Source organism: Miscanthus floridulus, chromosome 6, assembly GCF_019320115.1.
Source record: "Miscanthus floridulus cultivar M001 chromosome 6, ASM1932011v1, whole genome shotgun sequence".
Taxonomy (NCBI): Eukaryota; Viridiplantae; Streptophyta; class Magnoliopsida; order Poales; family Poaceae; genus Miscanthus; species Miscanthus floridulus.
The window spans coordinates 6231420-6374298 of NC_089585.1; the positions used below are offsets into that span (position 1 = coordinate 6231420).

Consider the following 142879-nt stretch of genomic DNA (forward strand, 5'->3'; position numbering starts at 1 on the left):
TGGAAGGAAAATGTAAGACCGAGCTTTAGGGGAAGAAACGACATAACTGTTCGATGTTCCATGTATTGGTGAGAATGTTGCCATCGTCGTCCTTCAGCCGGTAGGCGCCCAGTTGGATCACCTCAGTCACCGTGTAGGGTCCTTCCCATGGTGGAGAGAGTTTGTGTTTCTCTTTGGTTGACTGGGTTCTCCAGAGCACGAGATCACCGACCTTGAGGATCCTCCCCCTGATTTTTCTTTCATGATACCTGTGGAGAGTTTGCTGGTAGCGAGTGGAGCGGATGATGATCATCTCACGAACCTCTTTGAGTAGGTCGACCGCATCCTACTGAGCCTCCATGGCTCAATCTAGGTCAAAAGCCTTCACTCTTGGGGCGCTGTGATCAAGGTCGGAGGGCAACACTACTTCATCTTCGTAGGCCAAGAAGAATGGCGTGAACCCCATGTATCGGTTCGGGGACATTCTCGGGCTCCAGAGAATCAATGGGACCTCTATGACCCATCACCTAACATACTTATTGAGTCAGTTGAAGATGCAGGGCTTGAGTCCTTGGAGGACCAAGCCATTGGCCCGCTCGACCTGACCATTAGTATGCGGATGTCCGACCGAGGCCCAATCAATCCTAATGCTATATCCATCACAGAAGTCTAGGAATTTCTTCCCAGTGAAGTTTGTTCCGTGGTCGGTGATGATACAGTTTGGAACACCAAATTGATAGATGATGTCGAGGAAGAATTTGACCGCCTCCTCTAAGCGGATGTTGGAGATGGGCTTCACCTCTATCCACTTGGTAAACTTGTCCACCGCTATGAGCAGGTGAGTGAAGCCGCCCAGGGCCTTTTTGAGGGGTTTGGCCATGTTGAGGCCCTAGACCGTGAATGGCTAGGTGATGGGGATGGTTTGAAGCTTCTAAACTGGCAAATGAGTTTGCCGAGCATAGAACTGGCATCCCTCACACCTGTGAACAAACTCCTCTACATCTTGTAGTGCAGTGGGCTAGTAAAAACATTGCCAGAAAGCTCTTTCGAGCAGTGACCTTAGGGCAACATGGTGTCCATAGATTCTAGCATGGACATCGAGGAGAAGCTATTTCCCTTGGTCGGTCGGGATGCACCTCATGAGTACTCTCGATAGGCTCTACTTGTAAAGTTCGTCATCAATGGTGACTAACGTCTTGGCATGTTGAGCGATTCATCGTGTTTCAGTCCTTTCCTATGGGAGAACCTCCTCGAGGAGGTAGGCGAGTAGTGGTGCTCTCCAGTCTACTAGATTGAGCGCCATTATGGTGATGTCGACGGGCGATGTTGCCATAAAGGTGCCTAGGTCAGAGCCCCCAAGCACTTGGTCGGAGTTGGGATGCGTCGCTCATATCGAATGAGGCGACTACCGCTTCGTGATGCAATGCGAAGCGTTGTGACGCAACAATTGCATATGCAATGCTTGGATGTTTGGGATGAATGTATGAATGCATGCATGAAAATGGATGAATGAATGATCATGCACCAGAAAACAAAAAGGTGGTATTAGTAAAGTTACCTCGATGGCTCGAGCGATGGGTTCAGGGAGCTCTTTATCGGATATGTCCGAATGGAACCCGGGCCCGTCGTTCATGATGGAGTTGGCATAGCCTGCATGGGACATCTCACTGCTCCTTACCTATCCCTCGGCAGCCACCTGAGCCGTCCGATCAACTCGGGTAAACCATTGGCCTCTCCTCAGTGGAGATCCCGTTGGTGGGCCCTTCCAAACCCTGCCTAGGAAGGCAGAGGGTCGTTTACATGTGGTTGCACCTTGTTTCCTGCTCCTAGGTCATAGTAGTGGTGGGCCTTTCCTAGGCCACGTCCCATTAACTAGGTGACGTTTCGTTGGGCAGGGTGCGTCCCATCACTTAGGACGCATCTCACCGCATGCCTATACGCATTAAATAGGGGAAAGGGAGAGGATTTTCTTCCCATTCTTTCGCCTTTCTCCAACTGTTGGCTCTTCTCCTTCTTCCTTTTCGCCAAGCCCATTCATGTGCCGTGGTGGTTTCTAGGAGAGGGTAAAGTGAGGGAGAGGAGAACTTATAGATCCGTTCATGAATCCGAGACATGATGTCAAACTAGAGGCCATCCAACATGGATGAGGAGGTGCTAGCCGCCTTCGCCAAGAAGGGGTTGCTCCTGTTGAAGGAGGTGGCGCATTGGAGGGCTCCTACGTTAGGAGAAGCTATTCCACAACCCCGGCCCAACAAGGTCGTCTCCTTCCTCGCTTTCCATGAGCACAGGCTTGGGTACCCTATGCATTGGTTCTTGCATGGCCTCAATGAGTGGGCTAGGAGCTACAACACCTCAACCCGACTAGGGTGATGTACATCGCTGGCTTCATCACCGTCTGTGAGGCATTCCTTGGGATGGAGCCACACATGGACCTCTTCTGGCGGATCTTCAGTGGGTGAGCCCTGTCCAAGGGGAAGTCACCTAGAACTACACTAGTTGGGGGGATTCGCTTTGTAGAAGAAGCCAAAGCCATCGACCACCTACCCTACATACTCCCCCTATAACTCTAATTGAGGGTGGCATGGTGAGTGGTTCTATATCATGAACCCAGTGGAGGCGCCATTCCTGTTGTTCACCTGAACAAGTTGGAGGTTATCGAGGTGGAGCTTCAAAAGCTTGTCCAGCATGGCCTCAATGGGTTGTGGGTCTTCCACACCTTCTTCCACCATTGGGGTGTCCCATTGGTAGAAAGAACATGGCCGATGTGGGAATACCGACCGCCGACTTGCTCGGGGAGAGAGGATTGTCGATGGAGTCCGATCTCGCCCATACCAAGTGAGGCTCAAGGAGGCTCTAGAGAGGGTTGAGCTCATCCATCAGGCCATGACAGTCAACCTGCCACGTGTCACAGAGGTAAGTTCTCTGCATTTTTGTTGTTGTCCTTGATTCCTTGGCCTTTCAATGGTTGTCTTAGCATGTCTGTTTCTTGCTTCACAGGATTTAGAGGCGATGTCAATTTGTAAGTACCGATTTCTTTGGGAGGAGCATGGTCGGATGGGGCAGGAAGCAATAGCATCATGATGGGTCGATGAGCTCAGGCACCAGCTAGAGTTCACCCACCATGAGTCCTAAGACCGTGCGGCTGAGGCAATAGGAGCATAGGCGGTGGAACAACATGTGGTCGAGCGGGTGACTGCTGCCGAGTGGGAACTCGATGCAACAAAGGTCCACTTGGTGGAGACCGAGGTGGCTCTTCAGAAGTCCTTGGAGGCTCTGGAGGCAGAGCGGAAGGCCCAGTCGGATGCTGAACAAGAAGTGGTCACGCTCTGAGGGTAGGTGCTCGGGGCAGAGGAGTCGAACACTCGACTGCTCGAGAAAGTGACCCAGCAAGAGGAAGGATTCTCCATCCTTGAAAGCGCCCGCCTTGGTATGTATCTATTCTACCTTTGGTTGATGTCTTGGTTTTTCCTTTCCTTTGCTTCTGAACTTATCATCTTCTTCCAGAACTGGGTGGAAAAATTGACTCTCTGGAGCAGGAGCTGGAGACATCCAAAACGGCGGTTGGTCAGGGCATGAAGGTGCTAGCCTAGTCCCTTGAGGAGTGACACACTCTCAAGGGAGAGCTTGACTAGATTTGCAACATCGCTCTAGTGGTTGTGTCCGAGGTGTTTGGGCTGGGACCAAGCACCAGTACGCCTGTTGTCCAGCTGGCGGAGTTCTCGAACGAAGTTTGGGCATTCATCTCTGATGGCATGTTCTATGGGACGTTGGGGGTGCTGACCTCAGTAGTGACCTATCACCCTGATCTAGAATGTGCCACCATCTACAGAGGGTACTCTGACGGGTGGAGAGCAGATGAAATCCATGCACTGGGGGAGAGCTTGGTGCCATATGCTGAGATGGTTGCCGAGCAAGTCTCCGCGTAGTGGGTGATGGAGGCTCGCCGTTCGAGCATTGCTGAATACATGCGCCAGGAAGATGTCGTCCACCCTATAGAAGGAGTGGAGACTAGGTTGAAAGCGAGCATCGTCCTAGCTCCAACCGAGCCAAACATCGTCCCCGCCGAGAGCGAGTTGCCTTCATCCTCGTCGACCGTCCCGTCAACCGATGCCACTAGGGAGCCATAGTAGAGTTTAGAGTAGAAACAATCAGTACATGTAAAAGACAAGTTCATGGGGGAGCCCTCGTGTGAACAGTTTTACATTCGTGAATATTTCAATTTTGTATTGTGATGGAATCACTCATAAGGGGAAACTTGTCACATCTGCCCTTTATTTTTACCCTAGTTAGCTTTGTTTTTTGTCCTTTCTTTTTCATACTTGCCTGTTGTCCCATAGGCTGCAACCTTAAGAACTTAGGCATGGCCCGTGAGGCTCAGTTGCTCGTAACCGTAGGTCATGGCTGGGTGTGATTGGTTGGGAGTTTAAAACAGAAGTTATGTAGGGTAATCAAAAGGAATAGAATGCCCTTTCGTTTGGGCGACGCCCTTTTGTTTGGGCAAAAAATTATTACTATATGATAGTAAAAAAAGGGAGGGTGGTATCGCACCCCTGTGGAGCCCCCGAGAGACCCAGGCCAAGAGTGCTCAGGCTAGGGTGATGTAGGAGCAAACATTGAATGGAAGGAAAATGTAAGACCGAGCTTTAGGGGAAGAAACGACATAACTGTTCGATGTTCCATGTATTGGTGAGAATGTTGCCATCGTCGTCCTTCAGCCGGTAGGCGCCCAGTTGGATCACCTCAGTCACCGTGTAGGGTCCTTCCCATGGTGGAGAGAGTTTGTGTTTCTCTTTGGTTGACTGGGTTCTCCAGAGCACGAGATCACCGACCTTGAGGATCCTCCCCCTGATTTTTCTTTCATGATACCTGTGGAGAGTTTGCTGGTAGCGAGTGGAGCGGATGATGATCATCTCACGAACCTCTTTGAGTAGGTCGACCGCATCCTACTGAGCCTCCATGGCTCAATCTAGGTCAAAAGCCTTCACTCTTGGGGCGCTGTGATCAAGGTCGGAGGGCAACACTACTTCATCTTCGTAGGCCAAGAAGAATGGCGTGAACCCCATGTATCGGTTCGGGGACATTCTCGGGCTCCAGAGAATCAATGGGACCTCTATGACCCATCACCTAACATACTTATTGAGTCAGTTGAAGATGCAGGGCTTGAGTCCTTGGAGGACCAAGCCATTGGCCCGCTCGACCTGACCATTAGTATGCGGATGTCCGACCGAGGCCCAATCAATCCTAATGCTATATCCATCACAGAAGTCTAGGAATTTCTTCCCAGTGAAGTTTGTTCCGTGGTCGGTGATGATACAGTTTGGAACACCAAATTGATAGATGATGTCGAGGAAGAATTTGACCGCCTCCTCTAAGCGGATGTTGGAGATGGGCTTCACCTCTATCCACTTGGTAAACTTGTCCACCGCTATGAGCAGGTGAGTGAAGCCGCCCAGGGCCTTTTTGAGGGGTTTGGCCATGTTGAGGCCCTAGACCGTGAATGGCTAGGTGATGGGGATGGTTTGAAGCTTCTAAACTGGCAAATGAGTTTGCCGAGCATAGAACTGGCATCCCTCACACCTGTGAACAAACTCCTCTACATCTTGTAGTGCAGTGGGCTAGTAAAAACATTGCCAGAAAGCTCTTTCGAGCAGTGACCTTAGGGCAACATGGTGTCCATAGATTCTAGCATGGACATCGAGGAGAAGCTATTTCCCTTGGTCGGTCGGGATGCACCTCATGAGTACTCTCGATAGGCTCTACTTGTAAAGTTCGTCATCAATGGTGACTAACGTCTTGGCATGTTGAGCGATTCATCGTGTTTCAGTCCTTTCCTATGGGAGAACCTCCTCGAGGAGGTAGGCGAGTAGTGGTGCTCTCCAGTCTACTAGATTGAGCGCCATTATGGTGATGTCGACGGGCGATGTTGCCATAAAGGTGCCTAGGTCAGAGCCCCCAAGCACTTGGTCGGAGTTGGGATGTAATGGAGACAGGGATCCCGATCTTCCGTCAGGTTCAAGATAAACAACAATTTGTTCGGAGAGCGACACACCGATCCAGCTTCAGATCACAAAGACCCAAACCCTGCAACCTTAGCACCACGTCTCCTCTGGTTATCAACCGTGTCACAATCCGGTTGACCTCGCCAAGAAGGCTAATCCCTGCTGCGAATCGAAGAATATAAGCAAGAACAAGATAAAAAGCAACTCAATTAAAGTGACAATTGCAGATGAATGATTAAGCACTCGAAGTTGGGGTCTTGCAAACCGATAACGGTGACTGTTCAATGACAGATTGATCTAAAACAAAACCCAAACCCTAATGGAGGTGGTGGCTACTGATTATATAGCCTAAGGGACATCCAAGGATGCCTCTTCACATCCTAAAGGTGTCCCAACATGTTACAAGGCCCAACGGCCCAAAAGACGACGACGCAGCGCCGTGATAGATCCTGGATGTCAACTTGTTTCGACGATTCCCATTGATTCTGATGGAATTTTGATGTGGGACCACTTCCATTGGTTTCCTTATGAAATTATATTTCCATCCATATGTGGATCATCAAAAACAGAGTTCGAATGCGTCTTGGGCGTCTATTTTATTATAGACTGGTCCTGACGGCCGAGGCAGACTTGAACTTGGATTGGACTGGGCCTCTAGCTTGGCTTGGACGTCCTTGCTGGCCTCCTAAGATGGTGGCCAAGGAGGAGGACGTCCAAGGCCATCTCTTAGGTGTTCTCCATCTTCTTGGGGCATGCTCCAACTTGGGCCTGGGTCCCAAGGATGTCTAACAAGCCCATGACGACAGTGTAGCTCCCACCAGAAATAGCGACAGAATATATTGGTGATTTAGAGGCCTTGCCGACGTGATATTGAGATGGAACCAGATCTATTTGAAATCTTATCAAACAAGCTTTCCATCAAGTGCTCATTGACCTTGATCGCACTCCAGATGAATGAGTTGTGTCCTTCCCTATGAGGCACTGTCGGGCTGCCGACGAACCAAAAGTTTAACTTTGATAAACTTCCATTATGAAACACATTTGAACCTACAATCAAATAGTGACATGTACATGTGGAACTAAGTGAATTATAACCAAAGCCACTATGCAAATGTAGGAATGAGCGCACCTTATAATCATTGTTCGTATCCGAAGGTGCCATGTCCTTATCATCCTCCCCTTCTTGACAACAAACCGTCTTCGGTTTGAGCTTAGCTGGTGGACAAGTTGTTGGTAGTAGCCAACATTGCTCCCCTTCTTGAAATTTAACCTGTTGCCTCATTACAAAACTTGGGGATTTCGACATGACAACATTATCGCTATTGGTGCCCTCTAGTTGATCATATTTTTGCACAATGAAAGGAGATTTCAGAGTTGAACAAATATAGACACGATGCACCATATACTCTCCTTTACAATTATATTTGCCAATAAAGTGATATGTACAAGTAGACAACCATGACAATTCAACACATTTAAGTTTCTCTTCTAAACTACTAAGAGCATATAAAGTATCAAACTCAATATAACCCATAGTATTTGAAGAATACAATAATTTCTTTTCATCTTTTTCGGTAGCAATGGGAAGCAAATTTTTATGTTCAGCATAAGTAATTGGTTCCAAAACATGTAAAACTAAAGCATCTTCAACCAATTCATCTTTGTCACAAGGAACATCAAGCAAATTATCATGGGACAAAGATAAATCAAGAGAGGGTTCCACTAACAATTGCTCTATGATAGCATGGTTTGTGGAAAAATTTAGTACATTAAGACAATTTTCACCTTCCGTGAGTGTAGCACCATGGGCATTACCTGTGTTCTCAGCAGGAGTAATAGGTGCATTGTGAAGTGATGGTTCTGAATTTGCATATGAGGTTGTGAGCTCCTCATTTTCTACCATGTCATCCTCTCGCTTATATACATTATCCTGCAGAAGGTTAGTCATAGCAAGAGGAATAACAACAAACTCTTCCTCTAAATGGTGCACCTCATCATATGAAGTCAAAATAGGAGGTGGATTAACAAAGGTTCTTGCATAAGGAGTTTCATATCATTCCAAGTTTGAGGTTTATCAGAAGGATCTAAAGACTCCCACCAAGATAAAGCAGAATGTCGCAAAACACTAGCTACATTTTTTACCTTCCTCCTTGGACACATAAAGCGAGTAGCAAATATGTTATTTATGGCAATTTCCCACTCCATGTACTCATCCGCACCTATACCATCATAAGTCGGTGGATATGAACAATCTGTCATTGTAAACACAAAAACAAGGAACAAACGGTGAAAGTTATCCCTACCAAATGACTATGTGGTTGCAGTGGTGTCACTTTTCACAGCAAGTGGAAGCGTCTTACCAAGCTCTTACAAAGTTCTTACCAACGCAAGCAGTGGCGGTACAACCGGCGGCTGATTCATGATACCTGTGAGGCAGTGGTATCGAGATTGCAAGGTCTTTTTTTGTACCGATCTGAAGTATATGTGGAGCTTGGGAGGCATGAAAAAGAACAAATATATATATATGGCACACAAGTCAGTGACAAATAGCAATATTGAATAAATGTCTAGAGCACTTGTCCTAGTTGCTGGCCTATACGTGTTTCTATCACCAGTTGTGATAAACAAGAGAGAAAACAAGGATGAAAGAAAACAAGTATTAAAGGTAGCAACGGATATGAACAAGGCAAAAAAACCACAAACAATAGAGCTATTGAGTGTTCCTTATGTGCTCCTTTTCGATATCTTCTATTCTCTTTTACTATTTTTTTCTTTTATTTTTTTCCAATCTTTTTTCTTTATTGCTTTTGCTCTTTTGATATTTTTTCTTAGCAAGGAGCACACAAGAATAAACCACAAAAAATTTGAGCTCAATTGAATAAAAGATGTGGCCTATAGAAAATTAGGACTGTGCTATAAAAAGCATAACAAAACTTGTGGGCCCAGAAACTCAATTTTCCTAATCGAATTTCACAAATCTAATTTTTGCGAACCCAGCGTTGCTGGGATGAAATAGATCTAAAATTTTCTGGCGTTCTCCGTAGATATAAAATTTTCCCCGTTTCGAGTTCGGATGCAAAAGTTATGACTGTTTTAAGGAAGCTGCTCGAATCAGGGATTTAATGGACACAAGATGCAAACTGATGGTGATACGGAATAGCGGCGGGTGAAGGTATCAACACAAACTAGAAAAGAATACAATCTAAACCAGCAACAAGACTTTGACCTAGGACATAAACTCAACAACGGAATCTAAAACTGAAATATGCAAAGGCTATGGCGCGGAAGGTGCTAGGACAGGAAATAAAAGTATGGCACTGGACTATGGGACGAATGCGAAACTCTCAAACTAGGGGATAAAAGTGAACCTGATGGTATACCTTAGCTCTGATACCACTTAATGGAGACAGGGATCCTGATCTTCCGTTAAGTTCAAGATAAACAACGATTTGTTCGGAGAGCGACAAACCGATCTGGCTTCAGATCACAAAGACCCAAACCCTGCAACCTTAGAACCACGTCTTCTCTGGTTATCAACCGTGTCACAATCCGGTTGACCTTGCCAAGAAGGCTAATCCCTGCTGTGAATCAAAGAACACAAGCAAGAACAAGATAAAAAGCAACTCAATTAAAGTGACAATTGCAGATGAATGATTAAGCACTCGAAGTTGGGATCTTATAAACCGATAACGGCGACTGTTCAATGACAGATTGATCTAAAACAAAACCCAAACCCTAATGGAGGTGGTGGCTACTGATTATATAGCCTAAGGGACGTCCAAGGATCCCTCTTCATGTCCTAAAGGTGTCCCAACACGTTACAAGGCCCAACGGCCCAAAAGACGACGACGTAGCGCCGTGATAGATCCTAGATGTCAAGTTGTTTTGACGATTTCCATTGATTCTAATGGAATTTTGATGTGGGACCACTTCCATTGGTTTCCTTATGAAATTATCTTTCCATCCATATGTGGATCATCAAAAATGGAGTTTGGATGCGTCCTGGGCGTCCGTTTTATTGCAGACTGGTCCTGACGACCGAGGCAGACTCGAACTCGGATTGGACTGGGCCTCTGGCTTGGCTTGGACGTCCTTGCTGGCCTCCTAAGGTGGTGGCCAAGGAGGAAGACATCCAATGCCATATCTTAGGTGTTTTCCATCTTCTTGGGGCATGCTCCAACTTGGGCCTGGGTCCCAAGGATATCTAACAAGCCCATGACGACAGTGTAGCTCCCGCTAGAAATAGCGATAGAATATATTAGTGATTTAGAGGCCTTGCTAATGTGATATTGAGATGGAACCAGATCTATTTGAAAGCTTATCAAACAAGCTTTCCATCAAGTTCTCATTGACCTCGATCGCACTCCGGATGGATGAGTTATGTCCTTCCCAATGAGGCACTATCGGGCTACCGACGAACCAAAAGTTTAACTTTGATGAACTTCCATTATGAAACACATTTGAACCTACAATCAAATAGTGACATGTACATGTGGAACCAAGTGAATTATAACCAAAGCCACTATGCAAATGTAGGAACGAGCGCACCTTATAATCATTGTTTGTATCCGAAGGTGCCATGTCCTCATCAGGATGCGTCGGGAGGTCGGAGCCCCCGGGTGCTAGATTGGTGTCGGAGTGGGTCTGGATCAAATCCTCTAGAACGCGGGTAGATAGCTCATGGAGGTCATTGATGAAGACCCCGTCTAGAGATGGAACCCGCCTGGCAGCCAATTTTGTGAGGAAATCGGCGGCATCATTATCCTTTTAGGGGACATGATGTAGTTCGATCCCTTGGAACTTGTCCTTGAGCTTGCGCACCTCCTAGCAGTATGCTACCATGAGAGGGCTCTTGCAAGAGGACTCCTTCATGACTTGATCGATGACCAACTCTGAGTCATCGCAGATGTACAGCCGCGTGGCATCGAGCTCAATGGCAATGCGGAGTCCGTTGATGAGGGCCTCATACTCCGTGGCATTGTTTGAGGCCAAAAAATGAAGATAGATCGCGTAATGGAGCCTGTTCCCATTCAGGGAGATCAGAACCACTCCAGCCCTTGAGCCGGGCGTCATGACCGACCCGTCGAAGTACATCGTCCAGTACTCGTGGGTGACGTCTGGGGTCGAGAGCTAGACTTCCATCCATTCGACGATGAAGTTAGTGAGAGCCTGAGATTTAATAGCAGTGCAGGGGATATACCTGTGAAAGGATCAAGATGCCCAAGAGGGGGGGGTGAATTGGGCTAATTCGAAATTCTCTTGCAATAAACAAATCCTACGGATAGCCCAATTAACCCCTTGTGCTTAGAAAAGTGTTTCTATCAAACTAATGCACAACGAACTCACAACCTATGTTCCAACCTTACTCTTAGCAAGCAATTCTATGGATGTAAAACAAGTATTGAATTGCTCAAAATAAATACTCAAAGTAAGTGCTCAAAGTAAATAGAGAGGGAAAGGAACGCGGCGATGTTTTGCCGAGGTATCAAAGAGTCGCCACTCCCCACTAGTCCTCATTGGAGCACCCGCGCAAGGGTGTAGCTCCCCCTTGATCCGCGCAAGGATCAAGTGCTCTCTACGGGTTGATTCTTTGACCCTCCGTTGCGGCGAATCACCCAAAGTCGCTCACAACTTGAGTTGGGTCACCCACAAGCTCCGCCGGGTGAACACCAAACTCCCAATCACCACCAAGCCGTCTAGGTGATGGCGATCACCAAGAGTAACAAGCACGAACTCTCACTTGACCACGCGAAGCCTAATGAGAAGATGGATGCACACTTTGCTACTCTTGATTTGCTAGTGAGGCTACTCTCTTGGATTCTCAAATCACAAACACCTCACTAGGATCTTGCTCTTCTTGGCACTCACAAACGTGTTTCTTAGCTGTTGGAATGAGCAAAGGATGCTCCACTCACGAGTGGAGCTTCTATTTATAAGCCAGCCTGAAAAACGAACCGTTATGAGCTTCTGCGGGATGACCGGACGCTCCGGTCGTGATGACCGGACGCTCCGGTCAGTTCAACCCGCGAACCAGCATTCAAGTGATGACCGGACGCTGTCAGGGTCCGGTCAGTACCGACCGGACGCGTCCGGTCGCTCTTGGATGCTTGCTGTAAACGACCGGACACAGGATACTCAGGGTCCGGTCACACTGACCGGACGCGTCCGGTCACACTTTTCCAAGTCTGGACCCTTACTGGAGTTGACCGGACGCTGGCCCTCAGCGTCCGGTCACATGACCTCCCAGCGTCTGGTCACACCAGACTTGATCTTCTCGGTCAAATGAACTGACCGGACCCTGCAGCCAGCGTCCGGTCGCACCGGAGCCAGCGTCTGGTCAGTATTTGACCCTCCATTCACTTCCAACTTCCGAACATAAGTGAATGAAGTTTGCTCCAAAGGATCTTAGGCATTCATAGGAGCTACCTAGAGCTAGTTTTAACAAGTGTGCACCACACCTAACTTACTAGACTCAACTAGGTCAAGCTACCCGTTCATACCCCCCTTCATAGTACGGCCAAAGGAAAAAAAACAAAGTCCTAAACTACTCTAAGTGTCTCTCCAACTCCAATCGACACTTAGAACTAGTTATCCTTAACCTTGTCGTCCATCCTTTGAAAACCGAAGCGATTTCCATCGTAGGGGCATGACAACCTTGATTGCCCAATCGATCTCCATTACCATGACCTAACTTACTTGTCTCTGCAAAACACACGTTAGTCATAGTAATCTTTGTATTGACATTAATCACCGAAATCCAACTAGGGGCCTAGATGCTTTCAATCTCCCCCTTTTTGGTGATTGATGACAATACCACCTTGAGTATGTTATGGAGTGAGGTTTTTGACGGGCTTGGTTCATATAAGCTTTTGTCAATAAGAACAAGAGAGTTAGTCACGCTTATATGACTCAAGCCAACACAATGTACTCAAAGAATATGAATTAAGCATGAGTACTAATAACAAAGGCTCATTTGCTTCGAAGTAAAAACGCGGAAGCAAAAGCAAATGAGCATTCCACAAGTGATATGACATATAGATAAAGCAAAGTAGGAATCACACATGTCAAATATCACAATCACATAGATAGCATTAACACATATATATAATAGTATGCATGAAAGTAAACACACGAATGCATAAGCTAATAGTGTATCCCACAAATAAAACTCCAAATATATATAATAAGCTAATACTAGATAACTAGCTCCCCCTAAGTCTACATACTCAAACCCTCTCCCCCTTTGGCGTCAAACACCAAAACCTAGGGGTCGGTCGGTGGGGCTGCAGCGGACGAGTCGGGCGCTGAAGTACGTGGAGCAAGATGGAACTGGGCGCCATCATCATCTGACCCTGAGCTCTGAACTGACTGACCCTCTAAAGTAGGAAGAGTCGCTGAAGCGGTCTGGGTCTGAGCTGGTGCTGCCTGTGAAGCTGCAAGTATGTCTGTCGTAGGATCTGACGAGGCGACAGACAAGGGGAGCCTCTGAGTGGTCATGATAGCTGGAGCTGCTGTAGACGGACCGGCAGTATGCATGTGAGGCGGAGTAGGCATGCCGGTCAACTCGCTGAATGATGCTCCAAGACTCCTGGAGACTGACGACTCAGGCACGAATAGCGAGGAAGTCTGCTCTGGTGAGAAACCCATGTGATAAGGAGTGAACTGCGGGGCTATACCAGGTGAAGCTAACCACTGGGACACCTGTACAGGAGGTGAAGTAAACTGAGCTGGAGGTTGTCCCTGACTCTGAAGCCCGATGGGCTGTACTGCTGGAGTCGTCGAAGTGGTAGGAGGCTGTGCAAGCTGGGGCGAAGTCTGTGGCAGTGGAATCCCAATGGCTGTCACTACATGCTGCATGAATCCCATGAGCTGCTGCTGCATGAGTAACTGCTGGTGCTGAAGGAGCTGCTGCTGCCGCTGAAACTTGTCCTGACGAGCCTAAAACTGTGCGAAGTTTGTAGCTGTCTCCTGTGCCTGTCGTGTCTGATCCTGCTGCATCCGCTCAAGAATAGCAATGAGAGCGGGGTCTGTCTGTGGAGCAGGTGGAGCAGAACTGGAGCTACCGGCCTCTGCATCGTGTCTGCGTGGAGGCATCTGAGGTATAGGCTGGTAGTCGTCGTCGGAGCTGTCACTGTACTCACTCACCTCCTGCTGTGCCTCTAGCTCTGCCTCCTCAGTGGCTGCAATCCCTCTGATGATCTCGTCCTGCTGAGCTGCGGACTCTGGCACGTCGGGACGACGGCTAGGCTGTCTAGGTGCCGGAGGAGTGGCGTGTCTGATCCTCTGTGATAGGTTGTAAGCTGGGAACTCCGTAGTGGCACCTGTATACTCATCCATCATGCCAGGGGGCTTATCAATCACAACTCTACAGATGAGAAATGTGATCCAGTGAGCATAGGGAAGCTGCCTGCAACCCTTGAATCCCTCAGCTATAGTATCCTCCATCTCTGAAAGAAGGAGGTCCCAGATGTCAAACACTGTCATCTGCATAATGGCATTGAGAAGCCAGAGCTGTAAGCGAGTTAGGCCCTCCCTATATCCCAACCTGGGAAGCAATGTCCTCCTAATGATGGCCTCTAGTATCCTCGCTGTAGGAGTCAAGTCACTGGGGTTCCTGCTCGACCCCTCACCAAACGGCTCCTTGAAGCAATGGCGCACTAAGTCTGTAGGGGGCACCAACCCTCCACGAGGACGCCTGGGAGGCTCCTGATGTCCATAGCAAACCTCATGCATCCTTACAGGCTGCTCTTGCAGTCTCAGTATCTCTCTGACCCTGCTACTCGTCACTCTATAGTCTTTGCCGTTGAAGGCAAAGTGAATGAATCTGTGATGAGGATCGATGTAGAGCGAGGCATAAAACTGACGAACCCAAGAAGGTACATATATCCCTGTCCGTCCAATCAGATCTGACAGTCTTGGCAAATATGACAAATGTTGCCGTATCCCCTCTCCGGCTGCTGCCACAATGGACTCTATCAGACAGACCCTCTGTGATCTGAACACTGCCCCACTGTTTAGATATGCATTGTAGAAATCCTCCTGAAGTGGCGTGTAGAACCCCTCAGCTGCTCTCTCATCCCTCCTCGGAGGGAACCAAACCTTAAACTCAACAAACCGTAGCTGCTGAACCTGCCTGGCTGTAGCGGCCCTCAAGTCGAGGTGAACCACTAGAGGCGGACCCTGTGGTCTGGGCGGAGGGCGTGAACCCCTGCGCCGTGTAGCTGGCCTCGGTGGAACTGCAGCACTGGTACGACTCGAGCGGCGTAGCTGAGGTGCCGGCTCGGTCTCCTGACTCTCCTGAGTCTCCTGGGCTAGCTGAGGCTCTGCTGGTGGAGGCTGCTGCTGTGCTGATGGACCCTCCTCAATGGCAACCCGTCGTCCTGCAAACGTGGCAGTCCCAGCTGGACTACCATGACGACGCTCAACCTCCTCAATCGCAGCTCTGACTGTGGGTGAAACTGGCTGATCTGCAGTGACAATTCCCCTACGGGTGCCACCTCTCTCGGCACGCTCTGCGGCCTCTGCAACAGCTGCTGCTCTGGCTGTCTCTGCGTCGGGGTACTTCCGCTTCTTGGATGTTACTTGCTTGGTTGATTTGCCCTTGGATCCGGCTGGCTGACGAGGCGGTGGCCTCCAATCATCATCACCTGGGCCACCACCAACATTCTTGGTGCGAGCCATCTGAGCTGACAAGATGGTGAACTGACGCTGATGAAGATCAACTGTCAAACTGTCGCTTTCGGGGCTTGGCCTCGATCCTTACTCGCGAGCTTGGCTCCGAGTTGACTGCCAACTGCCAATTGAACCACAACGGGACCGACTCGCTGCACGATAGAATAGATGGATATACAAATAAATACCATATGTCTAATAGATGCGAAAACCTAGCAGAGAAAGCAATGTAGATGCGAAATTGAATCGAATGGCTTTCTACCTGACGATCAGTGAACTGAGAAGAGGTAAGATGTCACACGGGGGATCCTCGGAACCGGGCTAGGGTTAGGGTGAAAGTCCTGAATGTAATGGTGAATCAGAGACTACAAATTGATCTAGGTCACCATTGTATAGATCAAGATTGAGAAAAAAAATTTCGTACTAAACAAAGGAGATAGTAGGGCTAGGGCTCACAAATTGATGATCAACAGATCAGCGCAAGAGGCAACGATGGAGCGACGAGCTAGGGCGCGAGAAGCCTGGAGCACGGCGTGGAGGCGAGCAGGCGCGGGGCTCGGTGACGCGCGAGGCCGGGGTGCGCAGCTCGGCAGCGGGCCCTAGGGCGCTGCAGAGGCGCGGCACTGAGTAGGCGCGGAGGCCCACGGGACGGCGGCGTGGCTTGGCGAGGGGACCGAGCACGATGGCGCGAGGGACGGTGGCGACTCGGCGAGGCTGCGGCGGCGCGGCTGCTCGGGCTAGGGCACGGCGGTGGCTTGGGCTAGGTCACGGCGGGTGACAGAGGACGCGGTTAAGTAACCCCCAAGAACGTGATAGAAAAGGAAACAGGGAAAAGAGTCCTTAAGATGCGCGAGATCCACTGACCGGACGCTCCGGTGGTAGCGACCGGACGCTACCACCCAGCGTCCGGTCGATTCCAGAGAGGTCTGAATCCTCTGAAATCACGACCGGACGCGTCCGGTGGTCCATGACCAGACGCAGGCAGGGTCTGGTCAGTACTGCTTGTCCTTCCTTCGATCGACCGGACGCAGAACCCTTCCTGACCGGACGCACAGACGCAGCGTCCGGTCACTCCTTCATCAGTAGTTCACCTCCTGTGAACTGACCGGACGCTGGACAGCAGCGTCCGGTGCAGTGTCCGGTGCACCTTTTACAGCAATCCTTCAACATTCCTTCGCGCTACCTGTTCCCAATCAAGTCCCAACTTGAATAAGATCCAAATAAACACCAATTGGGACTGATGTGAGTGACCTCTCTCAAACCCTCATATTTTTCAAAATATTTTGCCTTAGGCTATAATTCTTTTTAAGAAAATAGGCAACAAGAGGGCAAATGGAACAAAACGACAAAACAACATTCATGCATATGTAATACTTGTAAGTAAATCTAGTTGCTTGTCAAGTTTGATCCAAGGTTAAGCTTCTTCACACGCTTTTCGGCGGTTATCTTAACCATGTTAGACAAGCACTATATGCATTGCCACAAATTAAACATGTTGTATATTACAATGAATGTAAGGGACAACACAAGCTCAATTTTTAGTGAAGTTACTAAAATCAAGTACATTGAGCTTGTTCCGCAATCTACAAAATGTAGCCTCATCTAGCGGTTTAGTGAAGATATCCGCTAATTGATCTTCGGATCTTACACCTTCTAGTGATATATCATTTTTAGCTACATGATCTCTTAGAAAGTGATGGCGGATATCTATATGCTTGGTGCGAGAGTGTTGAACCGGATTATTTGCAAGTTTTACCGCACTTTTATTGTCGCACAAAAGAGGTACTTTCTCTAGAACTACTCCATAGTCTAGTAAAGTTTGTTTCATGTATAATATTTGTGCACAACAAGCACCCGCGGCAATGTATTCCGCTTCGGCGGTGGACAAAGCCACACTATTTTGTTTCTTGGAGGACCAAGACACAAGAGATCTACCAAGTAAATGGCACCCTCTGGATGTGCTCTTTCTATCAACTTTGCATCCGGCGTAGTCCGAATCGGAATAGCCAATTAATTCAAATAAAGCTCCTTTGGGATACCAAAGGCCTATGCTTGGTGTGTGCTTAAGATACCTAAGGATTCTTTTTACGGCAATTAAATGTGTTTCCTTAGGACTAGCTTGAAATCTAGCACACATACACACACTAAACATGATGTCGGGCCTAGATGCGGTTAAATATAATAAGCTACCAATCATAGAATGGTAGAGAGTTTGATCAACCGAGTTACCTCCCTCATCTAGGTCGAGATGTCCATTGGTAGGCATTGGGGTCTTGATTGGCTTACATTCATCCATCTTGAATCTCTTGAGAAGATCTTTTGTGTATTTCTCTTGAGAGATGAATATGCCTTCTTTCATTTGCTTGACTTGAAAACCGAGAAAGAATGTAAGCTCACCAATCATTGACATCTCGAACTCATTAGACATCAATTCACCAAATTCTTTGCAAGAGTCTTCATTTGATGATCCAAAGATGATATCATCAACATATACTTGACAAATGAAGATATGCCCATCAAGCTTCTTGGTGAATAGTGTGGTGTCGACCTTCCCAATGGTGAAGCCCTTTTCAATAAGGAAGTCCCGAAGGCGCTCATACCAAGCTCTTGGGGCTTGCTTAAGCCCATATAGTGCCTTGTACAACCTATAAACATGATTAGGATATCTAGGGTCTTCAAACCCGGGAGGTTGATCAACATAGACTAGTTCATTAATAAAGCCATTTAAGAATGCACTTTTCACATCCATTTGATATAGTTTCATTTCATGATGTGATGCATATGCAAGAAGGATACGGATGGCTTCTAATCTTGCAACCGATGCAAAGGTTTCTCCAAAATCTAGACCTTCAACTTGAGAGAACCCCTTTGCCACTAGTCTTGCCTTGTTCCTCACAACAACACCTTGATCATCTTGCTTGTTGCGGAACACCCACTTTGTTCCAATGACTTTTGCATCTTTTGGTCGCTCTTCAAGATTCCAAACTTCATTGCGAGTGAAGTTGTTCAACTCTTCATGCATGGCATTGATCCAATCCGGATCTTTAAGTGCATCTTCTACCTTGGTAGGCTCATAGCAAGAGACAAAAGAGTGATGAGCAATAAATGAAGTAAGCTTTTGAGATCGAGTCATCACCCCCTTTGTTGGACTCCCTATAATGAGATCTTGTGGATGATCTTGTAGGAGAGGTGTATTTCTTCTATTGACCACTTGAGGAGGAGGTTGTGGAGCATCAACATCTTGTGCTTGTACCACCATTTGCTCATGGGAGATATGAGTATCTTCATTTTCTACTCTCCCAACTTTTTCACCATCTTGTGGTACATTTGATGAAGAGGGTTGATTAATGACTTGTACATCATCTTCATCATTTTTTGGCTTGATGTCTCCCACCGGAATATTCTTCATAGCCTCCCTCAATGGTTCATCACCTACATCATCAAGATTCTCATGTGCTCCTTGGGAGCCGTTAGATTCATCAAATTCCACATCATATGTTTCTTCAACCAAGCCGGTGGCATGATTAAATACTCTATATGCTTTGGACTTCAATGAGTAACCAACAAGAAAACCTATATCACAATGCCTTTGAAACTTCCCTAGGTGTTGCCGCTTCTTGTAGATGTAGCACTTGCAACCAAACACCCTAAAGAAGGAGACGTCCGGCTTCTTCCCATTGAGCAACTCATATGGTGTCTTGACAAGGAACTTTTGAAGAAATAGGTGGTTGGATGCATAACATGCGGTGTTGATTGCTTCCGCCCATAGAGCTTCGGGGGTGTTGTACTCATCTAGCATTGTCCTTGCAAGAGTGATTAAAGTCCGGTTCTTCCTCTCAACTACACCATTTTGTTGAGGAGTATAGGTTGCGGAGACTTCATGTTTGATTCCAACTTCATCACAATAAGCTTCTATGTTTGTGTTGTCAAACTCTTTGCCATTGTCACTTCTTATCTTCTTGAGCTTCACTTCAAATTCATTTTGAGCTCTCTTGGCAAACTTCTTGAAGCAAGATGCAACTTCGGATTTGTCATGAAGGAAGAACACCCATGTATATCTTGAATAGTCATCCACAATCACAAGACAATAGAGATTTCCTCCCAAACTCTTGTATGTTGTTGGTCCAAATAAATCCATGTGTAGGAGTTCTAGCACTCTTGTGGTTGACATGAAAGCTTTGGTTGGATGAGTGTTTGCAACTTGCTTGCCGGCTTGACATGCACTACAAAGTTTGTCCTTCTCAAACTTCACATCCTTCAACCCTCTCACCAAATCATTCTTCATAAGCTTCTTGAGTGAGCTCATCCCAACATGAGCAAGCCTTCTATGCCATAGCCACCCAAGTGTTGTTTTGGTGAATAAGCAAGTCTTCAAGTTTGCATCTTCGGAGGTGAAGTCAACTAGATATAAGTTGTTGTATCTAAATCCATTGAATATCACTTGATTGTCATCGACCTTGGATACAACAACCTCCTTCTCGGTGAATAAGCATTGAAAGCCAAGATCACACAATTGCCCAACGGATAGCAAATTGAAGCTCAATGAAGCAACATAGAGCACATTGGAGATGGAGTGATCATTTGATATTGCCACTTTGCCCAATCCTTTAACCTTGCCCTTTGAATTATCTCCAAATGTTATTTTCTCTTGTCCATCTACCTCTTCATCTAGTGAGGTGAACATACGAGGGTCACCGGTCATATGTTGAGTGCAACCACTATCAATAACCCAATGACTTCCACCGGTCTTGTAGTTCACCTACACACAAGAGATTCAAGCTTTAGGGATCCAAGCTTGTTGAGGGCCCTTCACCTTCTCAACAAGTGACTTAGCCACCCAAATTTTCTTAGGCCTACTCTTGTTGGGGGGACCCAAGAACATGACTTTCATCTTTCCACTCGAATCTTTTCTAAGCATGTAGTGAGCATTGAAAGCAAAGGGTCTAGCATGCTTGGGCAAGGGTTGTGGCGGTGGAGTTTGACACTCATGAGCAAAGTGGCCTTCTTGTCCACATTCAAAACATCTCTTTGGCTTTGGCTTTGGCTTTGATTGTTGGTGTTGAGCTTGAGCCTTCTTCTTCTCTACACTTGCCATATATCCAATGCCACTTCTATCCATCTTCATGACGGTATTCATGAGTAGCTCACTTTGGAGATGCTTGCCTCTAGCAAACTTGCTCAATCCCACCTTGAGATGCTCTTTCTCCATCTTGAGCTTCTTGTTCTCTTCCTTGAGAAGATCATTGTTCTTCTCCTCCTTGAGTTTCTTGACTTCTTCTTTTAACTTCTCATTTTCAAGGATCACCTCTTTGTCATGATCAAGAGTTTCTAGCACAATGGTGTTGTGACTTTTCATTTCTTCAAGATCTTTCATGAGCTTCTCATTGTTACTCTTGAGCTTGACATACTCATCATAGTCATTGCACTCAACCACTTGCTTGCCCTTGCTACTAGATCCATGCTCAATGCTTTCATCAATTAAATCATCACATGAGGTAGCTATATCAATCTTAACAACATGGTTAGTAGCATCATGTGGCTCATTTGGTAAGAATTCTTGTGCAATAATAAGGGCATCATAATTGATCTTTAGAGTTGCATATTCATCTTTTAGCTTATTGTGACTAGTGATAAGCTCATTGTGCACCCACTCAAGTTTATCATTTTTATCTTTAAGCTCTTTCTTAGAAGATTTGAGCTCCTTAAGTTTGGATGATATAGAATCATTTGTTTCTTTGAGCTCATCATTAGCCTTTTCTAATGTGTCACATTTAGCTAAGAGTGAGTCATTTTTAGCATCAAGTTTTTCATTTGTAGCTCTACTCTTTCTAATGATCTTAGTATATTTTCTTAGTATTTTGACAAGATCATCATAGGTAGGTGAGTCATCATCATCGCTATCACTATCATCATCACTAGCATGTTCATCATCACTACTATCATCACTCTTAGTTACCTTGCGTTCACCTTTGGCCATAAGACATAGGTGTGTAGAGGATGATGGCGATGGTGGTGGTGAAGATGCAAGATCAATAGCAATGGCGGCCACCTTTTCATCGTCACTATCATCATCGGATGATCCACTTGATGAATCAATGTCCGTGAGCCAATCACCGACAATATAGGCCTTGCCACTCTTCTTCTTCTTGTAGAACTCCCTCTTTTTGCCATCTCTCTTCTTGTATGGCTTGTTCTTCTTCTTTTCATCTTCATCACTTGAATCATCTTTCTTGCCCTTGTTCTTGAACTTGTCTTTCTTGGGCTTTGTGCATTGATGAGCTAGATGACCAAGTTCGCCACAATTGTAGCAATCCATCTCGGAGATTGGCTTTCTTCTTGAGCTAGTGAAGAACTTCTTCTTCTTGCCATCAAACTTGATGCCACTCTTGTTTAGCCTTTTTAGCATCTTGGTGGTCTTCTTCACCATGAGGGCAAGGCTTTCTTCATCATCTTCATCACTTGAGCTCTCATACTCAAGTCTTGCTTTGCCCTTGTCTTGGCTAGCTTTGAATGCTAGGTCCTTCTCTTTCTTCTTTGTAGAGGATGAGCCATCTTGTGGTGTGATGTGCATGTACATCTCATGAGCATTGATCTTTCCCAAGATTTGTGTCGGTGTAGCGGTGGAAAGATCACCTTGATGTAGCACGGTCACAATGTGCCCATATTTATCAATGGGGAGGACACTCAAGATTTTTCTCACAACATCGGATGGTGACATTTGAGTAAGTCCAAGCCCATTGACTTCCTCTACAAGAACATTTAATCGAGAATACATCTCATTAGCACTTTCTTTGGGAAACATCTCAAAAGAATTTAGCTTTTTAATCACAAGATGATAGCGTTCCTCACGCTCACTCTTGGTTCCCTCATGGAGCGCACAAACGTCTGACCATAGAGCATGGGCGTCTTTGTGGTTCCTTACATGATTGAACACCTCTTTGCAAAGGCCTCTAAAAATGGTGTTGCGAGCCTTTGCATTCCATTTCTCATAATTCACTTCATCGCCTTGAAGTTGTGCGGCATTCCTAGGTGCGGGGAACCCTTGAGAGGCGGCTCTAAGAATTCCAACATCTAGAGCTTCTAAGTATGCCTCCATGTGGATTTTCCAATATGGAAAATCATCTCCCTCAAAGATAGGAGGAGGTCCATCCCTGTGAGACATCTTGCTCTAAGCGATTAAGCTTAAAAACATGAGCACGAGGCTCTGATTCCAATTGAAAGGATCAAGATGCCCAAGAGGGGGGGTGAATTGGGCTAATTCGAAATTCTCTTGCAATAAACAAATCCTACGGATAGCCCAATTAACCCCTTGTGCTTAGAAAAGTGTTTCTATCAAACTAATGCACAACGAACTCACAACCTATGTTCCAACCTTACTCTTAGCAAGCAATTCTATGGATGTAAAACAAGTATTGAATTGCTCAAAATAAATACTCAAAGTAAGTGCTCAAAGTAAATAGAGAGGGAAAGGAACGCGACGATGTTTTGCCGAGGTATCGAAGAGTCGCCACTCCCCACTAGTCCTCGTTGGAGCACCCATGCAAGGGTGTAGCTCCCCCTTGATCCGCGCAAGGATCAAGTGCTCTCTACGGGTTGATTCTTCGACCCTCCGTCGCGGCGAATCACCCAAAGCCGCTCACAACTTGAGTTGGGTCACCCACAAGCTCCGCCGGGTGAACACCAAACTCCCAATCACCACCAAGCCGTCTAGGTGATGGCGATCACCAAGAGTAACAAGCATGAACTCTCACTTGACCACGCGAAGCCTAATGAGAAGATGGATGCACACTTTGCTACTCTTGATTTGCTAGTGAGGCTACTCTCTTGGATTCTCAAATCACAAACACCTCACTAGGATCTTGCTCTTCTTGGCACTCACAAACGTGTTTCTCAGCTGTTGGAATGAGCAAAGGATGCTCCACTCACGAGTGGAGCTTCTATTTATAAGCCAGCTTGAAAAACGAACCGTTATGAGCTTCTGCGGGATGACCGGACGCTCCGGTCGTGATGACCGGACGCTCCGGTCAGTTCAACCCACGAACCAGCATTCAAGTGATGACCGGACGCTGTCAGGGTCCGGTCAGTATCGATCGGATGCGTCCGGTCGCTCTTGGATGCTTGCTGTAAACGACCGGACATAGGATACTCAGGGTCCGGTCACACTGACCGGACGCGTCCGGTCACACTTTTCCAAGTCTGGACCCTTACTGGAGTTGACCGGACGCTGGCCCTCAGCGTCCGGTCACATGACCTCCCAGCGTTCGGTCACACCAGACTTGATCTTCTCGGTCAAATGAACTGACCAGACCCTGCGGCCAGCGTCCGGTCGCACCGGAGCCAGCGTCCGGTCAGTATTTGACCCTCCATTCACTTCCAACTTCCGAACATAAGTGAATGAAGTTTGCTCCAAAGGATCTTAGGCATTCATAGGAGCTACCTAGAGCTAGTTTTAACAAGTGTGCACCACACCTAACTTACTAGACTCAACTAGGTCAAGCTACCCGTTCATACCCCCCTTCATAGTACGGCCAAAGGAAAAAAAACAAAGTCCTAAACTACTCTAAGTGTCTCTCCAACTCCAATCGACACTTAGAACTAGTTATCCTTAACCTTGTCGTCCATCCTTTGAAAACCGAAGCGATTTCCATCGTAGGGGCATGACAACCTTGATTGCCCAATCGATCTCCATTACCATGACCTAACTTACTTGTCTCTGCAAAACACACGTTAGTCATAATAATCTTTGTATTGACATTAATCACCGAAATCCAACTAGGGGCCTAGATGCTTTCAACCTGATGTCGTGGCCCATGAGCTTGAGAGCCCACTTGGAGATCTAACCCGTGGTGTCGTGATTGCGAACGATGTCTCCAAGCGGGTATGAGGTGATGAACATAACTTCATGGTCGATGAAGTAGTGTAGGAGCTTCTGTGTTGCCATCAGTATGGCATATAGAAGCTTCTACACCTAGGGGTATCAAGCCTTGGTGTCGGTAAGTACCTCATTGACAAAGTACACCAGTCGTTGAACCTTTAGGGGCATCCTGGCTCCTCCATTTCGATGACGAGGGCAGCGCTCACAACATGGTTGTTTGTCGTGATGTAGAGGAGGAGGGGTTCTCCTTGTTCTAGAGCAACAAGGACTAGGGCCAATGTTAGTGATGCTTTGAGGCTCTCCAAAGCCTGATGTGCCTCCTTAGTTCAGGCGAATGCGTTTGTCTTCTTGAGAAGTTTATAGAGAGTCATCCCCCCGCTCGCCTAGTCAGGAGATGAACCAGCTCAGGACACCCATGACGTTGCGTATAGGGCCCATGTTGGAGATGTCTGTGATTTTTTTGGGGTTGGCCTCGATGCCGCGTTCGGACACGACATATCTGAGCAGCTTCCTCTTTGGAACTCCGAAAACATATTTTTTGGGATTCAATTTGATGTTGAACCTTTGGAGGTTTGCGAATGTTGCAGCCAAGTTTGCGATTAGATCGCTAGCTTGAGCCGTTTTCACCACTATGTTATCTACATGGACGGTGATTGTTGGTTTTGGCCGCTCGACTTGGTCAGGCTAGTTGGGCAGGTCAATTTGGTGGGTGAAGCATCGCTGCATGCATCATTGATAGGTGGCGCCAGCATTCTTTAGACCAAAAGGAATAGTTACATAGCAATACAAACCATACGGGGTGATGAATGAAGTCACCACCTAGTCGAACTCTTTTATCGTGATCTGGTGGTAGCCAGAGTAGGCATCCAGAAAGGAGAGGATTTCGCATCCTAAGGTGGAGTCGACTATCTGGTCTATGCGTGACAAAGGAAAATGGTCCTTTGGACATGCCTTGTTGAGGCCAGTATAATCAACAAACATTCTCCATTTCCTAGTCTTCTTTTTAACAACAATAGGATTGGCTAGCTAGTCGGAGTGGTATACCTCTTTGATGAATCCGGCTACCAGGAGTTTGGCGATCTCCTCGCCTATGGCCCTACACCTCTCGTCGTCAAAGTGGCGCAGGCATTGCTTGATGGGCTTGGAGCCCAGGATGAGGCATAGTGCATGCTCGACGACCTCTCTTGGTATGCCCAGCATGTCAAAAGGTTTTCATGGGAAGACATCATGATTAGCGCATAGGAAGTTAGCGAGCTCACTCTTCTATTTGGCCGGGAGCATAGTCTTGATCCGCACCATCTTGGTCAGGTCAGCGGGCTCGATCTCCACCGCCTTGGTTTCCTCCATCGGGTGGAAGGCACTCGAGGAGGTCGGCTCATTGTAGTCTAGGACTGCTGGAGTTGACGAATTCCTAAGCTTTGGGAGCTCGGTGGAGTTGATGATGGTCATGGCGGGCTCATGATGCTCGCGGTCGCTCATGTAGGCGTGCGAAAAGGTGCTACCCATAGTGATGACGCCATTCGGTCTCGACATCTTCAACTTAAGGTAGGTGTAGTTGGGGATCGCCATGAACTTGATGTAGTATGGCCACGCTAAGATGGCGTGGTAAGACCCTAGAAAGTTCACCACCTCGAAGGTAAGGACCTTTGAGCGAAAGATGGCTCGGTCGCCAAACATGTCGGGCAGGTCGATCTGCCTGAGCGGGTATGCCTATGCCCCTAGGATCACGCCATGGAAGGGAGAGCTCACAAGGCAGAGCTCTGATCGGGAGATGCGCATGGCATCAAAGGTGTTGACGTAGAGAATGTTGAGGCTACTGCCTCCATCCATCAGCACCATTGTGAGGCACTTCTTGTGGACGATGGGGTTGATGACGAGTGGGTAGCGACCCAGTCGGGCGACGTGGGAAGGATGGTCTCTCCGATCAAAAGTAATTGGAAAGTCCGACCAACTAAGGAAAGAGGGGATGGCCGTCTCAGCGACACATGCCTCTCTATAGCAAACCTTGTGCTAGCGCTTAGAGTGGATGGCATCGGATCCCCCAAAGATCATGAGGCATTCCTCAGGGTTGGGGAAGCCATCATCATCCTTGCCTATTGTGCCTCCTTTCTTGGCTGCCTCCTCCTTGCCTTTTCCTTCCTTCAACTTGCTAGCGTGTAGCAGAAATCGCTTGAGGAGCTCGCAGTCCTTGTAGAGGTGCTTAATGGGGTAGGCGTGGTTGGTGCATGAACTCTCCATGAGATTGTTGAAGTTGTTGGACTGGCCTTGCTAGGCTGGCTTGCCCGCAAGCGATTGGCTAGGCGACCAAGGCTAGGTTGGTCGGTTGGTGCTGATCCGTCTGTCTTCTTGCCCCTTTGTGTGGAGGGCCTTGCCTTGGTCCTTTGCTGCCATGCTCCTGTCCGACGCACTAAAGACAGCCCCAACACCGCCTCCCTGAGAGCATGGTTCATGGCAGATGTCGAGCAGGTCGCGGTGGTGCGAGGCTCAGACAGCTGAGCTTGTGGATCAAGACTCACAAGGTTGTCCTAGAGAGGAACGCGCTGATGACGTCTCGTCAATGACATCAGGAAGGGAGTTGCACTGCTTGAGAACCTATGGATGTAATCCCGTAGGGACTCATTAGGATTCTGCTGGCAGCTCTTGAGGTCCTAGGAATTCCTGAGGATAGACACATGTGTGCCTAGGAAATTTTAAACAAGACCATCTTGAGATCTGCCCAGTCATGGATGCTATCGGGCTAGAGGAATTTGAGCCATGCTCGAACATGCTGCCCCACATAGATGGGGAGATACTGAATGATGAAGTGGTCATCATTCACTCCTCCAGCTTGGCAGGCGAGCCAGAAATCTTCGAGCCATATACCAGGGTTTGTCTCCCCGGTGTATCTGGCGATGTTGGTGGGTGGTTAGAAATGTTGTGGGAACAACGCTCTCTAGATGCGATGACCAAAGGCCCATGGTCCTGGGCCATCCAGGCTAGGACTCTGGTCGTCTGGTCGGTGACCATGCCTACGGTGCGTGTCCCCGCACTCCTCGATGGTCAGGTCGAGATCCACACCGCTTGCTCTCACCGCCACTTGATAAATGTCATGATTATGCCGAGCATGGCGTCGATTGTTGATGACGCTATGAGCGTCATGGTTCAGCCTGAGATGTTCGCACACAGGTGGTCGGTGTGGAGCGGGCACCGGGTTAGGCAGCGGTGCAGCCATGGCATCCTGCCCCACTCCCGATAACTATAGTGGCAAGTGGATGGAGCGAGTTGACTGGTGCGACTCCTGTCCCCTGGTAGGGCAAGAGGCCACAAGCCGATGTCGTGATGTGGAGCTCTTCGCCTATTGAACGGCGGTGGTCTCCACCAGTGCCCAGAGGTTCCGGTGGATTGCTTGCTCTTGGGGTCGGCCGGCTTAGGAAGGCCACACAAAAGCATCGCTGTAGCAGCGAACTGAGGGGGTCTTTCCCTTGTCTAGGATGTTGCGCTGGACCTGATGGGCGCGATCCCGGGTGCCACTCGTCAAGTTACACGTGTGGGGTGTAGCGTACTACGTTGAGTGTGCCAGCACGGGTGGCGGCTGGCTCTACCGCCTTTGTCATAACTCCTTGTCGTGCTCCTACGCACATGCGAGGGCCTCCGCACGAGGGTCCGGAGGGGTGTGAGTCTGTAGAGACTCCGCTACCACCGGCGACTGTACTGGAGCATCTGCCATAGCGCACTCCTAGGATAGAGGGTGGCTAGGTGCCACGACGTCGCCGATGCTAGAACCATCGCTTTCAACCTCGTCATCCACGAGGTCATGGAAAGAGGCATGAGCGTAGCCAACCATCCCCGTGAACTCGTATGTGAGACGGGGCGGCATCAGCATCCTTCAGAGCCCCCACGCATACGCGTCTGCAGGGGACGTGAAGCCATAGGGGAACCGGTCGCATGACGGTCATGGTGGGGACAACGGGGCCCCTCCAAAGCATCGGTGGAAGGTATTAAATAGCGAGTAAAGAATAATATGTACATTACTCACAGTGGGGTTTGAGCCCAGCATGGGCTCGAAGCGAAGTGTAGGTGTCTCATCATTGAGGTCGTCGAGCGGCCCAGGGCCAGTGGAGGGCGCTCCTCCTCTAGTGGGTGCTGGGATAGGTGCCTCCTCACGGAGGTAGAGTATGCCAAGCTGGTCGGTGATGAAGTCTAGGCTTCTGAAGAGGAAGGTCTGGAGTGGCTCGAAGACAGGAGGAACCCACATCCCAATAGGTGAGAGCGTGGGAAACTCCAGCGAGCTAAAGCGGATCGTATCGCTTGAGCCCGTCATGTCAAAGATGGTGGAGAAGTGGGTCGTCCGATGACCAAAAGCGTGAATGCACAGTGTCTTCTCCATGGACGGTGCCAACTATCAGTGCAAAAAGTGACCAACAAGTAAATATTTGTAGTTTTGTCATGCATTGTGATCGGATGTGGCCTAGCACTCAATGACACATGATTTATACTGGTTCAGGCAACGTGCCCTACGTCCAGTTTTGGTCGGTCGGTGACTTTATTCCTGAGCCCAGGTGCTCAAAGTTTGCTATGGTGTTACAAATAAGTAGGAATAAGAAGGGGGTGTTAAAGGCCTGGTCAGACTCTGAATTGAAGGGCTAAGAGTGACGGGGGCTCTAATGTGTGCTAAGTATTGAAGCATGTACTCTATGTAGCTTTAGAGTTATAGAGCTGTAGAGCTGTTCGAATGCTCAGATTGTCAAGAGCCAACCAGAGAGAGAGAGTCTAAACCACCGTCCCTGTTGGGAGAGAGCACATCCCCTTCTATAGGTGAAGGGGATGGCCTTACAAGTTTAGAGAGAAAGAGAGAGAGTGTGTACATGTGCTACCTAGTCTTGTTGCTCGTGCCATCGGGTACGAGACGATTGTCGGCGCCCACAATACTGTTCATGCCCAGATGCGTCTAGCAGGTTTTACCATGTTCATCTGCCATGGTAAATGTCGGCGCCTACAATATTGTAAGCCAAATGTCAGCGCCCACAACACTGTTTTGGTTCTGACACGCCTAGAAGGTTGCATAATACCCATCTAGCATGGCCTGGTGGTACTGCCCTATAGGTGTGCAGGGTACGGCAGGGTATGGTCCTCGGTATTGTGGTTGACTTGAGCGCCTTACCTTATCTGCTCTACCTGATCTCTGGGCCTTTATCGAGCGGGCGTCCCTGGTCAGTTCCGACCGTGTTGGTCAAAGAAAAGCTGCAAGCAGAGGTTCGGCATATTCCTAGTTGGAAAAGGAGGTCGGAGTTAGATCATGTCCCCTCCTTGGCCAGGCCTTCCGGTCGGAGACCGGATCGTTCCCCGGGTCGGTCGTTCCTAGTCAGCTCCGACCATGTCGGTCAGGGAAGAATCAAGGGTGGAGATCCAGTGTATCCATGGTCAGAAAAAGCAGGTCAGAGTCGGACTATGTCCCCTCCTTGGCCAGGCCTTCTAGTCGGAGACCGGATCGTTCTTTCGGCTTGTTGTTAGGTAACTGGGCCGGCCCAGGAGGCGTGCGTTGTCGCTACGCCGTCTGCTAGGCCGAGTTTTTTGCTAGGAAATGGGTCCATTGGGGACCCCAGGTTTAGGAACCCGACATCCCTGATACCAGAAAAACTGTTATATGAGAGATTATATTGAAGTTGCTCTAACAGATAACTCATTCTATTCCTAACACTTAAAGTTTTAATTAAACTAAATAAAGACACACCCTCTATAATATATATATATAATAGGTAATCATATATATATATATATATCACTATATAAAAAACGATTTTTAGCAACGGTTCAATTTTTTTGTAGGGGCGGCTGGTGATGGAGCCGCCCCTACAGTGGCGTGCTCGGGTGCCCAGACACTAGCCGCCCTTACAAATGGAACAGCAGGGGCGGCTAGTGTTACAAGCCGCCCCTACAAATGGGGTCTGATTTGTAGGGGCGGCTCAATCACCAGCCACCCGTGGAAATGATATTTGTAGGGGCGGCTGGTGATTGAGCTGCCCCTACAAATGGCCCCATATTTATAGCACCAATTTATAGGGGCGGCCCAATCACCAGCCACCCCTACAAATGCCCCCCATATAAAACAGATGCAGCACCTTCTTCCTCCTCGGGTCACTCACTCCAACCCATAAAAAAAAGGTGGGGAGGCCTTGGGCACCTCCCAAAAATTGCTCTACTAAGGGGGGAAGGTTTTGGTCTCAAATCCTTTGGTGGAGAGATTGTAGAAGGTAAGAAAATGCTATTCCATACTTTTTAAGTTTTAATGGTTGGTTAGTGAGTAATTAGAGTTTTGTTTTTCTCTCTCTTCTATGGTGCTTGAGCTATTTATGAAGCAAATTAGAACCAACTTTTGAATGTACTAGGGTAAATTAGGGAGGGGAACAAGATCATACCCTTATTTGGTCCATGTTTCTTGATTTTATTGAACAATTAGTTAGTTTTATGGATGTTTCATGTGCATGTGGATCTAGATCTAGGGTTTGGTTTTTTTATTAATTTCATTTTTGTAAATTTATGTTTGATGAAATTGGACTAGGGTTTGTATGAAAGATATTGGGTAAAGTATAATTCTTGCTAATTGTTGTCTTTGAAATTATTTATTGTAATCAATAAATATGTATTTTAATTATTTATGGATAAATGGGCCGTTAATTAATTTTCTTTTACCATGGTGTGTTTGTATGCTTCATGTAATTATATTAGATTTATATTCATATATATCTGAAGTATATACAATTATTCTCAAGTAATTATTAATTTGTTTCATTTTTATATATATCTGAATAAGTACTCCTTTAATGTTTGTTTTGTTGTTATTGTAAAAGATGGAGTACAGGAACTCTTGGATGTATGGTTCGTTAAGGTTCAAGGCAGGTTTCCATGAAGAGGTGGATAAATTTATTGAAGCCGCAAAGAAACATGCAACGACATTGAAAGAGAATAAGGATACAATTATTTGCCCAAGTAAAGATTGCAAGAACCGTATGGCTTGGACAGATGTGACTATCATCATATCACATTTGATTATACGAGGATTTGTTGAGGACTACACAGTGTGGATTCATCATGATGAAATGGTTATTGTTAACGACGAGGATGAGGAGGAATATGACGACGAAACCATAGAATCCCTGTCCTAATATTCAGTAGAGCTTGATGCACGAATGGATTTCGAGTTTGGCAATGAACAAGGTGGTGATGCTGGTGGTTGGGATGGTAACAACGAAGGTGGTGCCAATAATGATGGTGGAGCACGTGTCGGGGATGAAGATGATTTGGAGGACATGATTCGAGCCCTTGGACCAAAGATTTTACTAAATAGCCCAAAAGGTCTAGAAAAATTGGAAAGGGTGACAAAAGCATCGAAGGAGACTATGTATGGTGTTGAAAAGGGTTGTTTGATACATTGGACATTGCTACATTTTGTGCTTGAGCTGCTCATCCTGAAGACTAAGTATGGCTGGTCAGACTGTAGTTTCAATGATATATTGCATCTCCTATCATGGGTGCTGCCACAACCAAACTCAGTTTCCACCAACACATACCAAGCGAAGAAGGTCATAAGTCCATTGACAATGGGGGTTGAAAAATCCATGCATGCCCCAACCACTGTATACTTTTTTATGGTGAAACATTCAAGTCACTGGATAAATGTCCTCGGTGCGGGGCCAGCCGGTACAAGAACAATGACCTTTACGGTGGAGACAAAGCCTCCACGGGAAAAAAGTGGAATAAAAAGGGTACCAAAAAGGTGGTACAAGAATCTCAACCCCCAGAGGAAACTCCATTAGGCAACGATGCAAAGCAGAGAAGAATTCCTACCCTGGTAATGTGGTACCTGCTAGTGACCGACCGCTTGAGATGTATCTTCATAAACCCTAAAGAAGCCACACTCATGACATGGTGGGATGATGAGTGCAAGGTGGATGATGATAAGATTACACACCCGGCTGATTGTAGTCAGTGGCAAAGGTTTGATGAGAAGCATAAAGAATTCAGCGATGACCCAAGGAATGTACGGTTTGGCTTGAGCACCGATGGAATGAATCCCTTCAATGAGAGGATGAGCGACCACAGCACATGGCTAGTGATCTTAACCATGTACAACATCCCAACATGGTTGTGTCAAAAGAGAAATTATCTTCTCCTCACTATTCTTATTTCTGGCCCTAAACAACCAGGCATTGATATAGACGTGTTCCTCGAGCCCTTGATGCAACAAATGGAGAGGCTATGGAGGCATGGGGAGCAGATGTACGATGCGTTCCGAAAGGAGGACTTCATATGTAGAGCAATAATATTTGTTACTACCAATGATTACCCCACGCTGTTTGCTTTGTCTGGACAGATCAAAGGGAAGACAGGATGCTTGGTTTGCTTGGATGGTACTACATGGGTGTACCTAGATGCATCCAAGAAGATAGTTTACCTAAGGAACCGACGCTTCTTAAAGATAAGTCACAAGTACCCGCAACAAATTGTTCTTTAGATTTTATGACAATGCCCCAGAGATTGAACCCCCTCCAGAGAGACGTCATAATGGAGAACACGTGTATAAAATGGTGAAAAACATACGCGTCATCTATGGAAAGAAGAATCCAGATGGGACGAACATCGAAGGCGTACCTTTCAAGAAACAATCGATCTTTTTTTAGTATCTGCCTTATTGGCCAGACTTAGAGGTCCCCCATGCCATTGATGCTATGCACGTGTAGAAGAATGTCTTTGAGAGTCTCATTGCTACCTTGATGGACACAGGCAAGTCAAAGGATGGTCTGAAAGCATGGAAAGACATGGTGCAGCTAAACATGATGCCACAGCGTCACCCGGTACCTGAGGCTAATGGAAAATACACTCTGCCCCGTGGTGTACTTCAACCTAACACCAGACGAGAAGAGAGGTATATATACTTTCCTGAGAGGGATCAAAGTCCTAACTGGGTTTTCAACAAATGTGAAGAAGCTAGTGTCGATGAAGGACTTGTCAATAACACACTGCAAGGCTCACGATTGCCATGTGATGCTGATAATATTTCTATCTATTGCAATCAGGGCTATAAAGCTAGAGTTCTAGAAAATGGCCATCACCCGCATGTGCTACTTCTTTTCGAAGATCTCACAGAAGACGATTGGCAAGGAAGAGCTGAGTGACCTACATGAATTTGTGGTGGAGACACAAAACCAACTGGAGATGTGTTTACCTCCTGTTTTTTTGATATAATGCCACATCCATGATTCATATGGTTCATCAAATACAGGCGCTTGGCCCTTGCTACTTGCATGAAATGTGGTCCTATGAGCGGTTCATGTTAGTTCTAAGTCGATACGTGCATAATCGAGCATACCCAGAGGGCTCCATGATAGAGGGTTACAGTACTGAAGAAGTCGTCGAGTGCTATCAAGAGTACCTAAAAGTACAGAAAGGGATTGTAAACTTGATTCTTGTCACAAGGGTAGGCTAGCTGGGAAGGGCACCAGTGGTAGAAAAGTGTTCATCGACCATGATTACAAAGAGGTGAGTTGGGCGCATTACAGTGTCTTGTAGAGTACACAACTGATGCAACCGTATATTGATGAACACTTGGCTATTATTATGGCAGAGAGAATGGCTGTTTGGATGATTGGGTCATGAAACAACACAAGCAACGACTAACTACATGGTTGAAGGACCAAAACATACCACCTAGAGAAACCATAGACTCTATTACCATCAGTAGGTTGGTGGAGGGGCCATCGAGACAAGTGACATCCTAGAATGCTTATGACATCAATGGGTATATGTACTATACCCACGCAAAGGATAGTAAATATGTGAACCAAAACAGCGACGTTTGAATAGAGGCTCTTGATGAATTAGGGCGAAAGATCCAATACTTTGGCAGATATGGGAACTTGACTATGGAAGGGATATAACGGTGGCCTTGTTTCGATGCCGCTGGATCAAACAACACCAACTGAACGAGATCGGATTGAGAGTCCTAGACCTTGAGAATCTAGGCTACCAAGATGACCCTTGGGTGCTCGCTTCACGTGTCGCATAAGTTTTCTATATGTCTGACCCACAAAGTAACCTCCCCCCGAAGAAGAAGACAAAGCATGTGGTTGCCTCCGGGAAACAACACATTATTGGAGTTGATGGCGTGGATGATGTTGAAGCTTACAATAACTACGATGAGATGTTGCTATTCATAGACTTTCCTAAGAAGATCAGTGTTGTGGAAAAAAACCTCCCCAAAGACATAATGCCATGGGAATGAAAAGGTGTGAAGGGAAAAGTTGTTACAGCGGGCTAGCTAGTTGTTGAAAGTCATCACAAATCAACATGTTTCTCGTATAGTTCATGAAACTATGAGTCATATGCGAATTTACGAACAATGTTTCCTAATACTTTGTCACATGAAGAAGTGACCAAAATAAAAGTTGTAGACAGTGAGGAGTTCAACAAATTTTATGTTCACGACTTTTATTGTTGAAATCATTTAAGGTTTCAAAATCTTGTTTGAAGTTGCCATTTAGTGAAATTCAAAATTTCAACTATTCAAATTTGGTCAAATGAAAATATGATGAAAATAAAAGTTGTACATATTGATGAGTTCTACAACTTTGGTATTCATGAGTTTTTCATCTGAAATCATTTACTCTTTCAAAATATTGTTTCAAGTTAAAATTGTTTGAATTTTAAAATTTGAATCGTTCAAACAAAGTCATATGACAAGATGACAAAAATAAAAGTTGTACATGTTGATGATTTATACAACTTTATGTTTACAACATTTTCATTTTATTTTCATTTAATATCATAAAATTGTAGTCGAAGTTTTAAAATTCAAATTTTTAATTTTTGTGTTTTTTGTTTTCTATATTGTTTTGACTACAATTGTTTATATATATATATATATATCTTCATATATAGAATAATACAAAATATTATATTTGTGCATATACACATTTTTTATATTAATTTGTGTTTTTATGATATCAAAAATTTAGAATTTATAATTTAAAAAATAGAAACTATTTGTAGGGGGCGGTTGGATCAGGAACCACCCCTACAAATGCATTTGTAGGGGCGGCTGGATCAGGAACCGCCCCTACAATCCATTTGTAGGGGCGGCTGGATCAGAAACCGCCCTTACAAATAGTCCCAAGTATAAATAGGAGGGCGCACGGGAGTCAGACTATCTGGGTGCTGTCTTCTTCCTCCGACGCCGTCAGGCCGCCCTGTGCGCCTAGGGTTTTCGCCGCCGGCCACGCCGTCGGTCCCGTGCTCGCGCCCGCCCACACCCGGCCCCCGGCGTCTCGCACCCGGCCCCTAGCACCCGCCCCCACGTGCCTAGGGTTTCCGCCACCGGCCACGCCATCGGTCCCCCGCGCCCGCACCCGGCCCACGGGTCCGGCCCCTGGTGTCCCGCCCCACACACCGACGACCAGGCTCCCGGCGCCTTGCACATAGCCCCCAGCGTCCCGCCCCCGCACGTCGACGACGCACGCTCCCGGCGCACCACGCCGGACCCCTGCCCCCGTGCACTAACGACACAGGCTGCGGCGAGAAGCAGCTAGAGGATTGCACAGTGGCCAAGTCAATGATCTCCCGCTCTCTCTCCCTGTGCCTCTCCCTCTCTGATTTATGGATTAGAAAGTAGCAAACAAAGTAGCTATTCTCATGTGATACTGTTATTTAGTTTGTTGGTTATCATGAGATTGACTGCTTGGGTTGAGTCATCCTAGATTGCACAGTGGGTTGAGTCATCCTGGTTCAGTTTCATTCCTTTGTCCTTGTTAGTTTCTTGCGGATGTGCTTGTTGGATTCTAATTTGTTGTCTTACTTATCCTGATACATGGGATCACCAAGATTTGGTATTCCTGATAAGTTTATCATGATGATGACCAATAATGTGTATATGTCTTGGTTATTTACTAGATCTTAGTATCTCACCTTGCTGGTTTCCTGAGCTAGCTAAGCCCATAAACTTCTTTTTTGTAAACCTGGCGTCCCTAATTGATTCGAGTCCAAAGGTTACATCAAAATGAATGCCTCGCAGGTTTGTTCTGCTGCCCAGGCGAGTACCTTTCACAAGCTCGACCATCTTTGACTTGCTTTCACAAGCCTGACAGTTTATTAGAGCCAGAACTATCATCCCACAACAGCTGGCTGTCAACTAAGCAAGCTATACGTATAGATAATTTGCAAACTCACATAATCCTCAAGAGTGACTATACCGCGCCAATGCAATTAACTAGGAAAATCAAACACTACACTTCAACTCCATTAATTTATGAAAACACATGCATGTATAACACCACATACAGTCCACACACAGAGACAGATACACTAACAACACTTACACAACAACATCTTGGTTATTTACTAGATCTTAGTATCTCACCTTGCTAGTTTGCACTTGATGCTAGATGTTTGTTGACATCTAAGATTTGAGATTGGTATGTTGGCTTGTTTAGGATTTGTGTTGCATATGGGAATTGTTGCAGTAAATATGGTTTCTGGTAAAATGTGTACCTATATTTATTGTTTTTTTGTTAGAAGCCTTGGTTTACTTTGATTGCTTTGTCAACAGATGCATTTCAATCTTCTTCGCTAGTTGGTTGGTCCTTTTTATTTGCATCTTTTTTTACTCATTCTTATTATCATTGAGTCTTCACTGTTATTAGTGGTGTGTAGAATAACTATTATTTATCTATGCATGTTTTCCAGTATTCATGTCATTGATACAAGTACCTTTACTCCTATTTGGTACTTGGGTATATATCATCAGAAATATGCTTTGACCCAATTTTTACTGCCTACATATATTTAATTGTGCTACAATAATATTCTGCAATCTTTGTACTGAACTAAATAATTATGCGATATATTTGCACTTAAAGGTTTGCAAGATCAGTGTGCAGTTATCAAAACTGTTATACTTGATATTGCAATACTCTGAAAAGAATATAGTCTCTAAGTTTAATAGTTTATATGCTTTATGTATTAAACATCAAATGTCGTACTACCTATGCCTGTGCTAGATGCCTACCTGCTTCTTTGAGATGCGCTTGCTCTTAGCATGTTCTGCTAGGCTGTGAAATTTGTAATGAAACTGGGAATCATGGTACTATCTTGTTTTTTGAATGCACACATTTCACATATTGACCAACTGCATCACAAAGGGCTAGCTATACTATATGCATGGAACCTTTCAACTGCAGCTAGTACTGTTTGGTCTTAGTTCTCAACTCTGAAGGAAAGCCACCTTTCAGTTAGCTTGCTTTGTTAAGTTTATTAAACAGTTCTGACCCCCTTCCTATTGGCATTAAATTTCTTTGCTTTGTTCTGTTTACCAAGCTATTTCAGGTGTCGATCTATAGCATGTTTTTTAGTACTCAATTACACATGAAAACTGAGCACATTTTACTGCTCAAAACAATGAATTTGACACAGATTTAATTTGTCTTTCTCATTCTGATTCTGCTAGACCTAGATGTATACATATGTCACTAATTTCTCCTGAATATGGTAGAACTGTATTGTTAGTTCTTCTCTAGTTCATGCATAGTTCAGTGATGAGAAACAGGAGGTGTTCAGTTCATGCATAGTTCTAAGCTACTTGATAAAACAAAAATATAGTTCTTCTCTAGTTCATGCATCTCTAAGCTACTTGATAAAACAAAAATATAGAGCTACCCCAGGATTTATTACACGCTTTTGCTGCTTTGCGGTGATCTGGCTGGCCTGCCCCTCGCCCTTTGGCTTGCCTATTCAGCTCTGGCCACATCAACTCGCTGCTACGACGAGCACCATCTACGAGAACCCTAGAGCACAGCCCTCTCCCCCACATCCTACTCCATGGTGCAACTTGAGTCAGTTACTGCAACTTGCAAGAAGGCTCACTGTTTTTAGAAATGCCCACTACTTTTAGATATGTGCATTGTTGCTTGAGCTTGTTTAGATATGACAGTGAAATAGTGGGCAATGCAGTCATCAACTTGTGTGCTTATTTGCTGTATTATTAATCAGCTCCCTAATATAACTGAAGTTGTATAGGTTCTATTGACTTGCTCTTGCACCTTCACCAAACAAATTGTGATGAAAGGAAAAAGGAGAGTCTTGTTGTCTTTATTTAGTTAGTGCACGACGTCCTCCTTATGTTGGATGCTCCTTGCTTGCTGTTTTTCATGTGTAGAAATGCATTGTGTTTTATATGAACTTTTATCTCTTGTGTATGTTTCACAGTATTTAGCTTGTATGTGCCTTACTTTCATGTACTACTCTTACTACTAGTGGCTGGTGGTTGGTCTCCTACAACTCTTATTACTACTACTTGCTACTCCTACTACTACTCTACTACTATACTGTCCTCCTACTCTTCTCATACTACTCTCCACTCCTCTTCTACTACTACTCTCCTCTACTCCACTCTACTCCTCTCCTCTCCTAAGCAGTTGTTGCTTTTTTGCTACTTCTACTACTTCTACTACTTCCTTACTACTACTGTTTACTACTTCTACTTCTGTCTTCTATCAACTACTTGTACTTCTGTCAACTACTTATACTACTTCCCTACTACTATTGTCTACTACTTCTGATTGTCCGATCTGTCTATTAGGTTCGGAAGATATTAAGCATATGATGTTAAGTCAGTATGGTAGCTGTTGCTTTTTTTGGGAAGCAGCACCTGCTTTTTTTGTAAAATCTCCCCTCTCCTCTATTTTTGCTACCTTTCCTATCCTCTATATTTGGGAAGCAGCAGCTGTTTTTTTTACACCTTTTCCTCTCTATGTTTGTTAAGCAGCTATTGCTTTTTTGCCAAATCTCCCCTCTCCTCTCCTCTCCTTTGTTTTGCCGATGATGAAATTGTCCAAGTCCATACGTTATATGGAATATGAGCTAATGATCAAGAACTTGTGAGGAACTTGGCATCATTAGTAGTCGCCCCTACATTACCTTCTCCTCTCTTCTCTGTTATGATGCCTTGATGCTCCAAGTTCAAGATCAGATGATGTTTAACATGTTTCTGAGGCCTCTACCACTGCTACTTCTCGTTTTTTATATATTGTTGTTTTATTGGACTACTTTGGTTTATAGACCTTTTTGATTTCTTATATCTTCTCGCGTACCTAAAGCACACTTTCTTGCATCTATTAGAACAAAGCGTGAAATAATGTCGCGGACACCAGACAGTACAGCCCGATGCCCCGATCATGATGAGTAGCCAACCCTTGAGGAGCAAGCACTAGAGGACCAGCTTACTCAGGAATAGTTCAATAAGGAGGTACAAAATGATCTAGAAGTGATGCTTACTCAGGAGCAGTGTGATAAGGAGGAAGGCCCCGAAGGAGAGGCTGCTGAAGGCGAAGAAGAAGAGGATGATGATGATGATGACTCAGAAGAGGGATATGTAAGTCCCGAGGATCCTTTCCCACGTAAAGCCAGAAGGAGGCCAATGGAGGAAGATTTGAACAAGGACTTTGACCCGAACGAGGAGGTAGGGAAAAAGCCTTAGCTTATAAATTTTGCTAAAGCTTTGGTTGTGTTATCTCTGCTAACACTTTGACCTATCGTATATACAGGTCCCTACTGAAACTCGAAAAAGACAATGTCGACGTCCGCGACATCTCGCTGGATAAGACAGAGTAGAGGAAAGGAGAGTAGAGGCAACAGCCACAGAGATGGATCATGATGCCTCTGCTCCACAACCTGAAGACACAACCACGACTACCAAGCCTAAGAGGAAACGAGGGGATAGAAAAGGAAATCTATATCTAGATAAGGCATGCTATGTGATAACGGAGGTCGAGCCAGCAGGGGGTCCTTGAGCTGAAGGAATTAAGAGGACGATTCCATAATGCGATCAGGGCCCTAGTAAGAGATAAATTGAACCCAACAATCCCTAACTGGAAAGAGGTACCAGAGAACAAAAAGAATGAACTATGGGATAGGCACCTGAGGGTCAATTTTAGATTTCTGGAGGGTAAGCACGAACTGGTAAAAAAATGCTTTCAAGATGATGGGAGAGGTATTCTGATGTTGGAGGTCGGAGCTCAACACGAAGTATATCCAAAAGGGGTTAACTCCATTCAAAGAGTTCGGCAAAATAACTACTAGTCAATGGGAGGAACTCGTGGCTCAGAAGACTTCACCGGAGGCATTGGAGCTCAGTGTCCGTAACACCGAGCTGGCAAAGAGGAACAAACACCACCATCATCTAGGCCCCGGTGGCTACTATGCCAAGGAAGAGCAGTTTAGGAAGATGGACGAAGAGGCCGTAGCTGCTGGAAATATTGATGTGACGAATCTGAAGGTACGCTCAAGGAACTGGATATATGCAAGGAGTACAGAAACATCCGGCAGTAATCTTAAGTTTAATAAGCCAGAGACCCAAGAGGTGGTATCAAGGATACTGAAATATGCTGAAGACAAGGAGAAGGGCTCCTTCAATCCTTCTAGAGAGAGGGACGAGCTTAGCCTTGGCTTGGGAAACAAGGAGCACACAGGCCACACCAGGGGGCTAGGGAAAAGGATGACCTAGAAGCAAGGATTCGAAGAGGATAGGCACATGTACAAGAAACATGGCCGAGACCGGGAGACTTGTCTTGAGCTCCAAGTGAAGGCTCTAGTTGTAAAGGCGCTGGAGGAGCAAGGACTATCTACGGAGCCACGGATGTTAGTGACGCCGCCGGGAGAACTGGCATTAGTTGGCAGCCCTCTGAAAGTTCCTAGCAGCCAAGGTTCCACTACAGCCTCAACCTCCGTCGATCGCATATGGGAACCAACTAGTTGCACCTTGGTGTTTCTAAGCGGCCGACAGAACACTGTGATGGAGGTGGCAACGGGTGTGGCACATCCTCCCGGTGGCTTACACCACAATAATAAGATACCGCCAGACTACACTAGGGTCAAGGTGCATACTGTGAAGCCCGAGTTCATGCAGTGGAGGATAGACTACGCAACTCCCGAGGGGCTGGTGTTACTCGGAGACGTTATTGGGCAGTTCATCCTCTGGCACAAACGGGACATTATATTGACTGCTTCTTCGCCGCCTCCCCCTCTCCCAAATTTGGAGCGAGTTGTTGAGGTTGGGGAGATATTTTCACCATCTCGTGACCACCACGTACCTAAGATGCCACATTCTTCCCTGCCTCCTAGCGAGCATGTGCCTGATGAGATACCACAACCTTCTCCAGCTCGTACCAAGCAAGTGCATGATGAGATGCCACAGTCTTCTCAACAAGCACAGTCGATACATGAACAACGAGTGCCTCCTGAAGAAGGTGATGCACAAGAAGACGAGGATGTGCCTGAATGGAAACTTCGAAAGAAGATTCCAATCAACATAAGGCCAGTTTATGTTCCGATGAAAGACATCTTGTCGGTGTCCAAGTGGTATTCACATGACCAGTTCAAGCCTGAGAACCAAGTTAAACAAGTCCCAGAATGGGGTTCTGAGGAGGCCGTAACTAGCAAACTCCACCAAATTACAAAGCAGTATCCAAATGTTGATGACATCAAATAGTCAAAGGATTGCCCGAAAACATATGAAAGAGGCAAGCCCTTTATACCAAACCGGGACATCCGGTGCCTACCACTTGGAATGAGAAGGTTCCATGATTGGTACTTGCGTGTTCTCCCAACAAGCATAGATCTTGTACAAGCATGCTTCCCCACCGGCACATTTGGAAGCCCAGCCGGGAAAATTGTCTTTGACTTCAATGACATGCACACATGCTTTCACCTGGGAGAAATGGAGATGAATCTAATTCGCACGTGGTGCTTGTAAGTCCTTGTCCTCCCGATATGATAGGAATGTAATCTTTGAATTTTGTTGTAACTAACCAACGCCGTGATTTGTAGAATGCAAGTGCACATTGTCAAACAAATGCCAAGTCTGAAAGCCGGGTATGTAGACCCTCAAGCTATAGCCCAACCAAATTTTAATTACCCTAAATAGTAGAAACTGGATGCCAAAGAGCTAGCTGCTGCAAAGACTCTTCGGGAGAAAGAGCGCATCTGTACGGCGAAACTAAAGGAAGAGTCCCTTAAGGTTGCGGCATACATTGCTCTGGCTTTCAAAAATCTACAACAACACTCTACTATATGGCTACCATACAACTTCGAGTAAGTTCAACTATATACTTAAAGCTTTGTTCGATATATTTTATTCGATGCAAAAGAGCTTATCTAGTTCTATGATTAAATCCATGCAGCAACCACTGAATTTGTATAGTCGTCGATGTCGGGAGGAGCATGGCATGGGTCTTTGATTCAATAGATAAGGACCCGGCGACATACAAAGACTTCATATCAATTCTCAAGACGTATACATATCGACAATCCTCATTAGCTTATATGTTTGTATACATACTTGTAACGTTCACTTATGGATACTAACAAGTTGTATTTGCTAAAATAATTCGAACAGGGCATTTAGGTTCTATGTCACTCATCATCACGGAAGGCATGATCCAGCGAGGAAGGAAAAGCTGGCTATAAAAACACTATGTGCGGTAAGTGTAACTTACTTCTTCAGTACTCCGTTACATGGCTGTCAAAAGCATTACCTAACATTTTCATATGCAAAACACACAGTGCCCCAAGCAAAGGCCTGGGAGTGTACATTGTGGATACTATATATGTTATATGATGGGTAACACCAGTGCCTACAGGAGACACCCCTTAAGGGTAAGTTTGAACCTCTTCATCAGTAGTATAAAAACTTCGTACATGGTATAAAATATTAAACCGAAACTTGTTCTCTTGTAGTGGAGAGAAGAGAAAGAAATGAAAAAAGACCCATACAAGGATGACCAACTCTTAGAGCTCGTCGGTGACCTTTGCAACTTCATATTGGACCAGATTGTACACGTCAAAGGCGCCTACCATGACCGAGAGTCTGACTTAGGTAGAAATCCTCAGTACCAACACCTTCATGAGACTGAAAGGCTAGCTCTAGGACGTTGATAACAATGTTTATAGAATTTGTATATTAAATGATGGATTGTATATATCCTTATGAATTGGACTTGTAATTGTAGTTTATATAATACTATTGTGCTGGTAGTCGCGTTCGGAACGTTAGTCGCGGGGCGTTCGGCAACGCGAACGTGGTTCGGAACGTTGGTCGTGGAGCATTCGGCAACGCGAACACTGGATGGAATACGCGGAAACAAACAGTTCTGGTCGAATTTGAATTTTTTTTACGGAAAAACGTACTGTAGGGGCGGTTCTAGATTGAACCGCCCCTACAAACAGGTATTATAGAGGCGGCTGGCACTATAGCCGCCCCTACAAATAGATTTGTAGGGGCGGTTGGTGATTGAGCCGCCCCTACAAATAAATTTGTAGGGGCTGTTCGTAATGCCAGCCGCCCCTACAAATCGATTTATAGGGGCGGCTCAATCACCAACCGCCCCTATAAATGCATGATTTGTAGAGACGGTTCGGTAGGGGCGACTGGCCAAACCGCCCCTACAAAGGGTTACCGGCCGCCCCTAAAAATACTTTATGTAGTAGTGTATATATATATATATATATATATATATATATATATATATATATATATATATATATATATATATATATATATAGAGAGAGAGAGAGAGAGAGAGGTAATCATATTTATGATATATATAAGTATTATTAGATCGATAGTGGAACATACTTTCACTACTAAAAACTGACATGGAAATACAAAATACGGACAGAAAAATGTGAAAACTAATTTCTCTATTAGTACACCACCCATAGAATAAATAGAAAATTTTCATGTTGGTGGACCAGCTTCCCCGTCGATATACTAATTTCCTTGCCGGTAACAGGAAAATTTCTAGCCACCAGATCTAGAAGTCTATTCCTATCACAATTCACAAGTAACCACCAGGAAAATTGGTGTCTGTCGTCAGAAAAAAACAAACAGTTCTATCGGTTTCATAATAAATTTATATATAGAGATAGAAATATATATTGATACTATTCTGGGTATATATTTAGCCAAACTTTAAAAGGTTTGATTACTTGGAACGTGAGATATGCACTTGTTTTGAAATGGAAGAGTATATACTATGTGTACAAAATCATGTAGACAGTACTGGATGGCGCACTGGTGGGTGCTGGTGTGCAGTGCCTGTCTGCACATATATAGGCCATATACGAGAGGTAATGAATCGAAGTGCACGAACGTGCCTGACCCACTGAGTTACTGACCCGCCCGGGCCGAGCCCAGAGAGATGCCGTCGGCCGCCGGCCACTACCTTTGCCTCACCACCAGTTCAAGTTTGTCATTTCGGTAAAACATGATTATACCGTCCATGCATATGACGACGATTGCATTTGCATGGCGTCCGTCGTCCAGTACGATACCTTGTTTTGTATATATCACGTATGTGCACTCCCACCGGCCGTGTGGTATTGCACAGAATATATGAACATTTGTGACTTTATTATGGACCGTGACCAACCCAAGCAGAAGCTAAGCTGCGGCAACAGAAATTTGGTGACTTGTAAAGCTAGCCGGCCTGGCAATGCACGAGTCACGTACAGCTCAATCGACCCCGAGACGTACAGTCACATGCATGTGACATGGTGCCTTAGCTTTGTGTGCATGAAAGCGCCGCGTGCCTGTCCATTCCTGTATCGTCGTCCTTCGATCGATCACAAAAGAGGAGGTAACAAAATTAAAAGCAGTCCTACCCGGCGACTCGAATAGCAAAGGCAAAGCCGACCGATCGAGAACATGCACAGGGCCAGACTGCTAGCTGGGGATCATTGGCAACCAAGCATGCAAGCATGTCGACTCACTTGTATGCTCACCTACTAGTCATAATCAGTGGCTCTACCGTCTCGATCGTCCTCACATCCTCCACTGCACTGGACTCACCTGCATACTTATGTGTGTTGTCGTTTCCTCCCAGGGAGGGGGGAAGTCAAGTCGTCGTCTCTTCTGCGCGCTCACATGCAGCTACTATGACCTAAACGGCTGCCTAATGATACAGCTTTTCTCCACACACTCACACCGGCCACAAGATCACGGTAGGTACATACAGTGTATGTACGTATGCACGTCGTATATATCCCTTCTCCTTTAATTTCTCGTCGCAGTACGTTCGTGAACGGCTGCGGCTAGCTGATCACCTGACCGCATTGCAATTGCATGCATGCATGTGTGTACGTGTCTGAACATCGTCGATCACCTAGCAAGCTAGAGCTAGCACCGCACGACACCAATATCTTCGGTCTTTGTCTGCAGATCTCACATTTTCTCATCGGTGGTCTGGTCGTCGTACACGTCATCGCCGCTCGCCGGGGATATATAGGCCACCCACGGCTCTCCACTGCTGCGTGTACAATACATCGTCAAAACGAGAGCCGGGCTAGCTAGCTAGAGCTCCATCAAGTGATCGATCGGTCATGACGATGGCTAGAGCCACGACCACCATGGTCGCGCTCTGCTTCCTCCTCAGCTGCGTCTTCTCGGCCCTCACCGTCGACCCGCCCACGCTCGCCGCCTCGGCACCGCCGCCGACCGCGTCGTCCACGTCATCCATCATCATCGACGACATCATCCGAGTCCTCGCCGACACCACCACGGCGGCGCGCATCCGCACGGACGCCGAGGCCACGGCGCGCGCGTCCACCGACTTTGGCACCAACGTGACCGTGGACGCGGCCCGCCCGGCGGCCGTGTTCTACCCGTCGTGCGCGGCCGACATCGCCGCGCTGCTGCGCGCGTCCAGCGCCAGCGCCTCTCCGTTCCCGGTCTCCGCGAGGGGCCGCGGCCACTCTACCCAGGGCCAGGCCACGGCCCCCGGCGGCGTCGTCATCGACATGGCGTCGCTAGCAGGGCCCCACTCCGCCACCGCGAGCAGGCTCGCCGTGTCGGTGGACTGGCGCTACATCGACGCCGGCGGCGAGCAGCTGTGGGTGGACGTGCTGCAAGCCGCGCTGGCGCACGGCCTCACGCCGCGGTCCTGGACGGACTACCTCCGCCTCACCGTCGGCGGCACGCTCTCCAACGCCGGCATCAGCGGCCAGGCGTTCCGCCACGGCCCGCAGATATCCAACGTCCTCGAGCTCGACGTCGTCAAGGGGACCGGGGAGGTGGTCACCTGCTCCAAGCACAAGGACGCCGACCTCTTCCACGCCGTGCTGGGAGGGCTGGGGCAGTTCGGCATCATAACACGCGCGCGGATCCCGCTGGCGCCGGCGCCGGCCAGGGCCCGCTGGGTGCGGCTCCTCTACACAGGCGCCGCGGACCTCACGGCCGACCAGGAACGGCTCATCGACGACGGGCGCCGCGCCGGCGCGCTGGCCGGACTCATGGACTACGTCGAGGGCTCCGTCCTCACCGACTTCCAGGGCCTCATCGGCAGCTGGCGCTCGCAGCCGCCGTCGTCCTTCTACTCGGCGGCCGACGCCGCGCGCATCGCCGCGCTAGCCAAGGAAGCCGGCGGCGTCCTGTACTGCCTCGAGGGCGCGCTGTACTACGGCGGCGCCAGCGACACGACCGCCGCAGACGTTGACAAGGTAACACGATCGATGGCCCGCCGCCCGCCGCCAGCCGCCGGTTTTCTTTCTACGTGCATACGCCAGCCACATGATCGTTCTCGATCGGTTAATAAGTTTGGGTCGTGGTTGATCTGGATTATTATCGTCTTCAACTTTTGGCGTGCGACGCATGCATGTCTGGCTGCATCTACAACGGTGCAAGCTAGTAAGCTGGTGGGGCAGCATCGGCAGTCGTGCAGCGTCAACATCGTACTTGCATGGCCTGCCGTTGTCGGTCCCTTGTCGTGCATATCATTCCAAAGCTTTTTGGGCACTTTTCTCTAGCTAGCTACTCCAACATACAGTACTAGTTTCAATTTTATAAGACTTGCATGCATCCATTTGAAGAGTCAAAGCCTCAAAAGTTAGCCTTGTTTAGATCCCACCCTAAAATCTAAAATTTTTCAAGATTCTCCGTCACATTAAATCTTGCGGCACTATGCATGGAGCATTAAATGTAGGTAAAAAGAATAACTAATTGCACAGTTTGCTCGTAATTGGCGAGACGAATCTTTTAAGCCTAAATAGTCCATAATTGAACATTTTTTACCAAATACAAACGAAAGTGCTACAGTAGCCAAAAGCCAAAAATTTTCGCATCTAAACGGCGCCTTAGCCTCGCCTCGCATAATGCAATGAATGGAGTGCAAACTGGCGCCACAACAACAGCTGTACACACATTCACGCTATCACAAGGCCTTACAAACATTCATCACAGTTCATGCACACTTAATTAACTAACAAATTTTGTAACAACTTCATACACAAACCGACAACAATGACCATTCTACAACATTGTGTAGCATAGAATGAGTCAAATTAAATTTCTCCGATCAAGACATAGTCTCTACAGGTACACCCCTAAAATCATCCAGATGGTACCTTGTATTTCTGAAAGGACCCATGTATCTTGACTCCCGTGCATAACCAACGTCCACCAGATAGTAGCGGCCTGTTGAGATGGAGATCCGTGGGCGACGGTCCGGACTCACCTGCACAACGAGAACGTAGGGGTCAAATCCGGAGGGGGAGGGATGACGCCGGACGCGTAACCGGGTTTACCTGTCGCCGGCAGACGGGCGTCGATGGCGGCGGGTTCGGGGAGGGATGCGGAGCAGACAGTCGCCACGGAAGGCTATCGACGGCGACGGTGCGCCCTCACGGCGTTGCGAGGCGGGCAGGGACGGATTCGCTTATGGCGGCCGGGGCAGGCACGGCGAAGCGGAGGTCACGGCCGTCGTGGCTGGCGCGGAGGTGAGAGGCTGAGCGGCGCGCGAGCGAAACCCTATCGGCTATCGGGGGAACGGGATGATGGGAGGGAATGCGAAGCGGAGCTGAGGGTCGGCTTGTAGATCAGCCGTTCGGCTGGTGCTAGTCCGCCGAACGGCTGGGCTGTTCAGCCCAACCAAAATCAGCCTAGCCAGCCAATTAAGCCCAGCCGAATACACCCTATAAGTTTTAAAATATTAGATAAGTACTTTGATTTTGCAAAATATTTTGGTTTTCAAGAACGGCTAAATGTTTTGCTCCAACAAACATTTTAGTTTCTAAAACTATGGCTTTATCAAAATCATAGTCCTTTTGGACTTTCAGAAATCGCACCCACAATCTCTTTTTTCTAAACCGCGTTTTGTATGGCTTTACCCTATATATATAACAGTTTGTTGATAGCATAATTTCTAAACTACATCATCCAAACAGCTCCGTAATTTTTACTGAATATTTAAGTAGACATTATTCACCCACACATTTCGTAAGCTAAAAGATCACCGGTAGCGGCAGGCATGTGGAGTTCGGGTACACACTTCACAAAAAAAAACGAAGTACACACCTAACTTTCCATTTTTGCTCTTGTAAAAAATAAATGTAGTTGTACGTTTGTACAATGAGTGTTTAGGCCAGAGCAATAATTTCACAAAACGCCTTTTTTCGAAATGCTTGCACAAGCTTTTAGTTGGCCAATTTGAATAATCTCCTATATGAATCTTAACCTCCTAGCTTCTGATTTTTCTTTTGAAAAACAGTTGTCCTATATACTATACGGACCTGCTTAATTAGACATACTGAATATTTTGGAGTTTTTAGATGGCTAGTAGTTAAAAATCTTATCTTGCCTCTATGATAAATAAACATTATGTAGTTTATTTTATTAAGATGCATACAATACATATCATTTTGTGAACACAAAACAAAGAAACAAGAAATACTTTTGACAACAAGTTGTTGGAAATTCTATGTAATTTAGACTGCTAACACCTTAATTAACCATTGATGGTACATTTGCAGTTAATTGGCTATAATGTTTTTGATAATACTACTCCAGTTGGATAAGAAGAATAAGTCATGACCACTATGGAGTAGCTAGCTAGCTAGAGACAAATGATTCAAGTATAGTCATATGATAAGACTAGCGCCCAAAAACAAAAATATATTTACAAATGTACTCCTACAAGTATTAGTAGTTGGCTATAGAAACGAATCATTCACCTACTAGCTAGAGAGGGTACTCCTACAATAATGCAAGATGCCAAGATCTAAATACTGCACAGCTTGCATTCACATACTAGCAAGCTAGACACGTGAGTACATTTCATCACTGTTATACCAAATACTGCACAGCTCGCATATTCACACATACTAGCAAGCTATAGCTAGACCGGCGTCATATCAGCTCTGCCAACGACGGATCTGTTTGCACCAACGACAGCAACAGCACGTACACTAGCATCTCTAGGTACAAGATGTGTCAGTTGGGACGGCCAAGTTTTTTCCACGAAAGTGAGTGCTTGTTTAGTTTCTAAAAAGTACTGCAGTACCCATCACGTCGAATTTTGTGATACGTGTATGGAGCATTAAATGTAGACGAAAAAAAACTAATTACACAGTTTGGTTGGAAATTGCGAGACAAACGTTTTGAGTCTAATTAGTCTATAAATGAACACTAATTGGCAAATAAAAATGAAAGTGCTACAGTAGCTAAATTCCCAAAATTCGCGAACTAAACACGCACTGACCGTGCAAGCAGACGCAGTCGAGCACCACAATCTATATCCGTCCATATCAACTAGACTACCATGGTGCAAGTTGACGTGTACTCGCGCCTGGACACATGCAAAGCAACAGTAGTGACCGAATCTTTGCACACAACGTGACAGTTGTCCATCATATCGATCAAAAGCCACTCATCTCATGATGCATGCAGGGCGTGGAGGTGTTGGTGCGCGAGCTGCGGTACGCGCGCGGGTTCGCGTTCGTGCAGGACGTGTCGTACGTGCAGTTCCTGGACCGCGTGAGAGCCGGCGAGCGCAAGCTCCGCGGCGAGGGCCTCTGGGACGTGCCGCACCCGTGGCTCAACCTCTTCCTCCCGCGCTCCCACATCCTCGACTTCGCCGCGGGCGTCTTCCACGGCGTCCTGCTCCGCACCGGCGGCGGCGGCAGCAGCGGTGGTCCCGTGCTCGTCTATCCCATGAACCGGGGCAAGTGGGACGGCGCCACGTCGGCGGTGCTCCCCGACGACGAGGACGAGGTGTTCTACACGGTGGGGATCCTGCGGTCGGCGGTGGCGGACGGCGACCTGCGGCGCATGGAGGAGCAGAACGCGGAGGTGGCACGCTTCTGCGAGGCCGCCGGCATCCCGTGCACGCAGTACCTGCCCTACTACGCGACGCAGGCGGAGTGGGCGGCGCGCCACTTCGGGCCCCGCAGGTGGGACACCTTCCTCCACCGCAAGAGGAAATACGACCCCATGGCGATCCTGTCGCGCGGCCAGAGGATTTTCTCGTACCCACTTGCCTGATGATATGATCGTCGTGTTGCTGGCCGGCCGGCTGCATGAAATAATGCAAGCAAGCAAGCATCAAGGCATGGCTGGTGTTTTGCATTAATTTGCTGATGAGTAGTCAAGTGATACAGTTACTACGTACTACTAGCTAGCTGTCTAGATAATAGTAGTGATAGGCATGCATGCACGTCAAAAGTTGATCGAGCAATGCAAAGCGCATGACAAGAGTGTACGATTGAACAGTTGTGTAGTACTGTTGTCAGTGTGGCCTCGATCTGATGAGTATGACCATTGCGCATGAATAAATTGTTATATATACATGCATAGATAAATAAACGTGCATATATATGTATCAGTAACTAATGATACTGTAGTAAAATACTACTCCCTCCGTCCACAAAGATACAACTTCTTGATGACTAAATTTTGACCAAGTTTATACCGAATAGTATTAACATTTATGTCTTCAACTAAATCTATTATAAAAGTCCATGTATGCATAGATAATTAGGTCATATTAATTTGGTATATTTCTGCTTTACTGATTGAGCAGTTTTTCTTTGTTGGCTTCAACTGTTGTACGTTTGATAAAAAACAACTTCTCTTTTTTACTCGCCCTCGAGCTGTACACATCATATCCTACGAAAGAATCTGCGGCAGTACACAGTGGACGGTTTACTTGTCACTGTTCTATGGATATTGCTAGATCCCAGCAAGATCTCTGTTGTACTGCCTAGGAAAGAGACAGGCCGCGCACAGATCCCTCGAGCCCACGTCGATCGTCCCCACAGCCACATGCCACATGAGACTTGAGAAGCTCCAACGAGTGGCTAGATCGATTCGGACGAGATTTGCAGCAGCTGCAGGAAGGACAAGTTAGCTCTTGGCGCCTCGGCATGTGACGACACACGTACGGCACTTCGAAATACACAGGGCCGAAACCTAGCAGACCAAAATAAACAAAATAAACTGAAAACAATGTTTATTGTAGCAGCATAGAACAGATGAACAATGCGGGAGTTTTCTACTGGAACAATCAATTACATGTACCATATATAGAACATTTCGGAAATCTTTGGAACAATGAATTGTACTACTAGCAGAACAACAAATCAACAAGAATGAAATAATTCCAAAAATAACATAGAACTGATGATTTTTTCATGATGGAACAACCAAAATATAGCTACAATATCATAATAGAAAATTTTGAAATTCTTGGAATAATTGAGTTGTATTAGTAGACCAATATATTTGTCACAAATGGAACTAAGGATTTTTGTTTTCATATTGCAACAACCAAAATATAGCTACAATATCACAGAAAAAGAATCTAAACTCTTGGAGAAATTGAATTGTACTCCTTTCGTCCCGAAAAGAATGCAATTTTAGCATAGTACTGAGTCAAATCATCTTAATTTTGACCAAGTTTATATAGAAAAGAGTATCAATATTTATATACCAAATTATAATCTTTGTTAAGTATATTTTAATAGTATACCTATTTAGTGCCATAATTATTGAGTTTTTTTTATAAATTTGGTCAAACCTTAGATAGTTTGACCAAGAAGAGATCTAGAATTGCATCTATTTAAGAACGAAGGTAGTATTAATTAGTATAGAACAATCAAAATTGTCACTAATATAATTACTTTTAGGCATCTTAGCTTGCATGCAAGATGAATTCACACTGTGTCCGAAGTGTTTTTTACTGTAAAAGTGTGAGCATGTATATATACTAGTAAAAGCTTATAATAACATGCATGTATGCATAGCAAACTCCAAGAAAATAAAAAAGGAAAGATCCCTATAATATAATAGTGCAGTGCATATATAGCAATGAATAGGATTAAGGCCTCATTTAATAGAGCTCTGGCCCCAGTGAGAAGTCGTTTTTACCTCTAATGTCTAAATAAACTGGGAGCTGGTGAAGCCACTATTTATTTTAGCTTCACTGGCTTCTCTGTGCACTATATAAAGGAATTGGGGCCATTAAACATGACCTAAAGTGTTGGATTGACGCTTTGACTCACTTTTTTTAGAAAAAAGAATTTTTATTTTGGTCTCTGCAAGAGTTTTGCACACAACCAATTCTTATTACAAATCCAGTCTCTTGCTATTTTTTAAGCTCTCAAAAAGCAAAACCAAACAAAGGGAAAATTGATTAAAGCTGATCCAAGTCGTTGGCCCAGTTCGTCCATCACATTTAATTTGCAGCACAATGATTTCCACTTCGCCCAAGGACCATGCATTTTACCTTTCTTCTTCTTCTCCAATGGATCAATTATTTATCTGAAACAAAAAAACTGTTGTCTTCAATGGCCCAATAATCAAAGGAAAGTTTGATTTTGACAGTAACCTCACTTTCATTGACGCTTGCGATCGATTAGTTTTTGCTTCATCAACGTCAACAGCATAAGTGCAGGGTAGCTTTTGCTTTCACTTGGAGCTGGCACGGCCCACGGGTTGCTTTCGCACATCATATGCAAACCGACAGGTAGTTCAAAACATCGTCGTCATGACCAGATTCGATAGATTATAACTTACCTCAGAAATTAATCGATCAGAATCCTATTAGCTTGACTTAGTCTAAACATCTTTCTAAAAGGGAATAAATACAGTGATGATCAAACTAGTCCCTTGTTGAGAACAGTAGGATCGAGAGGTAGCTAACGCGATGGCGATTGATGGAGCAAGCTAGCTAACGCGATGGATCGATGGATGGATGACAATGTTCCAATAACCGATGTACTGTATTTGGATTATATTGTCAGTCCAGCCGCCGTAAGTAGCCATCGTTTGGGATCTGATACAGATCTCTCTGCATCCGATCCGATCTGATCCTAGCAACAAAGGATAGATCTCCCAGGGTACACACGTGGATGTCTGCCTGCTGTCTGGACGATCGACGATGGAACCTGTCGGCTGTGGCGTGCATGCATGCCCATCTGTCATCGTCTTTGAATGAACTGCATGCCGGGCCTGTTTGGATGTCTTCTCAGTTTCCCTGTACTGGGTCTGATCATATAAGCTCCAACTGATCCAGGACATGCAGCGCCTGGCTGTACAGAACCGGTGTTTGGTTGCCAGGTCCATGCGACACATGCAAAATTGACATGCAGGCTCACATGTTTGGTTCATTGCATTAGAAAGAGTCCAATTACCACTTGCATACAATGGTAACGTTACCACCAACATCCCTACAGAGTGCATGGTCTATTACAACACATTGGCAAACAAAGGTTACATGAGCTTCCAAATTAAAAACACAATAACCATGGCTTGGAAACAAATAATGATATGAGCACATTGACAGCTAGCTTTCTTCTTAACAGCAATGACACACTACGGGAGAACGCAGATTTGCCGAGTGCCGCCTGCTTTGTCGAGTGCCAAAAATCGGGCACTCGGCGAAGCCACTCTTTGCCGAGTGCCGGATCGGATGGCACTCGGCAAAGTCTAGCACTCGGCAAAGAGTGGCTTTGCCGAGTGCCACAGAGTGCCCGGCACTCGGCAAAGGGCGGCACTCGGCAAAAGCCCTCTTTGCCGAGTGCAACACTCGGCAAAAAGTGGCACTCGGCAAAAAAAAATGGCACTTGACAGCCGAGCCCGCCCACGCCGTCAAATTTAAAAAAAAAATTCTTTGCCGAGTGCCGATGCTGGCACTCGGCAAAGAGGGCATTTGCCGAGTGCCAAGGCCCTGCACTCGGTAAAGATCCCTTCTTTGCCGAGTGCCACTTCCTGGCACTCGGCAATTTTTTTTTTGTTTTTTTTTTTGACCCATTTTTTTGTGAGGCCTTCCCACATTATTTAAAACTCCATGTTCAAATTTGGGATAATTTTGACTTTTTTTGCTATATTTTGTTAGTTTTTTTTGTTTCGTTGAATTTTATGGAATATTTCAAATTTGAACTGCAGGTGCATGGAATAATCGAATTTGGTCGTTCAAAAAATGATATTCATGATATTTGGTGTATGTTGAGGCCGTATCCAGGAACTCACATGAAATTTCGAGCATCTTGTTGACGTAACATGACGAGGTACCTGCGGGAAAAGTGTATTTAAATTATATAAAATCCGAACGAAGTCCGAAAATGACGAAACTTGTCGGGGCGTCGTATTATCGCATGTAGAGTCTATAGTAAAAAATTGAGAAGGTTTCGAGCAAGTTGCGATGTTGGATGCCTAAAACCCAGACATCTCCACATGTGATCACCATTTTTTTCCCGCAGGTACCTCGTCATGTTACGTCAACAAGATGCTCGAAATTTCATGTGAGTTCCTGGATATGGCCTCAACATACACCAAATATCATGAATATCATTTTTTGAACGACTAAATTCGATTATTCCATGCACCTGCAGTTCAAATTTAAAATATTCCATAAAATTCAACGAAACAAAAAAAACTAACAAAATATAGCAAAAAAAGTCAAAATTGTCCCAAATTTAAACATGGAGTTTTAAATAATATATTAAGGCTACAAAAAAATAATGGGGCAAAAAAACAAAAAAAAATTTGCCGAGTGCCGGCCCTAGCACTCGGCAAAGAGGGCCTTTGCTGAGTGCCAGGAAGTGGCACTCGGCAAAGATTTTTTTTTTTTAAAAAAACAAAAGCCTTTGCCGAGTGCCGGCTCGGCCCAGCACTCGGCAAAGGGGGAACCCTAACTAAATGTGTGGGCCGGCACACACACTCACTCACTCCACACGCCACCAGCTCGCCCCGCACCCGCCGTCGGCCGCCGCCGCCCCCGCCCGCCCCGCTCCACCCCGGCCCCGACCGCCCCGCGTCGCCCCGTCCCCGACCCGCCCCTGCGAACCCCGCAGTCAGCGCGCCGCTGGCCCGCCGCCCCGCCGCGGCACCACCCCCCCCCCCCACCCCGGTCGGCCACCGGCCATCGGATCCGGGACGCCCCGGCCGCGCTCAGTGTCAGCGCCCCCTGCCCGCCCTCGCCCGCTCCGCGCCGCCCCCCCCACCCCGTCAGCCTCCGGCCAGCGGTTCCGGGCCGCCCGGCTGCTCGGACCCCGCAGCGGTGCGCCCGGCCGCGCTCCACTTGCCCAGCGTCGCCCCAGCGATCCGCCGTGGCCCTGGAGGAGGAAAGAAGGTAGCAGGAAGAGAAGAAGGAAGAAAAGGAAGAAAAGGAGGAAGAGGAGAAGAAAGAAGAAAGAAGAAGGAGGAGGAAGAAGAAGGAGGAGAAGGGGAGAGGGGGAGGAAGCCGAGGTGGAGGGGACGAACGTTCGTCCACGTCGTCCACATCGCCCACGCCGTCATCCCCGCCCTCACCGGAGGAGAAGGTAAAGCCGCAGGGTTGTCGGCCATCGCGCCGTTTATGTCGTTGACGGCCTTCGTGCCGGGTTTGTGGTTGTGTTGGCCATCGTGCCCCAAATGTGGACGTCGGCCATCGTGCCGACAGTTTTTCTTGTAGGTTTTGGAAACCTCCCCATGCAGGGGAGGTTCTGCCGAAATTTTCAACTTTTAGTGATGTTTTTCTTCTTTTGCAGAGCAAGACCTGTCGGAGGGGACCCGGAGAACCTCGACGACCCTGATCGTCTTCATCGGTGTTGCGGTCCTGCCTGCACAGCGCTGACTCGCCATTGCACCGACTCACCACTATGCCGCTAGCCTGTCTCCACCGCCACCCTAGGTATAATTGAGCTCTCTTCCTTACCGTTGTAGTACGTAGATCGGTGTAGCCCAGTTAGACGTCTCCCGTCCGAAACAGATATGGTTGGGGGAAGGCAAGAAGCATGGGCGGTTCTGGCTTGGCGACGACGTCCTCAACACAGGCTCTACTCCTCCTCTGAACCGCCTCCGAGCAGCGAGCACCAGCTCTAGCGTGCCCATAAGCCAACGGCCGACAACGGTGGCGACACTCCAGGTAAGTATTCTAGTTTCATTCGTCGTTCTTTGACTTTTACGTTCCTTAGCTCTATAATATTGAAACATTGGGGTCAAATGTTGCAGGCCGAGCTGCTGCAACTTCAGGCCCAGTAGGAGGCCTAGGAAGCTGAGCGGGCGGCTGAGCGGGCCGAGCGGGAGGCCGAGCGTCAGAGGCTACAAGCTGTTGAGGCCCAACAAGAAGGTTTGCTCAGGTTCGTGCAACAACTTGGGGAGCAACAATGTTGGCAGATCCCACTACACCTACTTGCACCACAACCACCACCACAGTCTACTCCGGTGAGTATGTTTTACTTTCTGTGCTCATACTTAGTGTCAAACCTAGAGATGGCCTTCGTGCCGGATTTGTTGATGTGTGGGCCTTCGTGCCAGGTTAGTTGATGTGTCGGCCTTCGTGTCGGAAATGTGGTTGTCGGCCTTCGTGCCGATGTTTTTCTTGTAGGTTTTGAAAACGTCCCCGTGTAGGGGAGGTGCTGCCAAAATTTTGAACTTTTCTTTAAACTCCTTACATTTTTATCTTGTCACTCACATGCAATATCTTCTTTTTTGTGCAGCGGACATCGGGGGCGGCGTCGAACCAGGTCGAAGGGTCGCCGGCATCGCAAGTTGGGCCATCCGCACTCAGACCATCGCCGGGATCGCACGCTGGGGCGCAGTCGCCGTGAGCCGCTTGCGGAGTAGTTTCTATGTATCAAACTTGTGAACTTGTGGACTATGAACTTGTGGTTTGTAATAAATTGTGGATTTCAGACAAATTTGATCGTTTGTAATATATAAATGTGGTTTGTAATTTATTGCTGTTGAATTGTGGTTTCTATTATATATATATGCATTGTTGTTTAAATGGAAAAGCAAAAAACAAAAAAAAGAAATTTAGAGGTGGCTTTGCCGAGTGCAATGACCATTGCACTCGGCAAAGAAAATTTAAAAAACATAAAAAACACCCTTTGCCGAGTGCCGGTGCTGTGGCACTCGGCAAAGAGGTTTAAAAAAACAGATTTCTTTACCGAGTGCCGGGGCTGTGGCACTCGGCAAAGAATTTTAAAAAAAATAGACGGCGTCGGCCGTCGGCCGACGATGTCAAATCTTTGCCGAGTGCCCGAAATTTGGCACTCGGCAAAGCAACCTTTGCCGGAAAGGGATTCGACGGAGGCTCTTTGCCGAGTGTTGCACTCGGCAACAGGCACTCGGCAAAGAGCCCGCCTCCAGTAGTGACAGGCTTTTCTTCAACTTCGTCAATGTAATTTTGTTTCTTTTGATGATAGAATGCTGCATAGGCCTCTTCCCTTGTCTTGTACTTCTTGTACATGGCTCCTGAGAACCCAAGGACCTCATTTGTGCATGCCTTGCAGCTTGGAAACACACCAGTACTCTGGCCATTTGTAACAACATACCATGAACCCATTCTATTAAACAGTTAACAAGCCATGAAATAAAGAAACGGTCCAATGCTCACCAACATGGAATGAAATGCAATATCATTGGGAATAGGCATGTGCTCAGATTAGTAAGAAGTGTAACTTTGAAAGCATAAGCAATGGTCACAAGCAGAAAAATAAATTGCAAATATTTTTCACATCACAGCAATGGTCACAACTCTAATCAGCATAAGCAGTGGAGAAGCTAGAACCAAATATAGGGGGGTGCGAGTAAAGTTTAAACTTTTAACAAAATTTTAGATATAATTCGTAAATTTTGGCGGTTTCATGATTTTTTAAAAAAAATATCGTATTTTATAAATGTTACCATATCCTATAACACTGAGTTTGTACATATCTTGGCGATTTTTTTCTGAGAGACCCGGATAGAAGCGTACCCTCATATATACGAGCGCACAACTTATCCCTATAAACGCAGGCACATACACTTTATCCCTATAAACACCTCTGAAATACTAAGTTGGACTGGCAAATCTCGAGATTGACGAAGTCATCGTAGGTGTCTCGCTATTGACGGGCACATCTTTTACCAATGAAGAAGTGGGACGGGCATGTCCACATGCATTATTTGTCATGGCTCCGACTGCTTGCTATAGTGGACGAAGGCACCCGAGCCGGTGAAACAAAAAATAGTAGTTCTAGTGGCTCTTCTAGTTCATTTCAATAAGATAGATAGAAATGGCTTTCTACTATAGTACACTGAGGAGCCAGAGCCAGAGCTTAATCCAGTTGAAGCTCTACACAATGGGAACTTAGACAAAAAAAAAGATGGGGTGCACAATTTTATTTTTGGTATATGATTTTTGCACTGAAGCTAAAATACAAAAATGTGAGAAAAGCTAAAATACGTTGGTTTCAACAGTGGAATGTAATATACTTTTTGCATGCAACTATTAGGACTTTGGCTTTCTTTAATCAACCGAGCTAGGGATATATGATATGCTTGATAGCTGGCATGGGATTAAAACTCTTCTTTTGCCGCTCAACCTTGGTTTGCTAGATCTGTGGGTGCATTAATTTTTGGCAAGGGGGTGCACATGTGGTAAAAAAATGATAGTTAGCACTAAGTTTTAATTTTGGCGTGGGTGCATCTGCACCCACTGTCACATACACAGCTTCGCCTCTGAGCATAAGCATATAAGGAAGGAATCACAGATTAGAATAGCATTGCATATCATAGGCAATGGTCAATAGTTCATGGATCTCAGCTAATTCCATCTGCATACTACCTGACTGATCAACCCAGGCAACATCTCACAATCCCTGCCATACAACATGTGGCACATCAACCAAATCACCAGTTTATGCCACATTTACCTAACATACTTGCCCATCATCAATATAATTTGAGCCTAGTGTTACCAGCCCTCATTGGTTACTAAGATTACACAAAATAGTTAGGGACTACTCAAAATAGTCAGCCACTGCACAAAAGAAGGAGCAGCACAAGTGTTGCAGCTGCACTCCCAAAAGAATGATCAGTCAATACCCAAGCTGCCACACTCACATGTAGTAGTGCTTGGCAAGCCAAGTCCTCATCCAAAGGACATGGTGACGCTCAATCATCCCCACAAATGCATCACCTTCAGCCTTGTTGTCAAGCAAGTGAGAGTATGCCACAATCAAACCCTCTTTAGGAAAACCAGGCATGTACATCACTGCACCATATAGATCTGGATGCATAATCTCAGGTTTCTCTGGTTTGGTCTCACGAATAGCAGATGCCACGTCCTTGACAGCATCAGTCATCTGGTAGAAAATAGTAGTGTCCTCCTTAGTAAACACAGACCTGTTTCTTTTGTTGCCAGCACCAGAGTCACTATCGCCTTCTTTGCCATCCTTAGCACACTTACCCAACAGTTTAGCAGCATCATGACTGCTCTTTGCACCTTTGCCATCCTTTGATGGCTCAATCTTTATGCTGCTATCAGAAAACTCAGCTGGGGTTCCCAAAGGTTCATTTGACCCCATAGCATATTTCCCTGTGGCTTGACCATTACCAAAGATGGTCATCATCTGCTGGTAGTTCTCTATGGGCTTGTTTAAAAACTCAGCATCCTTAGGATGAGCCTAAGTTACCAGTTGGGGGAAGGTCAGTAAGATGTAGGTAATATTTGTAAGCAGGACAAGAAGGAAAAGAGGGTAACAAGAAGTAACAGCACCCACACACACCTGAATGTGCCCCATGTAGTGCTCTTCCTCTAGGCTTATCATGTGACATTCTTCATTCCAATGAGCACCACTCAACTCCCTCAGCTTTGACACTTTAACCCACCTCTGCCTCCACTTCCTCAAGTGATTGTACACTTGAATTCCTGTCACCTCATTGCTAGTGAACTCACTATGAGCTTTGGCAACCTGGTTCAGGTGCACCTCCTTGAAACCCTTATCAGTCCTGACACCTGAGGAGATGAGCTGGCACATACAACGAAGAACAAAACCAGACATGACACTGGCCCGACGCATCCCACCCCTACGGCAGGAGCACCCTGCACCTCCTCAACCTCATCTCCCAACACAACCACATTCTGATCAGCCATCTCCTATTAACCATTGACCATTGCCTCAGTTACAAACAAATTAAACAGATGTATAAAGAAGTAACAGCATAGGTTGTGACCAAATCCGTAGTGAACAAAAAATGAGAGAGTTCAAACAAAGGTATATCAGCATAGCCTGTGACCAAAGCATCATTTAAAAGAATACATGATCATCATTGCAGCCGCCTATTCCCTCAAATTCATTGGAATTCATTCATCATTGAACATGAGCAATGCCTCAATAAAAAAGTTAACACATCATGACACATGCCTATAACCTGATAATAGCATAAATAATTCATCACAGCACATATCCATAACCTAATTAAAAAAATTTAAACATCACAGCACTTGTCCAACTGCATAGACATTACATAACATCAATTAAACATGGGAGTTGCCTCTATTTTCCCACATAAGGTTAGCCCACTCATCCCTCTTCCTACACCATGTTGCATTTTCTTCTAAAGGTACTTGGGGGCCTGCTACATTGTTAGTTGGATTAGGTTCCCAGTTTGACGCCAATGGAAAAACCTCATCTTCACCATGCCCAAGAATCCAGTTGTGGAGAATGCAACATGCAAGAACTAGTTTGACTTGTGTCTTGTAGGAATGAAATGGCTTGTGTGTCTAGAATGCGGAAACGATTCTTTAAGTCCCCAAACGCCCTATCGACAATCACTCTTAGGCTTAAATGCCTCAAATTTAACAACTCCCTAGCATTGGTAGGATAGTTTCTTCCACTATACTCGTTCAAATGATACCTAGTTCCACCGTAAGGGGAAGGAATCTAGGCCGACATGCATAACCCGCGTCGATTAGATAGAATTTCCCTAAAAATAGGTTAACTAGGCATGTATTAGTTTACGTCGTAGGGTTATGGCATGGTAAAGACAGAATAGCTATCAAATTGTGGTTAAGTACCTGGTGGAACCCTCAACCCGTCATCCCTCTCTAGTGCATCAGCAAGTATGAGGGCATTATGTGCTGACCCCTCCCATCCCGCTAGCACATAAGTGAACTTCAAATCAAAGTCCACCGCTGCCAGAACATTTTGAGTAGGATAATGCTTCCTACCCCTGAATGCAGCAACAATTTTTGCTGGAACTCTAGCACGTACATGAGTACCATCTATTGCACCAATACAATCCTACATGGTTTCAAATTTGACCTCAGTTATTGTATCCAAACGCACCAAGCTATGTACCATGGTCAGTTTTATTTGATTACCTTAAAATATGGATACCACCTGTGGCTGTTTGTGATCTTAAGTGATGTCTCATTGGATGGTGCCCTTATCATCTCCTCCCTGAGCCCTCCAATTGCATACAAAACCTCTCTAAAGTACCTACTAATGGTCTCGATGGACCTCCTAAAATTTTGATGGATAACTCTGAATCGTTGATTATGACCCACTACATGCAAGAACATAGCAACTTGCTCCTCTATATTATTGTTTATGGTGTCCCTAAGCAAGTGCTTCTCCCTAAATAGGTTGCACAAGTTGAAAAAAGCGGCTCTACGCATACGAAGCATTGCAACACATTCTATGTCATTACAGTTGTATATTTTGTCCAGGTTTGCTTGCCGTTCTTCGTCCATTGCACTCATCGATGCATATGTGATCCTAGGACATGACCTCTGTGCCAACCTTACCCTACTAATGAAAAATGCATACACGACAGCAATAAAGGCAGCAGCCTTAACAACAAGCAAACGTCTCTGTTCCCTCCAATCCATCTATTGTAAAAGGAAGATTGAACATCATTGATTAGAAAACAAATTATAACCCAAAATCACTTAAACAGTGCTATGTCGTTAACAATAATCCATGGATAATGTGCTCAAAATATATAGTCATCAATTCATCGGCTAGGACATGTGCTCAGAATGTATAGAGATCAAAATTCATTGGTTTGGACATGTGCTCAGTTTTTATGTTAAAAGAAAAAAAGTAGTAATCATTGGCATTCTCATGTTCTCAGATCTCGGTCAAAATTGACTGGTCGAACAGCCATTCAATCACATACCGACTACAGATCCAGAGGTACCAAAACAAAGAGTAAGGTTGGAAGAGGGGAAGGGGTGCCTTTCATACCGCGAGTGCTTGAGCAGGAAGGACGAGCAAAACAAAGACAGGTGAAGTGGCTACGGATCCAGAGAGAATAAGAACTACACAATAATTAAATGGGCATTAGTACCTCTCAATATCACAGTTCAACAAATGGAACATGAACAAAAGAAAATCTAAACATGGATTACTTGCCTGCTCTCTCAAGAACGGGTGAACCAAACAGATCAGAGCATACAGAGCAAACAAACTTCAATCAAACACGTAGATCGACAAGATTGAATGGGGGTAACAACAGATCGAGGATGAAATCAACCATACCTTGTAGGATTGGCTCGGGTCACCAGCGATTCCCCCCTCCAAACCCTAATGCATGAAAAAAATGTCACCACATATGCAGAGGAGAGGAGAAGATGAGGGAAGGAGATGGAGGATGGTGATGAAGAAAAGAGGAGGGAAGGAGAGGTCGGATGGGGACGGCCGACGGCTCACCTACGTTGCAGAACTAGAAGAGGAAGACGGGAGAGTCCAAAAGAAGAGAACGAAGTCGACGAGCTGGAGTGAGGGCCGAAGGGGGCGGCGGTGGGGATTTATCTCGCGCCAAAAGGGGCGGTAACCCTAGCCTTCCTGCGCGAATCGCCCACGCTCCCGCGCACACGCCATCGTCGGCCGCGCGAGCCAGGCTGCGAAAAAACGGAATCGAAATCCGTTTTTAGGGAACCTGGCTCCGGACTCTTGCCTGCATGCCGACGGCCAGGCCCGTGGAGAACTCCAGGGAACCAAACACCCTTAAACTGCATCCTGGGAGCCAGGACGCACGCAGCAGGGCAACCAAACAGGCCCCAATTGAATCATGCATCAGTGCAGTTCGTGTTAGGGATAGTCTCATAGGAGTGTATAGATACACTGTACGGTGTGCCTTGCTTCGGCGAAAGTTCAATTCGATCCTGGCTTTACTGAAACAGGCATGCACTATCTTCTGAGTTTTGACAGATGAATGAAATCGAGTTTTGACAGGTCGCGGATCCGATTTGTTCCTAGCAGAGCGAACAAACTGACACTAGCACTATCTATCGCTCGCAGTCGTCGTTATCGGAGATCGAAGACGTGACCTAGCAGAGCGAGCTATTAGCTAGCTCTTGACGCAAGTCAGGACGATTCAGATGGTTACAGGTGAATAATCTTTGGACGTAAACGGATCGGCCAGATCGCGGCTGGACAATGACACTGTCACACTGAACCCCAGCTTGTATATCATCCTAGAGCTAACCAATGCTTCAGTATGTACGTGTCTGGCCTTCTAGAAAACCGGCGGCCGGTGTCCACACTTAAGAGGGACTTTGTGATTTGTGAGATGCTGCACTGTGATTCTTGATCCAATCACTAGCTAGGCTTTACCGTACGTACAGGCGGAGATGGTGTCATGCGTGCATCGATAGTTTAGCGCCTTGCTCGAGGATCCCTCTTTCGATTTATTGTATTGTACATCATCTATCTATTAATTACGAGCTTATTTGACTAGGTCAGTGCTAGCTAGCTACATACTGTACGCAAAGTACGTCTTCCCTAGCTACAATGCTTAGAAAATGAATGGGAGCGAGAGTGCGAGACCCTTCTTCATGAAGAGAACGCCTAGTCATCCTCGAGCCATGAATGTGAACTGGCACTACGATACTGGTGCTCGACAAATGATTTCGTGTTTCACCTGCTGCGTTGAAATGCTATATCTTCTTTCTTTTTTTCTTTTTTTTGCTGCGTTGAAAATGCTATAGAGTCTCAGAGTCTGCATATGCAACAACCCGTATCAAGGTGAGGACTTCCCGGTGAATAGTTTTCATGAGGAAGGGATATAAGTAGCTAATAATCTACGCTCAATTCGTGAAAAATACAGGAATGTGATGACTGCCATTGATAAGGTACGATCTCAATAGTGAGAGGAAGAATGTGAAGCTAGATTCCACCATTCTTGGACAATCAATGGATGGCGTCCGATCCAGACGGCCAAAAAATCACACGCCTAGTCGACAACCCCTTTATAAACTACCAACTAATACAACTAGTGACTAGAGTTTAAATTGGGTAGAATTAAGTAATAAATCGTATATGTTATTAAGCATTCATGCATTCAACTGGCTACATACTGTACATCGACATCATGCACAGTGCATGATGCATGCATATGACCTAGAGGTATGTGTACGTGTGTTTATAGAGGTGAGTGTCCGCGTCTGTGCTTGTGTAATTTGCAAAAAAAAAAAATCAATGCATGATGCATGTGCATGCATATGATCATTAGCGGAGCCAAGATGAGCACCTCGGGGGGGGGGGGGGGGGGGGGGGGGGGGAAGGGGCTAATCAATAGAGATTTAGAACAAATGTCGAAGATTAACGGTGGATCACGTTTTTTCTACGGTAAATATAAAGGAAAATCACTCGCGGGCTGCTGCGCACCCCCCCCCCCCCCCCCCCCCCCCCCCGATCCGCCACTGCATATGATCCATATATGAAGAGCTATATCTTTGCTTAGCTAGCTAGCCTGCCGCGCGAACAAACACATTATTTCACGAAAGCGACCAAGCAGGAGCTAGCTGCCAAAACGACTGGGATATCGTTCTGTGTGCATGTTTTACATGTTGATACTCCCCCGCCCAAAATAAGTGTTTTTTTTTTACTTTCAGACATGTTGTTTGACCTTGTCTTATTCAAAAAAATTATATAAAATATAAAATAAATAAATTATTATTAAAATATCTCTAATGATAAAATAAGTCATAATAAAATACTCTCAGCGTCCGTAAAAGAATACAATTATAGGATGTGTGCCAGTCAAACTGACTTAAGTTTGACCAAGTTTATAGTAAATAGTATTAACATTTATGTCTCTAAATAAATTTATTATAAAAATATATTTTATAACTAATCTAATGATACTTATTTTATATCATAATTGTTAGTATTTTATTATATAAATTTAGTCAAAGTTTAAACTGTTTGACTTGTCAAAAAGCGAGAATTATATTCTTTTGTGAAGGAAGGAAGTAGATAATATTTATTAATTTTTTTAATAAGACGAACGGTCAAACAAGATGTCTAAAAATAAAAAAACACGTCATTTAATTTGGAACATAGGGAGTATGTTGTAGTACAACACAAGATCAATATATCCCACGCAAAAGCTAGCTACCTGCTAGCCAATCAGATCTCTGAAAGGTCCCGTGTCGTGAATTGGGTATCTACTAATCTCAAACTTAATCTTAGGGCTCAGCTCAGCTTAAACTAAAAGTAGAAAAACTATAAACGGTTCTAGCAAGATGTACACTTAAAGTTTTTTTTGTATGCTCTAACTTACCTATACGGCTATACAACCTAAAATATTTTTGCATCCTAGAACCAATCATATGAACTAGCCTATGGTTAATCCAAAAAGATAAAATCGACACAAGAAAATCATATGCACAAGAAATAGTCACAGCAAGCAAAGAGCTTAAGTAAGATACGGCAACGCTAGCCAATCAGATCTCTGAAAGGTCCCGTGTCGTGAATTGGGTATCTACTAATCCCAAACTTAATCTTAGGGCTCAGCTCAGCTTAAACTAAAAGTAGAAAAACTATAAACGATTCTAGCAAGATGTACACTAGTTTTTTTTTTGTATGCTCTAACTTACCTATACGGCTATACAACCTAAAATATTTTTGCATCCTAGAACCGATCATACGAACTAGCCTATGGTTAATCCAAAAAGATAAAATCCACACAAGAAAATCATATGTACAAGCAATAGTCACAGCAAGCAAAGAGCTTAAGTAAGATAAGGCAACATGATAGTATATCCTGTGCTATCACTTGACAAAACACAACACTTAGTCCACGTTGGAGCTCCGTCGAGGTACAAACCACCTGGTCACGGTGTTGGATTAATTTGCTACACAAGGCATTCCCCAACCATGGACTAGTGACGTGAATCATGAAGTCTCATCATGTCAGCCGGCTCTTCCGATCACCTTGATATTCCTATACACTATGTGTGTGTTTGGTTGCCTAGCTTATCCCTTAGCCAGGCTTCAACAATACAAGCCTAGAGGGTCACTGGTTAGTAAGGCTGGGCAAAAATAACCGAGAACCGAAAACCGAACCGAAAGAACTGGAACCGAAACCGAAAGAACCGGAACTGAAAATTTCGGTTAGCCATTCGGTTCTCAGTTCTTAGAAACCGAATTAACTGATCAAATTTTGGTTCCTGGGCTCGGTTAACCGAAATAACCGAAAGAACCGAAATTCACAAACAAGCCCAATAAACCTTACAACCTAGGCCTAATACCAACTTAACCCTACATATAAAAGGTGGATGACACCCCCTCACAGCCTCACACCCTCACATTTTTTAAAATCTCGGCATTGTGCTTTTTTAAAAATCTTTTTTTCCTATTTTTTCTATTTTGTTTTGCTGCTTGTATAAATCCTCGGTTAGTTCGGTCGGAACCGGAACCGAACCGAACTAACCGAAACCGATTTTGCTCGGTTCTAAGATTTGCGAAGAACCGATCGGTTCCTATTTGTATAGAACCGAATTTGTGTCATAAACCGAAGAACCGTACTGAACAGTTTCGGTTAACCGAACGCCCTGGCCTACTGGTTAGAAGGCCACTACGCAAGAAGACCTCAAGTCCTCCGACTCACCGATATGCAAGGGCGCAATAGTCTAATCTTGCTCCGCCCAAGACATTAGATTCAATCGGTTTCGAAAGTTAAAGAAACAACCAGGTCTCCGATGGAAGGAGGAGGATGTAACTTCGATCAAATTCACAGGATGTAACTTGAATTATTTTTTTTCCTTGTTTTCTGCGTACCTGCGTTTTTGCGTAGCATAAGTAAACCCTGTCCGGCGAGCGGGAAAATGCGCAGTATTTGGAATAAGGCCTGGCCCATAATCACAAAGACGGCCCAGCAGCAGAACTCTAGGCCTCCACTCCGCTCCACACTCCGCCGCAAGCATCCAACTGAGCCCGGAACCAGCAGCATCTCGCCGACCGGATGCATCTCGCCGCCGACCTCCCCCCGCACCGGGGCCGAGGCGGCCCCGGCGCGGGGCCCATCGTGCTCGCTTCCGCCCTGCTCCGACGCGAGAACCACCGGCGCCGCGCGCTCGCCTGCGGGGCCGTCCTCGCCTCCGCGCTGCTCCTCGTGGCCACGCCGCGGTTCCGCCACACCCCTGCGCTCCACCTATTCGCCGACATGCGTAATCTCCTCGGCGTGCCCAACACGCTCAATGTGCTCACCGCCTACCCGCTTCTACTCGCCGGGGTCCCGGGCCTCGTCCTCTGCATCTGCGGCAGCGGGTGCTTCGGCGTCAGGTGGGCCCCTGTTGTTTGATGAAATGTCTTACTAAACAAGTTCGTCCTGTGTCCTGGTTTAATAATTTTGCTTACACGTGATCGATGATCCTTAAATAAATTGAAGAATTGTGTGGATAACCAATGTTTTTGGCATAGTAGTTGTAAAAGAATCGAATCTGTTCGGTTATACTCGAAAGCTTCGGAACTCAGAAGAGGCAATACGTGATTAGTTTATTGTACTACCGTGCCCCAATGAGGTTCCTCTAATTCAGTGGATTTTTTAGTTAAATGAGAATTGCCAATGAATCATATTGAGATCCTTTTCTGTTAGGCTTGAATAGCTCAGACATGTCTTCTAGCATCTGCTTGCTTTGCTTCAGATTATGCAATCCAATCTTGCCACAGTATTCAGTATAGAATGGTCCGGATAATGGGATTTGAATCACGGGTGTTCAATTAAAATAGGCTGATATGCTTCAATGGAAGCCAATAAATGAAATGTGTGTGACTTTCCTGCTTGTTCAGATATGCCACGTCATGTGAAACTAATTTGGATTTCTGTGAGGTGTGCTGCTTCAAGAAATTTGCTATCACGAATGATAACATGTCATTTTGTGGAATCATGTAGCTTGAGATGGGAGGCCTTGGGATGGTTCCTCTTTTATGCTGGGAATGTAGCAGCAGCATTTGGCTCGGCTTACTATCATCTCAAGCCAGATGACGACCGCTTAATTTGGGACAGGTTGCCGGTACGTGAATACTACTTTCTTACTGTCTTCTCCTCTATTGTTTACTCATTCCTTATTTTCGCATGGTTTGGAGTGCATTTGGTCTTTGAGAGATTAGTGTTAAAAATGTATTTTATGCTCTTTAAATCCAAATCTTTGACCATTACGTAAAACCGTGCACACCTGGTTTTTCAGGGTTTTAAGTAAGAGACTACCAATTGCTAAAAAAATGATCTGAAATGAATAATTCATTTGCAAATAGACAATGAGATGGATGAATATAGAATAATTTGTTCTGGTTATGGATACTTACTTGATGCTCCTGCGATGCAGATGATGATATCATCCTCCTCACTTTTGTCAATATTAGTAATTGAAAGAGTTGATGAGAGGATTGGGCTATCTTGTTTGATCTCACTCCTATCTCTTATATTACTGAGCAGTGCATGTGAAAGGTATAAATATGTCTCACACTCCTTCAGCTTGTTCCTCTTATGGTTTATCTCGAAATGAATACTGGAAATGAGTCCTCATCATATGTTCTTCTGGCTGATTAGGGTTCTTGATGATATGCGTTTATGGGTGATTCTGAACTTTGTTCCTTGCATCGCCATTCTTGCAATGCTATTCTTGTTTCCTCCCAAGTATACACATTCAAGGTTTTGGTTCCTTGCTACAGGTAGCTGTAACCGGCCCACTGCAATCAAAATCTGTTAGCCCTTAGTGAAAACTTTTATTTGATTGACATCTGGGTGCAGGCTTTTACCTTTTGGCAAGATTTGAAGGCCTTGCTGACAGGAAAGTTTACAGTGTGAACCGGTACTTCATTAGCGGCCATTCCCTGGAGCACCTTTGTTTTGCCCTGGTGACATTTATACTAACTGTGATGCTGTCCTTCAGAAATATTAAGATTGCCAGGTAACCACATGATTAAATGTTATGGTACTTGAACTCTTTGAATAAATGTTATGAACACATGGTTGTCTAGGTGCGGTGGATGTCACCGAGGAAACCATTGTTTGGTTGTCACCTTCTATCTATTAAAAATGCTAGGATGGACGTCTCTCCCCCTAGTCGAATATGAACACATGACTATTCTGCTCAGTTTACACTGTGATTACTTGAGATAGCATATTCAAGCATGAGTCCATTAGCCTATTCGCTTGTTGGTTTCAGCCAGGGTTTATCAGCCATGGTACAGTATTTTTCTCTCACAACAAACCAGCACCAGCTGAGCTTATCAGCCCAGAAACCAACCAGCGAACAGGTTGCATATTTGTTCGAGCAGCTTTATGTGCTTATACACTTTCACTTTTAAAACTTCCGTACCATTTCCCTGAAGTGCAAGCAGTATCCTCCTTTTTTTGTTAATGATTATTCTGCATCTTCTCCACAGGGACTCCTGACCTGTCACTGATTGTAACATGGGTGCAGAAATTCTGTGAAAAAATTGCAAGTTTGGAAGTTGGACTCCCGGAGGACAAAGAGATCCGGCTAGATTCCTAGTAGATAATCTACCTTAACATTGTTCCTGTTGCCGGGGTTGATTCACCCTTCCCCGTGTTGTTTCAGACTGATGGTGGCATAGGTCATATAGAGGGCGCAATTTATTGGTCTGTCCATTTCATACTGTGAAAAATTATGTGTCCGTAGTGTTGTAGACATGGAAAAATTGGACGGCGAGATTGCATTGTATACAGATATCCAACTGTGAAATGACATTGTGCCATGCGTGCTCTAGTGATAATTAGCTGGGATCTGAGACTCATCAATCGCTGCTCTTGCTGTGTTCTTTCTGGTCTACGGTATATCTGTAGTTTTATGATATTCGATTATTTGTCCACGTCGGTGTGAAATTTTACAAATATGTTTTCAACGATTTCATGTGGAGAGTCTGTCTACTGTATAACCATGTGTTTTATATAATTTCAACACATGATTTTTTTTGCACCATAAGATTCCAACAGCATCCATCCTTCTTTCATCTCTAGCCTTCTTCTATTTTCAGACCATCACAAATCACATCACAGAAAACATTTTTTTCTATGGAAGAATAAATTACAGAGCGGTTGGCTCCATTGCCTGCCCGTTCGTCATGGGTTATCGTGTCGTGGGGCCCTAGGCGCGATTCGCGTTCGCGTCCTCTCTCTCCTCTGGGCCTCACCTGACACGACGCAGATCTGACGATGTCCACCTGGAAGGCCGCCCCGCCTGAGACACGGCTTGGCAGATCTGACGGACATGGACAAACCGAGACAAGAATTCGGTGGACTAAAAATCTGTGTTTTTTTTTCTAAAACACATATGCGTTGTATAACATTTCTGTTTCAATTTAGCAAAACTAATATTGTGTCATTGAAGGAGAATTTAGCAGACCTCATGGTACGCTGATTTGATCCGTATGCATCTCCTCCGCGCGCTCCGCGCGTCCTCCTCTGCTCTCCGCCGCAGCCACCGCCTGATTTCCGCCTTCGCCTTCGCCGTCGACCATCAAATCCGTTGCCACCCGCCGATTGACAGCGCCGTGCCATGGAACAAGCTCCTCCGAGACCACATCGCCGGCTCCCGCCCGGGCCTTGCCCTCGCGCTCTACCGCCTCATGCGCGCGCTCTCCCCCGCGCTGCCCAACTCCTACACGCTGCCGCTCGCCCTCCGCGCCGCGCCTTCCTGGCGCCTCGCCTCTGCCGTGCACGCCCACGCGATCCACCTCGGCCTCCACTCCCACCCGGACGTCGCCGGCCAGGTCCTCGCTGCCTACGCCAGGCTCGGCCGCGCGGTCGAGGCCCGCCGCGTGTTCGACGCATTGCCGGTGAGGAGGAGCACCCTCTCCTGGAACACGCTCATCTCCGCGTGCTCCGTCGGGTGCGACCACGACGCGGCGTGGGCCGCGTTCGCGCGCATGGTGGACGCCGGGGCGCGCCCGGACGCCGTGACGTGGACCACGCTGCTCTCGGCGCACGCGAGGTGCGGGAGGCACCCGGAGGCTCTTCGACTGTTCGGGGACATGCACCGCAGTGGGTGCGAGGGCAATGCCGAGGCCGTCGCTGTGGCGCTCTCGGCGTGCCCGTACGCCGGCGGCCCTGCACTGGCGAGGGGGAGGTCGATACATGCTTACGGCTTTGTGAAGGGCGTCGTCCATGGCTACCTGTTCGTCACCAACTCTCTGGTGTGCATGTACGGCAAGCTTGGAGAGATGGAGGCAGCTGAGAAGGTTTTCTGGGATGCTGGGACGAAGAAGAATGCCGTGACATGGAACGCTCTCATCACTAGTTACGCCGCTGCTGGGTTGTGCGGTGAGACGCTCGGTCTGCTTGCCCGGATGGAACAGTGTGGAGGCATAGTCGCACCCAATGTCGTGAGCTGGAGTGCTGTCATTGGCGGATTCGCGTCATCAGGGGACATGGAGCAAGCACTGCAACTGTTCCGGCAAATGCAGCAACAGTGGCTTTTGCCGAACGTGGTAACATTAGCGACAGTTCTTTCAGCTTGCACAGAGTTGCTGGCGTTGCGACTGGGTCAGGAGGTCCATGGCCACACGATCAAAGCAGCCCTAGACCGACATTCGCTGGTCCAGAACGGTCTCGTCAACATGTACGGAAAATGTGGGAGGGTGACTGCTGCGCGTAAGGTGTTCGATCGGATGAAGAGCAGGGACTTGATTTCATGGAACTCGATGATCGGGAGTTATGGCATGCATGGATTGTGTGATGAAGCCCTTGCAATGTTCCAAGACTTGACAGGGGCTCTTGTTGAGCCTGACGGTGTTACATTCGTCGCTGTGTTGTCTGCATGTAGCCACACAGGGCGTGTCACAGAGGGCCGCCACTTGTTCAACCAGATGGTGCGGGAGCACAAGATCTCCCCAACCATGGAGCACTACACCTGCATGGTTGACCTCCTGGGGCGTGCCGGCCTGCTGAAGGACGCATCTGAGCTCATCGAGACGATGCCAATGAGGCCCGACCTGTGCGTGTGGGGAGCGCTGCTCAACTCTTGCAGGATTCACGGGGATGCCGCTGTTGCCGAAGCTGCCATAGCCAAAGTTCTGCAGGCTGAGACGGTGACCACCGGCAATCACACGCTGATCACAAACCTGTACGCCGCTTGCGGGATGTGGGATGATTCCAAGAGGGCGAGGGTGATGACAAAGGAGGCAGGGTTGATGAAGAATCCGGGTCAGAGCTGGATTCAAGTGAGGAACAAGGTGTTCGCCTTCACGGCCGGGAGCATGCCGTCGTCTGAAGCCGAGGAGATTCTCAGGGTGCTTGACGATCTGTATGCGGAAATGGAAGACGAAAAGCGTGCCATGTAGAACAATTGCCATATACTGTGGCAAGATTGCTAGGTCAGGAATCTAAAAAAAAAGATTGCTAGGTCAGGCAAGGGACACATCTCATCATACAGAAAGCGAACGGAACTGAAGAGCTTGGCTACTAAAGATGTTGTGGACCGAAGAAGAGCATCAGGGTCTTGCAGATCTCCGACGGCTCGGCCATCGCGCCGCTGCCGTAGTCCCCGCAGGCCAGACGCTTGGTGACCGGCTGGACGATGGACATGCTGAGCTCGCGCAGGACTGCGAGGTGGCGCGCCGTGAAGGGGTTGTCCCACATGAAGGTGTTCATGTCCGGCGCGATGTAGACGGGCTTGCTGTAGTCCCAGGCGCGCACCACGCAGGTGAGGAGGTTGTCGCACAGCCCGCCGGCGACCTGGCGCGGCACGGCGTCAGGCAGAGTTGTCAGCGGTGGGAGGCGAGCGTCGCGCTGACAAGAGGCAGCTGGCGTGCGTGCGTACGTACCTTGGCGAGGGTGTTGGCCGAGTGCGGAGCGATGACCAGGGCGTCTGCCCACCGGCGCAGCTCGATGTGCAGGACCTCGTCGCCGACTCGCCTCCAGCGGGACCACTCGTCGTCGTCGGTGTAGAGCGGGACGCCGTCGGGGAAGGAGGCCTTGTCGATGAAGTGCAGGGCGGACGCGGTCGCCACCGCGCGGACGTCCGCCCACTCGGCGACGCTGCGGCAGAGGCCATCGAACTTGATGGCGGCCACGCTGCCGGAGGCCGCCAGGAGGACGCGAGGGCGCCGTGGAGGCCCACCCCCCGACGACGCCGGCTCCTGGTGGGCGGCCATCGCAGCAGCAATGTGGAGGGGCCGCGGGGGAGAAGACGCCCAAGCGCAAGGCAAGACTGACTACGAGATCGACTGATCGAGACGCCTAAAAACTACTCCTAGAAGAGTACTCCAAGGAAGCAGGCAAATCCAATTCAATTCAAGCTGGATAGGCGGGAGCCGGGACCGGGAGGCAACGAATTAATGATGTACTCGATCACCGCAATTTACTCCTTGTTATTATACAGGACAAATTCAGATTAGATCCTGAATGCTGAAACCACGTATGCAGAGTTCCAAACACGCACACGTCTCTTCTTCAGTTGATTGATACTGCTCTCACGTCACGGCCAAGCTGAGCCGTCATCGTCAACTGCATATCTCGCCGGGCACCAGAAGCCCTAATAGTGAGTAGGGATGAAAACGGATCGGATACGGACGGATATCACCGATATTACATTTGTTTTCATATTTTTGTCCAGATTTAGATTCGAATACGGATAGTGTCAACTATGTCGGATAGGATATGATTGGATATCGACATCATAAATATGCGATTTGAGTATTCGGATAAGGTATCCGATGTTGGATATCCGGACTCGGATACGGACAGATCTCAACCCCTCTAAACAAATTTGGTTTTGAATACGGTCAGAAAATATCCGTACCGTTTTCATCCCTAGTAGTGAGTAGTGAGTAGTGATAGTGTGATATCAGGGAGGCAGGGGCGACATATATCACGACATAGCTCTTTTAATAATCTGCCCAGAATCATGCCAGGAGGCTCCTAAGTGACAGGGGCCCAACATCTTATTAGACGAGCGCGGAGTTACACCAAACGGTTCGATGCAGGCATACAGCAGCTGCACTCAAGGAGCAGGCTAGGATTTCATGTTTAGGCTACCCATGTTGAGATCTGCTATCGTCAGTGAGCCCAGGTAGGGGCATTGTGTCCTACTTGGACGAGAATGATCTCAGCTTCCCGTTGCGCTGCCAGAAGGCGGTGTCCTCCTTCTCCTTAGCCAGCAGCTCCTCGAATGATATCTCTTGGGCCTCCATCTCCATAGCACTGAGCTCCATGATCTGCCATGGTAAACAGTCCAGAGTCTGTCACAACCAGGACGCTGAGGTGGTTACGACTTACAAGGAGAAGAGAAGCGACGTACCATTTTGTATGCTGCTGACTTCTGAAGACGCTCTTCAATATAGTTGTAGATGGCAGCATCTTTCTTTAGGTTATCGCGCTCGGTTTCCAATCTACGTACCTATGAAGATGCGCATGGGTACACAGAGGAGTAATAATAAACTGAAGTTAGCACAGACAGTATGCAGCCCTACACATAAAGTTTACTTAGTTGCCTTGGCAATTTGTATCCCCTTATTAAATGACTAACCTGTTCAAAGAGGCGTTCGTATGAAGACCTATAGTTTCGATGGTTGGATAGCATTGCCTTCTTTATTTTGAAGCTTCTTTGTACATTCTCGTACCTGGTAAGATCATATGAATAAGACATTACTGGAGGTTTGCAAAAACATTTGAAGTTGTGGATGTCAGAAGGTAAGTTTCATGTAAAGAACAACGTGCCTCTGCAGCAACTCGTTTCTAGCATCTCTGAGACAGTTAACAAACTCATTAACCTGAAAAAAACAAGGCAGAGAGCATATACCTTTTGTAAGTACACTCTGTGACTTCTAGAGCCCGATGAGGAAAAAAGACATATCAGTGATCGCAAACATAGTAGAATATTCATTAGGTGCACTGAAACTAGTTGTGACCCTAATAAAAACAAAATATGCAAACCTATGGTTATAGACTTATAGTGGACATTTTTGTTTATGAAGTTACTTTTGTCATCGATCTGAGATTCTGAATTTAGTCATGCAATTTTGTAATACCAGCTTTCTTCTATTCTTTTTAAGGACCTGTATTGCAGCATTACAGTCCATACTCCATACCCTTTCGTAAAGCAATCCTGGGTAAAATGCACGAGATGCACAACGCTAGTCCTGACCTAAAATCGTAGGCTGACACCCATAGTTATGTGACAGGTGACAGAACACTTGGATGAATTAGCATACAGAAAGCTAAAACAATACCAGGAGAAGCATCACCCGTTGCAATAAAGTCATTGGCTTTTACGACCTATGCCCTCTGTTCCAAATCATATGTTGTTTTGGCTTTTCTAGATCTAGACTTAGCATATATCACTACTTAAGCAGTACTTTTCAACGAACGAACAGTGCTTTCCTCTTACAACAAATCAGCATAAGCAGCAGCATAAGCCAAATTTCAGTGAAACAAACAGGGCCCTAGGTGTATAGAAAAAAGCTATGTACCTAGAAAAGCTAAAACGACCTACAATTTGGGACAAAGGGAGTAGTTGGTTGTCAGGCAACATATGGAAACTTGAGCTATGCAAGGAGGTGTCATGCCCACCATCCACCATTCCAATGTCTTACAACCCATTTGGACCGGGATAATTGCTCTAGGAATTCTGGGAATTTAGTTGAGATAAAAAAATTGAAGGATTTGAAAACCAACACAAACAGGTCCTTCACTCCCATGAATAATGAACTAGGTAATTGATGAGAAGGCATTTCTATTTTAGATATTGACCTTAAATGTACCCAAGATAGGGCCTCACCTGTACTTTCTCATTGAAATAATTTTTTTTAAAAAAAGAAAACTCTCTCAATGAAATCATCTTTTTAAAGGGCTTATATGATGAAAGAAGCAAAACCACAGTAACACTTAGTTTGTCAAGGTTGAGATGTTTACCTCCAGTTCAGACCCTAGAGTATGAACAAACAAAACTACCATTTAATCAGGTCTACAAGGTTGTAATGGCAGCCATGATCATACAACATGCACAGGGGCATCATGCAGCACAAGAATTGAAATTTCAAAAGAATTTTTTCAACAATACACTAGACTTTATACTTCCAGTTAGTTAAAAGTAAGTAATGTTTTTGGAATATGAATACATGTAATCAATGTGATTTAGTCTTGACCTACAGTATCTTTATAGGAGTATAAATTGGCCATATGAAAATCATAAACACATTTTGCCTTAAAAAAACTTCAATGATATTAAAACATATATTAAGCGTATATAAAACATATATTAAGCATATAATAGGATGATAAACACATGTTTTAGCCATTTAGCTTTCTTAACAAATAGTTGATGTAAAAGTAGGCATATCATGATCTAACAACAATAGGCGTTACTCATAACAAAACAACAAGCACAGGTATCCTCCATAGAACAAGCTGTCAGTTGACAAAGTCAGAGAACACATTGTCAAGAAAAGGAATGCAGTGTTTTGTTCCAATACTACTGAACTGTAGTGATCTTGAATGCAGTATTTTGAAACTCAACTCGCCAAGTAATATTGCAGCAGAAAGCTATGCTTACATGCTAAAGACTCAGAAAATAGGCTTTGATATTTCAATTCAAATGCTAACCACAACATATATGATCAATATAAGCACTGAAGCTACCCACTTCAGTCATAGTGCACCACTGTCTTCTAAAGTAACATTTTACAGTCTTAATTCTGAATAGATCTTGAACTAACAAGTGAACAATATGCTGCTACATTGGTAACTTCAATCCTAGATGAACTATCAAGAGTACTAGGGCTGTTAGTAGATATACTGTATTGCTATACCTCGTATCTTAACCCAAAAAAAGGAAATAAATAAGCATTGCAGAACTATGTCAGAGCTTAGGGGCTAAGAGTTGCCTTATTTATGCTGCAAGCTGAGGGTTCAATCTACTTCAACTTAATAAGGAGTATTAGAGTTAACTCCAACTCTTCAAGAAGAAAAGAAGAAGCAGATATTTAAATCCTGCTCATTTGATAAGAGATGCAACTTTGAACACCATAAAACAACTGGGACAACCATTCTATTAGCTTGTTTGGATTGCACAACACAAAAAAGGCTCAAGTTGGTGAACCAAAATTTCATCATACAAGCTCTACAGTCACCAAAATTTCATACTCCTTGTATTACCGGTACCCAGATGGCCAAATCACACCAGCATCTCAAATCAAATAGAACCCAAAACACTCAACAAATCTATGGATAATTGATAGCAGAAACTGCAGAAAGAATCTACCAACCAGATCTTTTGTAATTTTAGCATAGGAAAACTCAGCATAAATAGAACTGATCCGTCGTCTCAAAGCACAGCTCAACATCAAGAGGGGTAAAGGTGGCCTTTCTGGAATCGATGGTTCGCCCGATTCATGATTCTGGTGGCGGCACGGAGTCATCAGTGCCATGGCGAAACCAAGGAGGAAGCGAGCGTAAGATTTTTCCATGGCTGCAGGTTGTGGTGGAAGGTCAGGGGCGAAATCCTCGATGTCGAGAATTAGTCAGCCAGGCTAAAACTAGGTCTATCCTGTAATCAATTGTAAGGTATCCGCCGAGGGGAAAGGGGAGTGAGGAGGTGCGAGGCACGCTCCCGTTTGGGGATTTTTTTATTTTTTTTATGAACGGCCAAAAACAATAAATACTGCTGATGCTGTCAATAGCATTGCCAAAATTACACCCAGAGCTGACAAAGAAACACAATTAAAGTTTTGACACTTTGTACTAATCTCTTCTAGCTAATTTAGTAATCGACAATATAAAAGCATGACAAGGTTGACTTGCAGGTAAGTTCTTGAGTTCGCATAGAAATTTGTAATTCCCAATATAGTGTGTGTACTTGCATGTACATGTGGAAGAATTCATTCTCCTTTAGTTTGGGTTACTGTTAAGCAAGGTGACAGTATGATGTCAAGCTGTATACGTGAGCACCAGTGCAACTAGGATACATGGCATTTCATGCCCATATGTTAAAAACGAAATGGCAGTTTGTCAGTGATGAGTTCACAGTAAATTTCGGGCGTCATGGCAATAGACAAATTCTATAAGCATCCTAGTAGCCCTCATCAGGCGTGCAGCATTGAAGCCGAATTTTGGCATGGAAAATGGACATTCCAAGCGCTAACTCTATCCCTAGACTGCAATCTGAGCAAAAACCAGTCTAGAAATCAACAGCAGGTAATCTGCGCTTTGCTGACCAATCCCGCCACATTGCAGGCAGCAACACTTGTCGCCCAAGCAGCGAGGCTACGGCCTAAGTTTACCTCGCAGACACACTGAGAAACGAAGCAAAAGCATGTAGAGCCCTGGCCCTGGCAGAAGCAAGTGGAAGGGTAATGCGCTGCGTGCCTGCGGCTCACCTGTTCGATGGTGAGGCACTGCGCCTCGCTGGCCCGCGCGAGGTCGTCGTACCGCGCGTTGATCCGCCGCTGCAGCGGGCCAGCCACGGAGGCGAGCGGGAACTCAGGCCGGCGGGGGAGCAGCGCCTCCTTCCCCGCCGCCTTCGCGGCGGCGTCCCGGTCCCCGTCCGCGCCGTGGCCACCACCCTCCGCCGCCGCCGCCGCCCCCTCCTCCTCCCCCTCCTCCTGCTGCTGCCGCTTCCTCCGCGCCCTCCTCCGACGCCGCTGGTTCTGCGGCCGCTCCCCACCGCCGCCTTCCACCTCCTCCGCCTCCCCCGCGGCGGCCGCCTCGAGCGGCGGCGGGACTTGCTGCCGGGGCCTGCGGCGGCCGAGGACGTGAAGGCAGAGCGCTGCCACGGCGAGGACAAAGTTGAGGAGGATGAGCCCCGCGAGCGCTATCGTCTGCGGCGGTGCGGCCATTGGCGGCGGGCGCGCGTCATCCCCAGTCGGGGCGTGCTGCGATTTCCACTTGCTCGTTTCTTTTTTCTCTCCTCACTTTCCTTTCTTTTTCGTGGGAGTGCGCGCGCCGTGTGCTTGCGTGGGCGGAGGCGGACTTGGGATTCACTCGGCGCCGCGTTTTTTAAAAGCGTCGGGCCTCGGGCGGCACACTGCCTCTGAACGAGAACGAGAGTTCCCAGCGGCAGATTGCGCGGCCCGCGCACTAGCAGTTGCGCGACACGATTTGCTTCCGCCGTGTCGTTCGTTCGGATAAGGACGAGGAGAGCTTTTGAGCCTGAGGCCTCCTGGGCTGGTTGCTGCCCATGCCGGTTCGCCGCCGGCTGGGGGAACCAGATTGCTCTGGAATGCTTCCAGCTTCTATTACTTGGGGGATTCTACCTTGCAAAACCATGTTAATAAGCTTTCGATCAGAAAGTTCAGAACTGAGGGCACTGTGGCCCTGCTCCTGCATACGGATGGAGGAACCAAAACAAAGGAACACCAGACAGCGGTTTCAACAGAGAGGAACACATTTCAGTTGGACGACATTCAAAATAATAGGCAGTGCAAAAAACTGCCGAGGCTATTCATTCCCAGTTTCCCACAGCATCTTAGCGCTCAGAGCTTTAGCTTGTCAACATAAATCACAGGAAGGAAACAAAGGCGTGTGTAAAAGCAGAATCATCACAGATGTTTGCAACAAATTCACATGACATGGTTAATTACCTACACGAATTTCGGTCGATTACAACACCCCAAATCGGGCGTTCGTTTTATGTGTCATTCACCAATCACCGAAGATCTCCCGCACTCGAGCTGCTTTGCAAACATCAAGCTATCATACTCGCAAGCCGCAGCTCAGCCCAGACATTCAGAGTCTTTATTTTCGCACGGTCTCCAGAGTTCGTGCGTATCTATGTTGCTCCATTCGCAGAAACATGCTGATGAATATACAGTGGTGGTGGTGGTGGTGGTGTTCGCTAACCATTTGGTCCCAGTCTCGCTATTGCATCTGAATGCGCTGTGACTCATGTGTGTCCTCTCGGTCGCTGGGGTCAAGACTAACTTTGTGCGAGCATGATACCAATATCGTTACACCTCGGAGCTGTTCACTTTGTTGCAGGTTGTGGAGGTGTGGCAGAAGTGGGGGTTGTTTTCCTGCCAAAGATAGTTCATTAGTTTGAGCCCGCTCCTCCTAAAAGACTTTGAAAATAGTACTTATTGACCAAGGATGCTTTACTGGAAACTTGAGCGCAGCTCGTCTGCAATATGTTGTGAAGAGGCACCACTTGTGAAGCCCAATTGAAACATCAGTTGCTCTAACCGTTTGAAATCTGTGAGGTAAAGATAACCAATCTAACAGAAAACAAGATTAACAATGTGGCAATTAGTCTGAACAAAAATTGCAGCATAAAATAGAATAACACACAGTTTTAGAGTATTGCACACCAGTGTTTCAAGTGAAGATGCCCGATTGTAGACTGTGATTCCTGCACGCTTTCTGGTGCGAGTTTTGCTGCTAACAATATTCCTCCCCCAACGAAGTATGTCCCTACAAATGTGATTAATCATGTAACTCAAAGTAAGTCTTGAAGGCTCATTATGATTGAATAGGCTCAAGGCCTTGGACAGTGTAGAAAAAGTAGAGAGATACAACATTTTCCCAAAAACAAATATGGTAACTCCCAAATACCCATGCTAGTCGTGGCAAATGGCAAAATGCTATCATTCCGTATAACTTCATGCATGCATTTTAAGACTACAGAAGAGCATTTCTCTATAGAAACTATATTGCTGATAGCGTTGCATAAATTGTATAAGATTAGCATTTATGCTTCACCTTTCTTCTTCAGTTAGAAAATCCTCTCCAAGAAGCTTGTTCAACAAAAGGTCCTAAAGCGAGGAAAAAGCACAGTTATAATGACAAGATTTCTGAACAACATATCATTACACAGAACTGGCTATATGTAGAAAGCTGAACTGGAAAACAACAAAAGGAATGAATACCTTTTGGAATCCGGGAAGTCTAACTATATAACCACAATATTGTAAGTGAAACAACATATATAAACACCAATAATCCACGATACAAATGCCTAGCATTAGCAGATCACAGAATTTATTCTGACATCACGTCATATAATTACCAATGAATGTGGAGTTTTGGCCAATAAAAAGGATAGGCAGACCCATACCTGTGACTCACACTTCACAACATCCATCACACGTTTGTTGTACTCATTGATGCTCAGAGGTGGAAAGAAGAAGTGCCTCCGAGCATAAAGCTGTATACAGAAAGAGAAAGAATCAGATCTTCCTACAGAAAGCAAGCTTCAACTTGACAACTAGTACACTTCTATATCGGTGTTCACACAGCCTGATTCTCACTTCATATATGCAGTCTCCCAAGTAAGCCAGCGACACCGCACTGTAGAGCGATCGGGGTTTCTTCACCTCTGGCGGAGGTGGCAACCACCATTTCTCAAAGCCCATATATGTGCTCTTCTTTACCACTCCTGTATCAACCATATTAATCAAAGATCAAACTTGAAGCTTATGGTGAGGAATAATTGCAAAAGGCACACACTATCAACAGTTGAACACATTGGATTAGTTTTTTTTTTTTTTGATAAGTCAACGGGAGGGGAGAGAATCCCCCACCTGATAGATATATTAATCATGATTGGCACATTGGATTAGTTAGTTACCATCATTGCTTTTTTTCCTTAAGGTGGAGTGACAAATAAGATATAAAAGATGAGGGTGAAGGTGAGAAGGGATGTGACAACGATACTGTTCCAACAAATGCAAAGGGACAGAAGATGATCAGAGGACCTATGACTTGCAAAAGATGCGGAGAAAAAGGTCACAGGCAAGCTAGTGCCAAGTGCCCTTACAATGGGACTGCAAAAAAGAGGTAATAAGTTTTTTTCTTTATCAAGAAACAAAAATGAACATGCCTATACTAATTTAATTCATTACTTGTAGCAAGCGTAGGCAACCTAGGAAGAATGTGACAAAAGAAAGGCCCGCAGAACCTAGCACCCCACGAAGGCCGACTAGGGAAGAAATCCTACGGGATAGTCTAGGAAGGGTCACTAGAAGGTAAGGAATATTAACACATTTACTATACAGTTATTTTTCCATACATCTAATTGTTGATCTTATTTTTGTGCAGCAAGCTTGCGATGTTATTTGGAGAGGGCACATCTTCACAAACTGACAACATCACTAGCCCCGTGAGGATGCCTACCGTGGTGCCGTCAAAAAAGATGACTCCAAAGAGAAAGCTACACATTGGATGACGAGTTAATTTAGTTGTGATGAGATGTAAACTCAAGATTTATTTCATATGACTTTGATCTCGTTTGGAACTACATTATTGTCTTCTGAGATGAACATGTTTATGTTGTTTATGCTACAAACATGGTTTTACGAGATGAACTTGTTTGTGCTAAATTCTTGTTATTATATATTGCTTGTAATTGTTAATTCATGCTGTTATATAACTGTACATGGTGGCAAGCCAGCCATGGTCACGGCCAGCCAGCCCAGGCCAGCCATGACCACGGCCAGCGACCCAGGCCAGCACGGCCGGCCAGACAGCCACCACGCCAATCAGCAAGCCAGCCAGCACGGCAGCCAGCGAGCCAGCCAGCACGGCAACAAGGCAGCTAGCCCAGGCCAGCCAAGTAGCGGCAGCTAGCAAAGCCACGCACGGTGTTTAATGACTCAAGGGTAAAATAGTCATTTCAGGAAACAAATATATGTATTTAGATAAGAAAAAAGATTAAAAGGACCAAATGTCATGAAAAACAACAAACAAATGTTTGAAGTCCCATTTTAAAGAAGCCAACGTTAGGATTCCTGTTTTAGCGAAACGACTTCTTTGAAGTCCCATTATAGTAAATTTCTCCTAAAAAAACAGAGTCAATTGTACTCTCACTCATCAATGACACAATCTCCCTGACACGATTCATTTCAAAGTTCAAACTCTCAGTACCTCAGTAGCCCTATGCGATAGCATTTACGATTGTGCTCATCGATTTAGGTGCCCTCTCATTACTAGTTACTGCAGACGGTACCTTGGCCCTCGCTGGAGCGCGCGAAGAGGTCGGCGTGGGTCGGAGGAGGCGGGCGGGCCGGGGTGGTCACGGGCGGCGGCGGCTTGGCCTTGGCCTTGGAGGGCTTGGGCGTGGCCACGGTGGCGGCACCCGGGTTCATGTCCCAGGCGGCGCAGACGCGGAGGGGTGCGCGGGCGCGGGGGTGGTGCGTTGCCATGGTCATGGTCGCCGCCGCGGTGGCCATTCGCTGCTCGCGCCGGCGTCGAGGATACTACTGGACTGGATAACACAGCCGTCAAAGATATTTTCCCCACTTTTCTCCGTGGCACTCGAGGGACCCACCTGCCAGTAGCGAAACGAATCCTAAGGAATACGTTTAACAACTGTGCTGGCGTAATTTAGGCAAAACGTCTTCAGGACCTCGTCTCGACTCGAGCGCTTCAACGCGACTCTCCTCCGCTCGCCGCCATCGATTTCACTGGCTTTCAATTAGAATCACAAATTTCACCGCTGCAGTGTTGCTTGCTCCTGGAATCTTCGGAAGCGAGACCACCGCACCACGCACCAACCTACCGGTCGCGGCTTCCTATACCATCCCGTGGCTAAACCCTAGCCGTACTCCTCGCCGCCGGCGACCGCCGCCATGAGCCGCTACGACGGCCGCGCTGCGGACGCGGGCTCCTACCGTGACCGCCGCAGGTAATTGACCACCCCCACGCCCGGGCTCTAAACCCTAAGCCCTGGCCGTGGCCCGTGGCCGACACGAGCTGACTGACTGCCGCTTGTGTTCCATCCAGCGAGGGGGCGTTCGGAGGCGGGTCGAGGGCGTTCGCGGCGCCGAGCAAAGGGGACGCTTCCGCGGCGGCCTCGGAGCTGGATGGGCTGCCGCGCTTCGAGAAGAACTTCTACGTCGAGTCACCCGCGGTGGCCGGCATGACGGAGGAGGAGGTGGAGGCGTACCGCCGCCGCCGGGAGATCACCGTCGAGGGCCGCGACGTGCCCAAGCCGGTGCTTGAGTTCCGTGATGTCGGCTTCCCAGGTATGATTATGAGGCTGCTGTTGCCTTTTGCAACTACACAGGTTAAACGTTCGGTGAATTAGGAGGTGATGGAGTTCGTCGAATGTTTGATAAGACTTCTTAGTTATGACACTAAACTCAGAGCGCGCAATCTTATCCTACTACATGAGTTAGATTAGTGTTGTTGATGTAGCTAATTTGAGTTCCTTGCATATGTTCAAGTATGCCCAAGCCACACCATGGCACATGCACATAAACAGAATGTTTGATTAGACTTCTTAGTTGTGACACTAAACTCAGAGCGCCCAATCTTATCCTACTACATGAGTTAGATTAGTGTTGATGTAGCCATTTTGAGTTCCTTGCAGCACTCATAGACTATAAACACCTATAAGACTAATAGAGCATTATGTTCAAGTATGCCCGAGCCACACCATGGCACATGCACATAAACATAGTTATATGGTTGCCTTTCAAGTTGTGTTACCATCAGAACTTTTATTTGGACTAAACCATTGATCACTTTCGTGATTCCATTCAAATAAATTGTATACAATTTATAGGACTTGCAAGGAAAGCCAGATAGGCCATTGAATCCTTTGCCAACGACTTGTGGGCATCTAGGCCTTTTGATTTCGTGACACCTGAGAAGGCGCTTTCCATTCTGATCTTATGTCTTGGAGGCAAATGCATTGATTCTTGACTTGGTGTATTCAAGTATGTCTTGGTCTACAAGTGTGTCCCTGTGGTTATTTTCGTTATGAATGGTGCTATGCAAGCCATTGTAGAGTTTGATGATTTTACTTGTAAGTGAAAGCAGAATGGGATCTGTTTTAGAGAAAAATATTGACAAGAAATCTATAATAACTGTGCTAGGGCATATTCTTGTGGACATACTGAGAGCTGAAGGATTCTTTGTTTCATTAGATCCTGGAGTTGAGAGCACACATTTCTCAAAGCAGTGAGTTAAGTTGAGGAAGCACCCGGATTGAATTATGTAGAAATGGGGAACCTAGCTGGTCTTTAGAGCCTCCCAGGGCTAATTATCTTGTATGAATTGCCCTATCTATATTAGTTTCTGTACTTAAGATATTCTATGTGTGAATTGTCAATGATAGGATCCTTTAAATTTGGCAGTGCTCCTTTTGCATGTAGCAGGCATTGCACGTTTCTTTCTGTGTGGGACCTTCATATGTGCATATTTATAGCTTTGAATGCTGACCTTAGTGGTGTCGTTTTCATTTTTCAGAATATGTGTTGCAAGAAATTACAAAAGCAGGTTTTGTGGAACCTACTCCTATCCAATCGCAAGGTTGGCCAATGGCACTGAGGGGTCGTGACCTTATTGGCATTGCAGAGACAGGATCAGGGAAAACTCTTGCTTACCTTTTACCTGCCATTGTTCATGTGAATGCTCAGCCTATTCTTGGTGAGAATATGTTGCACTGATGTTTTTCCTTCATGATCATCTTTTGGGAACTTCCTGCCCAAAATTCTGATTACAGCTTTGTTATTGTTAAAGCCCCTGGCGATGGTCCAATCGTCTTGGTGTTAGCTCCTACACGTGAACTTGCTGTTCAGATACAGCAAGAAGCAACCAAGTTTGGTGCATCATCAAAGATAAAAAGTACTTGCATATATGGTGGTGTGCCAAAAGGTCCACAAGTTCGTGATCTTCAAAAAGGTTTCTTCTTCGTCCCTCTGCATGGAGGAAAATCTGTTGGTCCATAACAATATATATATATATAACTATATAAGTCATAATTGTTCTGTAGTCTACTGTTTGCCTGCGGTCTCTTCTGTGTGTAATACTACAACAACAACAACAAAGCCTTTAAGTCCCAAACAAGTTGGGGTAAGCTAGAGTTGAAACCCATCAGAAGCAATCAAGGTTCAGGCACGTGAATAGCTGTCTTCCAAGCACTCCTATCTAAGGCTAAGTCTTTTGGTATATTTCATCCTTTCAAGTCTCCTTTTATTGCCTCTACCCAAGTCAACTTCGGTCTTCCTCTGCCTCTCTTCACGTTACTATCCTGGCTTAGGATTCCACTACGCACCGGTGCCTCTGGAGGTCTCCGTTGCACATGTCTAAACCATCTCAACCGGTGTTGGACAAGCTTTTCTTCAATTGGCGCTACCCCTAATCTATCACGTATATCATCGTTCCGAACTCGATCCCTTCTTGTATGACCGCAAATCCAACGCAACATACGCATTTCCGCGACACTTAGCTGTTGAACATGTCGTCTTTTCGTATGCCAACATTCTGCACCATACAACATAGTAGGTCTAATCGCTGTCCTATAAAACTTGCCTTTTAGCTTCTGTGGTACCCTTTTGTCACATAGGACACCAGACGCTTGCCGCCATTTCATCCACCCTGCTTTGATTCTATGGCTAACATCTTCTTCAATATCCCCGTCCCTCTGTAGCATTGATCCTAAATATCGAAAGGTATCCTTCCTAGGCATTACTTGACCTTCCAAACTAACATCTTCCTCCTCCCGAGTAGTAGTGCCGAAGTCACATCTCATATACTCAGTTTTAGTTCTACTGAGTCTAAAACCTTTGGACTCCAAAGTCTCCCGCCATAACTCTAGTTTCTGATTCACTCCTGTCCGGCTTTCATCAACTAGCACTATATCGTCCGTGAAAAGCATACACCAAGGGATGTCCCCTTGTATGTCCCTTGTGACCTCATCCATCACTAAAGCAAACAAATAAGGGCTCAAAGCTGACCCTTGATGTAGTCCTATCCTAATCGGGAAGTCATCTGTGTCTTCATCACTTGTTCGAACTCTAGTCACAACATTGTTGTACATGTCCTTAATGAGCCCGACGTACTTCGTTGGGACTTTATGTTTGTCCAAAGCCCACCACATCATATTCCTTGGTATTTTATCATAAGTCTTCTCCAAGTCAATAAAAACCATGTGTAGGTCCTTCTTCTCCCTATACCGCTCCATAACTTGTCTTATTAAGAAAATAGAGGCTGTTCGGCTGGCTTATTGCCAGCTGGCTGGCTGGATTTCTCTCTCACGAAATCACTATTCACGTCCTGCCAGAACAGTATTTTCCTCTCACAACAATCAGCCGGAACATTATTTTTCAGTCCTGCCGAACAGGCCCATAGCTTCCATGGTTGACCTTCCGGGCATGAAACCAAATTGGTTCATAGAGACCCGCGTTATTGCTCTCAAGCGATGCTCGATAACTCTCTCCCATAGTTTCATAGTATGGCTCATCAACTTAATTCCCCGGTAATTAGTACAACTTTGAATATCCCCTTTATTCTTGTAGATCGGTACCAATATACTTCTCCTCCACTCATCAGGCATCTTGTTCGATCGAAAAATATGGTTGAACAGCTTGGTTAGCCATACTATAGCTATGTCCCCGAGGCATCTCCACACCTCAATTGGGATACCATCCGGTCCCATCGCCTTACCTTCTTTCATCCTTTTCAACGCCTCTCTGACTTCAGATTCTTGGATTCTCCGCACAAAGCGCCTATTGGTGTCATCAAAAGAGTCATCCAACTGAAAGGTTGTGTCCATATTCTCACCATTGAACAATTTGTCAAAATACTCTTGCCATCGATGTCGGATCTCATCCTCCTTCACCAAGAGATGCTCCCTTTCATCCTTAATGCACTTAACTTGGTTGAAGTCTCGTGTCTTTCTCTCACGAACCCTAGCCATCCTATAAATGTCCTTTTCTCCTTCCTTCGTACTCAAATGTTGGTAAAGATCCTCGTACGCTCTACCCTTTGCCACACTTACAGCTCGATTTGCAGTCTTCTTTGCCACCTTGTACTTCTCTATGTTGTCCACACTCCTGTCATGGTACAAGCGTCTATAGCATTCTTTCTTCTCCTTAATAGCCATTTGGACTTCCTCGTTCCACCACTAAGTATCTTTAGCTTCGCCTCCACTTCCTTTGGTTACTCCATACACCTCTGAGGCCACCTTCCGAATGTTGATTGCCATCTTCTCGCACATGTTGTTTATGTCGTCTTCTTCCTTCCAAGAGCCCTCTTTGATAACCCTTTCCCTGAATACCTCTGACGCCTCCCCTTTCAGTTTCTACCACTTTGTTCTTTCAATCTTAGCTTGTTTATCCCTACGGGCATGCACCTGAAAACGAAAATCTTCCACCAATAGCTTATATTGAGAAACAACACTCCCCTGGTATCACCTTGCAATCCAAGCATGCTCGTTTGTCCTTTCTTCTTGCGAGGACAAAGTCAATCTGGCTACTGTGTTGTCCGCTACTGAAGGTCACTAGATGAGATTCTCTCTTTCTAAAGAAAGTGTTGGCTATCATCAGGTCAAAAGCTACCGCGAAGTCCAGAACTTCCCCCCCCCCCTCCTGATTCCTACTACCATACCCAAAACCTCCATGAACTGTCTCGAAACCTGCGCTTGTAGTACCTACATGCTCATTAAGATCTCCTCCTATAAAAAGCTTCTCACTACTAGGTATAGCTCTAACCAGGCCATCTAAGTCTTCCCAGAACTATCTCTTAACACTCTCATCGAGGCCTACTTGGGGGGCATACGCACTAATTACGTTCAAGACCATATCACCAACGACAAGCTTGACTAAGATAATCCTATCTCCTTGCCTTCTCACTCCCACCACACCATTCTTGAGGCTCTTATCAATCAAAACTCCTACTCCATTTCTATTCGCGACTGTCCCTGTGTACCAAAGTTTGAAACCTGTATTGTCCACCTCCTTCGCCATCTGACTCTTCCATTTAGTCTCTTGAACGCATAATATATTTACACGCCTCCTAGTCGGCGGTATCAACTAATTCTCTTAACTTACCTGTAAGTGACCCTACATTCCAACTACCTAAACGGATCCTAGTTGGTTCGACTAGCTTCCTTACCCTTCGCACCCGTCGACTCAGATGCGAAGACCCTTGCTCATTTTTCACTACATCCGGGCGCCGATGTAGTGCGCCACTAAGGAAGCGACGACCCGATCCTTGCCCACTTGACACCATGCCCAGATCACGACACGGCGCGTCACGGGGGTGACGACCCGGCCCTTGCCCATTTAACACCATACCCGGGTTCCGATATGGCGCGTCGCTAAGAGGGTTACGCCCTAACGATTTTCTTTCGAGTTTCATCTCCATTAAAGTGGCTAAGTTTTTACATTGGCTCGCCACGCCTAACATAACCCTCCTCCTTTACCAGCGCTTGGGACCTGCTATACTGGGACACCAAAGGCGCCCCACCATAGGCGGAGTTTTCTGTGTGTAATACTAATATCACAAAATTTTATTAGACGCATGGGCGAGGTATAACTGAGTTTTGGGGGATAGGAAATTGAAGGAAAATGACAGCATTGCACTGATCATATTAATTTTGTGTTATTTCATTTATGCCAGGTGTTGAAATTGTTATAGCCACACCAGGACGACTAATTGATATGATAGAATCACATCATACAAACTTGCGAAGGGTCACATATCTTGTTTTAGATGAAGCAGACCGGATGCTAGATATGGGATTTGAACCTCAGATTAAGAAAATTGTTTCTCAGGTACACTTTTGCTGCTACATGAAATGTTACTGCCTCTCCTGAAAAGGATGCAATTCTAGAATAGTGCTGTGTTAAAGTTTGTTAAGTTTGACCAAATATATATAAAAAAAATACTAGTATTTATCGTACTAAATAGATATCGTTAGATTCGTCATAAACCATATTTTTATAGTAGACATAGGCCTGGTGCAAGCGGTAGAGTCTTACCGCCCGTGACCGGAAGGTCCCGGGTTCGAGTCGCGGTCTCCTCGCGTTGCACAGGCGAGGGTAAGGCTTGCCACTAACACCCTTCCCCAGACCCCGCACAGAGCGGGAGCTCTCTGCACTGGGTACGCCCTTTTTAGACATATTTGAAGTCATGTATGTTGATACTATTTTCTATAAAGTTAGTCAAACTGAGGACAGATTGATTTTAACCAGACCTAGAATTGCATTCTTTTTAGGACGGAGGTAGCGCATTTCATATTGGTTCCCACCCCTGTTGAATATACATGTAATTCAATGCCCTGATATATGTTTGTTGTATGTTTCAGTATCTTGCGTTTTTGTCAGTCTCGATGAATTTAGTGGTTTATGTTGAGATGTCAGTTACTTTCATTGATCTATGAAAAAAAAAAATTTGATTATTGATTTACATGATCCAAACCTTATCTGTTAGTTCAGATTCGTCCAGATCGTCAAACACTTTACTGGAGCGCTACATGGCCAAAGGAAGTTGAGCAGTTAGCAAGGAATTTCCTTTTTGACCCATGCAAGGTACTTACTATAGCCCACCCAACATTTTGCAGTGCATCTTTCCATTTCTACTGCATGTCAACACTGCTGAATTTAATATGGTGCAGGTCACAATTGGTTCTGAAGACTTGAAGGCTAATCATGCCATTGTTCAGCATGTAGAGATACTATCCGAAAGTCAGAAGTATAACAAGTAAGATTTCCATAATTTTTTCCCCCGTTTCTTACACATCATTCAAACAATGTCTTAGTGATACTTGTATGTGTACAAGGCTGGTTAATCTACTGGAGGATATAATGGATGGTAGCCGAATTTTAATATTTATGGACACCAAGAAGGGATGTGATCAGATTACTAGACAGCTTCGAATGGATGGTTGGCCTGCTTTGTCTATCCATGGTGACAAGAGCCAAGCAGAACGGGATTGGGTCCTTTCTGAATTTAAGTCAGGGAAAAGTCCTATTATGACAGCCACTGATGTTGCTGCTCGAGGCTTAGGTATGCACAACTTTTAGATGTGATACACCTTATATTTCCTGAAGAAACTGATACATATTTCTTGCCCTTGGGAAACAGATGTCAAGGATGTGAAGTATGTCATTAACTATGACTTTCCGGGGTCGCTTGAGGATTATGTTCATCGTATTGGTCGGACTGGCAGAGCAGGTGCAAAAGGAACAGCTTACTCCTTTTTCACTGCAGCTAATGCCAGATTTGCCAAGGAACTTATTAGTATTCTGGAAGAAGCTGGACAAAAGGTCAGCTCTGAGTTAGCTGCTATGGGTCGTGGTGCACCTCCCCCTTCTTCAGGTAAGTTTGCTATTGGATGTTTGTTTTTAGTTTCCCCAAATGAAGGTCTGTTATTCCTGAAGTGGCGTTGATTTCTGAATGAATTGGAATATTTTTCAATTTTTTGCAGGTTACCGTGATAGATATAGGGGGTATGGGGGTGGCCGGTCGTGGAGTTGACATTCACATGCTTAGTTGCTGCTAAGATTAATGATTTACCTTTTGTGGATGGATATGTTGTTTTGGCACACTGAACATTTTGACTAGTATTCGGTAAAGATGGATTCATATACTCTTGGGTATTAACTTGTCTCGATACTAGAAATTTGGCATGATATGATGCCTGCAATATCATTAGTTTATTTTTAGGCCTAGTTTTCAGATTGACAGCACTGCTCATAATTAGCTCATAACAGAGGTAAGAATTTGTAGTAAACATCGATTCATCCATGATTTAGTGACCAGTTTTACTCTTCCTTTTGGTTGCTAGAACAATGGTGATGAGTTTGAGTGTTTGACATATTGTGTAGTTTTGCAAAATGGGACATCTTTGATCCACAGTCCCCCCTCTTTTCTTTCTACATCTTGTTTGTCAGATCTCAGTTGGAATTGTTTTTCTTCTGGTCAGTAGGATTTCCCCTTTTATGGTAGTCAAGCTGGCAGATAATGCACACCTTGTTAGGATAGTACAGTAACTTCTTGGTTGTCTGGTATAGCAAGGACGGTGTGTTATGGCCACATCTTCTATGAAGATATTCTAAAGTTTTTTTTTTTTTTTTTTTTTTTTTGTCTCCATGAAATATGTTGTGGTGATGGTGATGATTCATGAACACGCTTCCTGCTGGACAGCTATACAGGTTGTGTCATTTGCTGTCTGCCCAGCATAGGATTCTTTTGATATGCATCTACTATTATACTATTACTGACTCGAGTTCTTCACAAGATATAAGAAATGTCCTTGTCAGCTCTCAGCTGGGACTGGGAACTTCTTCAGAAGGACAGAAACTCTGTCTCATATCTACCTCTTTTGCTTAGTTATTTACTTCATTGCAGCATAATTCAATGTTCATCCCTGAAATTGCAGTCTGAAATTAATAGCTCTGTTATAGCATGTGGTAAGCAAGGATCTGGCAAAAGATGGGTCATATCTGCTGCCCGTATCTAATACATCTGTCAATTGGAGCTATCTGCCATGGTAGCTGAAAACTGAATTTTGTTTGTGTGGAGTCCTTAAGTGGTTGTTTGCAGTGTGGTCCAGTCCATGGGTTCTTGTTTAGAAATTGCCTGCATGATTTTATTGTGTAAAATCTTATCATCAACATCTGTTGTTTACATTGTTCTTGCTATAGCTGGAAACCCTTTATTAAACTTGTTTCCATAACTGTTTGGCTACTTCAAAAAGAGTTGTTTTTTTAATAGATGGGATAGAGATCGGTTTATCTCTGAAGATATTGTTGTGAAATAGCTACACTACATGTAGTAAGCCCTTAGCTGAGGCTGTTGCATGTTTGTGTACTGTTGATTGTTTGTCTGCTGCCTCCCATATTCTACTGTGCGCGCTATCTGTTGGTACTGTATCTGCCCACGTCGCGCATTACTCATGCCGTGTTTGATGTTTGAGATCTCTCCATCTCCCTGGAGCCATATGCTGTGGCCGTGGGCCGCTGCCGGAAATGAGAGCCTAGCGTTTTCCAAGGAAGGATTTTTCTTTCATTGCGTGCAGCTTTGGTGCAGATCAGAGCAAAGGGCAGGCACACCCACATGTGGCTGGACCATGAGGCCACCCAAGCGTGCGGGCATGCATGCATGCTCTGCCTTGTGTCTGTGTTCCCAAAAGCTAGTGTCGCTGGTCTCGCTCGCACTGGGGATTGTAGGAGGAACTGCAGAGGTCCGGGCCAGGCAGACATCGGTCACATCGCGTACGTTTTCGCGTTAGGTTAGCATAGCTGCTGCAGCGACTGTTGGATCTTGGACCAGCATCATTGCCGTTTTGCCCTTTTTGCCAAAAGGGCGTAAAGCACCAATCATCGTGGTGAGAGGAGAACGATGCAAGAAGGTTCCAATAGCATGAGAACACGCATATATGCACATGGACATTGCATAGCATAGCATAGCATCACACTCAACGAATTAACCGAGCTCTGGCGTTCACTCGAGGTAAGGATGGGTGAAATTCAACCAACATGTTTGTTCTCCGAAACTAAAAAAGAATCAATTGGTAGGGGATGATCTGCATGGGTGTATGATAATGTTTGGTAAGAGGCATAACCATGAGAGCAGGTGATCTTGGGACGGTGGATTAGCATATATGGTTACGGCCAGGGGCGGAGCTAGGATTTGAGCATAGGGGGGCCGTACAAACCGTCAACAACCATGCATGTCAAAATGTATACACGCGACAAAGATGTACATAACACACAAATAAATGTTTATGTTGCGATACAAAAGAAAGCAGAAAAAACTAAAAAAAATGAAGGGAGTTTAATTAGCCTTAGGCCTCTAACCTTTACCTGATCAATCTAATTCTTTGACCGAAAAAGAATTACGATAATAACAAGTAGTTAAACAGGGCCAAAACTAATTAGCACTAGTTCCTAAATGTTAAATGGCAAACAATCGGTCACTTGTCGACTAGCCTCGAACAAAACGGTCACTTAAACGGTAGACGATTAAACAGATACATCATACCACTATGTAGCATTTAAATTTTAAATATTGACCAAACTCGCTAATGCCAATTGAAGATCAATTTTGAAGGATTAAACAAGAAAAAACACTGATTTCAATTAACTAGCTAATTAGAGTGTGTGGTATGGAGACAAGTTAATGTTTGATAAGCAATAACGAAAACAAAAAGATATGGAGGAAAATATTAGAAAGACCTAATTTTTATTTATCTAAGATAATATTAGATATTAATATGGAGTAAGAACAAAAAAATTATAGTACTAATAGTATCATTAACTAGCTAATTAGATAATTAAGCACCTAATTTAGGGGTGTATTATGGGAGTTATGGGAAGGTTGGGGGTGCCAGGCCCCCCTCAGCCCCCCCTTCCCTCCGCCACCGGTTACGGCATAAGAGCGAGTGATCTTGGAATGGCGAACTAATTAGCCGCTGCAGGTAATAGCAGGCAACCTGAGTTATTGGGGTCCCTGCCTGCCTGCTCATCTGTTCTTCAATGAAGGGCTGAAAGCGTCCCAAAAGGGATCAACTGCGTTTACCCTTTTCCTCCGGTGGAGTGGAGGGACAGCATTTTTTATTCCTTCTTTTTGCAGCTTCAGCATGGTGCATGGAGAAGCTGAGGAGCAGGAAGCACGATCACACAAAGGCAAAAGCTGGGCTGGATTGCCCCGTCACTCTCCAACCATCCATTCCATCCATCAATCCATATCCATTTCTATCGCATCATCTCTATCCTCTCCATGTACTGTACATATAATATACGTTCCAAAATAAATGTACGTCTCAGATAAATCACTCCTTTTCAATTTAACTAAGTATATAAAATAGTATTAATATTTTATATCTCTAAATAAGTTTATAACTTATTATAAAATACATTTGATAATCAATCTAGTGATATTTCATTACGTATTATAAATATTAGTATTTTTATATATTTAATTAAATTTTAAAATATGACTCCTCAAAAAGCAATATATGCGTTTTAGAATGGAGAGAATACTCCTATATATTACTCCTTCCGTCCGGTTTATAAGACGTTGTCTGATATGGTACGACCGTCCGAATTATACTTTGAATATTTATTTATGTTATATTATATTATTTTATGATTATAAACTTATAATCATTAGATAATATATTTGATTACAAATCTAATAGTATCAAGTCTGTATTATAGAAGTTAAAAATGTTGATTAAATTACTGATCAAAGCTCATCAGCCTGTTCGGTTGGCTGGTTCGTATCGTTGCTGGTTTGTGAAGAAGTACTGCTGGCTGGTTTGTGTGAGAGAAAAATACTGTTCTGACTGAAAATTTACGGTAGCCACATCGAAACGAAACTGTTAACATACATGAAATGCCTTATAAAATGGAGTACTCTATACTTTATGCGTCATGGTCTGCTTGGACCTGTCTCTCTAGGCCCTATATAGGGTATACTTCCTGCCCCAAGCAACGCAGCAGCATGCAGTACCAGAGACCCAGAGAGAAAACCCCAGACAACTTTCCAGTAGTCAAAGTCCTAGCAGTAGACACTGGGACCCGGCCATTCCTCTGAGCACAATCCACCACCACCTAATAATCTTTAATTCATTTGGTTTTAGATGGGGATTATTGTGGAGCACCATCCCAAATCCCAATCCCTTGTGACATAACTAGTATATAGTACACAGTGCTCTATTATCACCATCAAGGCCTATTCATGACCACATGATGGGTCGTGCATGAATGCCTATTGCATTGCCTAGTAGTATAAGTAAATACTACCACACTAATACTCCTACTACTACTACTGATTACTCGTAGTAGAGTAGTGTACTACTCATACGGTCGATCAATGTGCCTCTTCTGTACACGTACGACCTCCACGTCCAATCTATATGATGCCTATAGCAATGTGGAGCAGCAACACATTTCGGAAGGACGACCCATCGATCACGATCAGTGTGTAGACGCGCCTTTTGCTGACATGGTTCTTCGAGGGTCCTCCTGGCTCCCCCATTGTTGCTATATACGTATATACAATCATAGTGTATATATATTTATATATATAGTGCTTGTGTAGAAAGTTGTTGAGCCGCTGCATATGATGTGACTGAAATCTGCATGCATGCACAAGCAGCTAAGTCCGCTAGGTAGCTAGTCTTTGCTGGTGAGCCTGATGGGCATGCCTCGCTTGAGCCGCACGGTTGGGAAGTTGACGATGTGGTCCTCCTCCGCCACCCACCTGCAAATGCAATGCAACCAACAAGCAGCAGCATCGATCAGATCAGCACGTAGCAGAGCAGGGGGCCGGGTATCAATTCAAATATTCAATGCTCCCATTTGCCTGCCATCCATCCATCCATCTCCATGCAAATATGCAATGCAACGAACAACAACACGATGCGAATCCATCTGCCATTATGCATGCATGCATACATATGCATGGTGGTCGAAATCGCCATGAAAACGACCTCATCTCATCAGGCAGGCACTGCAGGCTCCGCGCTGTTGATGACCAGTCAAGTAGGAGTACACCAGCAGCGAATTTTAGGCATTTTTTAAATTCAGGGTGTAAAGTTTTGGGTGTCACGTGAGGTATTACATGGGGTGGTTGGATACTAATAAAAAGACAAATTATAGAATCCGTCAGTAATTCACGAGACGAATTTATTAAGCCTAATTAATCCGGCATTAACACATGTGTGTACTGTAGCACCATGTTATCAAATCATAGACTAATTAGGTTTAAAAGATTTATCTCGTAAATTAGTCGTAAACTGTATAATTAATTATTTTTTTAGTCTATATTTAATACTCTATACAAACCTTCAACAGGACAGGACAGGGAGTAAACCTTTTAGGAAGAATGTAAACAAGGCCTTAAAGTTCAGCAAGATGCAAGAGTGCTATGGCCTATGGCTCGCGGTCGCTGGCTGGCTACGTGTTTATGCCGGTCCACAGCCGGGGCGGCCATACCCTGCTGCGGTGCTGCCTGCTGGCACGTCGTCGGTCGAGGCATGCACACCTTGACTGATCGGTCAAAGCTAGCGTCCATATAATCTGGCAGCACGCCTACTATATATATTTATATACTTATTTTATTCTCCCGTTCTCGGCTAGGGATGAAAACGGATCGAATATGGATGGATATCACCGATATTATATTTATTTTCATATTTCTGTCCGGTTTCGGATTCGAATACGGATAGTGTCAACTATGTCGGATAGGATACGATTGGATATCGACATCATAAATATACGATTTGAGTATTCGGATACGAATACGGTATCGGATGTTGGATATCCGGACTCGGATACGGACAGATCTCAGCCCCTCTGAACGGATTCGGTTTCGCCGTACCGTTTTCATCCCTAATCTGCATGCCTGGACCGTGGACCCTGCAGCTGGATCATGCATGCTCGGGCACCGGACCCGGCACAAAGGATGTCACCCATCTGATCTGAATCTGATGGAAAATATTTTCCACGAAGCAAAGCCAACACGGCCGGCCACACGGTTGCGAGCGAGACCAGGAGTAGAGTACTCGTTCTCTCCTGCCGTTGCCATACCACAGGCGTGGGCAGTGCAGGGGCGACGACACACGTGCGGCTGCCTGGTGCCTGCTGCTGCTGCCGGCGCTGTAGCTGCACACGGGTGCCGCCCTTCCGCACGTGCTGCTGCCTGCTGGTGGAGGTCTCGTGCGGTAGTGCCTACTGCCGAGCCCACAGGCCATCCAATCCCATCCCACATACGTACTTCCCAGGCCGGCCATGCATGCATGCGGCAGGCAGGCAACCGCCGCTTGCCTTGGCACACACACGTGCGGCCCCTCGCACGCGCGCACAGGCAGCAGTGGTAGGACTGACCTCCTAGGACTGTAGGTAGGTAGGCGTGCCCCTAGCTGGCCCTAGGTTATGTTATGTGTGCGCACGTACGGTACGATGAGTTGGTGGTACTTGCGCGCGCGGCCATGGGCCATGGCACACGTGTGGCCCCACATACCCTGGCCCCGGCCCCGGCCCTCTAGGCCTCTAGTATAGGGGTCCTCCGTGCGTGCAGGCATGCATGCACTGACCTTGCAGTTGCATTGCACAGCGACACAGCGTTGGTGCATGGACCTCCCTAGCCATTAGCTAAGATCTGACTGCACTGTACCAGCAGCGGCAGCGGCAAGGATCGAAGATCCAAACCTCGATTCGCAAATTATTGGATCCCAATGAACTTTTCAGTTCGCGGTTAGTTATAGGTGCTAATCACTGCTACAGAATTTAACTGTATGAGTGGCTCTAGAGCCTCTGTAGGGATAGTTACGCCAGCCGCCCTTCCCAGGATGTTCCTACAGAGGGTGCCTCTGTAGGGACGGTTTCCTTACCGCCCCTGCAGTTCCTCTGTAGGAACGGCTGGTGTTTTCAGCCGCCCCTGCAGTGCCTCTGTAGGGGCGGTTGGTGTTTTCAGCCGCCCCTGCAGTGCACTCTGTAGGGGCGGCTGGTGTTTTCAGCAGCCCCTGCAGTGCCTCTGTAGGGGCAGCTTGTATAGTGTGCAATCTTACTTTCCTACCTAATTTATTCTAGTATAGTGAAAATTAGGGTCTAATTTCACTCATAACTAGCTCAAGCTACATGGAAGAAAGAGAAAACCTCAAATCAAATTACTCACTAACCGACGAATTAAACTTAAATAAAGAGTTGGAGACGCATTTTCTTACCTTTTAGAGCCTCTCCACCAAAGGATTTGAGATCAAAACCTCCCCCCTTAGTAAAGCAATTTTTAGGAGGAGCCCAAGGCCTCCTAACCTTTTTTTTGTGTAGAAGAGTGTGTCCCGAGGTGGAAGAAGAGGGTGGCTGCTATTTATTCGTGCGCCATCAGTAGGGGCGGCTGGTGATTCAGCCGCCCTTATAGTCAGAACTGTAGGGGCGGCTGGGGCGGCTCAGGTTACCAGCCGCCCCTATAGTGACATCTGCTGCAGGGGCGGCTGGTGATTAAGCCGCCCCTACAGATCAGCCCCAACTGTAGGGGCGGCTCAGGTTACCAGCCGCCCCTACAGTGACATCTGTAGGGGCGGCTGGGCTGCTGGGGTCGGGGATGCCCATTGTAGGGGCGCCCCCAACCCCAGCCGCCCCTACAGTAAAAATGCCCCGTTCCTACAGTAAGAATTTGGTGTAGTGAATAATGCAAACTCGGTTAATGGTCGGTCGAGATCAACCGACTCATCCATCCTGCATGAGAAGGCCTGGCTAAGTTTTGTTTCAAAAGGACGGTAAAAGCTTTTGCCACGATGTTCAGCCTGTTCGGGAGACCGTATCGTATCGTGGATTATTTACTGCTGGCTGGTTTGGTATGAGAGAAAAACACTGTTCCCGGCTGAAAATTTACGATCGTTTACGAGCAAGCGAACAGGTTGGTTACTATTGAGGAGGAGGGAAAAAAAATAAAACAGAGTTCCTTGATTCAGTATTTTTAAGGAAAATGGGCAAAAAGAAACTCATATAACTAAGTGTCGGTTTGGCTAGGTACTTTCCGGCTCGGGCTCCGTGCTACAATGCCGAGAAGGAGAAATTTGGCTGCGTTCTTCCAGGCCGTGTTAGAACAGCCGAAAAGGGGAAGAGAGAGAAAAAAAAAATTAGCTTCATCCGTGTAGCATCTTCGCCACACATTATCACAACTCGCACAATAAGAGAAAACAACACCGAGCACAACTAGCACACCTCCATACAACTAAACACACATAAAAAAAACACGGAGCAAGGAATTGAAGGGTCATACCGAAGAAAAAATATTGCTAATGGACCATGGTTACATGGGCGGGTGGGATCGATCCATACCTGAAGCTGGTCACCAAGTGATGGAGAAAGATGGAAGCTTCCAGCCTGGCCAGATCCAGGCCAGGGCACAACCTCTGCCCACCACCAAAAGGGGTGAAGCTGCTGGTGCTCGTGTCCTTCTCCTGTTCATCATTAAGTTGTTGACCAAGTTAACGCATTATTAGGTTTCCAAGAATCAAATCACGATCATTGTAAGCTTTCACAAGTAGCTAGCCCCACAACATTCACTTGTCGTCACCAATAATCGGTTTAGAGTTCATCTATATATGGCCTGGTAACATGCAGACACTTTAAGCAACCATGAGCAGAGAGAGAGAGAGAGAGAGAGAGAGAGAGAGAGAGAGAGAGAGAGAAATCAAGAGTCGTTTCCTCGACCAATGTATAATTAGGGACTTATTCGATAGACCAATGCATAAGAACTGAGTTATTTCTCATAATGTTAAATATGCAGTACAGTCATTTTCAGAAACTAATTAAGCAAAGCTGAGCGTGATAAAAACAGCAATATGCAGAGGTTTGACTAAAGATGGCAACGGGGACCCGATCCCCGATTCCCCGCGGGGAATTCCCCTATTAGGGGACGGGGATGGAGTCAAATATGCCCCCACGGGGATCTAAACGGGGAGAAAACGTCCCCCGTCGGGTTTGGCGGGGACGGGTCTGGGGGAGCATTCCCCGTCCCCGATACCCGCATCCCCGCCCCGTTTATATACAGGCTTTGCTCTCTTTCCTGATGGCCCAACCAGCCCACGAAGGCCCAATGTCTTCTGAGTATATATAACATCAATAACCCTAGTTCTACACCTTTGTGATGATTAATATCTTGCTTCTTGCTATTTAGCTATTTTTGGATTGTGATTCGTGGTGTACTCTAATATTGTGTCGATGAACTCATGTGAATGATGATGAATTAACCTGAATGGTGATAAACAAATGCGGGGACGGGGATCCCCGACGGGGATCCCCGACGGGGATTTTTCCCCTCGCGGGGGCGGGGATGGGGGAGAAATCGTCCCCGTGAGCTTTGGCGGGGACGGGGACGGGGATTTTTTCTCCCCGCGGGGACGGGGATGGGGAGGCAACCTCCGACGGGGAATTCCCCGTTGCCATCTTTAGGTTTGACAGTGAGTGGTCTCTGTTATTTTCCTGACATACTTACTAGGTGTTAGTACAGGGCAATTCCATGATGAGCTTACCCGTATAATATAGGAGTAAATTAACCCACATGTTAGGAGACCCACAAGCCCCACTCATCAAATCCCAATTATGCTGGTGTTTCCTAAAGGAGTAGCAATTGGATGAACATCTCTACCAAATGTGGGGCTGAATCTCACCTTCCACCTCCATGGATTGAACCTGTAGGGCTCATCGTAGCGCTTGTCGTCGAGATGGACCGATCGGAAGTACACAAACACGCACCAACCTTTCGGGATGAGATGCCCCTTCACCTCGACGTCCCGCACCGCCTTGCGCATGATTCCGTTGATAATATTGCCCATCCGCAGTGTCTCCGTTATCACCTATGTATGACCAAAATGTTTTTTTGTCCATGTAAGATTTGATTGTTAAACCTGAAGAAAATGCATGCGCATATCTCCTAAAGCCCATGATCACTGATGACAGAGAAATTTTGGAGCCATGAGGACAACTGGGTCTACTTACATGTTGTGTGAATGACAGTGACATGTAGTCCGTCCACTGCAAGGTCTCTCCCATGTCGGTTTTTCGCCTCTTGAGCTGCATGTTCTCCTCCTGACAATTGCAATTTGTTTGGTGAATTGTTGCAGCGAAAATGATCACTGAAGCTAACTCTATTGCGTTTATTTTTTTATTCCTGATGAAGAGAAAGAAACCAAAACAGAGAGGCATATCCATGTTCTCTAACAGTAAAGACGCAAGCAGAGATCTCATTGAGTTCGTTGTTTCATTCACGTGGCATCAAATCTGAACAAGGTGGGCAGGAGAGTAAATACTTAGCACTGTAGAGCTGTAAATGGAAAGTAGTAAATGACAGGATGGTCGATGCTTGAGTTGTAGTATCTTTCTAGGTAGCGGAACCTTTTGCCCTTTAGTTCCGGTATGAAAATATCCATGCTAGAGAATAGACCTATTTTGTTTGTCCAACTGATGGCACGTGCATCTGTTCATGTTTAGGCGCACATCACCATCAAATGCACTAGATGAACAAATTAGCCTTGTCACCATAATCCATACAAAACAGCGCCAAAAGCGGCATGACAACGTCTAATTTGAAGTGACTAAATGCGTAATAGCATGACTATCTATCGACCAAGAAGATGGCACAGCACATCAGGGCGCGCTGGTGCAGAGCCTCTAGTGGAGCCAGACGATGACTACCAGTGATGTCTATGTTCACTATGCATCGGACCTTAACAATGCCGATTGGGCTGGGTTTCTTTTCTTATATGCTTAATAAGCCATAGTTATTGTGCTAGTGCTGACTTGTCGACATTAAAAGGTGGGAATATTTGACAAATTTGCGCTATGTATGTATCTCTCTGTCGACAGTCAAAACAGATGCTAGTGCCTGGTTGCCATCCATTTGAAAAACTCATTGAAAAAAAAAAACATCCTAAAAGGAAATATAAGATGCTACACTAGTGACTAGTAATTGACAGACAAGTAACATATATACAGAGATGCGCACTGACATAGTCACATACAGCAGTCACTTACCTCCAGTTGCTGCAGAGCAAGCGGGCACTCGCTGAGATACTTGACGGCGAGCGTGATGAGCACGGGCACAGAGTCCTCGGCGGGGATCATCAGGTCGATCATGTTGTCGGATATGAGCTCGTCGGTGAGCTCGTCACTGCCACCGCTTACGAGCACGTCGATGGCGTCGCGCGGGGGCCCAGCCTCGCCCTCGCCGCCGCCGTCAAGGGCGGCCCTCTGGCGCCGCCTCTTCTCCTGTATGATCCCCTGTATCAGCCTGGCCATCCTCTTCTTGGCCTGGCAAAGTGGCAACAGATTCATTCATTCGGCTCCTTCAGTGCAGTGTCTGTGAATCTGTGATCGATCGATAGGAGTAGAAACCCAAGCAGACAGAGGTGCTGTATAGCGAGCATGGTAGAGCCTGTGTAGTGTAGTGTACCTGGAGGGACCTGTAGAGCCTAGTCCCCGGCAGCTTGATGGGGAGGGACATGAGGCCGACAATGAATTCCTGGAACTGGTGCTTGAGCTGCTGCATCTCCGGGCCTGCCTCCAGCCCGATCAGACCCTTCACCAGGATCTCGAACACGATCTGCTGCCCACACAGCAATTCATTCATTACTCACTGCGTACTGCATGCACAGTGATCGGTCGATAGATACATACGGAGTACATGCACAAACACCATTTCCCTCAACTGTTATCTCTCTCTCTGTCTGTGAGACTGTGCGCCAAGCCATCACGAGCAGCCTGAGCTCCTCCTACTCTTACTCTACTCTGTGATGAGCACTTCGACAGTACAAGTGCCAGAAAGAAAGGAGTGCCCTGTACTGTACTGTAGGCTGAAGCTCCACCCCACACACACCGGGGCAGGGGCAGGGGCAGGGCATGTAATGAAGGCGCGCGCGTGGCGAATTGATGAATGGGGGAGACGAGAGGAGGAGGAGAACAACAGGTAGGCAGCAGCAGTGTGCAGTGTGCAGTGTGCAGTGCCACCCCCAACTTCCCCCAATCCCATTCCATTCATCTTTCTCCATTGAAAGAAACCATACCAGTACACCACCACGCCCGCACGTAGTACTGTACTGTCACACGGACGGATACCAAAAGAGTATGTGGAGTGGAGCATGGCAACATGGCAAATTGGCACGGTGGAGTGGAGAGGAGGTGAGAGCGACGGGGCCGCCGCCCCCGCCCCTCGGATAGCGCCTTCCATGTTGTGACACGGCAGCGCACGTGTGCACGCCGGCCGCGCCCTTGGTCCGCGCGCCACCATGCCATGGCCAAATGCCGATGCCCAATGCCACCACTGCCAGCCATTCCTCTCCACGATCGATGCTCCTGCTGCTAATTCTCAATCACTAGCTAGCCAAGGACGTGGGCGATCGAGGGGCAGGGCTGGGCCGCCGGCATGGAGGATGGCCTGAATGAACCATGACGCGGTGCGGTACGCCGGTGCAGGCTGCAGAGCAGAACAAACAAGCAAGCAGAAGGCATAGGGCGGCGTACCGTCTTGGCGTGGTCCTGGATGCGGAGAGGCGCGGCGCCGGGTCCCCGGGCGCGCCAGGCGTCAAGCGCGGGCGCGAGGCGTCGCTGCATGTCGGCGGTGACCTGCGCCTTGAGCTGTGGCGACTTGAAGAAGGCGCCGACGAGGCCGTGCACGCGCCGCTGCAGGCTGCCGTTGATGAGCAGGATGGAGGACTTGCCCATGAGCTCCGTCAGCGACCGCGGGTACCAGGGCACGAAGGCGCGCGCGTCGCTCTGCAGCACGAACCGGCTCACCTCCGCGTCCGACGTCACCACCGTCGCCGAACCGAACAGGTGCGACCGGAACACCGCGCTCCCGTGCCTGTCAGCCCATCAGCATGCGTGCCAGCATGTCACGACTCACGTACGTGCGTGCAGCAAGCAAGGAAGCAGGTGCAAGTGCAAAGCAGGCCACTTACAGCAGGCGGCGCTTGTCGACGAAGGCCTCCGGGCAGGAGGAGTAGGCACAGGACACGAAGTCCAGCGTCTCGCCGACGAGCGGCCACCCGAAGCTGCCCGGCGGGAGCCGTGCCGGGGCCGCCTGCTGCTCCTTCCCTCCGGCGGCCCGCTCCCTGCCGCTGAGCCTGCGGGACAGCAGCACCCACAGGCAGACGACGACCGCCGCGAGAAGCAGGGGCGGCAGCAGCAGCAGGGCGGCGCGCGCCGGCTCCGGCGGCCACGGAAGCAGCTGCAGGGTGGTGGTTGACATGGCTGGCTCTGTCTCTATCTCTGTGCGCGTTTGCACCCACCGAGGCGAGGCGAGGCGCGCGAGAAGTGAGCTAGCGAGCGACTGAAGAAGCTGCGCGAGGACGAGGGAGCAGATGCACGGCAGACGCCACTTATATGTAGCGTGGCGTGGCGTCAATGGAAGCATGGAATCGAATCGCCAAGTGCAAAGTACACTACAGACTACAGGGGGGAGAGAGAGTAGAGAGTGGAGAAGAGAGGAGAGCCCTGGATTTAATCATTAAAAAAAGGTATTTATATTAATTTATTATATATATACTATACTATACTGTAGTACTGCTACTATTAGAATTCAATTTCAAAGTGAGGACGGATACTAAAATATATTTTTCCGATAGATGGATAGGAATTTTAAAATGTTTTCTAGCCATTCAAAAATGTCTTGTGTATAGTCCCCACGTCTATTGATGGTGTGTCGTGGCAGGGGCAGCCGGGCAGCCAGGTGAGAGTCCCGAGCAGAGATGAGGTGAGCGAGACTCTGAGAGTGATGACCGGTGCTCAGCCTGCTCAGCTCACCGCCTCGTGCACAAGAGCCCAGGACCCATAAAAAAGGCCATGACAAGGACGCCTATTTTTATTTGATGATTGACCAATACCAGAAAAACTCCTAGAAACAGTACTGCCGCAGTATCCTCACGACACCAAAGGTACATACGTACATACTAGTAGTACTATTTGAAAACTGAAACTTCATTGTATTCGGAAAAAAAACAGGTGAAATTCAGGAATACAGTACTAGCTGCCGCCTCCAATGTCGGATAGCGGTGGTCAGTCCGGCCGAATTTTTTATTTTTTAGTCTTTTTTTCAAAAAAAATCATAAATATGTCGCTCCAGGTAAGATTTTAAAATCTGGACCTTAAGCTCGATGTCATCGTCGCTGGCGCCGAGCTTACACATGCTGATGTCGAGCTCTTGGGCTCGAAGCAGACGTGACGGTGATTTGGCAGGCACCTCGGCGCCAGTAACCCTAGCGCCGAGCTCGGCGCCGTAGATCTTGGCGTCGAGCTCGGCGCCAGGGTTACTGGCACCACGCCTGTCTTACGTATGGGCCCAATCCTTTCTCTCTCCCTCTCTCTCTTGCACCTCCCTCGCCTCGCCTCGCCTGAGCAGCGCACCGCCGCCGCCGCTCGCGCCCTCTCCCGCCCCCGGCCGCCCGCGCCGCGCCCTCGCCTCGCCCGATGTGCCACCCACGACCGCCTTGGCCACGCCCCCGCGCACCGACGCCATGCCCGTCGTGCCGTGGCCGCACCATGCCCGGGCCCGGCCTCGGCCGCGTCCGCTGTGCCACCAGCGCCCGCCATGCCGGCCTCGCCGCGCGGAGCGTCGGGCATCCCGCGCCGGCCGCGCGCCACCGTCGTCCTCGGCCGCACCCCCGCCGGCCCCGACACCTGCAACGCCCGGCCGTGCCACCGCTGGCCTGGCTCGTCGGCCTGACCCACGCCCGGCGTCCGCTGCGACTCCGTCGACGTCCGCGACTCTGTCGTCGGACAAGTAAAAATTGTAAATTTGCAATGTACATACTTAGTTAGCTTTGATTGTAGTGTAGTAGTTTTGGCATTTGTTATTTACTAGTTAATATGATGAGTCAGGTAGTTGATTTAGTTAGTGATCTAGTGAGATAGATATGTAGATAGATAGAAACATAGATACATAGGTACATAGATATAGTTAGATAGCTACTTAGATAGGTAGTTATATATTTAGTTAACTAAATAGGTTCTAGCTATTTAGTGAGTACACTGTATCTATGTATGTTGTTATTGTCTTATTTACTTAGTTTGTAGTTAGAAAGTACTTGTTAGGTACTATCTATCGTCTAATTTGGACTAAATGACATGTGTTTCGTTACGTGTTTGAAATCGATGGACAACCTAGTGACCATTTATCATGGAGACATCGTTGAAAGCGATCGCTATGGATATGTTGAGTTTGTTGACATGCAAAGCGTGCTTGTGCTATTCAATGAGAAGCCATCGTTTAGTGAGATGGTTGCAAGGGCTCGAGAGGAGCTGCATTGCCTTGGCGATGATGATGATGGCATTGCAGTTGAGGGTGTACTGCACCTAGGTTCTCCTCCCAACATCCTTAGGCGAATGATCCCAATTGGATGTGTGGATCAATGGAAGAACTATGTGAGATCGGCAATGAAGAGCCAACTGCAATGTTTGGATGTGGTTGTGCGTCGGGTGTTAGTTGATCCCATCCCTCATAGGGTTTCCCCACCAATGGGTCAATAGGCACACTTCGACCCTCTAGCCCCGAAACCTGATATGGATGTGGAGGTTGCACCTACGATTCCCGATGCTCAATCTACCCCCAATGAGTTAGTTGGACATGCTTGTCATACTCATGATGTTGTGGCAGATCCTCCTCATGAGATCCCTTTGACACAGAATCATCCGAGTAAGTGTCTTATCCACATGGTTATTGGGAGCTTACCTCCTTCCTTACATCCATTTCTTTCATTCTTTCCTCATTTTTCTACTTATGTTGCAGTAGACATTCCTAACAATGTGGATGTGCCCCCTGTTGCTGCGCAAGTGCTATGTGGAGATGGATTCTGTGACTCCAATAGTGTTGAAATTATGAATGATTCGGAGCCATATGAGATGGCAAGGGCTCTTGATTCTGATGATGAACGCCCTATTGGAGAGCTGACAGAGAGTGATGTTGAGATGCCAAGGCGTATCTTTCTCGGCCGCCGTGATCCAAGAGTTCACGAGTTCAGTGATCTTGCTCATTCTGATCAGGCGTGTGCAGAAGGACATGATGATGAGCTCCTAGAAGCTCCTGAGGCTAGCCCTAACATGGTAATTGAGAATGAGAGGATGTTCAAGGACCTCCCTGCATTGAAGAGGTGGTTGCATGTGTTTGTAGTGATACGAAAGAGGCCTTACAAGGTCTTGCATTCATATGCGGAGCGCTGTTACACAGTTGTGTGTGACAAGAAACGCTGCCCATGGAGGGTTTGTGCAAGGAAGCAAAAGGTCACTGGAAAGTGGAAGATCACAAAAGTTGTCGGGCCACACAATTGTGCTGACTATGTGCTGACACTGAGGCATCGACAGTTGACATCTACCCTCATTGTCAAGCGGTTGATGGGAATATTGTAGGGAGAATACAACATAAAGGTTAGGACAATTATCAGGACCGTTGAGACATTGTATGGAGGTTATGTGATAACTTATGGTAAAGCTTGGAGGGCTAAGCAGCGAGCGTGGAAGATGATATATGGGGACTAGGATGATGGGTATGAGCAGCTGCCAGTACTTTTCAATGCAATCAAAGCGGTGAATCTAGGCATGCATTATGAGTACATCTCAAAACCAAATGCATGGAAGGATGGAAGGCAGATATTCTTTCATGCTTTCTGGTGCTTCCCTCAGTGTGTTGAGGCCTTTAGGCACTGTCGTTCCGTCTTCTCCATTGATGGTACGTTCTTGATTGGCAAATACCAGGGCACACTTCTTATAGCCATATCCTGTGATGCGAACAACAAGTTGGTTCCTTTGGTATTTGCTTTGGTTGAGAAGGAGAACAATGACAGTTGGGGATGGTTCTTGAGGCTAGTCTAGATACATGTGGTTGGGCCTAGTAGGGAGGTTGGCGTTATATCTAATAGGCACCAGGGCATACTTAATGTCGTGCGAGAGCAGATAGAGGGGTATGCACCTTTGCACCATCATTGGTGTACTCGGCACCTTGCCGAGAATCTACTCCGGAAGGATGGTGTGAAGGATAACTTTGATCTGTTTCAGGAGGCTACTCGACAGCTTGAGGACAAGTACTTTCAGAAAAAATTGGAGCAGTTCAGAACCGCATCAAATGCAGAAGGTAGATAATGGCTCACAGGTTTGATGAGGGATTTAGAGAAATGGACATGAGCTCACGACGCTGGTGGATGGAGGTATGAGTTTCAGTGCAGCAACATGGCGGAGTCATTCAATAAGTTGCTATTGGGGATACGTGGTATGCCCGTGAATGCAATCGTTCAATTCACCTTCTACAAGTTTGTTGTCTGGTTCAACGATAGACACGCCCATGCATTGAAGTTGCGGAGTGATGAAGAGATATGGGCTCCGAAACCAAAGGCACACCTAGATAAGGCAAATGAAAGGGCTGGCACACATGAGGTTACATGCTTTGACCATGCCACGGGGACTTATCAGGTCGAGCATAGGGGCGGTACAACGTCCGACGGCGAGGTCCGAGAGTCAAGGATGCATGTGGTTATCCTCCAATATTTTAAATGCACTTGTGGTAAACCAAGGCAGTACCACTTTCTATGTTCCCATTTAGTGACAACAGCTAGACATCGCAACTATAATATCGAGAGCAGGATACCTCACGAGTTCAGTGTCGACACGCTTGTGCACACATAGAGCCCCCGTTTCGTGCCTTTTCGGGACCATGGAGAGTGGCCTCCATATGATGGGCCAAAGTACATTGCGGATTCAGCTTACCGTTGGAACAAGCGTGGATCAAGGAAGAGGACGAGGCACAGGATGGTTATGGATCAGATACCCGGAAGAACGAGGCGTGAGAGATGAACCCCATTTCTTACTGACACGGAGCGGTACGAGTGCGGAAAGTGTGGTAGACTTGGCCACAATTCACGAAGTTGTTATTGGCAGATTAGTGATGTGCGACTATTGGTTGTTTTCATTATTTCATATTTGTCGTATTCATTTAATTAATTATGCATGTCTCAATTTATGCATGTAATTGTGTCAATGACTTATACATTTCTAAGTTTATGTAATTGTCTCCATTAAACAAGGCATGATAAGTTAGTTGATCTGCTAGCTAGGGTAATAGGGAAATCATGCACCTACGGGTTAAAGAGAAACCACTTGGTTTTTGGATCGAATTTTCCAGGTTCAGGTCAAATCCATTGGCAAAAAAACGATGGGTGTGCAGAGAAGCTGCTAGTTGCCGCACTTAGTATTACTATATATGCTTTGAAAAAGGTCAGTGGGATGTGTTCCAAAATCTTCCTTCCACTAAATTAGATTTTTTTCAATCGATTTGACTCTGAAAAGTAGCAAGCTGCATTCTTAAGAAATGAAAACCAGAGAAGATATGCAATGACACCTTACCTGAATTTGAAGCCGACAATGAGAAAGTACAGATATGGGAGGTGCCATTGCTCTGCATTACAAAAGAACAGCTAGTTTTAGGAACCTCCAGAATTGCTCACAGGTAGTAAGCCTTAAAATTATATCCAATATATGTATCGCACATGTCACTGAAAATTTTAGGAAAATTATGTTCATGACATAATAACACATAGCATGCAGAGGAGAGGAGATGGCCCAGTTTTGGATTTAGATTAGATTGGCGCCAATCATTGGGATTTGCCAGGAATATCTATCTCGGCCAAGGACCCAAGGTGATGGAAAATGCCAGCTTGATAATGCCGCGACAGTCACTGAAACATTCTTCTAACCCTAGCCCTAACAAACAGAACAAGCTAGCTAGCTACTGTACGGGAATCAAGACACCTTGAGGCTCCAGATACCGATCTGACGACGACCGGCTACCCATCCCTTGGCACGGTTAGTGGAAGAAAAGAGGAAAGTCACATGCAAGAAAACAAGACAGCCCGACGTGTATGCACAGAGGGGCATCGCATTGGGATCGTAAGGGAAGGAACATAAGGAATCAACGATGGGCGAGTGCAACAAGGATGGAGCCTGCAAAAATTGTTTCTGGGCAGCAGAGCAGTGGCCAAAGGCCAAGGGGGATCTCAATAGTGACCTTGCACAGCCACCCTCGCTCCTATTGCATGCAGTTGACCAGGACACTGGCGATTTGCAGTTTATAAGGCTTTACGAGCAAGGTCCAAGAGACATGTACAGGTCCAAGATGGGCTGGGAGATGTTGAGCAAGACCAAGAGCAAAGGATCTCACTAAAGGGGTGTTTGGTTGCTCCTCCTAAATTTTAGTCGATGTCCCATCAAATGTTTGGACACATGCATAGAGTATTAAATATAGACTAATTACGAAACTAATTACATAGTTTGCGACTAATTTGCGAGACGAATCTTTTAAGCCTAATTAGTCTATGATTTGATAACGTTTTGCTACAGTAACCATGTGCTAATGACGGATTAATTAGGCTTAAAATTTTCGTCTCGTGGAGTACCGACGGATTATGTAATTTATTTTTTTTATTAGTATCCGAATACCTCATACAACATCCTCCCGACATACCTCTTAAATTTTAGTCACCGGATCTAAACACCCTCAAAGTCTGTAGCATGGGGCAACAGCAGCAAGCACGGACTCACTTCGGTCCTTGAATTATGGACTTGCTGCGTAGTCTGGTGTATTCTACTTCCTCCTGTCTAAATTACCAAAAGTTTTGATTTTTCTAGATATATATTGTTTTTACTATATATATCTAGACATAGACGTTGTATATAACTAGATACATAACACAAGCTAATGGACATTATATATATATATATATAGATGTATAGGAAAAACTATGTATTTAGAAAAACTAAAATATCTTTTAATTTGGAAAGAATGGAGCAGTTACCATGGTAGTGTTCATAAAAGGTAAATGCGAAGGCGAAAATACCAGACAGGGCTTTGATGTGAATGCTGGGTGTGAAAGTATTGTAGAATGACAATGGTGAAAGAAAGGAATGACAGGTGAGGTAAAGTTTACTCAATGACGAAGCAATTACTCACCATGAGATCTATAGAGCAACAGTATTGCTGGCATGGGCAGGCTTGCTTTGTCTTGAGAATTATTTACTGAAGATTAAACCTGCTGGTAGTTCCTGCAGCTGATGCCAGTACACCTGGTTCTCACAGCATCTCATCTGTCCTATCTCCTATGTGAATAAATGAAAATTATGTAGTAAAATGTAACGATGAGAAAATTTACTGGGTAGTTCAGTAGAAGTAAGAGTCTGGCGCACGATTGCATCTTTTTACAAAAAAAAAAATGAAGGCAGAACTTAATTGTCCATGCAAATTTGTTCAAACTAAATGCAAGTCAGTACTATACTTAATATAGCAGAGTGTGTTTGTTACGTGGCTGCTACGATTGAGAGGAGAGAGTCGAGGGTAGTGACAGCGGCTAACGTGCTACAGTACCCATGGCGCTACAGTACCGCGGGTACTGTTCACAGCTAGGGCTGTGGGGGTGAGAGAGAGAGCCGGCCGCGGAGCGTTTGTTCACGATCAGGCAAGAGGAAAGGGTTTTCCTTCTTCATTCATGTTTGATTAGATTGATATATCTCCTCTCCTTATATAGAGAGGTTTACTTGACTCCCAAGCCAGGCTTACTTGACCCTTAAGTAAACGACATTTATCTCTAATTAACTTTAACACTAATGGGCTATACAGCCAATCCAGGCCCAATAGGCCTCTAACGTACTCCAACAGTGTTGTATTTCTATCATAGGAGAGTGAGTTAAAGAGCGTGCTATAAGTTCCAAAATAGAAACATAGGAGGATAATCTATAGAACCAATTTTTATCTCTCACCCTATAAATTTGAGATAGACTTATATGTGAACTTTAAAAAGTATTGGAATGTCAAACTTCAAGTCAAATAGCCTAATTTATTAAGTAAATTTGAATTCCTCCAAATAAAAGGATCCAAACGGCCCCTCGTAGCAAAAACATACACTGCATTGTTAGCATTGTGGCAACATTGCAAAATCAAAATCCAGAGCTAGTGAAATAAACAGTCGGGTCAATGTATATTGCGTTGAACTATTGCTTCGCATTGAATTCATCTCTTAAGCGTGTACTTTGCCCTTACGATGTTGATCAATACTCAGCGGTAAAAAGTGACTCCCAAAATGATTGATTCACTACTCAACTTAAACCACTCGGAGAGGGTGTTGAGGGCTACATCCACTGGGTGTGCTAGCGCCCCTCCTAGATATGGCCTTTGGTAGGCCGAGGACCCTTCCCCTACGAATGGTCGGAGGACGCTTTGATAGAAAAGCCATGCTTGATAACATGGTTCGACCTCCCAACCATGGATTGCAGGTAGCTCACAAGCACGATGTATCACCCTAGCCTGTTAGTAGCTTGTAGTAGTTGTGTTGTTGTCTCAGCTTAGTTAAATATTCGTGACGACTAGCGTCCGGTTATCCGGCAGCCCAAGGCCCGCGTCTGGTGTAACACCCTAAAATTTGCAATATTTTGAAAATAGGTGAATTGGATTTATTTATGCAATAGTGTGTGCATGCAACATAGAAAAACAATAAATTTTATGAAATTAAAATCAAATATAGGTCTACATACATGTTTATGCATTCATGGTGCTGCATATTATTTTTGTATCGTGTGGTTTGAAATCAAACTCCAAATTGATTTGAATCTGCATTTCAAAATTGGTTTGGAAAATTTGAAAAGAAAAAGGATAAAGGAAATTCTATCCTTCCCTTGGCTTTTGGCCTGAAGGCCATCTTCCTCTCTCTGATTCATGGCCGCCGGCCCACTTCTGCCGCAACCTAGCTCGGTTGTCTTACCCGCGTGGCCCGCTTACCCACGCGGCCTGCTTCCTCTCCTGCGGCCCAGCAAGCAGGCCGGCCCAGCGCAGCCTCCCGCGCCTCTCCTCTCCTTCCTCTCGCCGACAGGTGGGTCCACCCTGTCAGGGTCACCGTCTTCCACCTCGCGCTCGTGTCCGAGCCGGACACAACCGCCGTCGTCGCCGCTCCGTGTCCGCGCCATCTACGCGTGTTTTGGCATGTTGCCCACGCTGCTCCATCCATAAATAGCAGCCCCGGGTGCGCCTCCCCATTCCCAACCCTTTTCCCTAGCTGCCGTCGTCATTTGAGCAGCAACCGTCGCGTAACCCTAGCCGCCGACGAGCCATCCGCCTCGCCGTGCGCCACGCCGCCTCCGTCCGCTCCGCGCCTTGGTAAGGTACCTATCCGAGCTCGTCGTCGTCTCCTCTCTCTTCTCGTGCTTTTGGTTTATTAAACGGTGGACCGTAGGCCACGAAGCGCTAGCGCCGCCTGCACCGGCAATGGCGCCGCCGCGTCAGTCCTATTTTAGCCGACCGGTTCTTTCTTCCCCCTCCCGATTCAATCTATGCCGTTCAATTCTAATCCAACGGCCCAGATTCAATGATACCCCTTCGCCGGTCACTTTTGCAAAAAGACCATTACAATTAATTAGATCTTAACCCGCCGTCTCTGATTTCTTTCAAAAGGACCCCTGTCTTTTCTTTTAATAATGCCCGCAGTCCTTGGCCAGATTTAAAAATCAGGTTTTATTTATTTTAATTCAAAAATCAAGTTCCACTTATTTATAGAACTACCACTACCTTCTATAGGCCATAAAATCTATGTTTTAACTCTGATTTGGTTCGTTCAACTTGCGTTAGGTTCGTAATTCCATAATCTACATGTTCATACTACTGTTAGGTATGTTTTCAACCTTTAAAATTTGAGGTTAGATTTAATCTATTATTTTACTAAAGGAAATCTTGTTTAATTTATAACTTCTTTGTTTTAGCTCCGATTTTTGTGATCTTCACATCTGTGTGATCGTAGCGAGACGTAGATTCATTTTATAAACTTTTCATCTTGGTTTTATGTTGATTGGTGTACTATTATAATCTATAGCTTTTGTTTGCTATGCATGATTGCTTCTGGATGCTTGTATGTTGCTGTGATTATCGAGTATAGACGGTGAGCAATTCATGGGTGACCAATAGTATTACTTGGACGAGTAGGATCAGCAGGAGTACTTTGTTCAAGGCAAGTATAGCATGAGATTATCCTTGTTTCCTATCAATGTTAATACATTAGATTCATGTTGCATGTGTCACCTTGATAGGGATTTCCCTAGAATTGAACTTATACATTGTCACCTATGGGATATGCATTGGGTAGCTTTGCTAGTGCTCACTTAAACCATGATCTTGTAACTTGACTAATGGTATATGCAATAAACATTAAAATATGACTTTTTAGCAACATGGAACCAGGGGGCTAGAGCATTGGGTTGTTTTATGGTGCTCTAGATTCCTCTCCCTAAGGACTTATCTGTAAGTGATCATCCATGACTTATAGTATAAATGTGAGGGCTATATGGCTCTAGCTTTAGCTCAGTACGAGGACCTTTTTTAGCTTGTTAGTGGTTACCTTTATTGGCATAAGAATAGCTTGATGAATCGGGTATAGTGTGGCCTCTATCCCTATGAGTATAGGCTATGTGTCAATGTGCTATCGGGAAGGGGGGCTCTACATCTGTTTGCTGAGTGAATCTAATGGCCCTAACTTGTTAGATGAACCTTTGAAAGGCTTCATAGTGAACCCTACCGACCTTCCTTGGTAGTGGGTCAAGAGGTTGGCCGCCTCGAGTGAAAGGGTAAATCATGACTCATAGTGAAAGTATACAACCTCTGCAAAGTGTAAAACTAGTATATCAGCCGTGCTCATGGTCTTGAGCGGCCTTGGAACCCTTATGGAATAGATGATCACTAAGAATTATCTGTTTATGCTATTTATTATTCATGTTTACATTGATCATGTGTTATACTTTGGGATTGAAATAATTTGTTGCTACTCTTATGCTAAAATTGTGACAACTACAAGCTGAATGTTGTTGAACCTGTGTCAAGCCTTTTGAGCCTCATGAACCCCATGTTACACTTGTTGAGTACGACATGTACTTACGCTTGTTTATTTTCATTATTTGGATAAAAATCCCGGATGGGTAATAGATGGCTATGGTAATGACAACTTTCCTGAGGATTACTAGACTTGTGGTCAACCAGTTGACGTCCCTGTGATATGGAGCTTCTACGAGAGATCTTTTCTTTATACTTCCGCTATATTTATGTGAAGACTCTGTCTTATTATTTGTGATGTAATAAACACTTGTGATGATACTATTGATAATTTGTCGGCTTATGTGTGTGACTGATCTCTGGGCGCACATAAGATTTTGCATCTCATTTTATCCTTAAAATCGGATGTGACATCTGGACACCCATGCTGTAGTTTCCCACGCTCGCACCAGCAATCCATGGCAGCGCTTGCACAAAAAAATCAGCACGCCCCCGCCTACGCCTGGGTTTCTGAAATGTCTTTATTTGATTTTGGTAATTATGTGACAACCTAGGTGGACTAATGTGTTTAAATGTGAGATACACAGGTGATTAGTCCACATGTACACTTGTGTGAGCAACTCATGCCATGATGGTGAAGATGGCTTGGATATGTTGCAAGGCTCACACATGTGATGAAGGAGCTTATTGTATATGAGACATGACATTGAGTCATGTGACTAAGGTGGAGAAGATCAAGATAAGGCTTGGCTTAATAGACCGATTACAAGCGTGAAGGGCAAGTTGGAGGTTTTGGAGCGATGGATCGCGTGGTGGTGAAGCTTGAGCAAGACTTTACGCCAATGGATGAAGGCAACGATGAAAAACAAGTGAGGTCAAGATCAATGGACCAACAAGGTCACGTGATGATATGAAGTGGATCAAATCATGTGTGATATGGTCGGTGCATATGTTGCATCAACATTGGAGGAGATGGAATGGAATGCGCAAGGCTAAAATATATTTGTAGGGTATTTTATTTCACCAGTCATAGGTGTGTAGAGAAGTTTATGATCGGGTTTAGGATAGATGGTCGTACTATCAAGAGGAGCAAACTTGTTTGCATATCGGTCATCTAGTGCCACTCGAGTGATCTAACTTTGCATCGTTGCTAGTATCGAGTGGCGTGGTGAATTGAGTGCTAATCCTTTAGAAAATATTTGTGAAAAGCTAACACACATGCACAAGATGGTGGACACTTGGTGATGTTGGCACATTTGTAAAGCAGGAGTTGTTGGAGTTAATTTGGATTAATTTGGAGTTGAAAAGGAGAAGAAAAGGGCAATGTTTTGGTTGTCCGGGGGTCAAAAGTTGTATCCTAACTCATAGACAACTTACAGCCTTTGTAAAGGGTTGCACCGTTCTTTTCGGTGTGCACCGAATAGGGCACTGCCACCCCCAGGTGGTGCACCACCACCCAAGGGCGGTGCCAGGGACGGTGCCCAAAAACAGCAACAACACCATTTCGTATTTTCGGGCATAACTCCTAGCTCTGAACTCCGATTTTGATGATCTAGGACTTTTCGAAAAGCTAACGAATAGCTCTACAAGCCTGAATTGGTGGAAATTGATTTGGAGAAAGTTTTGGTCACCAAACTATCTAGTGACCATGGCGGTGTGGCATCGCCCTTTTTTTCTAGAGAGGGGGAAAACTCGTCGGGGGGCACCGCCACCCCTAGGGCGGTGCTCCGCCCCCCTATGTCCAGTGCCAGGGTCCCAATGGCTAGTTTGAAATAGCTATAGTAATTTGACAATTGGTCACCACCTCCCTATGTCCGATGCCCGCACGTTTGAAAGGTCCTAATGGCTAGAGGGGGGGTGAATAGCCTAATAAAATTTCTACAACAACACTTAACAAAAGGTTAGACAATTATGAAGCGAAGCAAGTGTTGCGCTAGCCTACTCAAAATGCAAGCCACCTACCACAATTCTAGTTTAGATAGTGTCAATTCACACAAGAGCAATGACACTGCCCTATGTTAGTGTGCTCTCAAAGGCTAACTAAAGAGCCACACCAACCAAGCATGCAAGCTCTCACAACTAGCTACACTAAAGAGCTTGTCAACTAGTTTGCGGTAAAGTAAAGAGAGTGATTAAGAGGGTTATACCGCCGTGTAGATGAATGAACCAATCAATCACGAAGATGAATAACAATGATGACCAATCACCTCGGAATCAATGATGAAGACAATGATTTTTTACCGAGGTTCACTTGCTTGCCGGCAAGCTAGTCCTCGTTGTGGCGATTCACTCACTTGGAGGTTCACGCGCTAATTGGCTTCACATGCCAAACTCTCAATAGGGTGCCGCACAACCAACACAAGATGAGGATCACACAAGCCACGAGCAATCTACTAGAGTACCTTTTGGCGCTCCGCCGGGGAAAGGTCAAGAACCCCTCACAATCACCACGATCGGAGCCGGAGATAATCACCACCTCCGCTCGACGATCCTCGCTGCTCCAAGCCGTCTAGGTGGCGGCAACCACCAAGAGTAACAAGAGAAATCCGCAGCAAAACACGAACACCAAGTGCCTCTAGATGCAATCACTCAAGCAATGCACTTGGATCACTCCCAATCTCACTATGATGATGAATCAATGATGTAGATGAGTGGGAGTCCTTTGGCTAGGCTCACAAGGTTGCTATGTCAATGAAAATGTGCAAGAGCTATCCCTTGAGCCGGCCATGGGGCTATAAATAGAGCCCCCATCAAATAGAGCCGTTATATCCCTTCACTGGGCAAAACGCGTTCTGACCGGACGCTCCAGTCGTGTTGACCGGACGCTGGACCCCAGCGTCCGGTCGCTCGCAGACGACCACGTGTCCTGATTCCAACGGTCACTTGACCTGACCGGACGCTCCGGTATAAACTGACCGGACGCTGAAGGCCCAGCGTCCGGTCGTTTCCAGTAAGCTCCCGAGCATGACCGGACGCGTCCGGTCGAATGCGATCGGACGCAGCCAGCGTCCGGTCACATTCCAGCTACTGTGTCACCGTACGTCAGCGCGACCGGACGCAGCCTGCCAGCGTCCGGTGCATTCAGATCCAGCGTCCGGTCAGTTGACCGACGCTGGCATCTTTGCGACCAACTCGTTTTCATTTCTAACTTCTTCACCCTTGCTCCAATGAGCCAATCACCAAGAATTTTGCATCCGGCGCAATAGAAAATAGACATTTCATTTTTCCAAAAGCGCCGAATCCCGCCTCGCAAGCTCGGCGGGAGGGAGAGAGGGACCCAAACCCATCTCAACCCTGCAAGCACCTTGTGCACATGTGTTAGCATATTTTCACAAATGTTATCAAGGGTGTTAGCACTCCACTAGATCCTAAATGCATATGCAATAAGTTAGAGCATCTAGTGGCACTTTGATAACCGCATTCCGATACGAGTTTCACCCCTCTTAATAGTACGGCTATCAAACCTAAATGTGATCACACTCTCTAAGTGTCTTGATCACCAAAACAAAATAGCTCATATGGTTTATACCTTTGCCTTGAGCTTTTTGTTTTTCTCTTTCTTCTCTTCAAGTTTAAGCCCTTGATCATCTCCATGCTATCACCATTGTCATGCTATGATCTTCATTAGCTTCTTCTACTTGAAGTGTGCTACCTATGTCATGATCACTTGATAAACTAGGTTAGCACTTAGGGTTTCATCAATTCACCAAAACCAAACTAGAGCTTTCAACGTTGCTGTCTGGTGAACGCGCAGAAATGTGTTCCTTGTCTCCAACGGCTCTATTTGGCTTGGCTGAGGTTGAGCACCTTAGGAATGTGTTGCCCTTGTGTGTACTTGGTTTGAGAAGCCTCTAACTCACTTGTGCTTGCGAGAAGTGTGAATCCATTGTGAGTGGGTGATTCTAGTGCGATTACATCATGAGGTTGCATCAAGTGGCACTAGGTGATCAAGTTATAAGCCGGTGGTGCTTGCTACTCTTGGAGGTTGCCACCTCCTAGACTGCTTGGTGGTGGTCTTTATCAAAGCACACAAAGATGACTTGGTTCGTGGGGTTCTTACAATGCCCAATGTGTGGGCTTAGTGTGGTGCCAATTAGTCACCGAACCACCAAGTGAATGGTCGACACAACAGGGACTAGCGTGTTGGCAAGCACATGAACCTCGGGCTAAAAATCACCGTGTCATTCTTGTCTTCCTATTGGTTTGCATCCCCTATTTACACAAGCTTGTGTTTACTTTCATATACATTGTGCTTGTGTAGTTGGTCTTGTAATTAGTCAGCTTGTGTAGCTTGCTAGTTACCTTCTTGCTTGTGTAGCATAGAATTAGCTCCCTTGCGTAACTAATTTAGTTTGAGTAACCTTGTTAGTCATATTGCTTAGTTTGTGTAGGTAAGTAATTTGCGCTCTCTAATTCGGCATTGTTGCCTTGTTATTGAGCATTACTAGTGAGCTTAGGTGGCTTTGTGCTTTTGCTTACTAGATTGTGTAGAAGCACCTTCGGTTGTGTGAAGTACTAGTTGCATAGGTTTGTGTGACCTTACAAGCTAGATTGGTTAGGTGAGCTCTAGCTAGCTGGGTACCTTTGTTATCTAATTAGGATCTTTTAAGGTGCTTGAGAACTTAGATAGAGAGGTGTAGTCTTAGCTAGACCAATGGTTTTAATTCCGTATTTATTTTAGTTAGCAAACACAATTATTTTTTGGAAAGGACTATTCACCCCCCTCTAGTCCGCCATCTCGACCCTACACGTGGTATCTGAGCTAGGTCTCTCATTTGTGGTCTTCACCGACCTAAGACGATGGTGGCTTATGGGCAAGATGTTGAGTGTCCATATACTTTTGATGGCACAGACTTTGTACGGTGGAAAAATTGGATGACATGCAATTTTAAGTCTATTTCCCCTCAAATGTGGTGGATTGTAGATGTGGGCTTTTCTTGTGCGTTGGATGAAAATAATGCTACTCAAGCGCAAAAGAAATGCCTATGTCTTGATTGCCAAGCTACTAACATATTTTATCAATCTTTGAGTGATAAGATATTTGGAGAGATCATGTACATGAAGACCGCCCATGATATTTGGTTGTACCTCAATTTGATATATGGGAGAGTCTTCGATGATGATGATGATGAGCCCAAGGAGAAGGCACATGAGTATGTCAAGCATGACCACAATTTGATGATTATAAAAGATTGCTTCACCTCATGGTCAAGTGATGATGATGATGTTGATGATCGATCTACCACAAGTTCACTTGACAAGATGGATGGTGATGCCCCAAGTGATGCAATGATGATTCTACCTCAAGCACACTTGGTGATAATGGTGATGATAGTTCATGCTTGGGCCATGATTGTGATGCTACTACAAGCCCATCCACTACACCACATTGCTTCAAGTCACAAGATGACACCAAGGTATCTAATTCTAATGTGGTTGATTATGCTGATTTATATGATGAGCTTGTTAGTAGACTTGCTAGCATGACCATGTCTTTAGAAAATAAGAAAGCTAAAAAATGAAATTAGAAAAAGAAAACTCATTTCTAAAGTATTCATGTGAAGATCATAAGCAGCTGCTTGATGTTCTTAAATCTTCACATGATGAAAATGAAATTGACTCATGAGAAGCTTCTTGTGTCTCATGAAGAATTATTAGTTAAACATGCTTCTCTAATTAAAGCATTTTTAAAGAAACTTAAAAAGAATGAGAGCTTATCACATGAGTTAAGTGATCAATTGCAATATGTGATTAACTCTTATGATGTAGGGAAGAAGCATGTATCCACCTCTTGTGATGATTTATTAGATATACCATGCTCTTCATATATAGATGCTTGTTCTACTTCTATGTCTTGTGAGACTAACATTTTGAAGGAGAACAAAGAGCTCAAAAGAGAAGTGAAGAAATTGAGCAATAAGCTAAAGAGGTGCTACAACTCAAAAGTCACCTTCGAGCATGTGTTGAAGAATTAAAGAAGCTATGGTGACAAGTGTGGCATTGGCTTCAACAAGAGCATGACAAAGGACGAAAGAAAAAGAGAAAGAAAGATGAAGAAGCAAGAACAAAAGAGGCTATCTCATTTCATGTGCTTCAAATACCATGAAGTGGGACATCTTGTGAATGGTTGTCCCAATGAAGAGAAGCTCAAGTTGAAGGAGGAAGAAGAGAGGCTAAAGCATGTTAGATGCTTCAAGTACCGCACATGGGGTCATCTCACCTCAATGTGCCCAACCAAGCAATTGATGAAGCAAAAAGAAGCACCTCGATCAAAGCCACAAGTTGAGCAAAAAAAGATACCCCAAGAGCAAATCAAGATCAACCATGAAAATGGTGGTGACTTGATAATAAAGAAGAAGAAAACAAGAAGGGGTAGAAGAGCAAGGCATCCAATGCTTATTCAAGATGCCAAGATGATGAGCAAGAATCATGATGAGAAGAAGGTGTATGCTCACATCAAGTTCTTCAAGTGTGAAGATATGGGACACTTTGCCTCGAAGTGTCCTACCAAGCTTGAGAAGAAGGCTCAAGCAACTTATGAGAGGCAAGGCAATGAGAAGCAACACATGGGCAAGGAAGAAAAGGCTCAATTAAAGAGAGTTTGCTACTCATGCCGGGAAAGAGGACACATGGCTAATTCATGTCTCCTAGGTAATAATTTTAAGCTCATTTCAATTGATAATAATAGTGTGCTTAGAAAGAATGGTGATGGTACCTCTAACTTCTTGCTACTCATACTAAGGCAATGTCTAAGTATGTTGCTCTTAACTTGAGAGGACCTAAACTTGTTTGGATACCATCAAAAAGTGGATGAATGTATGTAGGTACCATCGGCATTAGATGTTTGATTCAATGAATTTCTTGTTGTTCATCATGTGTTGAGTTAAGTTATGAAGCTTAGTGCATGTCCAAACCCAATGCCAAGTCAAAATGAGTGAAGTCCAAATATGCTACAACATACAAGTGTCATATTCAAGTTGTGGATGATTTGTTGGATTATATGGTGGCTTGCAAATATTTAAGTTGAAGCTTGCTAATTAGATGATCATGAGCTAATTAAGGTATATCTCTAGTTGATCTTATTCATCTAGGTGTGTATAAGATGTTTGAATTGGATATACACATGTTACTTGCTATAAAGATGGTTGAATGGATTAAATGCTTAGAAATCAAATTTGAGTTGGTTTTAATGGATAAATTCATAAGATAATATTTAGTAAGTGTATTGAATGGATTTATGTCTTGTGAAAGTATTTAAACAAGTCTATTTCAAATTTGGTTCAATTTGATGAAGAGTAGCTTAATTGGTAGAAATCTGTCCTATATTTGAAAAACTGAGCTAGCTGAGATCAAGTCTAAATTTGAATGATCAAATCTATTTGGATTGGCTTGAAATTTGGCATGCATGCTCTAGACTTATGGTATAAGATTTTGTATGAATTTTATAAGAATTGGATAAGAAATGCTTCAGTTTTGGAGTAGATCTTGTCAGCTATAGTGCAGCAGTTTTTAGCATATAGCTGTGTGGGAAGATGTGAAATCTGGTAGCAATATAGAAGTCCAATGAAGCTCAAAATTTTAAAACTGCTATAAAACTTAGTGAAGCACATCTCCACCAAATTTTGTGGTAATTGGATCTGTACATTGGGAGTTATAAATAATTCTGTGAAGAATACAGAATCTGCCAGAAAAGTAACATTTATTGGATTGATCAAAAGTCACTTTGATTGAAAGGTTCTCAAGTTGGAATCATGTTTATAAGTGGTTGAGGTACCTAAGTTTGGTTTTGAACTAATCTAGAAGCATAACAAGCAAATAGTACAAGTCCATTTGATTATGGAGTGTACTTGGCACATATTTGGTACTTAATTTGAAGATCAAGATCAAACAAGATAAAGATAGAGTTTAAGTTCTAGTGATAATTGGAGATTATTTGGTAAAAAGAAAAGGACTTAAAGAAGGATTCAAGGTTATATATCAATTTAAGTCCATATGGATCAATCAAACAAAGTCAATTCAAGTGAGTATTAAGAATGACTCTTTGGAGAGAGGTTATTTCTCCCTAATGTAGGGGCTTGCCGCCTTTTGTAGGTAAATCAAGTGTGGTACTTAGAAGGCTAACATAGAAGTAGTGATCTAAGGGACATTTGAGATGCTTAGTTGAAGCAATCAAAATGGTTGATCTAGAGAGCAAGCAACAACCAAAAGAGAGCTAATTATAGGAATTCAAGTGGTATTCTCATGCAAGCATTGATCAAAAGAGAAAGCAAGCCAACCACAACTCAATACAGTGCACTTGATCATAAATGGTATTCATTTTATATGGGTGAAGAATGGATTCTATTAATGATGATTGATCTTTACCAAGCTTATAATTGAACTTCACATTGCTATTGCGGAGCTCAATTGGAATCTAATGACTATCCTCTACTCTAAGATAGCAAAGGTATCATTGTAATATGCATGATCATTTTCATCCCTTACTAGTATGCGATTAGTGCATATAGTACATACTTATTAGGATCATGCATAACAAATGAAAATTTAAAATTCATAGCCTACTGTTGACACAAAAATGTGGCGATGTGATCAATACACAGTAAGCCAGATGATCTGAGTGGAACAAGACTAGAGATCTACTTGGCTTCAACACAGAACCAGCTGATTATAAAAACCCAATGACATGCTAGTCAATTTGACCTGCAATTGACAAGGAGAGAAAATCTTATCAGTAATTTAAGGTAGAACATGTTGGTGTTGCACCAAATAGTTCCAAATGTATGGCTAAATAGCCAATTTAATGAGGCTATCAACTAAATAGTCGATATCCAGCGTATCCATAAGAAGCGATATAAGAAAGCATCATCGGCTAAATAGAACATGATTGATAAAAAGCGTCAAGCCAATAAGTTTGATGAAACGAGTATAACATGCGAACAAATCGACTGTCTAATATAAATAAATCTATAAATAGTTTGAATCTAATCTATTATCATCAACAGTGAGGTTTGATCGAATCGATGCAGCTATGATAATGATAACAAACTAAAGCCAAAGAATCTATAAAACCATCTATATGTTGACAGATTCATAAAAACATATTATATGCTTGAGAGTATAGGTAAATCGGCTAAAATAGTCGATGCAGTCATAGCAAACAGAGTACATATCTTGATCATAAACAAAACCACTAATCGATAATTTCTGATCCAAAGTCTTGCTAGTGAGGTTCAACCGGATTGATGCAGCTATGGTAGTGTCATTAGATTAGATCTTATTAACTAGTGAGTTTATTCAAGATTAAAATATGTCTTTGGATGCATATTATGTTTGACTGGAATAGAGATAAAATAGCCGATCTAACGGAATTAAGCCATTAATTATAAGATTTGAAGCGTGACCAGATTAAAGGATGACCAATTAAGATGATATGATACCGATCTATCTCTATCTCAGTCGAGTGATTTTGTTATAATTAATGAAACATTAACTATAGCAAGATCTATAACTTGTGAATCAACCAAAAAACAGCAAGGAAAATCTTACTAATCTTAGCAGATTCGATAACTTGTGATATTGTATTAAACAACAAGTTATTTAACACAAGATCGATAACTTTGATCTATATTATGATTCGTAAGAGATCAATCAGCTGATGCAACCTTACAAACTACGATACAGATCGATAACTAACTTATATTATGGCTCATAAAAGCTCAATCAGCTGATGCAGCTTTATAAGCACAATACAAGTCATGACGGTACTCACAAGCAAGCTAGAGGTCGATCAGTCGATGTAGCCCTGTTTGTTGAAGAACTCGTCGAGATCTATAGTACTTCTACTCCTAATGCGACGGCGAAAGCCGGAAAGATTGTATTGATTGAATGTTCGTGTTCTTTTTACAATAACCAGGGTCTAATATTTATACCTAGAACCTAAACATGAATCCTACTCAAATATGACTCATTATAATTCTTGGAATAAAAGAAAACTTCCTAACTTAATAATAATTTGGACCCCAATTATCCTTATTCGTAGAGTCCGACACATCTCCCTGGCGCCACTCAAGTATAGCCCATTGACGTCGTCTGCTGACATTATCCATAACATAGCCAATTTTGACATTACATCTAAATCAGCTGATACTGATTCTCATCCAATCGATTCCTTGATGACACAATCCTGGAAGCTTCGACTTCCCATGTTCTTCTTCCCAAATTTTGGCGTCACCTACCACTATTGCTTGAATGATTAGTTGAATCTAGTGGTAGTGTATGAGTTTGTTCATGAGCTAGTGAATCCAGGTACTTGATTTAATTTGGATTACTAATAAGTAACAAGTACAACATTGGCAAGATAACCCTTGCAAGAGGTGTGAAGAAGCTTGTCATTGGTTCAAACCGGACTTGAAAACTTAGACAAGTCAATTTAGTTCAAGTCAAGAATAGAAGCTCATGATAGTGACAAGAGTACATGGACAAGACAACAATGCAAATGGATATCTAGTTTGTATGTTTCAAGTGGTATCTAGACTTAAATATTTTTTCAAGAAGAATTCACAAGTGGTATCTAGATCAACTTACAAGTGATATCCTACAAGTGGTACTCATAAAGATAGAAAATGTTTAAGAAATATTTTTTATTGACAAATCCAACAAGTGGTTCTATGCTAGAAAATTCTTCCAAGTGGTATCATATCTCTACACGTGGTATCAATCATACAAGACGATGGTTCCACAAGTGATCCTCAACTTTAAGTGATCATCAAGTGAAACAAGTTCCCTCATATACAAGAGCTCAAGATTATCAAGTGGATACCCATGCTATGACATAGGGGGAGGTGCCCCACCAATTAGTATCAAGGTCAAAAAGATCCTATATGATGAATCTCAAGGGCTAAAAATGGTGTCATTCCAACATATGTGGTGGTGTCCATAAAAAATCCTAGATTCAAGTGTCAACCATCTACCCCAATGTAATCCTTTTTATCAATAAGAAGCACACTTTTTATAGAAATTGATGATAAAGGGGGAGAAGTTGGAACAAAGATATGAAAATGCATCATGGGGAGAAGTAGTAGTTGGATATGGACAAAGAGGGAGCAACATTGAAGAATAGAGAAGGATCAAAATTCTTCGACAAGAGAAGCACACAAGTAAGGGGAGCAATCTCATGTATTTTGATTGGCTGCATTTGATATGTGCATATTCATGTGCTTACTTGCATTTGCATAAGTTCTAAAGTTAATATGCATGCTTGTGTGGTGTATGCTAGTGATAGAATTTGAATTATAATTTGAATACTAGCATGCATAGGATGATAGCTAGACACTTGGATATATTTTCAAGTAATACTAGTACCTTACTTCTAATGTTGATCTCATGGGGTTTCTAGTGTTTTTTTGTTGTTTAGCTACTCATGGTGCTAAGGATAGTGTTAAAATGTGCACTTTGATTGGTATCACACATCAAACGTTAATTCTTTACACCTTAGCATCATTGGTAGTAATCACTCTCCCATAATTCCAATCCATGCATATGTGTGAGCTTCAAACCAAACACTCTAGCACATATGTAGGGGGAGCTAATACTACCAATTTAGGTTTATGGTACTTGTCTAAAATCATTTACACATGGTAAAATTGTTTGGACAAGCAACATGAATCCAAATGAGCTTAATTTTCATATCTTTGTAGAGTTGTCATCAATTACTAAAAAGAGGGAGATTGAAAGGTCCTTGTTTGGTTTTAGTAATTGAGTGACAACCTAGGTGGACTAATGTGTTTAAATGTAAGATACACATGTGATTAGTCCACATATACACTTGTGTGAGCAACTCATGCCATGACGGTGAAGATGGCTTGGATATGTTGCAAGGCTCACACATCTGATGAAGGAGCTCATTGCATATGAGACATGACATTGAGTCATGTGACTAAGGTGGAGAAGATCAAGACAAGACTTGGCTTGATGGGTCGGTTGCTAGCATGAAGGGCAAGTTGGAGGCTTTGGAGCGATGGACCACGTGGCGGTGAAGCTTGAGCAAGACTTGTCACCGATGGACAAAGGCAACGGTGAAAAGCAAGTAAGGTCAAGATCAATGGACCAACAAGGTCACGTGATGATATGAAGTGGATCATATCATGTGTGATATGGTTGGTGCATGTGTTGCATCAACATTAGAGGAGATAGAATGAAATGCGCAATGCAAAGGTATATTTGTAGGGCATTTCATTTCACTAGTCATAGGCGTGTAGAGAAGTTTGTAATTGGGGTTAGGATAGATGGTCGTACTATCAAGAGAAGCAAACTTGTTTGCATATCGGCCATCTAGTATCACTCGAGTGATCTAACTTTGCATCATTACTAGGATGAGTGGCGTGGTGAATTGAGTGCTAATCCTTTGGAAAATATTTGTGAAAAGTGAACACACATGCACAAGATGGTGGATACTTGGTGGTGTTGGCACATTTGCAAAGGAGGAGTTGTTGGAGTTGATTTGGATCAATTTGGAGTTGAAAAGGAGAAGAAAAGGGCAAGTTTTGGTTGTCCGGGGGTCGAAAGTTGCAACCTAACTCGTAGCCAACTTGCAGCCATTGTAGAGGGCGCCATCACCCTTTCCGGCATGCACCGGATAGAGCATCACCACCCCCGGGCGGTGCCCAAAAATAGCAGCATCACCCTTTCATATTTCAGGCATAACTCCTAGCTCCGAACTCCGATTTTGATGATCTAGGAATTTTTAGAAAGCTAAGAAATAGCTATACAAGCCTAAAGTGGTGGAAATTGATTTGGAGAAAGTTTTGGTCACCGGACTTTCTAGTGACCATGATGGTGTGGCACCGCCCCTTTTTCCAGAGAAGGGGAAAACGCGTCGGGGGGGGGGCACCGCCACCCTTTGTCCGGTGCTAGGGTCCTAATGGATAGTTTGAAATAGCCGTTGCAATTCGACCATTGGGCAATGCCACCCTATGTTTGGTGCCAGCACGTTGCTGTCCAGTGACTACGCAGAAAATGTGTTCCTTGGCTCCAACGGCTCTATTTGGCTTGGGGGCTATAATAGAGGTGGAGCTCGGGCTTGGCTAAGGTTGAGCACCTTAGGGATGTGTTGCCCTTGTGTGTGCTTGGTTTGAGAAGCCTCTAACTCACTTGTGCTTGCGAGAAGTGAGAATCCATTGCGAGTGAGTGATTCTAGTGCGATTGCATCATGAGATTGCATCGAGTGGCACTAGGTGATCGAGTTGTAAGCCGGTGGTGCTTGTTACTCTTGGAGGTTGGCACCTCCTAGATGGCTTGGTGGTGGTCTCCATCGAAGCATGCAAAGATTGTGCAGTGCTCTAGAGAAGTGACTGTGTGGGGTATTGTACTCACCCCGCAGGAGCCGCGAAGAGCAGCTCTAGTTGAGTGTGTCATTGAGCTACCCTCACTTGGTTCACGGAGTTCCTGCGGTGCCCAACATGTAGGCTTGGTGTGGTGCCAATTAGCCGGTGAACCACCAAGTGAATGGTCAACACAACAGGGACTAGCATGTTGGCAAGCACATGAACCTCGGGATAAAAATCACCGTGTCATTCTTGTCTTCCCGTTGGTTTGCATCCCCTATTTACATAAGCTTGTGTTTACTTTCATATACATTGTGCTTGTATAGTTGCTCTTGTAATTTGTTAGCTTATGTTGCTTGCTAATTACCTTCTTGCTTGTGTAGCATAGAAGTAGCTGTGGTAGAACTGCCTAATCTAATACCTCCTAGGAGTATTTGTCTTCTATTAGACACTAAGTACTCAAGAGATGATACTAAACTATGCAGTTCCGTCGAGCACACCCTAAGGGAGAACTCGAAAATCCACATTTTCCTTCAGGATTATAAATGAGAGAATACAGCTTACAACATTATTAAGTCATTTCTTACATCACTTTATTACAGTAATAGAATATTACCTCAATTGATTATAACAACGGAATATAACAATGCTATCAGAATTATAGAGAAAGCAAAGATTAATTTAATGACATGGTGGAGCAGTAACATAGTGGATATTTTTATACAAGAGATGCAAGCAGATTTTATATCTTTTCTTATAAAAAACCTTTAGTGAGGGTTATAAATAAACACTACGGTCGTAGTGGGAAAGGAATCCTCTCTGAGCCCACTAGGAGGTTTTCACACATAAAAGTCAGCTCTATGTATCCTCCGGTCACCTGCAACAGAGAAAAATAAAACCCTAAGTACTCGATTGTACTCAGCAAGACTTATCCGATAGGAGAAAAATAAAAGACTCCAAGGATATGCAAGGCTTATTTGGATTATGAGTTATTGTATCTGCGGAAGCATTACTAAACGTGCGTCCTTATATTAAATTTTATTAACAGTCATCATTAGTTCATTAATTATCCATTCTATGTAAGCTCCTATGCTACTTTCAAGCAGGTGGTGAGCAATCAAAACTATTTTACCATCTTTCATATTCTAGTTCTTACTACGGTGCTAGACCATAGCCAAGTCGTACTGTCTCACAGAAATGATGATTCATGAATCAATGTATCCTAGCTAGGTACCCTGAAACACACGCCTCATTTGTACCCCAGTCACAAACAAGACCAACCCGCTCTACTCCTATCAAGGGGTCCAGGTCCCCATCCAAACTTGGACTCCAAGCCCCTACACTTGAGACCTAGTCTCAGTATGGTGCTTAGACCTCCACCTTTCCCCGCCTCTAATTAATCGGTCCAGAAAGAGCCAGAACCCGCGATAAGAGCGTAATGAGCCTTCCCGCTCCCATAAGCATGTATGTGCTCAGGATAATAAGTCTATGACCTGACGACTATCCACAGCAACGGACGGTCCTCAATCGACATAGGCAGAACCAATGCAATCTGAGCCTCGCTCGATTGCCTAACCAAGTCCAAATCCAAAGCACAGTCCCGCCTGGTCTCCAATTATCATTCATATCTATTCCATGTGGTAGTAATGTAATAACAACAATAATATCTTTCCTGTCTCTCGCGAGTGACATGTAACCACTCGACTTCTACCGGATCCTATAGCATAGCAATCTATACGATCCTGACATACTAGTAGGACTCATAGGATAAGGATATATATTTATATGCAAGTGGTTTCATTCAACTCCTTAAAACTTAATGCACAAGCATAAAATAAAGTGTAGAATAATAGGGGTTATACACCGGGGCTTGCCTGGACAAGATATAACCAAAGATTAGCATTCCATTGGTGACACGATCATTAAGGCACCATCTTTTCCTCTACTTCGGTCGACTCCATGATCCATCGTTGTTCTAGAATTCATGCTGTGGTGATGGTTGAAGTAAGGAAAAGCTGAGGTGGTCTAGCCACGTGCTCTCAGGCATGGCGGCGATGCCCCGAGCTGGACATCGATGCATCACCATGTCATCAATGAGTTCTCTGGCCAAAATAGTGCAAGCATTGGATAGAGGGAGTCAAGGCGAGTTTAGGGTTATGACTAATTGAACTGTTACCACTCCTACGGGCCTTACCTCCAACCCTCTGGTCATGGTGGCGCACATGACCGACAGTAAGGAGAAACCGAAATTGACCATTGACAGACCATGACTAGGCTCAATGAGAATACGACACCTAGCTAACTTACTAAGCTACCCACCGGTGCGAGAAATTGGACTAGGAAGGCTTGAGTTGGTGATTATGAAGGAGAGAGGAGAGCGGCGCACTGCCACTGCCATGTCGTAGGGAGTGGCTCAGGTGGAGGTGACCCGGCCAAGACCCGATAAGGCATGGCAACACGAGGACACCACCTCATGAGTGAGGGCAAGGGTCGCATGGTTAATGCTCAGGTGGAGCCTTTAGGGGTGCTTGTGCGGCCATGTGTACGCAGCACATGGTGTCGCAATGCGGTAGACTACGTATGACGTTGAGCTCGGCTTGGTAGGTGGGTTGTGTGGCTAGGAACAACTACTGCAGTGCTAGGTGAGTCAGAGGGCGTAGGATAGCGCCACGAGCAGCAGCGTGGCTCGAGACAAGGTGGGCAGTGGGTGGGGCAACCATGTGGCAGGGTGGTAGCGGTGGCCGAGGGGCGGGTACCGAGGCCATCGGCCAGTAGCAGGCATCGCAGCCTAAGGTGGCCAAGCCATAGCCATGCTGTAGCCAGGCCGAGGGCGGCCACCAACAACCTACCCACGCATGCGCATGACCAGAGGCAATCACGGTGCACACCTAACGCAGTGACCACGCACTCCTGGTCAAATGGCCAGACACATGTTAAGCATGAATTTTAAAGCGTCAAAACCAACCGCTTAGAGCCCAGTTGAGATTAAAACAAGAGTTCAAGATTCTAGTAGCCACTAAGGGCTTCTCATCCGAGCAACGAGAATGGTTGGAGAGTAAGCATCGAGGGAGATAGAGAGGTGCCAACAAGAGCTCGTCGCGCTGAACGCCAGTTCACGACCAAAGCCCAAAACAAGATCGACAGCGCGTTCTAACAAAGTTAGGGCAATTTCTACGACGCCACGACAACTCCAACTCATCCGTGGACTTCACCATGCTAAAGTGCTTACTTAGAAGCAACCAACAATACAAAAACATGAAACTAGTGTTTAAGTATTTTAGTTAGAACTTAAACGTCAAAATAGCATTGCCTACCACCCTTCCATTCTTAGAAAAGTTAAGGGTTTTTAGTTGAGACTAAGTAGCCATTAACTCTTTTGTCACAATTTTTAATAGGTCTAAACCTTGTTAACTTCAACCAATAAATACTTTATGCAATTGTCCATACCTTATACTAACCCATAGGAGCAAAATATTTAAGCACTCTTTAATTATTTTGCTCAATATAATTCGCAAAAAATGATATTTTAAACAATAGTTCAAGTGTTTGCCGACTTAACGAAAAGAGCTTATCTTAACTTCAAATTTGATTTTTGAGCTCCCAAGAGCACTAGTTAACAACATTTATTTTCATAATTTAAAGTTGCATCTTCTACTACACCACTTGCTTGTCATCTTTACTTAAGTATTACACACAAGTTATATATTATTTTTGTTTATATAAATTATTTTTTGTGCCAAACAATTAAAACGACTTATCCCATTTTTCTCGTTAGGATTTTCATTAGCACTTTTACACACCAAGTAAGTTAACTTGGATATTTATTTGAATCCACCAAAGTGAGTCACATAGGATTCGCTTATCATTTCACATGCGTTATAAATTTTTAAAACTCAAAAACTTGTTTGGCTAATCCCTCTCGTACCTAAATCTCGGTGCTAAGCAAGCTCGTAACACTAGGGGTATTACAGTAGCTCCCTTGCGTGACTAATTTGGTTTGAGTAACCTTATTAGTTACATTGCTTAGTTTGTGTAGCTAAGTAACTTACGTTCTCTAATTCGATATTAGTTGCCTTATTATTGAGCATTACTAGTGAGCTTAGGTGGCTTTGTGCTTTTGCTTACTAGATTGTGTATGAGCTTTCTCGGTTATGTGAAGTACTAGTTGCATAGGTTTATGTGACCTTGCAAGCTAGATTGGTTAGATGAGCTCTAGCTAGCCCGGTACCGTTATTGCCTAATTAGGATCTTTTTAAGATGCTTAAGAACTTATATAGAGGAGTGTAGTCTTGGCTAGACCGATAGTTTTAATTCCGTATTTGCTTCGGTTAGCCGACATAATTACTTTTTAGAAATGACTATTCACCTCCTAGTCCGCCATCTCGACCCTATAGTTTCACGTGCCCATGCAGGGCCTGCGCCACCCGGACGCTTCCCACGCTGTCAGACCCCTCACGGGGACCGCTCGTGTCCCCTCCGCTTCTCACGCGAATTGCAACATGTGCAACACCCGATCTACCTTTGAAACACCCGGATGCAACACTTACAATATACATCTGAAAACAAATGAAATACTCGAAACATGCTTCTGAAACACTTTAAAAACACATGGAAAAACACTTGAAAACCATTGAAACATACGCAATATCCAGACAAAACACTTGCAATATATGTGTGAAACGTATGCAACATCCAGATAAACATACTTGTAATAATACGTCTAAAAACATAGATGAAACATTGTGAACAAACCTTTGCAACATACATGTACAACCATTGCAACATTCTGATCTACTTTTGCAACATTTATTTGAAACAATTGCAACATACCGTTGAAACATCCAAAACACTTGAAATATACGTTTGCAACATGTGTTTTCAGCACATCGCAACATCTCTTTGCTGCTTGCGAAATGGAGGCTCGCCAGCGTGTGGAGTTCACCGAAGGCAACTGCGTCGCTGCCACCATCGACCAGATGGACTCCGTCTACTATGAGGTCATCGGGGATCCCTTCGTGACTGCTAGTATCGTGGGCTCGACACGCAGCCCCCCGCAGCCGGCGCCGTAGTCCCTACCACCATCGAACCTCTCACTGCGCAATGGATCTGGTGGAAGGAGCAGCAAGGCAAAGTGGGGCGGAGGTGTGCGGCGCGCGATACGGGCGAGCAGCCACCCCACCGGGGGCAGCGCGCGCATGGCTGGGGCACTAGCAGGCGGGCGGTGGCGGTGCTTTGGACCACGTCGAGAGAGGGAGAGAGAGAGAGAGAGGAAGGGGAGGCTAGGGTGGAGACGCGGACGGTGTGGAGCCAGCGTCGACCGAGGGAGGGGGGTGGAGGAGCGGCGGTGTCGCCTGCGGCGGCCGTGGATACGTAGCGCGAGCAGGTTGGTCCGTCCGGATGGAAGGACACCCAGGTCTGATTGCTGTCATTAAATATTAGGAAAGACTCGGTATTTGGAACCATCGGTTTAATTATGACACTATCAAGTATGATTGTTTCAATGACAATTATAAAGTTAGCCTGTTCGCTTGAGCTTATCTACCAGAATCAGCCCTACTTTTCAGCCATAGAAATAATATTTTTTTTCTCATAACAAATCAGTCCTACAAATCAACCACAGCAGCAATAAATCCTACCGAACAGGGCCATGATCGGCTACTGACCACATCCACACTGGTTAGCAACTAGAGTTAGCTAACATACTAGATATGCATTTATTTTTGGTATTTTTTTAATCATAATAGAAACATATATGTACGCATACTCACCTTAATTAATAAATACATGCACATATATTCTACAATAAATTTAGAAAAAATATGATCACCCTCATCAAGTCAAAATTTTGAACCCGAGTAGATAAGTTTTACCATAAAGAATCTATATCAACTGATAAGCTAAGCTTAGCTCATTGATATTGTTGATGTTAGTATATGCTCCATCCATTTTAAATTACAAGTCGTTTTGACTTTTTTTTTTGTAAATCGACTTATAATTTAGAATGGAGAAAGTATTTTCTAAAATTTAGATAAATTTAACATAAGACAAAGCTAAATTGACTAACAATTTGAAATCGGTGGAGTATTTTGATATGGTATAAAAAACATGTGCATTTGTATGGAAAACAATCGTTTTTTTCTGAGAAAAACTTTCATGCTTTGACGAAAAAACAAGATTTTTGCTATTTATCTGTTGATAGCTTTTTTTTACTAATTCTATTAAATTTCTATGTGTTTAATTGTGCTTTAGGATTTATGCCGCAACTGTTGCTTTAACGGATCTGTTACTAAATTCTGACAGATTTGAACGTATAAGATCTGTCGACCCGTAATTAGACGCTCCTCTGTGTCGTGTCCCGGTCGTGTCCTGGACCGCTCGATGCACCTACCCGGCTACCCGAGACCCTTTGCACTTGCACCGGTTGCCATCCATCGGTGTCGAACCCGGGGATGGATTGGGTTCTGGAAACTCACGTTCCATTTTTTTTAAAGAAAAAAACTCACGTTCCCGAGTCGCGCAACCGGCACCGGACTGAACCCCGTCCCGTACGGCATCGCACCCCCACCCCGCAGTCCTCGCGTGCTCTGCCCTCTCTGTGCCTGCCCATTCGTTGATCCCATCGGCTTCCGCCGGCTTCCCCTTCCCCGATCCCCTTCCTCCTCCGATCCAATTCCGCACCCCGCGCCTCGCCGCCGCCGAAGCCGCCGGCAATGTCCAAGTACGGCACCATCCCCACCTCCTCCTCCGCAGGCAGCGGGGCGCCCCTCGCCGGCGCCTCCCCGCTCGACTTCATCTCCCGGGCCAAGGCCCGGGGCGCCTCGGCGCTGGCGACGCGCCGGCCCTGGCGCGAGCTCGCGGACGTCCACGCCGTCGGCCTGCCCCCGAGCCTCGGCGACGCATACCTCCGCGTGCGCGCCAACCTCGCCCACTTCGCCATGAACTACGCCATCGTCGTCCTCGTCGTCGTCTTCCTCTCCCTCCTCTGGCACCCCGTCTCCCTCATCGTCTTCCTCGTCTGCATGCTCGCCTGGCTCGTCCTCTACTTCCTCCGCGACGAGCCCCTCGTCCTCTTCGGCCGCGTCGTCGCCGACGGTTACGTCCTCGCCGTGCTCGCCGTCGTCACGCTCGGCCTCCTCCTCCTCACAGACGCCACCGCCAACATCCTCTCCTCGCTGAGCGTCGGCCTCGTCCTCGTCCTCCTGCACGCCGCGCTGCACAAGGCGGAGGACAACGCCACCGACGAGGTCGACCGCTGGTACGCGCCGGTGTCACAGCAGCCCTCGCACTAAGTGTGAGATCCTCCCTCTCCCTGATTGTCACCGTTACTGCTACTGCTTGCTGATGTATGATTTGTTATGTGTTCCTGTCAATTGGCATGCTGTTGCACGAGCACAAATGTCTACAGATACTGCTTTGCTATGAATGAATTGGTCTTAGCGTCGCTTCTCTACTCTTTCCACGAATTTTAGTTTTCTTGTATCCATTAACAGATTAGAGCAGCCGTTTGTGCAATTGGAGCTCCAGTTCATACATTCCTGTGACTCATGTGCAATTGTGCTGATTTTAAGAGCGATAATTTATAATTGTGCTGATTTTAATCAGTTCCTTCTGAAGGAGAAAATCCCATGGTCAAATAGATCGCTTCTCCACCAAGGCTTTCCTATGCTATATCGTCAGTCGCTATCGTTCCTTCGCCCATTGTAGTCTACGAATTCCCCAAAGTGATGATTGATAAGTAGCCCCCTTTCGAACATAGATTGAGACGTCTTGTATTTCTATGTGCCGGGTTTGTCAACACCAAGAAAAAGTGAAGAAAAACACCTTGTAAAGAAAAAGTGAAGAAACCTCCAAGCAACTGCGCAACATATCAGAAATGTGAAAAATTTTAGTAGAATGAGATTCAATTGAGAATACGCAGAGAGAGACAATGTGATTCCGAGCACTTGTCACCTTCCTCTTAACCTTACCCAACCAAATGCATTCAAAAACAGTTCTAGCAATCATGTCATCCATTTCACATATATAAGTGCAGAGAGCTCCCGCTATATGCGGGTATGGGGAAGGGTGATAGTGGTAAGCCTTATCCTTGCCTGTGCAATGTGGGGAGACCGTGACTCGAACTTTCCGATAACAGGCAGTAAGACGCTACCGCTTGCACCAGCCCGCCCTTCCCCATTTCACATATATCTATAATATATATCTCCTGACCCCCTTTTTTGTCAATTTTATATCTGTTCATCAGCTTTCCTTAAAGGTCATTTCAAGTGCCAGCCAAAAGGGTATGGACGTGGGGCAGCTGTTTTGAGATTGTTTATATTTAATTGATAACCTGGACCAATAGGGTGTATAATTTTATTGAGAGTCAGTGGTTTGGGAAGGAGTTGGGGGCAGCTCCTTCCTTACTTTTCCTGCACTAGGAAGGTACAGCTAACCTGTAACTGAATTGAACCAGCTTACTGTTAGTTGGGCTGAATCCTGATGTGCAGCCTAGGTGAATAAACCTTCAGAATTAGGATATAAGATCATTCGGTCTAGTTTCCATGAGGTCTGATGCGCTGACTTGTTTGCAGAAGTATTTCTGTTGTTCCAATTTCGTTTTTCTGTTCCTAGTTGTCATTTTATTTCTGGGCTTATTAACCAGATTTCTTTGTCATGATGATAAATGTGCATTTTGTATTCCAAATCCATTCGTTCAGTTCCTAGGAGCCATAATTTATGGAAATTAAGAATTAGATTTTGGGCCTGTTCGCTGAATTCTGGAGGAATCTGGATAGTTTGGAGGAATGCTGGAGAAATTTGTGAGAGAAAAACACTATTCCGGATAAAAAAATAAACAGATCAAGCCGGGTTTAAGGGCACGCCAACGGAGCCTTTGTCATATTTTTCCGTTATTGTGATGGGCCATTACATTCTTACATCTTCGGTTCAGATACATTGTACTTGCTTAGAGTTTTTGACATCCATCATGGTCATGGTGCCATTTATTCTCATTCTTTTTTTGGTGCAGTCTGCAGATATTTCTGCGTTATCATAATTGCCTAAGCAAATGCATTTCTTCAACCCTTTGCCTAAATTTATGTTGAGGGTGAAAGTAGTCTGACTGTTACCATGATATTTATCTACAGACTTTTCTAAATGTGCCATACATGTCTTCTTTGTTGAATACTGACGCTAACAACCCAGGAATGAAATGTCAATAATCTCATTCCTGCATCTAGAGATTTCACTTATCGAGTTGTCGGCGTAAAAACGTGTCGATGCGTCGAGCACACAGAAAGCCGAAAGGGTCTGCTTGATGGAGCAAGGCTAGAGATCCACTTGTCTTCAACGCAGGCCTAACCGATCCTGCGAATTTCTCCCGAGGCGTGCCAGTCAATTTAACCAGTAATTGACAAGGAGAGAGTTTATCAGTAATTTAAGGTGGAACATGTCGGTCTTCGCCCAGACAGTTCCAAGTGTGCCGCTTCGGGAGTAGCCAAATGAGAAAAATTGACTAAACGGCCGATACGCGAAGAAATCAGCTGTTTACGGACTATAAAGCTCATGGGTCGTGATTGATTTTTTTTTGTTAACAGGTACAATGCCCGCAGATATAAGTAAAATCATCAGCCAGGTGGGTATTACTAGTGTAAAGCATTGAGCCGATGAATCTAACGAAAAAGGATATAACACGTGAACAAATCGACTGTCTAATACGAATGGATCTACAAACGCTCTGAATTTAATCTGTTACCATCAACAGTGAGGTTCGACCGGATCGATGGCAGCTATGATGATAATAACAATCCATAAAATCATATATACATTGACATGCTTTTCGAATGACTTAGGCTTTCCGAAAGACATGCTATATGTGTGAAAGCTCAAGCGGACCAGCTGAAATAGCCGATTTAGGTGAAAATGACTATAACATGTGAACAATCGACTATTTAACATAGATAAAGCTATGAACTCAGCAGACTTAACATACTATCTCTAATAGTGGGGTTCGACCGGATCGATGGCAGCCATGATAAAGACAACAAATCAAACCTTTAAAGTAAACGGATCTATTCACATTTAACAGAATAATAGAGACACACTATAGGCATTAAAGCATAGGCGATCGGTTATTTAGCCGATACAGGCATAGCAAACAACCAATGTCATGCTTGGTCAAAAGTAATTCTACCAACTAGCATCCTCCGATCTAAAGTGCCATCAGTAGGGATCGATCGGATCGTTACAGCCATAATAGCGAACTATAGATCAGATTTAATTAGCCAGCAAACATCCTCAAGATCATACATGCCTTAACCGCGTACTATGTATGATCAAGATCAAAATAGAACAATCGATAAAACATAACATGTTGCTCAACGTAAGAAACATCGTATTGTAACAAAGCAAATGATGGACTAAACGGATATGAGACCGATCTAGATTGATCTCGATCGGGCAAGTTGATGTTGCTGAAAACTAATAACAATAAGAAACATCAGCAAGATCGATAACTTAATGAATCTAACCGAAGGACACCACCCTTAGGTAGAGCCGATAACTTGATTTTAATCTAATTCGAGCAGTGGAGGTCGAATTTAACCGATGCAGTCGTACTTGAACTAGATAAGAGTCGATAACTAGCTTATACTAGAGTTTGCAGTGGAGGTCAAACTTAACCGATGCAGACGTACAAACAGAAGTATAAGTCATGACGGTACTTATAGACAAGCCGGAGGTCGGCCGGATTGATGCAGCCTTGGTTGTCGAAGAACTCATCAAAATCTACACTACTCCTACTCTTAAGGGTTGGCGTAAAGCCAAAAAATAACTTGTATTAATTGATTGGATGTCTTTTTTACGATAATCAGGGTCCAATATTTATATCTGGAACCTAAGCATGAATCCTACTTAAGTATGACTCATTACAATCTTTGGTATAAAAGAAAATATTCCCAACTTAAGATAACTTGGATCCTAATTTTTTCCTTTTTGTAGAGTCCGATATGTATTTTCTGACATCAACCGTAGCTCATTGTCGTTATCTGCTGACGTTATTCGAAGAGAGCCGATTCCAGTGCCGTATCTGAATCAGCTGATATCGATCCTTATGCAATCGATTTCTTGATTTGACACAATCTTGGAAGCTTTGAGTTCCCGCGTTCTTCTTTCCAAATTTTGGTGTAAACACATACACCTAATTTTGGGATAAAAATAATTTTATTCCAAAATTACCGCATCTGTACCCCCGACAGGTCCATGGTCACGGGTAGAAAATCTTGATCTAGGGCCTACTATCTGTCACTGTCCTTGCCTGCTTATGAGCCCATGCTTCAAAGCTTTACGAGAACACCATTGTTTCACGGGCGCTTGGATCCAATTTTCCAGATCGACTATAAATGTCTATCTGACTCTGGCAAGAGCAACTCAACAACTCAGTTATGTTTCTCTTCTGCTTGCTTCCTCGAGTGCATTTGGCTCCACCAGACCCTCCATGGTCTAATTCCTTGCTACGAGGGTCTTGAGTGGTTAGAAGAATTCTTGTGCATAGGGTGATTGTGTCGCTTATTTCAGTGCCTTGTCGAGCAAGAAGATCAACCACTGCGGTTAGAAGAACTCTTGTGACATCACCTAAGTTTTTTCACCATGATCGTAGAGCTGATCTAGTGTTTGTAAGGGCTAAAATATGTGGACATATTTTCCTTGTTTGCCTTGTCAAATGCTCATCGGGGAAACCACAGACTTCTTTTCCACGGTTTCCCAGCCACCGAGAAATGGGCGTCTTTTAGCAGGCGGCTTTTTCCTCATTGTTTCCCAATCACCAAGAAACTGGTTGGATATATGGGTATCTTTAAAGCAGGCGACCTTTTCTCTTCCCTAATGCACTTATATCAGTGGGCCGATATGGCTCGGTCCATAATGACTTTTGGCCTTGTGGGGATCCGGACTCCCTTTAATACAAAGAAGTCTTAGTGGTTTGATCGTCAGTTAATGTAAACCTTTGGTATCTTGTAATTATGGGAAGCAATAAGTCCGAATGTGTTGTTTCTTCGTGATCTGTCCCCTGAATTTCTGGAGTGTCGATCCATTTCCATAACTGACTTTAATTCCATAACCCCGACGAAGCCTATTTTCTCACCTCCCGGGCTATATATACGGACCATGGATGTGGATCGAAAAACAACCTTCTTCATCCCAAACCTTTCGTGTTCTTTGGTGCGATTTTGCTTTCTCATAGGCTCGAAGACATGGAGAACGGCAAGAGGTCTACTGAAGAGGCCTTTGACGGGTCTATATCACCATGCCAGTGTCTTCGTCATCAGGAGGATGTAACTCAGGACGCTCCCATCGTCTCAGAACATAGGGCCGACTCCACTCAACTTCCGAGGTCGTCTTCATCAATGATTCGTCGCCCGCTCCCCTGCTACCCGAGGAAGTAGATCGACAATGACGATCTGATCGCATCCATTGATCAGGCTAGCTAGAAGCTCACCGACTGCCACTCCTTCATGGAATCAGCTCTGACCACCTTGGTTCAGCGCCGATCACCCTCTGAGGCTGACCAGGTGGAGGAGAGGTTAGCCAAGGCTGAGTCTAGAATCATGGATAAGATGCCTACCATAATTTTCTATCTCTTAGTTTTTTGTCTTCAAGATCTTGATTATCCCTTCCTTGAATCTTTCTAGATCTATTGGCCCAGCTGGAAAGCCTTTGATCAGCCGCAGAGTACGCGGCAGGATTCATCAACGCTAGGGGTGCCGTGTGGTTCGCTTGTACGACGTCCCAAACCGCGTTAGAGAGGTTGCTCTCCACGTATTTGTCATGGTGTTGCCATGGCATTGGCTGCTACGCAAGCTCGCTCTAGCCACGAGCTTCGACTTCTTTCCCATGGTTTCCCAGCCATCGAACGCCCTAAGGATCATGAGCGCCTGGTCAAGGATTTCTCCGACGTCGCCAACTCCATAGCCCTTGCTTCCTAGGCCGAAGACATAGTAAATAAAGTATTTCCCAGCCTTTAGCTTGTAATAGGAGAAGCTAACAAATAACTTCTTCGTTTTAAGTGTTTTTTTGTACTCATATTCCATGTACCAATCTATGTTTGTTCTTACTCTATAGGTGATACATATCGTACCGGCTTTTACCCCTTTAGGTTTATTTTTGAATTAGAGGTGATACCCTTCTGGTATCGGCTTTTAGAGCCGATGACTGAACAAATCGGTTATCAAGTTTAATCCAAACGCTACGATAATATTTCTTTAGATATTTTCCATTGATTGCTCTGTCAAACTCTTCTCCTCCTCCCAGTATTTCCAAAATATAAGCGTTGCCAGGTGCACAACGTTTAATCTGATAAGGTCCTTCCTAATTAGGTGACCATTTCCCAAACTTGCTGTCCTTCAAAAAATTATTTGCTCTTGACCTTTTTATTGTAATACTTTACAATCCTTAGTTTATTGGCTTCGATATTTTCAAGAGCACGTAGCCGATGACAACTCAAGTCCTCTAAGTCGTCTATCATAAGATTCTTATAGACTTTGGCTGACAAATCATTTTGCAATGTGACACGTCTCGATCCAGTTTGAATCTCTCAAGGAAGGACTGCATTATGACCATACACAAGTTCATAAGGTGACGTTTTAATCGATCCATGATAGGCCATTTTTATATGCCCATAGTGCCTTATTAAGCATTGAATGCGACTTCCTTGGCTGCTCTTCAATCTTTTTCTTGACCAGCT

The 142879-nt window shown here is 45.4% G+C and overlaps 10 protein-coding genes across 12 annotated transcripts; 5 read left to right on the forward strand and 5 right to left on the reverse strand.

Moving 5' to 3' along the window:
* Positions 1-45881: 45881 nt before the first annotated feature.
* Positions 45882-51132, forward strand: LOC136457508 (cytokinin dehydrogenase 2-like). Its single transcript, XM_066457539.1, has 2 exons — positions 45882-47043; positions 50267-51132. The coding sequence occupies exons 1-2, from the start codon at positions 45928-45930 to the stop codon at positions 50858-50860; spliced, it is 1710 nt and encodes a 569-aa protein (XP_066313636.1). The 5' UTR covers positions 45882-45927; the 3' UTR covers positions 50861-51132.
* An 8253-nt stretch (positions 51133-59385) lies between these two features.
* LOC136457509 (uncharacterized) lies at positions 59386-63902 on the reverse strand. Of its 2 annotated transcripts, none has more exons than XM_066457541.1 (5): positions 63286-63902; positions 63115-63159; positions 62821-62894; positions 60355-60725; positions 59386-60252 (listed from the first exon to the last, which is right to left on the reverse strand). In XM_066457541.1, exons 4-5 carry the CDS (start codon positions 60646-60648, stop codon positions 59686-59688), a joined length of 861 nt encoding a protein of 286 aa, XP_066313638.1. In that variant the 5' UTR covers positions 60649-60725; positions 62821-62894; positions 63115-63159; positions 63286-63902; the 3' UTR covers positions 59386-59685. The 2 variants fall into 2 exon arrangements, with proteins under 2 accessions (XP_066313638.1, XP_066313639.1); XM_066457542.1 differs by having other exon boundaries at positions 62821-62988.
* A 3691-nt stretch (positions 63903-67593) lies between these two features.
* LOC136457510 (uncharacterized) lies at positions 67594-70627 on the forward strand. Its single transcript, XM_066457543.1, has 6 exons — positions 67594-68145; positions 68756-68876; positions 69189-69310; positions 69413-69534; positions 69614-69773; positions 70252-70627. The coding sequence occupies exons 1-6, from the start codon at positions 67826-67828 to the stop codon at positions 70259-70261; spliced, it is 855 nt and encodes a 284-aa protein (XP_066313640.1). The 5' UTR covers positions 67594-67825; the 3' UTR covers positions 70262-70627.
* A 540-nt stretch (positions 70628-71167) lies between these two features.
* Positions 71168-73308, forward strand: LOC136457511 (putative pentatricopeptide repeat-containing protein At1g17630). The gene has a single exon (XM_066457544.1). The coding sequence runs from the start codon at positions 71257-71259 to the stop codon at positions 73165-73167; it is 1911 nt and encodes a 636-aa protein (XP_066313641.1). The 5' UTR covers positions 71168-71256; the 3' UTR covers positions 73168-73308.
* On the reverse strand, positions 73155-74371 carry LOC136457512 (phosphopantothenoylcysteine decarboxylase-like). The gene is made up of 2 exons (XM_066457546.1): positions 73651-74371; positions 73155-73561 (listed from the first exon to the last, which is right to left on the reverse strand). The coding sequence occupies exons 1-2, from the start codon at positions 73978-73980 to the stop codon at positions 73289-73291; spliced, it is 603 nt and encodes a 200-aa protein (XP_066313643.1). The 5' UTR covers positions 73981-74371; the 3' UTR covers positions 73155-73288.
* An 89-nt stretch (positions 74372-74460) lies between these two features.
* On the reverse strand, positions 74461-80076 carry LOC136461571 (uncharacterized). Its single transcript, XM_066460857.1, has 5 exons — positions 79201-80076; positions 75545-75597; positions 75354-75447; positions 75126-75224; positions 74461-75042 (listed from the first exon to the last, which is right to left on the reverse strand). Exons 1-5 carry the CDS (start codon positions 79657-79659, stop codon positions 74914-74916), a joined length of 834 nt encoding a protein of 277 aa, XP_066316954.1. The 5' UTR covers positions 79660-80076; the 3' UTR covers positions 74461-74913.
* Positions 80077-80106: 30 nt separating this feature from the next.
* LOC136461572 (uncharacterized) lies at positions 80107-84095 on the reverse strand. Its single transcript, XM_066460858.1, has 7 exons — positions 83763-84095; positions 82066-82193; positions 81873-81962; positions 81518-81570; positions 81127-81229; positions 80918-81033; positions 80107-80835 (listed from the first exon to the last, which is right to left on the reverse strand). Exons 1-7 carry the CDS (start codon positions 83983-83985, stop codon positions 80787-80789), a joined length of 762 nt encoding a protein of 253 aa, XP_066316955.1. The 5' UTR covers positions 83986-84095; the 3' UTR covers positions 80107-80786.
* A 96-nt stretch (positions 84096-84191) lies between these two features.
* On the forward strand, positions 84192-92197 carry LOC136461570 (DEAD-box ATP-dependent RNA helicase 20-like). 2 transcript variants are annotated; one of them, XM_066460855.1, is made up of 10 exons: positions 84192-84440; positions 84539-84780; positions 86009-86188; positions 86282-86443; positions 90164-90318; positions 90982-91074; positions 91161-91246; positions 91326-91552; positions 91631-91864; positions 91974-92197. In XM_066460855.1, the coding sequence occupies exons 1-10, from the start codon at positions 84385-84387 to the stop codon at positions 92021-92023; spliced, it is 1485 nt and encodes a 494-aa protein (XP_066316952.1). In that variant the 5' UTR covers positions 84192-84384; the 3' UTR covers positions 92024-92197. The 2 variants fall into 2 exon arrangements, with proteins under 2 accessions (XP_066316952.1, XP_066316953.1); XM_066460856.1 differs by lacking the exon at positions 90164-90318 and having other exon boundaries at positions 90977-91074.
* Positions 92198-95946: 3749 nt separating this feature from the next.
* On the reverse strand, positions 95947-105455 carry LOC136457513 (cytochrome P450 90D2-like). The gene is made up of 8 exons (XM_066457547.1): positions 104958-105455; positions 104521-104860; positions 103454-103603; positions 103036-103311; positions 102001-102090; positions 101673-101858; positions 100339-100460; positions 95947-96757 (listed from the first exon to the last, which is right to left on the reverse strand). The coding sequence occupies exons 1-8, from the start codon at positions 105410-105412 to the stop codon at positions 96670-96672; spliced, it is 1707 nt and encodes a 568-aa protein (XP_066313644.1). The 5' UTR covers positions 105413-105455; the 3' UTR covers positions 95947-96669.
* A 30239-nt stretch (positions 105456-135694) lies between these two features.
* On the forward strand, positions 135695-136616 carry LOC136457514 (PRA1 family protein F3-like). The gene has a single exon (XM_066457548.1). The coding sequence runs from the start codon at positions 135873-135875 to the stop codon at positions 136449-136451; it is 579 nt and encodes a 192-aa protein (XP_066313645.1). The 5' UTR covers positions 135695-135872; the 3' UTR covers positions 136452-136616.
* The last annotated feature ends 6263 nt before the right edge of the window (positions 136617-142879 follow it).

Excerpts from the sequence above, each read along its gene's own strand:
- LOC136457512 (XM_066457546.1), bottom strand. The coding sequence starts at position 73,980 with ATGGCCGCCCACCAGGAGCCGGCGTCGTCGGGGGGTGGGCCTCCACGG. Across the intron at positions 73,562-73,650 it reads CGGCCAACACCCTCGCCAAG|GTCGCCGGCGGGCTGTGCGA; the intron begins GTACGTACGCAC and ends GTGCCGCGCCAG.
- LOC136457509 (XM_066457541.1), bottom strand. The coding sequence starts at position 60,648 with ATGCGTCGGGCCAGTGTCATGTCTGGTTTTGTTCTTCGTTGTATGTGC. Across the intron at positions 60,253-60,354 it reads ACTACATGGGGCACATTCAG|GCTCATCCTAAGGATGCTGA; the intron begins GTGTGTGTGGGT and ends CTGGTAACTTAG.
- LOC136457508 (XM_066457539.1), top strand. The coding sequence starts at position 45,928 with ATGACGATGGCTAGAGCCACGACCACCATGGTCGCGCTCTGCTTCCTC. Across the intron at positions 47,044-50,266 it reads CCGCCGCAGACGTTGACAAG|GGCGTGGAGGTGTTGGTGCG; the intron begins GTAACACGATCG and ends TGATGCATGCAG.
- LOC136457511 (XM_066457544.1), top strand. The coding sequence starts at position 71,257 with ATGCATCTCCTCCGCGCGCTCCGCGCGTCCTCCTCTGCTCTCCGCCGC.
- LOC136461571 (XM_066460857.1), bottom strand. The coding sequence starts at position 79,659 with ATGGCCGCACCGCCGCAGACGATAGCGCTCGCGGGGCTCATCCTCCTC. Across the intron at positions 75,225-75,353 it reads ACGAACGCCTCTTTGAACAG|GTACGTAGATTGGAAACCGA; the intron begins GTTAGTCATTTA and ends GCATCTTCATAG. Across the intron at positions 75,043-75,125 it reads AGTCAGCAGCATACAAAATG|ATCATGGAGCTCAGTGCTAT; the intron begins GTACGTCGCTTC and ends TTACCATGGCAG.
- LOC136457513 (XM_066457547.1), bottom strand. The coding sequence starts at position 105,412 with ATGCTTCCATTGACGCCACGCCACGCTACATATAAGTGGCGTCTGCCG. Across the intron at positions 104,861-104,957 it reads GTCGACAAGCGCCGCCTGCT|GCACGGGAGCGCGGTGTTCC; the intron begins GTAAGTGGCCTG and ends ATGGGCTGACAG. Across the intron at positions 96,758-100,338 it reads CACTTGGTGACCAGCTTCAG|GTGGGTGGCGGAGGAGGACC; the intron begins GTATGGATCGAT and ends TTGCATTTGCAG.
- LOC136461572 (XM_066460858.1), bottom strand. The coding sequence starts at position 83,985 with ATGGCCACCGCGGCGGCGACCATGACCATGGCAACGCACCACCCCCGC. Across the intron at positions 82,194-83,762 it reads GCGCTCCAGCGAGGGCCAAG|GAGTGGTAAAGAAGAGCACA; the intron begins GTACCGTCTGCA and ends TGGTTGATACAG. Across the intron at positions 81,963-82,065 it reads TGGGAGACTGCATATATGAA|CTTTATGCTCGGAGGCACTT; the intron begins GTGAGAATCAGG and ends TTCTGTATACAG.
- LOC136461570 (XM_066460855.1), top strand. The coding sequence starts at position 84,385 with ATGAGCCGCTACGACGGCCGCGCTGCGGACGCGGGCTCCTACCGTGAC. Across the intron at positions 84,781-86,008 it reads CCGTGATGTCGGCTTCCCAG|AATATGTGTTGCAAGAAATT; the intron begins GTATGATTATGA and ends TTCATTTTTCAG. Across the intron at positions 91,247-91,325 it reads GAAAGTCAGAAGTATAACAA|GCTGGTTAATCTACTGGAGG; the intron begins GTAAGATTTCCA and ends TATGTGTACAAG.
- LOC136457514 (XM_066457548.1), top strand. The coding sequence starts at position 135,873 with ATGTCCAAGTACGGCACCATCCCCACCTCCTCCTCCGCAGGCAGCGGG.
- LOC136457510 (XM_066457543.1), top strand. The coding sequence starts at position 67,826 with ATGCATCTCGCCGCCGACCTCCCCCCGCACCGGGGCCGAGGCGGCCCC. Across the intron at positions 68,877-69,188 it reads TAATTTGGGACAGGTTGCCG|ATGATGATATCATCCTCCTC; the intron begins GTACGTGAATAC and ends CCTGCGATGCAG. Across the intron at positions 69,311-69,412 it reads CTGAGCAGTGCATGTGAAAG|GGTTCTTGATGATATGCGTT; the intron begins GTATAAATATGT and ends CTGGCTGATTAG.